Source organism: Lepidochelys kempii, chromosome 9 (assembly GCF_965140265.1).
Source record: "Lepidochelys kempii isolate rLepKem1 chromosome 9, rLepKem1.hap2, whole genome shotgun sequence".
Lineage (NCBI taxonomy): Eukaryota > Metazoa > Chordata > Testudines > Cheloniidae > Lepidochelys > Lepidochelys kempii.
The window spans coordinates 30839266-30983444 of record NC_133264.1 but is presented as its reverse complement, the minus strand read 5'-3'; the positions used below and the strand labels follow the sequence as shown (position 1 = coordinate 30983444).

The 144179-nt window shown below is 41.7% G+C and overlaps 1 long non-coding RNA gene across 1 annotated transcript; it reads right to left on the bottom strand.

Moving 5' to 3' along the window:
• Positions 1-40902: 40902 nt before the first annotated feature.
• LOC140916887 (uncharacterized) lies at positions 40903-133097 on the bottom strand. Its single transcript, XR_012160680.1, has 3 exons — positions 133033-133097; positions 42184-42745; positions 40903-41443 (listed from the first exon to the last, which is right to left on the bottom strand). It is a non-coding gene; the product is annotated as an uncharacterized lncRNA (long non-coding RNA).
• Positions 133098-144179: the final 11082 nt, after the last annotated feature.

Sequence of the window (144179 nt, the reverse complement as noted above, 5' to 3'; positions counted from 1 at the left end):
GCAGAGCAGGGAATTCCCAAGTCCCAGGATCCTTAACCCCCATCTTTTCTCTCTTCTAAATTTGTATTGTGGTGGTGCCTTGAGATGCTGATCAGGACATAGCCCTGCTGTTTGTTATATTATAACTCCCACATAAAGAGCTATTTTACTCCTGTACACTTGTTCAGATGTAGCTGGCTGGACAATTGTGGGAACTGGTGATGGAGGAATCGGAGCATTAATCTGTGACACACATTGTTTGGCAATGTCCTATGTGTCAGTAGGAATAGTGTAGAACAATAAGTTACCACTAGGTTCAGAATTATATTTGCTATAAGATTTTTCTTCAATATAGGGAGCCACCAGACATTTTTCATAAAATGGACTGTAATTGCTTTTAGCTGTAAAAAGAAATTGAGCCTTAGAAGGTGGAAAAGGCTTGTGTGTCCCACTTTTAAAAGACTGATGTATTGATATAGCAGAAATTACTTCATGTGAGCATCTTAATTACAAGATTAATGAGAACTGAAAAATGGCATGTGATGGAGAATATTTCTCTTATCTAAAGGAAAACAGTTAGAGGTACAATACAGGAGATCACTAGGCAGTTGATGTGAAGGTGAAGTACTGGAACAGTCTAGAAGTTTCTTCTTATAAAGAATCACAGGGAGCTTCGTTCCTTCCCCTCATAAAGGACATTGCAGCCCCTGCTCTCAAGGGACCACAGGGCTGCTCATTCATGTTCTTGAGGTACAATTTACCTCAAAAGAGGCATAGTCCTGGCTCCTTCCTTCACTTCACACTGACTACACAGCAGGCCACCTGCACTGAGAGTGGGATCATCCTCCTAAGGGATGCACTAGTTTAAACATGATGCCTGTGTACCAGAGTTCTGGGGAGGGGAGTGGGTGGGAGAGATTGTGCTTCTCAAAACCACATTCTCCTGAGCATCCATGGGGCAGTGTGGATCTTCACAACCTCCCCACCCCCAAGAGTAGGCTTTTATCTTAATAGCTCAGTTTGGCTCAGGGTTTGTTTTATATTTGTCCATAGCTACTCATCCACCTAGTTTTCACATATGGTTATATGAACAATGGAGACCATTTTATAAAAACAAAGAGAATTGATTTCTGTGAGCTGTCATGTGAGGGAAACCTCATCGCTCAAATGTTTGCAGAAGATGACCACAGAGACAGCAAAGACAACCAAAGTGAATTCATTTTAATAGGCCTCGGCTGGGGTAAATTGCCATAGCTCCATTGTCTTCAGTAATGTCTATTTATGCTAGCTGACAAAGCAATTCTTTCTAGATGTTTTCTCTATATTTATTTCCTAGTATTTGCCTGGCCGTATTATCCATACACACAGTATATAGTGAGTATATGCAGGATGTAAATACAACATAAGATAAATATTCTGGATACATTTTAAGTTAATTTGGATTCTAGGAAACTGTTTGGGTCTGTCTAAGCCATGAATTTCTGTACTGGTTAGCAAGGTGAACGGCAGTGGATTTGGAATAGTGACGGGTGATAACAATTTTTAAAATTCCATGTATAACAAAGGAAGAGGCAGTGTAACAAATTACCGAAAAAGAGTCAAGAATAGGAAAGATGTTAGAAGGGGGACAGAAAAGTGTGTGTGGTGGTGGGGGGGGGGGGGGCGGGAGGGGAAAGAGGGATGAAATGTATTTCTCATTATGAAGGACAGTGAGTTTAGGAGGACTTTATTAAACCAGTATGCATTTCCTGCCCTTTCTGCCTTTTTTCTATTGGCTCACCTTCACAAAATGCATTCCACTTGGTTCCATATCAAAAATTCATGCTGAACTTTAACAGCAGTACACAAAATGATATTTCAGGGCAAAAATGTACCAACTGGAATGAATTAGTCTGTTCACATGTTAATAATTTATAATTCTGTGATCAATTATGGGCATGAACCTTACTACATTTTCCATTTGGTTATGACAATTGATGCCAAAAGTATTAGGTTTTTTTTTAAAATTGGTTTGTCTTTGCATAGATTTGTGTACTTTTTGTATGATCCCTCTGTATTTTCTACCCCCTTATATAAAACACACAGTGTGATGTTACACGCCAGATTTGTCACAGAAATGTGGTTATGATATGAATGTGGCAGAACTAAGATATACTTCATGCAAGATGGCTCATGTAAGGTATCATTGGAAAGGTTATGATTTACTGAATGTGATTATCCAATTTGTATTAATGTATAATTTCTGTATATAAAGTTAGGAATATTGACTATGTAACAAATACGACTATGTAACAAATACAACTATGTAAACCCACCAGCCAACTGGCCATCACAGCCTTGGTGGGCCATTAGGAAGAAACAAGACTGAAGATACTAATCTCTCTCCTGCCTGAGAGGTGTCCTGGGACATAGCTGTGATGCTACCAGGTCAGATGCTCCTGTCACCTGTTACAAAATACCACCGTGGACACTGCTGGTACTTTTCCTCTGTAGAGAGATGGGGATCAAACAAAGGTTTCCCACCTTAGGTAAATCCTTTTTAAGGCTGTGGAGGGGTTTAATTGGGACTCTCCTCCATTGCCTACCCAAGAAGAAAGACATCAGAAAGTACCTGAAGTGACAAAGGAATTAACCTGAGGGGAAAGGCAGGGGTGAGTCCAGACTGAGACAGTGGTCCAATCTGTAAGAAGAAATAACTAGAACTGTAAGCTACAGAAACTCTGCAACTTGCCTAAAATAACATTTAGGGTGAGAAATTACTACTTGAAACCGGTCTCTTTAAGATCTTAAGCTTAGTATGCGCGTTTTATTTATTTGATCAGTAGTCTGCTTTGTTCTGTTTGCTCCGCCTTTATAATAAATTTGTTTATTATTAAACCCAATTTGTGCAATTTCTAATGGGGGGCAAGAAGTTGTGCAGATCTCTCTTCACATTGAGGGAGAGGGTGAATTTTTATAAGCTTGCATTGTGCAGATCTTTCTATACAGTGCAAGACAGTATTATTTCGGGTTTATTCCCCAAAGAGGGTGTGCACGTGAGTGCTGGGTGAATCCTCTCACAAAGAGCTGACTTCAGTCTGTGTCTGCAGCTGGGTGTGGCCCTGCGTGTGCGTGCCGCAAGAGCGGAGAGCCTCATTCAGCAAAATAGAGAGAAGGAATCCCATGCTGATGGAGCAGGAGGGGCTCAGCAAAACCCCAGTACATCAGATGGTATCCCAGAAAGGAGGGTCTATCCCACCACACACATAAAAAAGCAACATTAATGTAATATAACTAGAGATTCTTTGAGCCCCCAAACTTCTGAAAACTTGGGAGGAGGACTGGGTTCTGGATTTAAACCTCTGAGCTTGGGTCCATTTCTAATAGTAATACATCTACTATAAAATAAGTGCATTTTAATGTGGCAGAAAATGGCAATGTACGCTTCCTCTAATCCTATCAGAGCATTAGTGTTAGCTTCCTAATATACTGTTTCCCCATCAGTGTGCTTATCCCCTGGTTTGGAGGGAACACTCTTAGGGAAGAGTACCAGTTGTGGTGGCATTTTTTGTGTGATGTGGACATATTAAGACAATTAAGAAATTGACCAAAACCATCTGCTCAATTTACATAGATCAGTAAACCATATTTGGATGGTAATGAACTCTTGTCACTTCCAAACTTGGTGAAATACGACCAGTGACCTAGAAGTGAATGGTGCCACATAGGTCCCCCAAGCTAACCATATTGGTAATGTCTATTTAACACACACACACTTTTTAGACAATAAAGGATCTATGGTTTTCTTCTTAATCATGTAACTTCCATTAATGTCAACAGAAGCTATATGTTTGCAAAAGGAGAATGGATCCGCTCAGGATGTAGAGTTTTATATGCTAATGTATTTCTGGTACATTTTTAATGCACTGCTTGTTTTTATGAGTTGTTATAATTGTTTAGTGTGCATGGTTGCTTTAGAGTTTGCTATCATGTGGAATCAGTAAATAAAATGGTTTCTATGAAACACTAAGAATATGGAAAAAATAACTGATTTTTAGTGTGAGCAAAGCAAATGTATAATAGCCAGCACTAGAAAGTTTCTTCTGCTCCCTTTATCATAGAAACTTCCTGAGACGTGTAGAAACACACAAGGTTCTAATTTCCCAGTTAAACGCTACATTTCAGTAATTCATCAAGATGACTATCAACTGTAAAGCAAATGGCTTGTGGGGAGGAGAAGTTATAAAAGAGGAATTGATTTAAAAACACTGAATTTGGGAGACCAGATTAGTGGTCATATTCCTAATTTATAAACTAAATGCATTTACATTGTAAACTTCTTCTTCTTTATTCACTTTTTTTCAGGAAATTCTTTTGACTGTCTACTCAAACACACCACTCTTTACCTGAACTAACAGAATTACTCCCATATAAATGTGGAGACTTTGCCTCCATTTGACCTTGACATTTTAAAATGTGTATAACTTTTGCCAGTGAAATTGAGAAATTCCACAAGAGGGAGCAGATTAATAAGTGTGATTACTGCAAATTCTGTTTAACAAGCTGCCAGCTGGATGACTTTTCTGATGCCTGTTGCATGAACTCATTATCTGTAGACTTAAGTTAAGCAGGGATTTTTTTTTGTGCTGTGTCCTCCCTCTCCCACCCCCCAAAAAGTTGTACTGAAAGTGGGAAAAGGCTGGATGAAGGTTAGCAAAAATTAACTTTTGTATTAAAAAGCTTTCTATAAACCAAGAAAAGTAAAATTTGTGTGGCATTAGGATAATGAGCTCATTGAATCAATGGCAATCTATTGACATCAGTGAGCTTTTGCTCTGATCCTGACAGAGTTTTCTGTAGAATTCGTAGTTCATACCTATGTAGTCAAATCCCTGTTCATGGCTTAATTAAATGGGCTGTTCAGGGAAATTACAAGAGGAACAGAACCCTTACCTACTAGTCCTCAGGGTTGCAGTAGTGTTTGCAGCGCCCTCTGAAAGATTTTTGGCTCGTATAAGTGTAGTTATGGAATTGCAGTTTGTCCCCCCAACTCACTGGATATGCCTGAACTGCAAAGTTCACTCCAGAGTTACCCTATACTCAAATTAAGTCCTCTGAAGAAAGCTTTGCTCCAGTGAGAAAGACCACACTGTGAAATAATACTTGAGCAGCACAGGCTGATTGTGTTACCAGCTGACATATTGTCTGTAGCCTATACTCCCTCTTGGGCTAGCCAAGTTGAGTTAAAAGCAAAACCATGCTTGATCTAAGGTTGTTTCTGGTTTTTTTGTTTTTTTTTGGGGGGGGGGTGTGGATAGGACCCAAGTTAGGAGCAACACTTGAGTATTAATGTGCACTAATTCTACAATGAAGAGAGGCCCACTCTCCTGTGGGCTAGAGTTGTGGTATACTGTGGATGTACAGAACCTCCAAATGGCTTCTCAGTTCCTTGACACACCCCTTCCTGCCTCTCTCCCCCCGGTCCAGCACAATCACACAGGTTCTATAGGTCAGGGAGCAGTCCTGTGTGCTCACAATAACTTATCCATGTGGTTTTTCAAAATATTGGGATGCTAGGTATTAAATGGTCACTTTAGTAATTGAGGGCTTGTCTACGACCCACTGGATCAGCGGGCAGTGATCAATCCAGTGGGAGTCAATTTATCGAGTCTAGTATAGATGCCATAAATTGACCGCTGAGCCCTCTCCCATCGACTCCAGTACTCCACCAGAACGAGAAGCGCAAGCGGAGTCGACGGGAGAGCGTCTGCTGGTAACTTACTGCTGTGAAGACAGCGCGGTAAGCAGATCTAAGTACATCGACTTCAGCTACACTAGTTTCATAGCTGAAGTTGCGTATCTTAGCTTGACCCCACGCAGTAGTGTAGACAAGCCCCTTAGTGCTCTACTTCCTCTTTTTTCAGGGACATTACCCATGACTGTCTCAGGGCTTGTCTACACTAGTATGTGGGGTCGATCTAAGATACGCAACTTCAGCTACATGAATAGTATAGCTGAAGTCGTTGTACTTAGATCTACTTACTGCGGTAAGTTGACAGCTGACGCTCTCCCGTCAACTCTGCTTGTGCTTCTTGTTGTGGTGGAGTACCAGAGTCGACGGGAGAGTGCTCAGTGGTCGATCGCTGCCCGCCGATCCGGCGGGTAGTGTAGACAAGCCCTAAGTTCCTCCAACTAAATTTCAGTTTACTGACACGTGCTTATGCTTATGACATGTGCCCCTCTGTAAATGTGTGCATTAATTAGCTTGTGATTATTCTGGGCCTTGCTTATCCCAAATGTTTCTGCTAATATTTCAGAAAAGCAGGGCCATACTGCATTGATGCTCAGCTCTACAAATGATGTAATACATTCTCAATAGTTGAATACTTCAAAGTAGTAAGAGATCTTTAAAAATACAAAGTAAGATTATAAAAAAAAAAAAAAACAACCCCAAAGTGCAATATTTCCCTTCTTTGTTGGAAGTGTTTTGCTTGTATTGTAACTAGGTTACCAAACTGGCATGATGGGCCTGACAGCTGGTTGGCCAAGTCTGCATATCTGGCAATATCATGTTGCAGATGCAGGAATAAAATGCTCATTCTCCAGAACAATTGCCTATGGCCCACCATACATCCTTGGACTCCTTGCAGACAACAGCTTTTCTTTTTCACTCACTGCACAGCTGAAGAATGGAACTGCATTAATCCTTTTATCCCCGACTTCATACCATAAAAATTGATTCCATCAAAAGTCATTTTTTCTAAGATTCCTTTTGAAATCAAATCTGCTTTTCCTTTTTTCCCCTTCAGCAGAGCAGGCAATGTTTGAGTTGCAGGTTAACTTACAAGTTAATTTTGAATCAATTTATTACAGCAGTGACATTTAGGTTTATCACAGCAGGACTGCCAGTGTTTCCATTATAAGCATAAAAAATTATATAAAAAAATAAATCAAGTTGGATCAAGGTAGGGGTGTGTGTGTGTGTGAGGGGGGGGGAAATTGCATGTGTATTACTTGGAAAATAGCCTCCTCAGATGGAACTTGACACATCATTTCCCAGACTGAGAGGAATATATTTTGAATAAAATCTTATAAAAATCTATTAACCTGTTTTTAATAAAGAGCCTAATATTCTAAGGTCCCTTCATACTGCCAGGAAGTTGTCCTGAGGGTCTAATTCCCATGTACATTAACTGTTATAGTAAAACAAACATTTTAAGACTTGGGCGTGCCTTTATGATACCACCATACTGTACAGGAGTAAAAATGTTACCACTTTGCTATGAGAACCATAGGAAAAATTCTGACAGACTTGGCAGTTTTCTTTTTGGGGCTCCAGGGCAGCACATGACATGACCTTCTTCTGAAGGGGCAACATATACTTCTATGGCCAGTGTTGGAGGTTAGTGTTATTGGCAGCACTATCCTACAGCCAACAAACTATCACTGCACATAGGAAAATATCTGGCTAATGTAGCTTACAGCTGATGCTTAAAAGTGACTGAAGAATAGAGTAGATGGACCTCTGAGAAGTGTGAGATAAACACAGGGATGTCAGAGATTAAAACAGCCTATCAGAAAGAGAAACCCTGAAGAATTGATGCAACCACAGGCTTTCCAGGGACATGAGGATTTATTAATTGACTTAGAGAAATAAGTCACCTTACTAAGGCTGGATGTAACCCGAGAAGTAGGGGTATTTAGCAGCAATTTCCACTGAGTAAAAATCAATTAAATTAACTTTTCTAACAATCTGTAGCGATAGATTTTGCTCATTGCTTGGGGCATTCACTGTTCTTGATAATAGGAAAATGAACTTCTGTCCTCTGGTAGGATATAAAAAGAACCTCACTTGTGGTACTCTTTATAGGCAAAGGGCACCCAGGAAGTGTTGTCAAGGTGATGGCTGGTGTCAGTAAAACACATGGGAAATCATGGTGGTTCTTCCCAATGGTCAAAATAAGAGAGGGGGCTGAGGATGTATATTATTCTTCTATTAAGTACTCTTAAACATGGAAAGAGATTAAGGGTCTGATTGTCTTCCCAGTGTCACTGCTGTAACCCTGCTGACTCACTCACTAACTTCAATGGAGTTACCGCAGTCTAAAATCAGCATCAGAGGCGAAGATGATCAGGCCTTTAACGTCTTTTGTGTTTCATTTTACAGCACCGTCAGGGAGAGGAGAATTGGGCTAGAAACATTCAAATGATATTGTGTGTTTTTTTTAAAAAAAGACAGACTGCATGGTGGTTGTCAGTCCTTACTACTGCCAACAGGGCTTCATAAACTTGTACACACAATTGTTGTACATCTCAGGGCCAAAACCAGTTCTCTTGAATAAATGTGCGTAATTACCCCTGAAGTCAGGGTAGAATTTAGGCCTTTGTATTTTAACCCAGACTGGTTCCTCTACTTAATTAAAAGCCCTAATTCAGCAAGATACTTAAGTGTGTGCTTAACTAAACACCAGAGTAGCCACCTTGAATTTCTTGGGACAACACAGGTGCTTCCAGTAAGATATGGACTTAAGTCCTTTTCTAAGTTGCGGCCATGATGTGCAATATTTACTATTTTATTTAGATTTAAAAGAATGCCCAGACACAAGCTCTAACTTCCCTGATAGTAGTTAAATTCACAATTTCAAAGCATCATCCAGCAGCATAATGCAGTAAAAAAATTAAACTTACTGGCCACTAAATACAGCAGCATATGCTCATCCCACCTGCCCTCAGTTCTATTTGCAACTCTATCAAATTGATGGCTTTTAAAGTGTTCCTGAAGTCCACAAGTGACACTGAGTTTCAAAACTAACAAAATCCATACTTAATAGATTCATATTGAAATGCATTACAGCAATTTGAACACCCCATAACTTGCAAACAAAACCCTGTGTTCTTAGCTCATTTGATAGCAAAGATTTACAAGTAGAATCCTGTAGTATACAGAATGTTGTAGTCCCGTTGCTAGGACATATTACTCTTATATTATATGCTTCAGAAAATTTACAGTTATGCTATGGAATATAATGAAAACTAAACTACACCTGTCAAATGAGCAAAATATATCTTGTAATGCATCATACTTGTTCTATTGTATTTGTTTGCTTACGTTCAAAATTCTGTAATTCACAGTGGGTATCCTGATCATTAGTGCTAATTAGCAAGATTTTAATGTTGTTTTTATGTAAATAAAGTTGTCACTTCATGCTATGAATCAGACTTACAACATATGTTGCTTTCTTTCATTTGCCCATTTTCTTATTTGGAAAGAGGAATCAATTTGTATAGATTAGTGATATCCTTGGGAGTATCCAAGTTGATCACTTATATAGGCTCACCCAATATATGATCCTGGAGCATCATCCATAGGGTCTGAAGGTGGGGATTATCTGGGCCAATAAAAGCTTTCAAGGGGTCAGTATCAAAAAGTATCAATAAAAGCATTCAAGGGGTCAGTTGAGTATTTGGACTGGATTTTGAATCTACTTTTTAAGTCTTAATTTTCTCTAATGGATGTTCAGTGATTAAGCCCAAATCAAAACAAATAAGTCATTTAAGAGGAGGTGTACACTACAGACCTATATCTGTATAATCATGTCACTCTGGGGTGTGAAAAATCCATAGCCCTGAGTGATGTAGTTATATCGACCTAACCCCCTGTGCAGACAGAGCTGTGTTGGTGGAAGACCTTCTCCCCACCAACATAGCTAACACCTCTCAGGGGCATAGATTAACAACGATGACAGGAGAAGCTCTCCTGTCAGCATAGGAGCGTCTTCCATAAAGTGCTACAGTGGCCCTGCTGCACCACTGTAGTGCTGTACATAAGGACAAGCCTTAAGTGTTACAATGCTGTTAGATTTTGAATTTTAGTGTAAGACTGAGAGACACTGTGGTGTTGTCTGAACAGTCGAAAAAGTCGATCACTGCTACTGTAGCTACAAGCTGATAGCACTCAGTATGTAAGCCTGTCATCATAAGTGACAGAGTCCTACATTAGCTGCAAAATAGTGTAAGAAGAAAGTTTTTAATAATGTCCTTTTATAGGAAAAAATGCACTTAGCACTCAGTGAGAGTGCTAATAGTTTACAATCTGTACGTTTTACATAAAGAAATACTGTCAAGAGCTGGCAAAAATTGCTGTGCTTTTATTTTAATTTTTTTGTTCTCTTACTTATAAAAAAATCTTTCATCCCTACTTGAGCTCTGTAACACAATTAAAATAAAAAATAACTTGCATCATTCTACTAAGTGCCCCTCCACCTTACCCTCTTACTTCCTCCCTCCCCCAAAACAAACCTCACCAACAGGACAAATCAGTACACTACACTTCCCTGTGAGTGAAGATGCAAATATGTACATCACACTTCGCTGTATCCATTTACTCTCTTGCTTTGAGCAGGCAGGATATTGAAATTGAAGACAATGCTACCCTCTGAAGTGCTTCAAAGAGTGGAAGTCTCATATATTTCATTACTCTGCTTGATTGAAAGCAGCAGACTGGCAGAACAGAAGCTAAAGCATGATGTACATGCGTGCGCCCATGGTTCAAAACATGACTCGTAAATCTAATTTTAGGTCTGCCAGCCTTGACAGTGTCATTTTAACAATAGTGCAAGCTTTACCTTAATAGGAAATCTCTGAAAATGTAAACTCCATGAAATTATAAATATTTGAGGCAGACAGCTAATGACAGAAACGATGACTTTGAAAGAATACTTTGCTATACCTTGGCTGACTGCTGCCATTGATTTTATGCTCTGGTAGACCTTAAAGGACAATAGAATATAACATTTCATTTATGGCTTCCATTGTGAATTTAAGGTGATTCTAAATTCATTGCTTTTAAACCATCCTCATGTTTGTGCATTTTATTCTTTTTTTCAAAGCCAACTGGGCTGAACACTGAGGAGTGGGGATGGGAACATGCATGGACGCATGTTAAAGCACCTATGCTCCCCTGTGCATTCCTAGAATCTCTCGGGTGGATTGTACCTTCCCCAAAGCAGGCTCATGCCAACTGGGGCATAATCCAGTTGTGAATATAAGAAAACTCTGCAGCTACTTCATTCACCCTTTAATCCTCTATATTCAAAAATAGACATTTCAATTCATTATTGGGTTACTACAATATAAATAAATAGATTGCCTATTTGGTTTTTGATCTCGATAAACATGTTAAATGTGCTTTGTTGTTTATAATGTATGGTGTCAAGCATTCCTTTATTTTCTTTTATGCTGATTCCCCCCCCCTCACCTCACAGGATAATATAATAATGATCAATAATTTCTCATTCTTATTCTCGCAAAGGTCCTGAGAGAGACAACAAACATCTAACACATTAATTATTACTTCACCATTTCAGGCACATTACTTAAGAAACATTTAAGGATTTTACATTGATACCAAATATTGAAGAATATCCACTACAGAGCTTTACCTGCAGCTTTCTGTTACTTGCCTGGAAAAAAATATGAGGCTCTGAAGCCTTTAGAAATAGTGATAAATAAAGGCTGGGATTTTCAGAGCTGCTCAGTAAACTTAGGCACCCAGCTCCTATTATAATTCAGGAGAACCTAATTTCATTAAGCAGCTTTGATTCATAGCTCCATAGATTTTTAAAACAACAAAGGACTGTTTATGATAATCTAGTCTTATCTCCTATATTCTCAGGCCATCAACTTTCACTCAAGTCATTCATCTATCAAGCCTATAACTTCTGTTAGAGCTACAGCATATCTTTTAGAAAGACCTCAATATTGATGTAAAGACTAAAAGTGAAGGAGAATCCACCATGTCCCTAGATAAGTTATTGCAGTGGTTAATCACCCTCAGGTTTTTTGTAAATCGAACCCTATTTCTAGTCTGAACTTGTCTATCTTCAGCTTCCAGCCACTGGACCGTAAAAAACACAGCCAAACAGATTTGTGATGTACAGTTGGGCATTTGCTAGATGTCTCCAGGAATGGGAATAATTTTGGACAACAGTTAGAATGGGTTTCTCACAACCTACTGTACCTGCCCTAACTACAGGGTTGATTATACTCTAAGGTACCCGACATTCAAAGGAGATTCTCTTCATATGTATCTTCCCTTTCCATGGAGAGGGATGTCCACTGTATCTGTGGCAAGGTTTCCTCTCAGTTAGCTGTAAAAAGGGATCCCAAGATTGCAACTTTGTACGCAGAAAAGTTATAGTATCTCCTGAAAATACATGCACAACTCCTATCAAGTCTGGAGATATGAACTGTTTCCTTTTATATAAGAAAAAATATATTTAAAGATCCCATTTGATGAGTCCTGTAAATATTTTGGAAAAAGTTATGGGGTGGGATGTTGACTTTGCAGTTATTGTATATTGTTGTTGCCCCTGTAGCCTGAGTGGTTAGCCAATATGTGGGGTCTTTCAAGGTTGTTCCTATTAGGAGGAGAAATTGATGATATGAGTCAGATATATTTTTTGGTGCAATCCTGTTTGTTTACAAAGAACATACACACAGCTGCTCTGTTCCCCTGAACTCAAACAGCAGACTGTTCCCTTTTTCTGAAATCCCCTGCCCTGCCTCTCCAGTGAGTTCTGTGCCCAAGGAGTTCTGTGTCTCTGCTTCCTCTCAGCTGCTTCTCTGGCTTTCTGCTTGCTCTCTCCTGCCTGGCTTTTTTGCCTTTTACTCACCACATGCAGTTTGTCAAACTGAATTTGTAATCAGGAACCCCACAGACTGCACAGTTTAGCCCTGCTTAGGCTTTGCCATAATCAACAGTGTCTTGGTCAGTAGCTTCCTAATGTTTCCAGCTATCACTACATAGAGGCTTTATTGCTGCTCCACTTAGCCTCAAGAAGGGTGCTTAGCACACCCATAGGCTTTAACCAGGTCTATAATTGTCTATAGATCAAAGACCCACTGGATAGAAGGATTAACAATTTTCTAGCATAACCAGAATCCAAAATAAAGTGTGAAACATACTTTGTTTGGGGGGCAAGTGTTCATTTTGCACATTTCAGTTTGAAAAGGTGCCCAAAGCAAAAGATAGATATTTAATTTTGTGTGGAAATAAATAAGCAAATACATGTAACTATTTATAGACCTGATTTTCCATTTCCCTAAACTGTGTAGTCATTTACACCAGTGTAAAGTGAGTATAAAGTGCTACCCAATCAGAAAAAAAATGTTTTTACCCAATATATTCTTGTTTCCCATTAATGCACAAGGTGCAGGGCAACAGAGAATCTGGTCCTTGAAGTTTTCTCTATTTAGTTACAGTGCAGTACAGAAATAAAGACCCAACTTCCTATCTCTCTGTCCCTGGAAGTTTTGCACACTGGTTATGATAACCAGGCAATATGAGAAATAAAGTAACTCAGAGGCATCCAATTTAATTTAATATAACTTTTCAGGCTCGAGTAAAAAATCTTCATTTGCTAAAATATTACTAAGGGCCACATTTTGTAAGGGTCTTAAAATTCTTCCACTGTCTCTGCATGTGCAAATGCACAAATCAGGTGATTCTTGTTCATCTAGTTACCTGCTTTCAGTGTGAAACTATTACTTTTCATGTGTACTTGTGTTTTTCTGCATGTGCCAGTGTTAAAAGATAGCCACTGGGATCTTAATATAAAACAGCAATTGCCTCTCCACTAATAGCACTGCTAATTAATGGAGAGTGCAGAAATACAGTAAGGATATTGCTAATTAAAAAAAAAATCCTGGTTATTAATCATAGATGTCAAAGAGAAGCTTCCCTCTCATAGTTTGTTCTGTCTCAGGGAGTTCATTCTGCAGCTCCCAGTATCTAGAACTTCACTGGATTCTGACTCTTGCTCTCCAGAATCAACACTGTATATTACAGCTCAGTCCAGATTTCCACTTATTAAAGATCTGTGAGGGTGTCCTGCCCTCAGGCACAGGATTGTTCCCTACACTGGATTCTGTGTTTTACACTCTGAGTATTCGGAAATGAAAAACCACACCCCAACTTTTATATTATGAACTGTTGACTAGACCATAATGAGCCCGATTCTTCAGTATATCCACAAGTGGCTCAGCTTTAGTGAAGACGAGTGGTTGAAGGGAGTTGGTTGCGGCTACCCGATTCAGTGTTACTTAGCCATGACATGAGTTAGAGCAGGATTGGACATGCAGCTCCACCATGCCCCCTCCTTTCTCTCTCTTTCCCCCTTATGACTCTGGTTGGAGTGTGGCTGGTCTAGGATGTGACAGTGATGTGAAAGCATGGGACTCCTGTGCTTTGCCTTCACTGGTTTTGCTGATACAACATGAAATGCGTCACACTGCAGCAATCGATAGTCTATAGGAGAGCGGATAAAAATCTCATGCTAAACTGTTATAAGAAGCTAATCTTTTGTCTCAGGCACTTCTGGAAGCCCTTGGGTCCAGACTGTGGCATTTATTCACTGTTCCACAGTAAGATTGGTGCATGGCTGCACCATTCCAGGAGGAGCTTGGGGAGGGATTTCATGGTACAATATACTCCCCTGTCTGCAGCTGGCTAGCTCCATGGGACAGGGACACATCCTTGAGGCTTCACTCCCCTCCTAACCCCTTTCGGGCACAATTTTTGATCCCATAAGCTCACAGAAGGAGCACTAGAATTGGTTTTGGTCCTTATAGGGTGCAATAAGAAGACCCCTTCTGCTCACCCTTGCCCCTCTGTGTAGACCAGGGACAATTAACCCTGTATAGGTCTAGGAATGGCATTTTTTTAAAATGTCTGGCTGATGCACTAAATCCTCAGACAAACTTAATCACCTTTTGTATGAAATCTTTGAAAGAAACATTGCTTGGGCCATTTGACTTTCAGCTGCATGCCGACTCACATGGATAAAACTTTGTTCAGCTCTTTGAACACGTGACTCTCTGTACTGCTGCAACTAGCACTACAGATTCAAGAAGTGATGCTTTAATATGTCGTCGTTGTCAATCTGTAGAGAATGCTGTTAGAAAGTTCTCCATGCAATATGTTTTGAGCTGCTTTGCCATATCCTTCCACCCACCTCTCCAAAGTGTAGAAATGCCCCCAAAACTTCATCAGTCAAAACCATTGGCACAAATGCTGGAAGGTATCTGAGGGACATGTCTCTCTCCAGAAGAACTTTCCTTTCCCCTGGTGCTGCCCCCCTAAATCTGGTGGTAAAACTAAGACAAAGGGCAAAATGAAAGCCCTTTTCCCCTCCAGTCTGTAGCCACTCTTAACTGCTCTTCTTCTCCACAGCTGCAGTCCTTTATATTAGCAGTAGGAGGCCCAGGTGGTAGTTTTGCCTTAGTGCCCCAATCATCCCTGAAGAATGCAAAATCTGAGGTGCTAACCAACCTTAGAACCCCATTATCACATTTCCCACCCACCTGCCAGATGTTTCTACCTCATAGCAAACCAAGTTCTCTGTTCACAACTCCCTCCATTCCCCTCTCTTCAGCATCCAATCACAGTTGATTTAACCTAATAACCACATCTTTCTATAACCACCAATGACTCCACCCACTCTCCCGCCCTTCTAGAAGATGGTGGAGGGGAAGCTTGCACTACGATTGCCCATGAACTTAGAGATTCCCATCACTTCCTTTTCAAAACTTTTTATAATACAGATTTTGTTCAGACTGAAATAGGAGCCTAATGTTTCTATTATCTTTAAATCTTTCAAATATACACAAGATTCATCTAATTAGTAGAGTGACAGAAGAAGAGCTGGTTGGGAATTTTGCCAATTTGTTGATTGTGTAATGAAACCTGATAATACTTATCACAAAGGACATTTTAAAGTTGGGTAATTGATACATGCTAATAATAATTGTTACATATTTATAGAACATGTACAATTGTAAATATATCCATATTTACATTAAATGAAGTAAAAGTTTACTATAAAAGTTAAATACAAATAAGTCCTTTTTTGATATTTATACTGTTTAATTAGTATTATTGTGAAATATATTAATTATTAATTACAACTCCCGCTCTCACCCTGACTTATTAAGTTTGTATTAGTAGGTTGATTTGAAAAAATGTGAATACAGATAATATTGCTACATCAGGATAATCATAACCGCTTCTTAACTGAATTTTTCAACTTATTTGAGATTCATAACCTATCAGAACAGCTCTGTACTCTTTGCCACTACCTCTCCAATAGGGATTGTGAGGAATCTCTCCATTAACCTCAACAAGGCAAGAAACAACCTCTGCCTATTTAACAATTTCAATAATGCTCCTTCTCTTCACAACACTTAACATATCAAATGTTTTCAGTGGCTGTCTGAAAGTGAATGTAATGTTTTTGAGGAAAGGAAGGATCTGACTGATAGCTCTGTAAATTCAAATGTTCTACTTATCCCCCAGCATAGATACACAGCACAAGAAGTGCCAATGCAAACATCTTCAACCCTGTTATGGAGAGACTGCATCTATGAGCGAAGGAGTTATTTCAGTCTCTTCTCTGTGCTTTTTTGATTCTTGGTCTCAGGGGAAAGGTTGCAAATTGAGATATTATGGCTTTTGTGGTGCATGGACACATACTGCAAATAATTAAACTGAGAATGCCAGCTCTTTTCACTTAAGGCTGTTCACTTGTCCCTCATTTGCTTAGGGTATATCTTCACTATCCGCCGGATTGGTGGGCAGTGATTGATCCAGCAGGGATTGATTTATCACGTCTAGTCTAGAAACAATAAATCAACCCCCGAGTGCTCTCCCATTGACTCTGTTGTCCGGCTCTGCAAGAGGTGCAGCCAGAGTTGATGGGGGAGCGACAGGAGTCGACTCACCGCAGTGAAGACACCATGGTAAGTAGATCTAAGTATGTCAACTTCAGCTACTTTATTCATGTAGCTGAAGTTGTGTAACTTAGATCGATTCCCCCCTCCCCTCGCCCCAGTGTAGACTAGGGCTTAGTGTACTGAACAGCTAGCAGATTATTTTTCACTTGGAGCCAGATTTGTAAAGGAATTTAGGGATCTGAAGATGCAGATAGGTGCTTAATGGAATTTTTAAAAGTACCTTGAATGGGAGTTAGGCACCTATTTGCATCTTTAGGCACCTAAATGCCTTTACAGATCTGGCCCATGCTCTCTAGTCTAGATTCAAACTCCCACCGAAACTCTTTATACTTTTCACTGCCCTCTGGCATAACTAATTAGAATTGTCCATCATAATTTATGGCAGGGGTCGGCAACCTTTCAGAAGTGGTGTGCCGAGTCTTCCTTTATTCACTTTAATTTAAGGTTTTGCGGGCCAGTAATACATTTTAACGTTTTTTAGAAGGTCTCTCTCTACAAGTCTATATATTATAGAACTAAACTATTGTCATATGTAAAGTAAACAAGGTTTTCAAAATGTTTAAGAAGCTTCATTTAAAATTAAATTAAAATCCTGATCTTACATCGCCGGCCCACTCAGCCCGCATCCAGGCTAGGGTTCCGTTCACCTAGGCTGGCTGCAGGCTGAGTGAGGCCTGTGGCCAGGACCCCGGCTGGCAAGGGGCCGGCAGTCAGAACCCCAGACCAGCAGTGGGCTGAGCAGCTCAGCCCGCTGCCAGTCTGGGATCCTGGCCCTGCCCACATAGAGTGGGTACCTACCTTCTCCCTGGTTCTAGCCCATTCTTTTTCTCTCTTTCTCTCTGCACTGAGCTGAGGGTGGGTGTGCACTGAGCATAGGGCTGGGAGTGAAGGAGCAGGCTGGGGCTTGGGGTGTAACGTCTGGCCAGGAGCTGGAATGAGGGAGGGGGCTTAGGGTTGGGGCAGGAGGTTTGGGTGTGGAGTGCTTATCTGGGCAGCTCCCATTTGCTGCAAGGGTGCAGGTGGGAATGTGGGGGGTGCAAGAGTCAGGGCGCAGGGTGTGGGGGGACTGGGTATGTGTGGGGGTGCAGGAGTCAGGGCAGGGGGCTGGGGGTGTTTGAGGAGGGTGCAGGAGTCAGGGCTGGGGTTGTGGAGGGATGCAGGGGTCAGGGCAGGAGGCTGGGTGTGTGTGGGGGGGGTGCAGGGGTCAGGGCAGAGGGCTGGGTGTGTGTGTGTGGGGGTGCAGAGGGCTGGGGTCATGGGGGTGTGCAGGGGTCAAGGCAGGAGGCTGGGGTGTGTGGGGGGTACAGGGGTCAGGGCAGGAGGCTGGGGGTGTATGTGGGGGAGTGCAAGGGTCAGGGCAGAGGGCTGGGGGTGTATGTGGGGGAGTGCAGAGGTCAGGGCAGAGGGCTCTGTGTTGGGGGGGTGCAGGGATCAGGGCAGAGGGCTGGGTGTGTGTGTAGGGTGCAGGGATCAGGGCAGAGGGCTGGGTGTGTGTGGGGGGTGCAGGGATCGGGGCAGGGGGCTGGGGTGTGTGAGGAGGGTGCAGGAATCAGGGCTGGGGTGATGGGAGGATGCAGAGATCAGGGCAGAGGGCTGAGGGTGCATGGGGGGGTGCAGGAGTCAGGGCAGAGGGCTGAGGGTGTGTGAGGGGGGTGCAGGGGTCAGAGATCAGGGCAGAGGGCTAGGGGTGTGGGCTAGGGTCCTGGGGGTACTCCCAGCCCCCTGCCCAGAGCGGCTCATGGCAGGGGGCTGGAGGGGATATGCCCTGATTCCACCCCCCTCTCCCAAGGCCCTATCCCCATCTCTTCTCCGCCTCCTTCCCGGAGCAGGGAGCGCGCTGCGGCTCCACTTCTCCCCCTCCCTCGCAAGGGCCATCAGCTGACTGGCGGTAGGGAGAGAGAGGAGGAGGGGCAGGAATCCAGCATGCTGGGGGAAGAGGCGGGGGAGGGGGAACCGGCCGGACCAAGCTTCTTCACCCTGCCCCCGTGCGGGCGTGGGGGAGAAGAGCGGGCTGGGGCGGGCAGGATTTTTAATGGCATGCTGCTGCCTGCCTGGGTCCCAGCTGCTGGCCCCGCTCAGCCCGCTGCCGGCCTGGGTTTTGTAGCGGGCTGAGTGGGGCCGGCGGCTGGGACCCGGCAGGCAGCAGTGTGCCATTAAAAATCGGCTCGCGTGCCATCTTTGGCAAGCATGCCATAGGTTGCTGACCCCTGATCTATGGCATTGTCTTCACTGATCGTTTATAATCAAGCTGATTAAAATCCCAAGTGCTTTCTAAATAAAAAAAAATGGCACTAAACTAGTGTCAGGAATTCTTGTAAAACAGTGAACTTGACATCCTTGTTTTCACAATGGATTTAAAGCCAATTTGGATTTTTTTTCTAATGTTTTAAAGTCTCCCTAGGATTCTTATTAATTGTCCATATACATAATCAGTGAAGCAACCATTCCAAAGTCCATTCCAAATTTCCTGTCCATTCAGGCTTTTCAGCATAATTTACCCTGTTTCTATTAGTCAGGTCCATTTCCTCATTGATATTAAATCCATAACAGAACCTTTAGATGATTGCAGTCTGTTATGGTATCACTCAGTTATTCAAGTAATCCTGCTTGGTTTAAAATCTGTGCATCTTTCAGCATCATTTTCCAGGCAAATGATAGGCATTTAATTCTATGGGTACTGCCTAGGCTCAATCAACAGATTTGGGTAATGTGACTATTGGCTATTAATATTAAGCAGACTTATGAATATTAGGACTCAGGATTATTGAGGTAACTTAATTCTGATCCTTTGTCTTGTCCAGAACGATGTCCCAAATAGAGTTTCTTTATTAGCATCTTATACATTCACTTCTGTAACCAGTGCTTGAAATGATGAGAAAAATATTGGCATGAACTCCTTTTCCTTCCTCAGTGCTCTTAGAGAAGCACAATTAGCCCCTCCCCATAGTTTCCACACACATAGAAACTTGAGTAAATTCTTACCTTAAATATGTTTGTTCTTTTCCTGCTGATTCCATTTCCTTAATCTGTCTTTCTCTTCCATTCTGAACTACTTTATTTTTCCTTGTGTCTAATAATTGTGTTTTTCTTTCCTTATGCCATTGTCCTTTCCCTATTCTTTTTTTTCTACTCTCCCAGGAGTCTGGAAACTGTGTACACACTATAGATTCATAGATGCCAAGACCAGAAGGGGATCACCGTGATCATCTAGTCTGACTTCCCATGTAACACAGGCCATAGAACTTCCCCAAAATAATTTCTAGAGCATACATTTTACAAAAACATCCTATCTTGATTTTAAAATGATCAGTGATGGAGGAACTAACCCTTGGTGAGTTGTTCCAATGGTTAATTACTCTCACTATTAAAAATTTACGTCTTATTTCCAGTCTGAATTTGTCTAGCTTCCACTTCCAGCCATTGGATCATGTTAGACCGTTCTGTGCAAGATTGAAGAGCCCATTATTAAATATTTGTTCCCCATGTAGGTACTTGCAGACTGTAATCAAGTCGCCCCATAACTTTTTCTGTGTTAGACTCAAGGAGCTCAATCAATTTAGCTTATTAGAATAAGGCATGTTTTCTAATCATTCTCATGGCTCTTCTCTGAACCCCCTCCAATTTATCAACATTCTTCCTGAATTGTGAACACCAGAACTGGACACAGTATTCCAGCAGTGATTGCACTGATGTCAAATACAGAGGTAAAATATGTTCTCTCTTCCTACTTGAGATTCCCCTGTTTATGCATTCACGAATTTCGTTAGCTCTTTTGGTCAGAGCATTTCACTGGGAGCTCATGTTCAGCTGATTGTCCATGACTCCCTAATCCTTTTCAGACTCACTGCTTCCCAGGATAGAATCATAGAATCATAGAATAATAGAATATCAGGGTTGGAAGGGACCTCAGGAGGTCATCTAGTCGAACCCTCTGCTCAAAGAAGGACCAATCCCCAATTAAATCTTCCCAGCCAGGGCTTTGTCAAGCCTGACCTTAAGAACTTCGAAGGAATGAGATTCTACCACCTCCCTAAGTAACGCATTCCAGTGTTTCACCACCCTCCTAGTGAAAAAGTTTTTCCTAATATCAAACCTAAACCTCCCCCACTGCAACTTGAGACCATTACTCCTTGTCCTGTCCTCTTCTACCACTGAGAATAGTTTAGAACCATCCTCTCTGGAACCACCTCTCAGGTAGTTGAAAGCAGCTATCAAATCCCCCCTCATTCTTCTCTTCCACAGACTAAACAATCCCAGTTCCCTCAGCCTCTCCTCATAAGTCATGTGTCCCAGACCCCTAATCATTTTTGTTGCCCTTCGCTGGACTCTCTCCAATTTATCCACATCCTTCTTGTAGTGTGGGGCCCAAAACTGGACACAGTACTCCAGATGAGGCCTCACCAATGTCGAATAGAGGGGGACGATCAAGTCCCTCGATCTGCTCGCTATGCCCCTACTTATACATCCCAAAATGCCATTGGCCTTCTTGGCAACAAGGGCACACTGCTGACTCATATCCAGCTTCTCGTCCACTGTCACCCCTAGGTCCTTTTCCTCAGAACTGCTGCCTAGCCATTCGGTCCCTAGTCTGTAGCGGTGTATTGGGTTCTTGCATCCTAAGTGCAGGACCCTGCACTTATCCTTATTGAACCTCATCAGATTTCTTTTGGCCCAATCCTCCAATTTGTCTAGGTCCCTCTGTATCCTATCCCTGCCCTCCAGCGTATCTACCACTCCTCCCAGTTTAGTATCATCTGCAAATTTGCTGAGAGTGCAATCCACACCATCCTCCAGATCATTTATGAAGATATTGAACAAAACCGGCCCCAGGACCGACCCCTGGGGCACTCCACTTGGCACTGGCTGCCAACTAGACATGGAGCCATTGATCACTATCCATTGAGCCCGACAATCTAGCCAACTTTCTACCCACCTTATAGTGCATTCATCCAGCCCGTACTTCTTTAACTTGCTGACAAGAATACTGTGGGAGACCGTGTCAAAAGCTTTGCTAAAGTCAAGAAACAATACATCCACTGCTTTCCCTTCATCCACAGAACCAGTAATCTCATCATAGAAGGCGATTAGATTAGTCAGGCATGACTTTCCTTGGTGAATCCATGCTGACTGTTCCTGACCACTTTCCTCTCATGTAAGTGCTTCAGGATTGATTCTTTGAGGACCTACTCCATGATTTTTCCGGGGACTGAGGTGAGGCTGACTGGCCTGTAGTTCCCAGGATCCTTCTTCTTCCCTTTTTTAAAGATTGGCACTACATTAGCCTTTTTCCAGTCATCCGGGACTTCCCCCGTTCGCCACGAGTTTTCAAAGATAATGGCCAATGGCTCTGCAATCACAGCCGCCAATTCCTGTAGCACTCTCGGATGCAACTCATCCGGCCCCATGGACTTGTGCACGTCCAGCTTTTCTAAATAGTCCCTAACCACCTCTTTCTCCACAGAGGGCTGGCCATCTATTCCCCATGTTGTGATGCCCAGCGCAGCAGTCTGGGAGCTGACCTTGTTCGTGAAGACAGAGGCAAAAAAAGCATTGAGTACATTAGCTTTTTCCACATCCTCTGTCACTAGGTTGCCTCCCTCATTCATTAAGGGGCCCACACTTTCCTTGGCTTTCTTCTTGTTGCCAACATACCTGAAGAAACCCTTCTTGTTACTCTTGACATCTCTCGCTAGCTGCAGCTCCAGGTGCGATTTGGCCCTCCTGATTTCATTCCTACATGCCCGAGCAATATTTTTATACTCATCCCTGGTCATATGTCCAACCTTCCACTTCTTGTAAGCTTCTTTTTTATGTTTAAGATCCACTAGGATTTCACCGTTAAGCCAAGCTGGTCGCCTGCCATATTTACTATTCTTTTGACACATCGGGATGGTTTGTCCCTGTAACCTCAACAGGGATTCCTTGAAATACAGCCAGCTCTCCTGGACTCCTTTCCCCTTCATGTTAGTCCCCCAGGGGATCCTACCCATCCGTTCCCTGAGGGAGTTGAAGTCTGCTTTCCTGAAGTCCAGGGTCCGTATCCTGCTGCTTACCTTTCTTCCCTGTGTCAGGATCCTGAACTCAACCAACTCATGGTCCCTGCCTCCCAGATTCCCATATACTTTTGCTTCCCCTACTAATTCTTCCTGGTTTGTGAGCAGCAGGTCAAGAAAAGCTCCCCCCCAATTGGCTCCTCAAGCACTTGCACCAAGAAATTGTCCCCTATGCTTTCCAAAAACTTCCTGGATTGTCTATGCACTGCTGTATTGCTCTCCCAGCAGATATCAGGAAAATTAAAGTCACCCATGAGAACCAGGGCGTGCGATCTAGTAGCTTCTGAGAGCTGCCGGAAGAAAGCCTCATCCACCTCATCCCCCTGGTCCGGTGGTCTATAGCAGACTCCCACCACTACATCACTCTTGTTGCTCACACTTCTAAACTTAATCCAGAGACACTCAGGTTTTTCTGCAGTTTTGTACCGGAGCTCTGAGCAGTCATACTGCTCCCTTACATACAGTGCTACTCCCCCACCTTTTCTGCCCTGCCTGTCCTTCCTGAACAGTTTATAACCATCCATGACAGTACTCCAGTCATGTGAGTTATCCCACCAAGTCTCTGTTATTCCAATCACGTCATAATTCTTTGACATCACCAGGACCTCCAGTTCTCCCTGCTTGTTTCCAAGGCTTTGTGCATTCGTATATAAGCACTTGAGATAACCTGCTGATCGCCCCTCATTCTCAGTATGAGGCAGGAGCCCTCCCCTCACAGACATTCCTGCCTGTGCTTCCTCCCGGTATCCCGCTTTCCCACTTACCTCAGGGCTTTGGTCTCCTTCCCCCGGTGAACCTAGTTTAAAGCCCTCCTCACTAGGTTAGCCAGCCTGCTCGCAAAGATGCTCTTCCCTCTCTTTGTAAGGTGGAGCCCGTCTCTGCCCAGCACTCCTCCTTCATGGAACACCATCCCATGGTCAAAGAATCCAAAGCCTTCTCTCCGACACCACCTGCGTAGCCATTCGTTGACTTCCACGATTCGACGGTCCCTACCCAGGCCTTTTCCTTCCACGGGGAGGATGGACGAGAACACCACTTGCGCCTCAAACTCCTTTATCCTTCTTCCCAGAGCCACGTAGTCCGCAGTGATCCGCTCAAGGTCGTTCTTGGCAGTATCATTGGTGCCCATGTGGAGAAGCAGGAAGGGGTAGTGATCTGAGGGAATCCCCTATCCTGTAGGTATGGCCTACATTCTTTGTTTCTAGATGCATACATTTACACATAGCCATATTAAAATTTGCATTTGCTTGCACCTGCTTACCAAGTGATCCAGATCCCTTTGAATCAGTGACCTGTCCTCCTCATTATTTACCACTCCCCCAGTTTTTGTCATCTGCAAACTTTATCAGAGATTATTTTGTTTCCTTTCAGGTCATTAATAAATATGTTAAATAGCATAGAGCCAAGACCTGATCCCTGTAGGACCCCACTAGAAACCCATTTGATGATGAATGGAACTGAAGAATGTGGGGCAGGATTTAGGAGGGAGCTAATTTGATGTGACACTGGGGACTCAGGAATGCAAGTTAAGATACACTAAACACAGGCCTTTCAGGCCACCCTCTATGCCCAGTAAAGATTTTTCTTACGATTCTTCCATCTTGTTGCATCACTTATCGCTAATAAAATGTGAAGGTAGAGGGGTGGGCATTTGAGTGGCTGCTGTTTGTCTCCTCTAGTGGGTGATGGAAGAGGGGACATCTACCTCTCTCCATTCTCCACACTGCTGTTTCACACCCATGATTTTTGTCCATTCTCAGGCTTCTTGTCTCATGCGTGGCCCCTGTGCTATTTTCATTTACGATTTCTAACATCTGTTTGGAAGGACTAACTCTCTCTATGGCCTGGAGGAGGTGCAGCAGGTACGGTGCAACCTATTCTCTTGGCAGAGAAGAGAAAGTTGCATTCTAGCTGCTTTAACCATAAAGTTGTTAGTAGGGGTCAGTATATCATGCCAACAAAAATGCTGCTGTGACATAACTGCCTATACCAGCTCAGTTTGATATGTTAATTCTGAATGGCTCCTTTAAATGCTAGCAAGGACTTCAAAGAGAAGGGCCCTTACAAGGAGGGTAGAATTCTCCATACTCAACCATTAAAGATCATTTAAATAATATAATTTAAAATAGCATGCCTATGGAATATCTCTTAGAGCATCTGGAATCCGAATCAAGCAATTTCTAAGTAAAGTAGGACCCATTTATTAATGCATGTTCCATTCCTTATTCTGATACACAGTAGCTTTTGCTCTGACTCTGCATAAGTCACCATGAACTTGAGTATCACTCCAGGCAACACAAGAAACGGAGTGTATACATCATTCAAAAATTATATAAAAGCTTGCAATACCTGAGCATATACATGAGTGAAGCATTGACCTCTTCTGGCCACATCTTGCTTTTAGCTGGGATGACTTTAGTTTAACCTGCTGAGGGCAGTGAGTATGATATAGCACAGACCATCTGTGATTCCCTGCTCTTGACAGAGACTGATACTCTTTTGACCATCTGCTAAGATTCAAGCCAATCATCTAGGCTTATAGTGATGTCTTCCTTCCTTTCCCATGCCAATCTAAATCATTGGGGAATTTGTTTTTGTCTGGAGCAGGCAGGCAGAGACCTTTGAAGTCAATCCTTTCCCTCACCAGCTGCAGGAATAAAAGGGAAGTCACGTATTTGCAGGGAGTGCTACAATGGCATTGGGTGAGAGATAAAGGAAAATTGTTTAAAATGTTTGTTGGTATGACCCCAGTACTGAGGTAGCTGAGAAAGTCCAAGATGCAGGTGGTCTTTGTAGAATTCTTAGTTAGAAAAGTAGCCACAGTCCTTGGAAACTGCCACCACAACTGGCATTCTCAACAGGGCGTCCAAGGGTTTCATGTCTTAACACAGTGTGAAGGGATGCTGGAATACACATATTCACTGATAGATCTAGATTGTCAGGTATGGTCTCTGTATGATTTCCATTTGCATCATTGGGATGGTAATGAGGGCTAATCAATTTCCCAAGCTGGGAAGACAGATGATTATTTGCATCAGAGTAGTGCTTTAAGGGGTCACACATACAAAGGGACGTCACTAGGCCTGTGCACCACTTAAGTCTTAAAATTGGGTTTTAGTAGGACTTAAGTGTTGCACAGGCTTTGTGCTGGCGGTGTGAAGAAGGATCAGTGTTTTCCTCAGTGAGTAATGAACAATGCCCTTACTGATGCTAGAGATGCTGTAGTGTTTTTATAAGAGTGACAATGCGAAACCCAATGTCGTGGCCAAACTCTCCCTTAGGCATTTAAGTCTAGCCTGCCCTTCCTATTTGTCATGATCTTCTTTTTCAGTTCCTTTCCTAAGATGTTTGCAATGTTATTGAATAACAACTGTGTTCCACCCTAGATGTAGCATCACTTCAGTGAGGAGTAAAGACATCTTACCCTGGCACGTTTCTTACTATAGCTGGGTAAAATATCCATAACAAGAGTTGTGTTTTAAATTGCATTTGCCTGTTTTTGAGTTTGCAAATGTTCCAAAAACTGGAGCAATTGGTTTGAAATTATTTGAAATGTCATATACAACACTTTTCATGATCTAGATGTTTCTGAAAATTTAAAGAACTACATAGGATAACAAAATCACATTGGTGAAGAGAGGAAATGGAGAATACTTAAAATTGCTTCTTGGTAAAATGTTCCATCAGTAGCAAATATGCTGTGCAGAAATTGTTTCAGCCGCACTGTGCTGTGCAGCCTCACTGTGCTGTGCAGGAATTGTTTCATATACAGTGTGCTGGGTAATAACAAGTTTCTAAAACTAAACTGTCTTTATTCAGAGAACTATTTACAGAAGTGTTGCAACTTCAGCTAGCATTCTAGCCATGTGGATACCGATTGGTACCTTCTCTAAACTTTTCCCTCCTGCAACCTGTGCCCCACCCTCAAAGTTCCATGCAGGTTGCTATAGAAGTGATTAAAGCTGTGGTGGGCCTACAAAGTGGAGGAAAATAACTAAACAGGTTGCTCTTTTTCTCTGTGTAGCTCTTTACACGTTTTGTAGAATATCTGCACCAACCCTGATCTACACAAAAGCAGCGTGCAGTGTTGTTGGGAAGGAATGCTAAGCAACATGTTCCCTTCAGCTCCACAGACAGTGGCTCACCTCTCCAGGAGACATTTTTAGAGGGTCCATTCTACCTGAATTAGCATTAACTCCAAACTTCTGTTCTCTGATTCACCTCCTCTGAATCACAAGAGGCAATCAGACAATTTTAGCCAGTGGTAGAATGGGTAGTAGTCTTGCCATGATGTGTATATGTGTGTGGAGAATGGCTGTGGGGCAGGTGCAGGAAGAGTTTTTCAGTGTTTATGGGCAAGATCTAAGGTGCTAGCCACCCAGAACACTAGGCCCTGTCAAATAGCAGTATTTTTCTAAATGCTGACATGAAATAAAGCTTTTTAATTTCCATTATACTTTTCTTTTCTATATTAATTTCTTTACTTTATACACTCTCTGGAGATGGCTTGAAGTTAAAGGGGCAGATTAATTATTTCAGAGCACAATTTCCTTCCTAAATGAATCCAAATCAGATTCGCATTTGGGGGAGGAGGTGGTGGTTATAGGACTTTCTGCTGCCAATCCTGGATTTCTTCCATTTTCACAAATTAGCTGAATTTTACATGTCTGTGTGCACATACCATCCAATCACTTTGAATGTTATGTGAGCTCAGATTCATTAATCTAACACTAAACAGTTTTGAAGCCAAAAATTCTTTACAGGGCTGCAGTTATTCATTGGAAAAATGGAAATGTATTGGGTTCCTGCCTTTCATTCTTCCTACAGCAGAAGGACTTTGGGAACTATGCTCCTGATGCAGTGTTGTTCAGAAAGGAATATACAGTAGTGCTGGCCCTTGAGACTTGTTATGGTTTAGAGCTGAAATTCCAGTGGCTTCTCAGTCCTTGTGTGTTATATATGTTACACTGTACCTTAAGAGCATAAGAATGGCCATAATGGGTGAGACCAATGGCCCATGTAGCTTAGTAGCCTGTCTTCCAACACTGGCCAATGCCAGACACTTCCGAGGGAGTGAACAGAACAGGGTAATTTATTGAGTGATCCATCACTCAGTTGAGTGATCCTTGTCATCCAGTCCCAGCTTCCAGCAGTCAGAGGTTTAAGGACACCCAGGGCATGGGGTTGCATCCCTGATCACCACGGGGGGTAGGGGTATCACAGGCCAGGGGAGGCTAAACCTCCCCAAACAGTCAGGCGTGGCCCCACGCACTCTCCGCCCCGAAGCCTCCTCCTGTTTTCTGCTCTTCCCCCATAGCCCCAGCCAGGATGCTCCTGTTCCCTGAAGTGGGCTGGAGCTGAGGCTGGGGTTAGGGCTGGCTGGAGGCCCAGGATTCGTGGAGGCTGGGGCTGATGTTTAGGTTGCCTGGTGCTGGGGGTGCCCACCTGGCACTCCAGGGCTGGGGGCACCTGCCCAGCGGGCTGGGATTTGGGGTGACTGGGGTGGGGCTCCTCTGGCTGTGTTGGGGGGCTCAGGACTCTGGCGGGGGAGGGTGATAGAGCCTCAGGCAGAAGGGGCGGGGCCAGGGGCTAGCCTCGAGAATGGGCACTTCATGCACCCCATGCTGATGACCTTGGCTAATAGCCATTGATGGAGCTATCCTCCATGTACTCTTCTTTTTTGAATCTAGTTGTACTTTTGGCCTTCACAACATCCCCTGGCATTGAGTTCCACAAATTGACTGTACATTGTGTGAAGAAGTACTTACTTGAGTTTATTTTAAATCTGCTGCCGCCTATAATTTCACTGGGTGACCCCTGGTTCTTGTGTTATGTGAATGGGTAAATAACACTTCCTTATTCACTTTCTCCACATCATTCATGATTTTATAGACCGCTTTCATGTCCCCCTTCAGCTGTCTCTTTTCCAAGCTGAACAGCCCCAGTCATCTTAATTTCTCCTCATACGGAAGCTGTTCCATACACACAATAATTTTTGTTGTCCTTCTCTGTACTTGTTATAATTCTAATATATCTTTTTTGAGATGGGGTGACCCTAACTGCACACACTATTCAAGGTATTGGTGTACCTTGCATGTATCCGGGAAGCTATATTTAGGGATGGCTTTCTTTTTCACAGTGGTGTCCTTGGTAGCATTATTTAAAGATAACAGATTCCAAACATAGAATTGAGTATTTATTATAGCCTTCACAACTTTCATTATTAGTGGTGATTTATTTATTTATGGCAGCTCCCACTGTGTACTAGATGCTTTTCAAACACTCAAGCAAGATGGTTCCTGCTCTGTACAGCTCACAATCTCAGGATGGGGAGAAGAGAGATTTCAGAGCATGGTGCATGAGAAAAAGAATCTAGCTTGATTTTCTGCTCTCAGGCTGAGTTTCCCCAGGATGTCAGATCGGAAACGTCTCTTTGCTTGTAAAGTCAGCATGTTTACTGTAGAAGCCCTGGAAAGGAAGATGGGAGGACACATGGAACTGAGTGGCTTTTCAAAAAGAGACCTGCATTTTAATCACATTTTAGGTTGCTCCAGAATCCTGATTAACACTGCTTAAACTAAATATGAGCCTGAACCACAATCTGGATCCATGCATCCCAAAGGATGCACACACTTTTAGAGTTTTCAGGGATATATTTTGTTTAGGCCCATCATTACCTTACATTTTTCACTCTGACATAAACCTTGCTTTAGTCACTCTTCAGATATGACAATAATTTTCCCTCATTGTTAAATGAGACTCAATGGATATCAAATGCTGAAACCTCAGTCCTTTACTGGGAAGCTGCTGTACTAAGCCCTTTTGTCAGATAACAAAGCAAAATAGCTAGCCTTCCGCTTTTTAAAATAACAATATTGATTTTTGATTTGGCACTAATGTCACTGTTCTGTCAAAGGTGCTTTTAACAGCAAAGTGACAGCTGAAATTGTCTATATATTCCTAAGAACAAGTCAGTCTCTTCCTCAAGAAAACACTTATTACAACATGAAGCAGTTGTGGTTTTGGAATAAAGGTCCATAATGGAAACCATAACCATTTAAACCAATATAGACAGTAAAAATGTATTAAACATCCATCTCTTCTTCATTTGTAGGAACTGAATCATTAATATCCTATAGTATTTATTCAAGAAGTATATTAATGAAAAACTAGGGAGTAGCATTAAAAATATTAAATCATCCTGTTTAAAACTGAGCAGTTCTATCCAGAGTGATGTCTAAATAATTTTTGTTATGACACCTGCTAATTCAAATAAAAGCTTCATAATAACTGTTTTTTGCTGAATGTAACCAAGTGGTGGCAATGTTCCTAGATTTCTTGTGCATATAGCCCACGTAAACTAATTCACTAAGTTGCTTAGGCTTTGCCAGGGTCTCAACAGCATCATGTTTATTTGTGCTAGCTAACAGAGCTTTTCCATTGTGAGTAAACTGTAACACAATATACTGAAAGCAAGATTACAATTAGAGTTGGTCAGCCTCTTCATTGCCAGCAATTTATTCAATGAATTTAGCTCTTTGGGTCTGTTTGCAAATTGTCCAAACATCAAGTTTTATTAATTTGTTCATTATTATTTCTAACTGTAGATTGAATGTTTTATTACCAACAAATGTGGATTTTGGATTGTCAGCAAATACTATTCAGTCTAGTATTAGGTACTCAAATTTGCTCTTTGATCTTTGTGGCAGTCAGCCTTAACATATGATATTGGTTACTCTGCACTAAATGACCCTACCCTTTCTAAAGTACTTCTTCCCCACATAAACTTTGTTTCATCATAAAATTAATTATATTTTTTCAATTAAAATCTTGTCAGTGGGACTTAAAGTTCTTTCCATGTACATTCGCACAAACACAATTCAGTCATGCAGATGAGATGTTCACAGATAGGAAGGGCCCTATCAAATTCACAGACATGAAAAACATGTCACGGATCATGAAATCTAATGTCTCTCGTGAAATCTGGCTAGTGTAGGGGAGGGGCAGGGCTGGAGGCTCTTGTCATGTGCTGGTCTCCAGATGCTAGTCCCGGCTGGCCGCGGGAGGGATGGGCTTCCTCTTTCCCTGCAGGGGCCACTGCTGCTGCTGGGTCAGACTCATCTCTGGGAAACTCCCCACCTGCAGGAAGCCCAGCTCTGAAGGCAGCACTGCCGCTAGCAAAAGCACAGAAGTAACGGTGATAATACTGTGACACCCCCTTACAATAACCTTGTGACCCCCCCAGCCCCGCACAGCCCTCTTTTGGGTCAGGACCCCCATGGTTACAACACTGTGAAATTTCAGATTCAAATATCTAAAACTGTGCGATTTATATTTTTAAAAATCCTATGACCCTGACATTGATCAAAATGAATGGTGGATTTGGTGGGGCCCTATAGATAGAGTGAAATTCACCCCTGTGTAGAGAGCCAGTGCAAGATCTATGTTCCACTGAAGTCCTGTTTAAAGTCTTCAGGCTCAAGTGATGCACAGGCTTTGCCCTGGTCCTTTGCAGAGGGGTGAATTTCACTCGTAAAGAATCATTGAAAATACAAGTGGCAGGCCAGGCTTCTAATTAAGCAAAGGGTTTGTGAACAATGTTACCAACTCTCATGACTATATTGTGTGCCTTACAATATTTGGTGTTTTTCTTCTCCTAGAGAATCTCAGATTTTATTTAAAATAAAAAGTAAGTTTCTAGCCCCTCGTGATTGTGGAGGAAAACTTGAAAATATGACCTCTAAAGGCTCAGAAAGCAAATGACAACACACCAATATTCATTTTTTACAATAAATCGCATGATTTTAAAGACATTCTTGTGGTATTGCGGGGCATGATTCATGATATTTGAAGCCTTGCCATCAGCAATACTGTGGTTTTCCATGTAATATAGAAGGGGATGCTCAGCCAGCTCTCTGGCAATGTTCTCCTCTCACCTTTGGGCCTCTATTGAAAACTCCCCACGTGGTCCAGGATCCACGCTGTGGAATGGGATGGGAAGTGAGCAGACAGTAGAGGATTCACAATGTCCCCCTTCTGATCCCACAGAAAATAGTCAAAGGTAATACATGATGGGACTTAATCTTTCTATGTAACCCTCCTCTCTTAGGAAGCACCGGGTCAGTTGTTGTCAGAGTGTGGCTTTGGTAGTGGTGTAGTGCCATTGGACCTATGCTGCCCGGGAACCCATGGGTGGGATACCAGGTACCAGAGCTGGTGCAGAGATTAGAGACTTCTCATGAATAGCCCTGGCCTCCCTCACATGCCCAAGGATCTGAAAGGTATACTAAGGGACCCTAAAAAAAGTTTTGGAATCTACTTCGATGCAATAAGCAGATGTAACAAATGGAAAGTGGGAGGGAGGGAGAATAAGGGAAACAATGGCAGGCAATATGTAGTTTTGTAGACTAGCCATGGGCAAGTTAGGAGTTGACTATGAAAGCCCTGTTGCTTTGGACATTTAAAGATAGACTGGGTTAAAGTTCTATTGAATATACAATGTAGAATAATCCTAAATTAGCAGGCAGATGGACTACTTGGTTTAATTAATCTTTTCAATCTAATATGTCTATAGTATTGCTAATGCACCTGTTCTTTTGGTATGTAAGTGTCAAATCTCTTTTCTGTAATATACCCAACTTCTATGGTATACCCAAATCCAATAATGGTTAATACACAAGACTAATGAGGGTTAATACAAGTTTAATTGTTATATAGAATAAGTGGTCGGGGGGGAGGGGGGAAGAGTACAAATCTGCAAGTCATAAACAGAGCTTTAAAAGTCCTTCAGCAGTGGCTCAAGATGAATGGAGAAAGAATGTGTGCTATGCCAAGAATTGTTCTCTATAACAAAAACTGTTGTTTTAATAATAAGGAATTTACCAACGTAACTATCTGGTGATAGCAAACATAATGGAACTGATGGCAATAAAATGTTATGCCAATAATAAGCCATGGTCAAAACTGCATATCTGAAAAACTACATCACTAATTGCAATAGATATGTTCCCTCTGTTTATTTTAGGAGTCATGGTGAGAGGGATTTTAGTATATGTAAGGAACTGGTAGAATAAATAAACCAGAGCTAGACATAACTTGGCATTGAATAATCTTTCCTGTGGAGTGCTGGCAGAATACTAGAATTCTGATCTGCAGCACCCCAGGTGTTCCAACACTCAAGGGGTTGGGAGGGTGGGGGAAGAGGAGAGATGTATGTCCGCCAATCATGCCAAATGCTGTGGCTATTTTTCAATGCAGACAGACTTCTTAGCCTTACTCAGTATTATAGAATATGAAACTCTTATATGTTAAAGTTTTAAACTTAGTCCTCAAAAGTGAAAGACTAACGAACTATCACAAAGTGCTAACTATCCACCAAAAATATCTTCTGTGTGAATTGACTTCAGATGACCAGGAAACGAACAAAATAAAGATTGGGAGCAAGAGGATTTTACGCAGACACTGTTCAGAATAAGTGCATTGCCAAGGAAGAATGCTGCTCTTAGCACAAGTGTAGAACAGAGGGCAACATTGGTCTTCTTCATGCTGAGCCTGAGGACCCCTGGTGCTGATTTCTAATGACAATTTTTGGAAGATTTTTTCCAAATTTTAAGAAATAGTTTAAATGAACTTCCATCTAGTCTAACTGAAGTAGAAATTTGGAGAAAAAAAAAAGAACTATGCATTTATGGGGGGATGATTGACAAGATGATGGTAACCATTCAGTATCTTGTTCCAGTTCTGAAGCCATTTCATAATAAAAATTTCATAAAAAGTATAATTGCCTGAAGATAAAAAGTAAAGTACTTTTGTCAAACATCTTATACATCAATGCACTAGAGTTGTTTTAAGGAATTAAATCAGTTTCTAGCAAATGATTTGAGCTGCAAAGTAGACATTATATTAGTATGGAAATGAAATCATAAAGTTAAATTGTCAGGTTAAAAAAATCTAATATATACCATCATGGATTTTGCTCCCTTCACAATTTTCAATCCTTTTCCAATTAATTTTCTGAAGGAAATCTCAGAGGCAGTTTTGTTTTTGCAATGAAACTAACATACGAAAAAAAAAGGACACAATACAGTACTACAAGAACAATAGATCATTGTTTAAAGTTGTAGAATGTTATGGATGTCATTGTGCTATTCTAAGGAAAAGTGGGGTTTTTTTTAAAGTTGTGCATTTCTGATGACTAATGAATACAGTACATTGAATTCTCCTTCTTTACCCTGAATATTTTATGCAAAGCATAGAAACACCAACTACCTTTTAAAAAAGCATGATTCTGCAGTGCTAACGTAATTAGATATGGGCTAAGCATGCAAAATTCAGATCTAGATTTGAAATGTCATAATGTATGTGGGGGAGAGACAAGGTGGGTGAGGTATTATCTTTTATTGGACCAACTTCTGTTGTGGAGGGGACAAGCCTTCAAGCTTCATAGAGCCCAGAGTGTCATAGCTAAGTACATAGTGATACAGATTGTTACACAGAAGGAGTTCATACATGTTGTAGGAGACCAATGAAGCAGGCACTTAATACCTCTGCAGTGATGGAACCAAAAGAAGGTTAGTAGGCAGCAGAGTGTGTTACAAGTGGTTGTAATGAATCTTAAAACCCGTGGCTCTGTTAAGTCAATGATTTTTAGTATCCAGCAGAGTTATTCATTTAACTGATGTAAGTTCCCAGTCTCATGTTGAAGGTGTTGTGGAGGTTTCCTCTGAGGCTGAGGACTGAGAGGTCAGATATGGAGTGGCCACTTTGTGAAAAGTGTTTGCCCATGGGTGATATGGTGTTTTTGTCTTTTATCACTTTTCTGTGTAATGATTATGTGGGTGAAACCACAGTTGTTGTTGGGGGCCTTTGATGCACTGGATGAAGTATGCCACATATGATAAGTATGTGTAGGACCCATAGATTTGTAAGTGTTGTGGAGGGTATTAATCATCATAGCAGCGGAGATATGTCTTCAGGTTTTGCATCTCTTGTTCTGGCATGTTCCGGTGCTGCTTTGAGTTGGTGTGTCCTTGTCTGTAGAGAATCTGCTTCTGACAATGAACTTGACAAGTTTGGGGAGCTGCTTGAAACCCAGAAGAGGGATTTTGGGAAAGATTTCTATTTAATAATATACTTTTCTGCCTACAAACACTCCTTTGTCCTACAACCTCAGAAGTGTTAAGTGCCCAATTTATTTTAAGTGGTCTCCTACAATATGTGTGGACCCCTTAAGCTTAACAATGTCACACCTTGTCATAGGTGCCAACTCCCTCTCTACCCGGAGTGCTCTATGCCCCCCCCGGGCCCTGCCCCCATTCCACCCCTTCCTCCAAGTCCCCATCTCCGCCTGACCTCTTCCCACATCCATCGCCGCTCCTCCCCCTCCCCCCAGCACCTCCTGCACGCAGTGGAACAGCTGATTGTGACAGCCGAGAGTTGCTGGGAGGGAGGGGAAGGAGTTGATCGGCAGGGCCGTGGGTAGGCAAGAGGCGCTGAGGGAAGGGGGGAGCTTGGCTGCCAGTGGGTGCTAAGTACCTGCTAATTTTTTTCCATGGGTGCTCCAGGGCTGGAGTAAGAGCTCTGTGAAGCTCGAAAGATTGTTCCCTCCACCAACGGAAGACACCCACCTTGTCTCTCTCATATCCTTGGATCACATGGCCACAATGACACTGCAAACATAAAGTGTATGAACAACTAAATTGTTTTAAGATGGCATTTGTTATAACTTGCCTGTAGTTACTCTTATATCTGAAAAGATGGCCTAGCTATGTGGGGGGTGGAGGGTTGTTTGTTTGTTTCTGTCTGCCATTGCTATATACTGTATTTAAGAGAGACACGTTAAAAATAAATCAGCGGTGATGTTGTTTCTGTAATACAGGGACAGTGGATAAAGTTTTTAAATGTGGGTGCCTATATTTTTGGCCTGATCTTTACAAGTGCTTAGCATCTGCAGCTCCCGTTGAGTTCAGACCACTATGTAGTTGCCTATATGTAGAAACAGATGCCTAAGTTTAGGCACACATGTTTGAAAATGTTGGCCTGAAGCTATGAAAGGGATTAATGGCACATTTCCAGATCTGCTGTTCAGGTAAAGTGTTCACACTTACATTCATATATATTTAGGTCAGAAGGGACCATTATGATCATCTAGTCTGACCTCCTGCACAACTCAGGCCACAGAATTTCACCCACCACTCCTACAAAAAAAACCTCACACCTGTGCTACTGAAGTCCTCAAATCGTAGTTTAAAGATTTCAGGTAGCAGAGAATCCTCCAGCAAGTGACCCGTGCCCCATGCTACAGAGGAAGGCGAAAAACCTCCAGGGCCTCTTCCAATCTGCCCTGGAGGAAAATTCCTTCCAGACCCCAAATATGGCAATCAGCTAAACCCTAAGCATATGGGCAAGATTCATCAGCCAGATACTACAGAAAATTCTTTCCTGGCTAACTGGGATCTCACCCCATCTAATAGCCCATCACAGGCCATTGGGCCTATTTGTGAATATTTAAAATACTTGATGTGTTAAGTCTCTCTTTTTTGGTTCTCTACCATAATATTTGTGCAATATATCTTATTTAGAGTAATTAAGGTGTATACAGAGGGCCTGCTTATCCACGGCGTTGTTGTTCCAGTTTGACGCCAGTATGACTCATAATTGCTTCCTTACACTTTACTCCGTACTTCGGGGAGGGACGCTAGCACACGCTCGCTCTCTCTCCCTTGTTTATGACAAGAAGCAAGTTGGACACTTTGCAAGGCACAATACCCAAATTGGATTGCTCCTCAGTTGAAAGAAAAACTTGAGACATTTTTAAATATGGAAATCAAATTTCAAATTATTTGATATGGTCAAGTCTCAACCTTTTAATTACCATGTTCTCCCTAGAAGGAAGAGACAATGGAAGGGGTGGATGACTATTGTATTTGAAAAGTGGCTATTGTTAGATGCCTCATTTTTTTCCTTATTCACTTCGAATTGCTGAGAGGTGACTAGCCACCAGCCACTTTGAAAATGTGGCTGTATTCCACTTCCATTGCACAATCTGCCTCCCCACAGTCCTGCCCAAATAAGTATTTATATCAGTTTCTTTAGCAGTTATCTTTAACGCTAGACACTGTTACAATAAATGTACAGTTACAAAAGGATGCAAACTAAAAAATACCTACAGCTAGATTCTGCTACCCTTATGGACCTTACCTCGCAAGTTGTCCCACTGAAAATTTACGGAACAGGTACTACATGGTTTGAGTAATGGTATCACAATCTGGCTCTGAATAAAGTATTAGTCATTGAGAACAGTGACAGAATCCCGCTCACGATGCATAATGAACTGCCCACACAACATCACAATAAATGACAAGATGCTCATATTTTTTTTTCACCTTTGCAATTACAATTTGATCAAATATCACAGCATAGTTTGTCAGATTACAATGAATAAAAATGAATTTTCCAGCGGCTCAACAGGATTTTTATTATATGAAATTGAAATATAGCCCAGCATTTACTTGCCCTGGGGCTGTGCCACATTTTTTACATCAATTCTAAAAGTAATGCATCCCTTAAGGATTCAACTTCCAGGAATTACTTTACAATGCATAATTGTGTGGAACCATGTAATTCACTGAGCCCTTCCTTCCCAAGGCAGCATTTTCAGGAATAATGTCAAATCAATCCTGGGAAATGCAGCTACCAGCTAAAACAGTCCCCGGTCATCCTTTTATCAAAGGAAATTTATAAAAAATTCTCCTTTTTTCACCCCGAAAATTTGCGGTTATATACATTCACTTCAAATTGTTTTGAGTGAATGTATTCACTTTGGATTTTTTTAAAAATCCAATTAAAATGGAAGGAAAATGATCTAGCCTTGAAATGCATTTTCCAGTATTTAGCTCTTTAAAGATGAAGGATACATTTTCAAAAGCACCTACATGGTAAAGACTCCAAAGCTCCTAAATCAAAGGCTCCTAAATCAAATTCACTTTTAAAAATGGGACTTAGATGTTTTTGAAAGTTTTACCCAAAATGTAATAACTGCCTCAGTAATTTTAATATCAGTGTTAAAGTACTTTCATTATTATTGCCCATTACTATTGTAAAATTTTAGCAAGCTGTGGTGGAAAAGGAGAAGCGTGATAGATTTTTAAGCTCTGCAAAGGTGTCATTGGAATCTACATATTGTATAAATGATTTTGTAAAATCTTGGGGGGATTCTAAGGCACAGGGCTCCATTTCTATAACAATTCAATGGGAGCTGAGCACCCCCTAAAACTCTTATGGAATAATGATACATTCTTTTTCTAGTCTTGGGTAAACTCTTATTTGGGTAATAGCCTGTAGCTTTTTTATATAAGGCGCATCACTCTTCCCCTTACAGCAGTGGTCCCCAAACTGTGGGGTACGCCTCCCTAGAGGGGACACAGAGGAACATGGTGCGGGGGGGCAGCAGGCCATGGGCCAGCCCCCATGGGAGGCAGGGAGGAAGTACCACCTAGTCCCCTCGGCCCCCAGCTCCACTCCGGCCACCGGCTCCCAGGCCTGCTCCCGGGCACGGCTCCACTCACAACCATGGCCCCAGCTGCAGTTCCAGGCCTGGCTGTGGCTCCTGGCTCCCAGACCCAACTGTGGGTCTGCTTCTTGGCTGCAGCCCCTGGCTCCTGGACCCAATCACGGGTGCAACCACAGTCCTGCTCGCAGCCATGACTCCATCTGCAGTGCTGGCCCCACTCTTGATCTCAGGTCTGCTCCAGGCCCCAACTGTGGCCCCACACCCAGCCCTAGCTCCTAACCATTGCTCCGGGGAGGGGGGTCACGACCAAAAAAGTTTGGGGACCACCTACTTAGACAAAGCCTTTAGATTGGTGTCCCCCAATGCCTCCTTTAACCATTAGAGACTTCAGAACCTGGGAGTCCTGCAGAGTATTTTATCTTCTGATCCAAAGCTCACTGAAATCCATGGAAAGTCTGGATTGACTTTAGTCAGCCACTGACTCTGAATTAAGCCTGGAGTTTCTTTGACTATTTGGGCAAGTTCCTTTTCCTCTCTGCACCTCAATTTCCCTATCTATTAAATGGGGATCATGGCAGTGACCTCCTTTGTAAAGCACATTGACATCTGCTGATGAAAATCACTATTTAAGAGTGAAATACTTACTATTATTGAAATATCTTCTGCTGCAGTTTCAAAGCTGCAAGTATGGATCAACTATTTTGTAAACAAATTGATAAAATGAAAGTATTTTAACACATAATTTTATGTCACTTTTATTTAATTACTTCTAAGTATAGCTTTGCCTAGCAATTAAGTGCTTTTATTATGTACAGACAGAGACAAATGTGCCCCTTACATGACCTCATAGTTTAATATGCTGCGCACTACATCATCGCTATTTTATAAGTTAATGATACCTTGATCTAGTTAGGTAAATGAATTAGAACAATGCTGTCTTCAGTTTTCATTTGTATCTAATTAGTATCGTCACTAATGCCTATAATTCAGGGCATGTTTATTGTATTATAGTATTTAGTTCCTTTCTGTTTAAGATGTGGAAGATAGATTTTTTTTCAGCCCCAAACATAATGATTATACTCAGTATTAATCACTCTTAAGCCTGTTAGCAGGTAACTCTAAGTGTGCCCCTTCTGCACACCTAAATCTGAATCACATTGTGTGCTCCTGGTAACTCGCACAGGAAGCAAAGGGAGGATCTGAAGCAATTCTGAGGTGGAGCACGTGGATTGTCCTCTGGATGCTGACTGTGGGAGCTCTGGAGGATACTGGTCATGGCTTCACCCAACATACCTGTGGAGAAAAGGCTACTTGGATGATCCGAGGAATGGAAAACCTACCTTATGAGGGGAGATTCAGAACTTGGATTGTTTAGCCTTACCAAAAGAAGGCTGCGGGGAGATATGAGAGTTCTCTATAAATACGTCAGAGGGATAGATACCAGGGAGGGAGAGGAGTTATTTAAGTTAAGCATCAATGTGGACACAAGAACAGATGGATATAAACTGGTCATCAACAAGTTTAGGCTTGAAATTAAGTGCAGGTTTCTAACCATTTAGAGGAGTGAAGTTCTGGAACAGCCTTTCAAGGGGAGCACCGGGGGCAAAATACCTAACTGGCTTCAAGACTGAGCTTGATAAATTTGTGGAAGGGGTGATATGATGAGACTGCCTACAATGGTATATGGCTGATCTGAGACTGTTAGCAGCAAATATCTCCAAGGACGGATGATGGGTCACTAGATGGTGGGGGGGGGAGGTGGGGGGAAGGAGCTGTCAGTTACTTTTACAGAGAATTCTTTCCCAGGTGTCTGGCTGATGAGTCTTGCCTCACTCTGCAGCAGCCTGCCAGTCAAGCTGTGGAAGAACTGAGCAGCTTAGGAGTTTAGAAGCCCCTGGGAATTGGGGATCCCAGGGCTTCCCGGCTCTCTGCTCCTCATTAGCCTACCAGGCAAGCTACCAAGAGCTGCTGAGGAGCCAGGTATGTAAACAGGCAGGGAACCACACAGGTATTGAAATTTGCCCACGGTCCATTGCAATTTTGTCTACATTGAACAATCTCTGATAAATGTTTAACTTTCAATGAATCAGCATTCTCATCTGGAAAACTTCCAACCAGCTCTGTGCCTTGTTAACAGATGTGGGAATGAAAACTGTGAGGTGAGTGACATGTCAAACCGACAGCACAACTCATTGTGATTAAGGGTGCGAGAATCTGGCCCAATGGGACTTGTCCCAGTGTACAGGACTACTTGATATGAGAAAGAAAGGTAGAATCAAGCTCTGATTTATCTTGGAGTGGGGATTGGGGAGTTTGGTCTAGTGGATGAAGTGTGGACCTGGAGGTAGTCTCAGTCTCCCAATGAAACAGCTTCAATTTTCTATACCAACTTGTGTGTTCAGGTGTTGCATTCATCCACTGTCACACAAATGCAAAGAGTGAGGGGGAAGGTGTTGACAATGGCAGTTACACAACCCACTTTGGAAATGTAGGGTGGGGTGAAATAATGAATCAAAGTTTAAACGTGATATGGTGAACAATGTTTTTTTTTCATATTTATTACACATGTAGGTACTGTCTTACTATCAGATACAAATGAAACAAATGTTTGAGACAATTGAAGATGTTACATCTCAATCAGATTTGTGTTGTCCTGAGAAGCTGCCACTAGTATGGGTTAAATGGTGAAAACTGCCTGGAGAATTAAAGCTGGCTACTAAATGTTTGTGTTTGCAGCACTCTAGGATCTCCACATTTCCAGTAATTTTGTGCAATAGACTATGCTCATTCAGGCAATACTATGTATTTGTATTTGCTGATATATTAAAATGTGCTCTAAAACTTGCATGGCTGGCTGCAAAGGGCTTGAAAAATCAATGCTGAGAGGCATCTGGTCTCAAATAAGTTGCAAAACAAGGTTGTAACTTGTAACTCAATCATCACTGGAAAAGCACTGATTTCAGCAAGTCCTAGATTCAACGGAGAATCTTCTTGCTTTTTGAAATTAAAATATTCTGGTAGGGCAGAGATTCCCCAAATTAGTCCATGACCCCATGGGTGGTGAACACTTGCTGGTAGTTTGCGAAGAACTTACTTGTCATGACCTGCTGGTTCACTTCGTTGTTTCCAGCTGAGAGAGAGAAAGAGGGAGAAGAAATGAAGAACCAAAGGGAATAGCGTGATCAACTGTTATCACAAGGGATAAAACACATATTGCACAACAGGCAGCAAAAATAGGTTCAATACTTTTGTAATATTACTTTTCCATGTTAGAAATTGCTATATGGGTGTCAGGCATCTGTGAATGGGAAGGTAGGTAGTGCATTCATAAATGGGAGGAAAGGTGATTGACAAACCATAGGCAAGATCCTGGCTTCTCTCCCAGCCCCTTTCTACCATTCAAGTGGTGCAAAGGGGTCAGGACAGCTACCCCAGTGATGTGAGGAAGAATTCCCACAGTGTAGGGGAATCCCTGGATGGAGTTATTAGCAACTAAAGTTATTTTTTTAAAAAAACATTGAGTCTGCCATATTGCTGCTAATAGCAACATGTAGAACAGTGATACTCAGACTGAGGCTCAGGAGCTGCAAGTGACTCTTTAAGGTGTCTGCTTGCCGTACATGATATTAAAACACTGTGTGATTTAAGTTATTAACCAGTCAGGATGATTTTACTATGTTGTTAACCAATTGTTGATTTTTTGGTCAGTCATTTTGGGGAAGAATAATATATAAATAGTAAATGAAACAATAAATGCACACTACTGTGACTCTTTTGGGTAATATTGATTGCTAATTTGGCTCCTGAACCACTGAAGTCTCAGTATCACTGATATAGAGCTTTTAGCCTCTCAGCCCCCATTCATTATACCTGGTGGGATCTGATCAGGGCACCAAATCTCAAGAGACTTCCCTCCTCCTTCCACAACACCAGGAACATCTCACAGGGGGCAGATTAAGGAATCTCTGATCTTCAGTACTTCTTCCCCAAAGCCACAAGCACCAGCTACAGCCAACCAGCAACTTCCCCTTTTCCGCTCACTGGAGCGATCAGCAGTTGGGAGGATCTTGCATGATGTCCTCACTTCTGACTTACTCAGCTTTCAAACTTTGTCTCAGGATTTTTCTCACTTATTCTGTTGCTGTTGGTGGTTGATGCCACGTCATCCTGCCCTGTTTCTACGACTGCAGGCCTTCAGCTGCCCAAACTCATTCACCAGCCGATATTCTGTGGCAAAGCCAGGAATAGAATCCAATTCTCCAGGGTGGTGCAGCTGCTTTAATAATCCTTTCCCTCACAGTCTCCTGCCTCAGTCATTACACACCTTCCAGCTTCTGCAACAAATGAGGTCGGGGTCCAACAAACAACAGTCCCCTTCACTGGCTGATTCCCTGAGCATCATCCATGCTGTGTGCTGAATGAGGCAGGGATCCTGTGAAAAAAATAGTACGTGAAATGTAGTTAAAGACTGTATTATAATGCATATGCGCAAGAGGGCTGAATGAAGGTTGTGTGGGCAGCTTTAAATCTGACATTTCCTAACATTTTGAATGATTGATACTGTAATTTTAGCATTCTTTTAACATAGATTTTAAAATGTAATATGTAAATAGACATGGAATTAACAAGGCATCATCATGACCACTTTGTGTATTATGACCCTTTCTATCACCGTACTCTCTCTTGCACTCTCTCTCTTTTTTTTAATTAAATCGTTTTAGATTGCAAACTCTTTGGGACAGGGAACATATCTTGGTTTTAGGTGCTACCTTAATATAAACACTAAATAATAATAGGTAGGACGTATTGTTAGATAACTTAGGCTAGAAGATATTTATAACCACTGAAGTCAATGTGAAAAGCACTGGACCTATAGTTTTAGGATAACTTTCAATATATATATAAAAATATCCAGACAAGTACAGTTGAATTGTAGCTTACCTTCCATTCTTTCTTTTATTGTGGGACAAAGTCTAGAATTCTCAGGTGAAGAGAGAGAGAGCCTGCCCTTCCCCTTTCCTGTCAAATGCAGTGTTTCATCTCTGCCAGCTTGGTGCTTACTCAAACCAGGATTCACCCCTACATCACCTTTTGTTCCGACTCTGCTTTAGATAGCATCAGCAGGCAAAGTTCATCGTCATCCCATGTAACCTTTGTGTATAATCTGATTCTTGCACTGAGATGTGCAGCTTCAGAGCTGGATATCTCTGTAATGCAAATTTTGGTTTCCTTATTAAAAATATATAGTTGTTAAATTATCTTATTATTAAAATATTATCCAAATGCCAAGGATATAAGGCCTGCTCTAAAGCCCTTTGAAGTCCATAGGAATCTTTCCACTGAGTTCAGTGAACTGTTGGATCAGACTGGTGCTTAGGATATCATAAGATATCGATTATCAGACCATTTACTAAATCTCTGAGATTCCAGTATGACAGTGTATAATAAAAGGCAAACTTTTTCCAGAGGGTGACTATATTCACATCGGTCAAAGGCAAAGTTTCCCTAGTTCAGTATATGAAGAATTATTTTTAACTTGTTGAGTAGAAGAGTGTTGTGGCTGTATAAAACACTAGAATAGTAGTCGATATTCTTTCCCTTTGAACAGACCAGTACTAAAAGTTAATAACCACCTCCATCCCAGAAGATGGAAAAAGATATGAAGCAACACATGCATCAAGCAATTCAATATGCAGAAGCTCGATTTAACTCAGAGACGTGGGAATGGTCAGGCATTGTCTGGTCTAGAATCCATGCAAACATGACATGGATGAGAAATAAAGTACTTTACATATGTCTTGATTTATTTTTTGGATTGGAGACAGTTTTTGCTAATGTAAAATTCTGTGTTGTCAGAAATTAGGCTACAGAGAACAGACCTCATCCCCCATTGTATTCCAGTGTACAGTGTTACTCCAGTGTAGCTCTATTGGCTTCAGTGGAGTTAAACCAGCATACAGCTGGAGTTGTGCAGTCTCAATGGCTTTGGGGCAGTTTTCAAGCTTGAGTGTTTACTCAGTCGATAGTGAGGTTCAGCATGTAGCTGTGCTGCACCAGGAGCGGCCCAGTGAGGGAATTATGTCTGAGTCTCCCTGTGATGGGTTGGATCACAGAAACCCCCTGGGAGCTGCCACCTGATGTGCCAAGACCACTTCTGCGCCTGCTGTCCTGCCCAGTCAGCTTAGGACTTCAGTGCCCTGCCTGGATTGAGCCAGATCCGTTGGCCTGCTGCAAACCCAGAGCCAGGTCTGAACCATGTCCTCTAACAGTTGTAGGCTTAATTGAAAGCAGCTTAAGAAGTGCTCCTGTCTTTAACAACTCCCAATGGGGTCCAAACCTTATACAAGGTAAACTCATAAATTGTTCTCCCTCTATAACACTGATAGAGAGATATGCACAGCTGTTCCCCACCTCCCAGGTATTAATACATACTCCGGGTTAATTAATAAGTAAAAAGTGATTTTATTAAATACAGAAAGTAGGATTTAAGTGGTTCCAAGTAATAGCAGACAGAACAAAGTGAATTACCAAGCAAAATAAAATAGAACAAGCAAGTCTATGTCTAATACAGTAAGAAAACTGAATACAGATAAAAACCTCACCCTCAGAGGAATTCCAGTAAGCTTCCTTTTACAGACTAGTCTTCTTCTAGTCTGGGTGCAGCAATCACTCACACCCCCTGTAGTTACTGTCCTTTGTTCCAGTTTCTTTCAGGTATCCTTGGGGGTGAAGAGGCTATCTCTTGAGCCAGCTGAAGACAAAATGGAGGGGTCTCCCAGAGGTTTAAATAGACTTTCTCTTGCGGGTGGACACCCCTCCCTCCCCCTGTGTAGAATCCAACTACAAATGGAGTTTTGGAGTCACATGGGCAAGTCATATGTCCATGCATGACTCGGTTTTTACAGGCAGCAGCCATTGCCCACATGCTATCTTGAATGTCTCCAGCAAGACTTCTTATGTGGATTGGAGCCTTCCAAGATCCATTGTTTGTTAAGTGCTTCTTGATTGGGCACTTAATTTACACATTCCTTTCTGAAGAAGCTGACCAAATGCTTTACTAAGGCTACTTAAAAATCAAGCAAGTACACAGCCAATATTTATAACTTCAAATACAAAAATGATACATGCATACAAATAGGATGAATAGATTCAGTAGATCATAAACTTTATAGAGATATGTTACATGGCATATGTACCATAAAACATATTCCAGTTATGTCATATATATATATATATATATATATATATTCATAAGCATATTTCCATAAAGCCTTATGGGGTGCACCGTCACACTCCCTTTACTCCAGGATGAAAGTAATATGATGCCATTCTATACCGGTAGCACTGAAGGTCTTCCTTTGCCCTAGCTCAGCTCCACTGGCTGGCTCATCAACGGATGGGAGTGGAGTTCTAACTTCACCCAACTGCATGGGAGGGAGAGTAGTGGCCTTGCAGGGCTGCACTTCCTCTTCTACTGTGCCCTATCTGGTGGGTAGCCCACATGGGTGAGTAAGTGGAGACCTTTATTTCCATGCATAGGCACACAGTGTAAACAGCAACCTGTTCTTTATTAAACATCACTTAAAGACAGAGTTAATTCTCTATGCAAGGAGGGATTCACTTACCTTAGAGGAATTCTCACTGTACAGGGCTCTCATTGTCTGAACATTTATTATGATAATTCCACAATGACCTATGATTCTTTAGACAATGAAGGCCTGATCTTGCTCTCACTGAAGTCAACATCCCCTCTTCCCCTCACCTCCCAAAGTAATTGCAATGGGAGCAGGCTTGGAGACTAAGAATAAGTAGTTTTCCCATTGCAAAGCCATTTGAGAAATACCGATGAGGATAAAGAAAGGTGGGGATAAAGGCCTCAAGTGAACTGTATCTGATTGACTGACGTAGCTTTTCCAGACTCTAATACTTAGGGCTAAGGCATACAGTGATATGACAGAATTTAGAAAGTTACGTGAAAGCATCTCAAACACACTTCACCGAGGAGTACATTAATATTATACGCATGGCTCCATTCAGATAATTTACACCTCTCACTGTAGTTCTGCATTAGAGATTTGCAAAGAATGTCAGAATTATGACAGGGTCTGTCTCCCATATGACAGTCAGTGTTCTCTCTTTTAAAAAAAGGGAGTGAGAGAGAGAAAGAAAAGCAAGTTGTGGCAAAACCTGAAGCATAAAAGTCACCCATGACAAGTACTCCTCTATTCTGATGATAATAAAGGTCTGATACAACAAGAAAACAGCCATTTACAAAATCCTGCTTAGAACTTTGATCTCAACTGCTTTGAACTATGAGATTGAACTGTATGGAAAGGAATCTTCTCCTAAATAAAAGCAGTGTATCTGTAGGTATCCAAAGAGAAGAGGGGGGAATTAAGTTACAGGTGAGAGAGGTTTATCTTCTATACTTTAATGGTGGAATTTTCAAAAGTGTTTGCGATACTGTTCCCACTGAAGTTAATAGAAATTTTCATGTTAGCTTCAATGGGAGCAGAGTTAGGCCAGCACTAAATGCAGAGTGAAAATTCCACCCTAGTAGTGAACATTATTGAAAATGACCTTGCTAATGTCCCTCTCTGTACTATGTCTACACTATGAAATTAGGTCAAATTTATAGAAGTTGGTTTTTTAGAAATCGTTTTTATATATTTGAGTGTGTGTGTCCCCACAGAAAATGCTCTAAGTGCATTAAGTGCATTAACTCAGCAGAGTGCTTCCACAGTACAGAGGCAAGCGTCGACTTCCGGAGCGTTGCACTGTGGGTAGCTATCCCACCATTCCCACAGTCTCCGCTGCTCATTGGAATTCTGGGTTGAGATCCCAATGCCTAATGGGGCTAAAACATTGTTGCGGGTGGTTCTGGGTACATATCGTCAGGTCCCCGTTCCCTCCCTCCCTCCGTGAAAGCAGCAGCAGACAATCATTTCACGCCTTTTTTCTTGAGTTACCTGTGCAGACGCCATACCACGGCAAGCATGGAGCCTGCTCAGGTAACCATCACCGTATGTCTCCTGGGTGCTGGCAGATGTGGTACTGCATTGCTACACAACAACAGCAACCCCTTGCCTTGTGGCAGCAGACGGTACAGTAGGACTGGTAGCCATCATCGTCATGACCGAGGTGCTCCTGGCCACATCGACCAGGAGCGCCTGGGCAGACATGAATGCAGGGACTACATTAGAAGTGACTTGACCAGGTCATTCTCTTTATTTCTGCAGTCAGTCCTATTGAACCATCTTATGGTGAGCAGGCAGGTGATACGGATTGCTAGCAGTCCTGTTGTACCATCTTCTGCCGGGCAGCCATGAGATGTGGATGGCTAGCAGTCCTATTGTACCATCTTCTGCTGGGCAGCCATGAGATGTGGATGGCTTGCAATCCTTCTGCACCGTCTGCTGCCAGCCAAAGATGTAAAAGATAGATGGAGTGGATCAAAACAAGAAGTAGACCAGATTTGTTTTGTACTAATTTGCTTCCCCCCCGCCCCATCTAGGGGACTCATTCCTCTAGGTCACACTACAGTCACTCACAGAGAAGGTGCAGCGAGGTAAATCTAGCCATGTATCAATCAGAGGCCAGACCAACCTGTTTGTTCCAATAAGAACAATTACTTAGGTGCACCATTTCTTATTGGAACCCTCCGGGAAGTCCTGCCTGAAATACTCCTTGATGTAAAGCAACCCCCTTTGTTGATTTTAATTCCCTGTAAGCCAACCCTGTAAGCCATGTCGTCAGTTGCCTCTCCCTCCGTCGGAGCAATCGTTCTGCGCCTTTTTTCTGTGCAGACGCCATACCATGGCAAGCTTGGAGGCCGCTCAGCTCACTTTGGCAATTAGGAGCACATTAAACACCACAAGCATTATCCAGCAGTATATGCAGCACCAGAACCTGGCAGAGCGATACCGGGCGAGGAGGCGATGTCAGCGCGGTCACGTGAGTGATCAGGACATGGACACAGATTTCTCTGAAAGCATGGGCCCTGCCAATGCATGCATCATGGTGCTAATGGGGCAGGTCCATGCTGTGGAACGCTGATTCTGGGCTCAGGAAACAAGCACAGACCGGTGGGACCGCATAGTGTTGCAGGTCTGGGACGATTCCCAGTGGCTGTGAAACTTTCGCATGCGTAAGGGCACTTTCATGGAATTTTGTGACTTGCTTTCCCCTTCCCTGAAGCGCATGAATACCAAGATGAGAGCAGCCCTCACAGTTGAGAAGCGAGTGGTGATAGCCCTGTGGAAGCTTGCAACGCCAGACAGCTGCCGGTCAGTTGGGAATCAATTTGGAGTGGGCAAATCTACTGTGGGGGCTGCTGTGATGCAAGTAGCCCACGCAATCAAAGATCTGCTGATATCAAGGGTAGTGACCCTGGGAAATGTGCAGGTCATAGTGGATGGCTTTGCTGCAATGGGATTCCCTAACTGTGGTGGGAACCCATATCCCTATCTTGGCACCGAAGCACCAAGCCGTCGAGTACATAAACCGCAAGGGGTACTTTTCAATAGTGCTGCAAGCTCTGGTGGATCACAAGGGACATTTCACCAACATCAGCGTGGGATGGCCGGGAAAGGTACATGATGCTCACATCTTCAGAAACTCTGGTCTGTTTCAAAAGCTGCAGGAAGGGACTTTATTCCCAGACCAGAAAATAACTGTTGGGGATGTTGAAATGCCTATAGTTATCCTGGGGGACCCAGCCTACCCCTTAATGCCATGGCTTACGAAGCCGTACACAGGCAGCCTGGACAGTAGTCAGGAGCTGTTCAACTACAGGCTGAGCAAGTGCAGAATGGTGGTAGAATGTGCATTTGGACGTTTAAAAGCACGCTGGCGCAGTTTACTGACTTGCTTAGACCTCAGCAAAACCAATATTCCCACTGTTATTACTGTTTGCTGTGTGCTCCACAATATCTGTGAGAGTAAGGGGGAGACATTTCTGGCGGGGTGGGAGGTTGAGGCAAATCACCTGGCTGCTGGTTACGCGCAGCCAGATACCAGGGCAGTTAGAAGAGCACAGGAGGGTGTGGTACGCATCAGAGAAGCTTTGAAAACCAGTTTCATAACTGGACAGGCTACGGTGTGAAAGTTCTGTTTGTTTTTCCTTGATGAAACCCCCCGCCCCTTGGTTCACTCTACTTCCCTGTAAGCTAACCACCCTCCGCTCCTCCCTTCGCTCACCGCTTGCAGTGGTAATAAAGTCATTGTTGCTTCACATTCATGCATTCTTTATTCATTCATCACACAAATAGGGGGATGACTACCAAGATAGCCCTCAATCCTCAACCCTCCCTCCTTCCCCCTCCCCATGGCTAACAGCGGGGAACACTTCTGTTCAGCCACAGGCAAACAGCCCAGCAGGAACGGGCAGGAACGGTCACCTCTGTGTGTCCCCTGAAGAAAAGCACCCTATTTCAACCAGGTGACCATGAATGATATCTCACTCTTCTGAGGATAACACAGAGAGATAAAGAACGGATGTTGTTTGAACACCAGCAAACATATACTGCAATGCTTTGTTGTACAATGATTCCCAAGTACGTGCTACTGGCCTGGAGTGATAAAGTGTCCTACCATGGAGGACGCAATAAGGCTTCCCTCCCCAGAAACCTTTTGCAAAGGCTTTGGGAGTACATCCAGGATATCCGCGAATGCCAGGGCAAAGTAATCCTTTCACATGCTTGCTTTTAAACCATGTATAATATTTTAAAAGGTACACTCACCGGAGGTTCCTTCTCCACCTGCCGGGTCCAGGAGGCAGCCGAGGGTGGGTTCGGGGGGTACTGGCTTCAGGTCCAGGGTGAGAAACAGTTCCTGGCTGTTGGGAAAACTGGTTTCTCCGCTTGCTTGCTATGAGCTATCTACAACCTCATCATCATCATCTTCCTCGTCCCCAAAACCTGCTTCTGTGTTGCCTCCATCTCCATTGAAGGAGTCAAACAACACGGCTGGGGTTGTGGTGGTGGAACCCCCTAAAATGGCATGCAGCTCATCATAGAAGCGGCATGTTTGGGGCTCTGACCCGGAGTGGCCGTTCGCCTCTCTGGTTTTCTGGTAGGCTTGCCTCAGCTCCTTAAGTTTCACGCGGCACTGCTTCGGGTCCCTGTTATGGCCTCTATCCTTCATGCGCTGGGAGATTTTGATAAAGGTTTTGGCATTTCGAAAACTGGAACGGAGTTCTGATCGTACGGATTCCTCTCCCCATACAGCAATCAGACCCCGTACCTCCTGTTCAGTCCATGCTGGTGCTCTTTTGCAATTCTGGGACTCCATCATGGTCACCTCTGCTGATGAGCTCTGCATGGTCACCTGCAGCTTGCCATGCTGGCGAAACAGGAAATGAGATTCAAAAGTTCGCGGTTCTTTTCCTGTCTACCTGGCCAGTGCATCTGAGTTGATAGTGCTGTCCAGAGCGGTCACAATGGAGCTCCGGAGGCTAATACCACCGAATTGTGTCCACAGTACCCCAAATTCGACCTGGCAAGGCCGATTTAAGCGCTAATCCACTTGTCAGGGGTGGAGTAAGGAAATCGATTTTAAGAGCCCTTTAAGTCGAAAAAAGGGCTTCATCGTGTGGACGGGTGCAGGTTTACATCAATTTAGCGCTGCTAAATTCGACCTAAACTCCTAGTGTAGACCAGGGCTAAGGAGCAGAAGTGTCTCACCTTTCTGTCTTTACTTTGGCTTCTTTTCCTCAATCTGATTTATTATTGAGTCATACTTCTTTATGAAAAGGTCAGTAATTCAACAATGTATACAGTTAATTTAGCCTTTTTTTCTGCTTGCAGACTATTAGTGAGTATATTGTTTCTTCCTCAAATGTACATATGATTTGCACTGATTTAATAAATATGTTTTACGCTATGGATTGTGCATCTATTCTAAAATTAGATTAGAGCATTGTACATAGAATAACCATTAGTTTGTCAACTACTGCTCATAATTCTGAAGCTAGTGATAGATAATAAACCAAAGGTTGACAAGACCTTAAACCATCCTATGAAAAACTAAAGTGTGGCAGAGATGGTGCTTTTCCCCTAATTCAATCCTGTGGTCTAGTTCACATATAATCATCATGTCTTCTCCAAGATAGTGCTATCTTCATATCTGCCTGCTGGATCAACTGGAACTAGGTATTAAATTAAATAATAATTAAATTAATTATTAAATATTTGTATTGTGGTAGTGCCTAGAGGCTCCTGTCAAGGATCAGGGCTTCATTTGGCTAGGTAATATGCATGCACATGAACAAAAGATGGTCCCTACCCAAAGAGTTTACAAGCTAAGTAGACATGAGGTGACAGGTGGATACAGCAAATAGGTAGGGTAGCACAAGATAACAGTGAGACAGTTATGATTAATGTATAAGCTGTGGTTACAGTAAACAAGCTGCTCAGCTGTCATCAAGTGTTTTGTAGGCATCATAACTAGGCAGGTCACAACACCTTTAAAGTAACCATGTTGCACATTTAGACTATTTGTTTACTGTATGAAGTCTATACTATGAGATATGGCATAGCGAATGATAACAGGGAATCAAGAGAGATTTTACACCTGATGCTGTGTACTTTCTTCAGAAAACTCGCTGGCAGCTCCAGAGATTATTTTTACAGAGAGGTTTGGGATACAGGGTCAGAGAGTTTCATATTGTCATGTAAGAGGTTGCTTATGCCCTTCCACCTTTTGGATGAAATGGGTAGACTGCCATCATTTAAGCAGATTATCACAATTTACTTTTAAACCCTGGAATGATCACATCTGAATATGGTGCTTGCAGAAACAATGGTGTAACACACACAACACAGTGTGGCTCTTTGTCTCACTCTTGTGGGTATATTTTCGGATCTGGTCCTTTAACTTGAAGCCAGTATCAGACTCATAAACCTCCTAAACATGGTTTTGCCTTTAAAGGAGGACACAGAGCCATTCTGCGATAGTTTAGGTTATAATGGCATTGAAACACTGGTTGAATAAGTCTGTCACTATACTGAACAATATGCTTGACAAATGCAGGTTGGATCATTTGAAGTAAATACGTTCAACCATATTGGCCTCTTTTGTGTTCATGCATTGTCTATGAATAAAATATATTTTTATTGAATTTTTTTTGTTAATTATTGGGCAATTTACTTCTCAAAGCAATTCTTGGCTTGTGGGTTGTGTATGAACAGCTCATTGCAAGTGTTTGCTTTTAAATTAGAATTGTATTGGTTATTTTGGCTGTACTCATAGGTCACATGATATGCTTCTATGGCCTGATAGCGTGGTAGAGTGACTTTTAGAATCAGTTTTCAAGTGTGAAAATTTTGTGTGCAAATCCATATAGCCTCCAATATTTGCTTAAACTAATGGTTCCACAAATATTCCTTCCAATAAGCTCATACAGTAGGATTTTCTCACAGCATGAAAACCCAAAGAGCTCAAACACACAACTGAAGTCAATTTACCTGTCAATGTGAACAAATATTTCTGGGAAATATTTTGCAGTATTCCTCCAGACCTCCTCTTTCCTGACTTTTTGCTATATTCTGTTTAGCTCTTTTCAGGCTTGCAAGTTTATCATATTTATTCATTTAATGCAAATAGTTATTCATTTAAAAGTTACTGTATTTCAATATGCTCTCTCTTCCACCTCCATCTACAGACATCACCACCAAGCAACTGAAGTGGTGATCAAAGGGGAGATCCTGGCTGGTGGGCAACCAGCCAGCCTGGGGTGAGAAGCATCTAAGTTTGTAAGGGCACTGAAAGTGTTAAGATCAGCTGAGAATGCGTTTTGCTTTTTTTCCATTTGACGAAATCCAACTTGTTATGATTTGACTTATAATCACTTAAAATCTATCTTTTGTAGTTAATAAATTGGTTTGTTTTTTCTACCTGAAGCAGTGCATTTGGTTTGAAGCATGTCAGAGACTCCCCTTCAGATAACAAGCCTGATGCATATCAATTTCTTTGTTAAATTGATGAACTCATATAAGCTTGCAGCATCCAGCGGGCATAATTGGACACTGCAAGAAAGAGGTTCCTAGGGTTGTGTCTGGGACTGGAGATATTGGCTAGTGTCATTCAGTTGCACAATCCAAGCAGCTTACATGCCAGAGCCTGTGCGTGAACAGTCAGTGGTGGGGGTTCTCACAGCAGGGTAGGATTAGGCTGGCTCCCAGAGTCGAGGATTGGAGTGACCTAGCAGATGACCAGTCCAGATAACACTAGGGGAATGTCACAGTGTTAAAGTCAGAAATGGTTATAAGAGAAATAAAGTTAAAATGCTTTCTAATAGCTAAATGTAACAAGCTAGACTAGGTTCAAGGTAAAATCCTTACCATAGGTTCCAAGCATCTTGGCTGACCAAATTCTCAGGTCAGTGTCTCCCCCCCAAAAGTCAAAGGCTGGTTCCTTTGTCATCTTAGATGAAAGAGAGAGAGCAATGCCAGGGGGTGGTTTTGCCCCTCACTTTTATAGTCCAGTCACCCTATGAAATGGATTCTTCTTTGCATTGAGGGGTAATCCTCAGTTTATTCAAACAGTAAAGAAGGTGACATGGAGTCTGGTGGTAAAGGTGGCTCCATATTCTTTCTTCTTCCCTGTGTATGCTGACATGCAGATTTGCCTTGTCTCCTGCCATTTTCCCCTCTTGCTGTCTCAAGGACCTTGCTTACTGTTTGTACATAACTTGAGGAAATCACACATTCCTTTGTTCAGGATAGACCTGTTTAACAGCTTTTACCTAGTCTGGGCTGTGTGGGTTCGAACATATGCTAACAACATCATATAGCAGGAATTCATAACTTTTCACATAATGTTGCAACATACATTTCACCAAGATATTATTGACCATCAAGTTACTAGTTTTCAAATGATATCTCACAAGGCATATTTTGTACAAAGATTATTACAACAGTGTGTAGAGTGTGAATCCAGGGTGCTTACAGTTGTTACAGTTTTAACCTATCTTTCTAGAGACTCCTTTTCAGTGGTAGAGATTTGAAATTGCCAAGAGTAATGTCCTGAGAAAATGTGAAAATGCTATCTGTAATAACTTAGTCTTGATGGAATACAACACAAAAGTGCCCTCATGGTATTTTTAAGATATTAGTCCATCAGAGTATATTTTATGAAGTAAAGTGAATATCCAATCAGCATACAAAAAAGATATTTGCATAAGGATTTTTGAAAGTTTAAATTAAGGTTCACAGTTTTGTTAAAATGTATAATATTTTATCAAATAATCTATCTGATAATTAATGTAAATTCCAGGGGGAAAAACTCTCATCAGAAGGATTTTAAGTTGGGCATGTTTGTAATCAATAAACCAACAATAAAATGAATAAAATTTATAATACTGTGCTTCAAAGAATTCAATTTATACGCAAATCTAATTTAAATTCCCCAGGCTGTTATAATGTGAGATTTTATAAGCAATAGGAGGCCTCATTCTGATTTCATTTACATCAGTGTAAATCATTTGATTGCAGCAGAGCTACTTCTAACATACACTCATGTAAGTGAGGCCATAAGTAGCCTACAGACTTTAGTTGTATATGAAGGATGAGATCCTCATCTTTGTTCTATCCTCTTTATGTTAGGTAAAGGGCCAGAGTGACAATAAAGGGCCTTTAAAATCACTGGATCTGGCTCAGGGAGGATTGTTCTAGTGCAGGGACTGAAGAAGGCAGTTGCAGGCTGTCTTCCAAGGAGCCCCGTGCCAGCCCTGGTATAGGGGACATGCCAGAGGCAGGGCTGGGAGTAGAAGGGGCATGTCCGGGGCTTGGCTTTAGCATTACAGAGATCGTGAACAGCACTGTGGCCCATAGGGAGCCAGGGACAGACTGCCTTAGCTTAGACGGGCCCTCGGTGCTGTCTGTCTTGCACCAGGAACTGTGGAGAAAATCTAGAATTGAGAAGGCACAAGGGTGGCTTTAAGCTACTATATTGTCCCTCCCCCTGCAAGTTCAATGCTGTGCCACTCAAAGGTGCAGAACAGTCTCTCATCCCGAGTGTTGAGATTGGGTTTATTCAGCCAAAGAAAAGATGGCAAGGAACTTCATAAAATAACATTTCTCTAATCACAGTTCTTATTGTCCTCCTTAACTTATTGTCCTTTCTTCTTGAAAGAAATTATATATGCACCATTAATTCTCTCAACTGTCTTAAATTCTTTGCTTTGTTTTTAACATACTTATCAGGGCCTTTTATACTGTCTCTCTCTCTTCAGGGTATGAAACAATAGGACGCTGGATTCTATGTTCCTCCTTGGGCCAAACTACAGTATCTGAATACCTTGTATATAATAGGTAGGTATTGCAAAGTCTGCTTTTAGTTTTAACAGATAAGCTAATTCCTTAAATAAGACATACCATACACTGTAGAGTAGCAGTTCTCAAACTGTGCGTCGGGACCCTGTTTCAATGGGGTGGCTGGGGCTGGCTTCAGCCCGGGGCGGTGTGGCTCAGGTTACAGGCCCCCTGCCTGGGGCTGAAACCCTTAGGCTTCGGCTTTGAGCCCCCGACCCAGGATGGTGGGGTCAGGCTTTGTGTCACAGTGCAATGAAGTTTGAGAGCCCTTGTTATAGAGGATCCCCAGAATGAATCCAAGAATGGAATTCACTCTAGGGACTCTTATACTGACAGTGCAGCCTGGGCCATTTACAAATGACAGCAGTGCCTCAATTGTGAACTCAGCCATGGACATTCTAAAACCAGCTGCTATTATTGCTAATGGACACTTTATAACTTTAAGACTAACCTGCAGCAGAAAACAAAAACTGGGTTGTGTCCACTTTATTTTCTTTTATGTTTAAAACAGGTAAAGAAAGCTTGTAGGGTTCTTTAAAAAAAAATCTGTACACCCTATTTTTAAATAATTGTTTGCAGTTCCTCTCCAATGGTGATCTGCTGAGCTAAAATGAAAATTGTGTGGTGGTCAGAAATATCTTCTGGTGTCTACCATTTATCAGCTCTTGTCTTACAGCATTGTCTTGATATTTTCAGGGCTTTCTATTTTCATGCAGGTTATTCGTGGAATTCCAAAATAAATTTGGGGGCCCCTGAAATACTGTTAACTTGAAATGCTGGTGGTGTGCTGATATTTCTAGGAAACGTGCTGGTTTTGAAGTGTTGTCACGTCACTTTATGTGGTGTAACATCATGAAATCTGACTCTGTTCTACTGAGACCAGCTCACAGCAGGAAGTCTTCACTTTCAAAACTGAAATAAGTTTTAAATAATCCTTTTATTCTATTGAAATATATATCTCCTCTCATATCTGAAATCAGATGCTACTTCCTGGTTTGCTAAGCACATTCCAGGATACATCACATTTCTGACTTCACAGACCTACTTGGTCACATGGTAGGTACTAATTGCATGTTTTGCATGGGAATAATAGTACCAGTGAAGCCACATAATAATGCATTAATCAGTGTATTTAGTAAATGAGTGTGCGTTTCAGATTATGATGGCCATAGTGTAAGAATCCAAATAGAATGTCACAGCAGGACAGGGATTTTTAAAATGGGTTGGAGAATTAATTTCTGTCCCTGAATGTCTTCCCAGTCTAGCAAGTGATGACAAGCAACACATAGTTATGTTTGAGGAATAAAACATTTCCACTTATGAGTTTTAAATGTGCTTATGGATGTTTCCTTTCTTCCACCTAGTTCAATTCCACAGTTCTTGGAATTTATATATTTTTTATACTTTGAAGTTTTGGCTTATTCTTTGGGTGGCTATTCTATTCTTGAATTTGAGGTGGTTAGCAGAGGACTTTATGCATCAAACAGAAGTGATTTCACATGATGTAGTCCATGATAAACAGATGAGGCCTGGTCCTTCTGTGCATTTGGGTTGCTTTAAGATGCTCTGCTAGTTCAAAGTTACCCTAAATTCAGTTGCTGGTGCGTTTTCCCTAACACTGGGTAATCCTCAAATGGTGTAGTGATTTATAGTGGCTCTTATGATGTATTACTGGCATAGTGGTATGTCTGAAGAAAGGGGACATAGCCAAGGCTTCTGTGTGACTTGGTCATCCCAGGCCTCCAACAGCCTCTTGAGGCCTTTGGCAGCTGACATTAAGTTGGAGCTATCTGATGGCTGCTCTAAATTTTTCAAGGGATTGGCTCAACTCATAGACAGGAATTAGAAGAGCACAAATATTACTTAAGGCCATCAGGATAACCACATTCCTGAACTGTAGTCAGTGCTCCTTGATCACAGCTCAGAATCTGGATCATTATTCCCCTTTATTATGGTGTCTTATTGGGATTTATATTACATTAATCAAAAATACTTTAAAGGTGCTATTCTTGTCTTTGGCAATATCTGAAATACATGGAGACTGCAAATGATTCACTAAGCGTTAAGGCTAATGTTGTCAAATGTAGGTACCTAGGGTTGATCACCTAAATCCAGATTTAGGTTAAAATCTTCAAAGGTGCCTATGTGATTTAGGAGCCTAGACAAAACTCCCGAAGGTATTTAGGTATCTGTCTTTCATTGAATGTGTCCAAGAGCAATTTATCTTTGCCAGATATGAAGCCCTTAATATTAATAGGTCGTATGTCCATTTGGGTTAAAAAATCAACGGGAATTAGATGCCTAGACCCAGTTCAGGATCTGGGTCCAAGGTCTCATTTTCAAACGTCCACTTACATGCGTCTTATCAGGATAAATTCATAAAACAATGCACAAGGGAAACATGCAAAAAATCCTGTAATGAATTATGCATAGGATATTTCTTTGTTTCCAAAGAGTTGCAACCAAACCCTATACAATATTCCCATTTACAGCAGGAATGTACAGCTAAGGATTTCTCACTAGCCTTTTAGTGCTGTTTTTATTGGTTACCCTATTTAATAACCCTGGCTCAAAGTCATCTCTTTCCTTTTGAAATCTAATTTAGGCAGTTTAACCTCTTCCAATAAAATATTTGTATTGAATTATCTCTAGAGAAATCTATTTCCTGCATGTGTGGTTTTAGCACTTTGAATGTTTGGACGGGATGACTGTAATAAAATCTATGGAAATTAGAAGAGGGCTCTTAATATCAATGACAGAAACACTGCTCTATTGAATGCTTGTTAATTATCCTAGCATGTACCAATAATGCAAGGTACTGATCACTTCTGTCAGGTGCTGAGTGTCATCTGTCAATGATTTAAAATGGAATTAGGGGTGCTCAGCACTTCACTGGTTGGGCAATGAGGAGTGGAGTTACCCCAAAAGTAGGAGCCAAATTCTTCCATTTTAGCCTGATCTTCTGAGGTGCTGAGCATCCACAATTCCAAGTGAAGTCAGCGAGGGTCTACAGGTGCTTCACTCCCCTGAAAACCAGGCTCTGAATGCACAGCCAAATGTAAGTTAGTGGGATCACACATGTTAACTAACTCAAATCAATATTTGACTGATGGTTTTTAGGCAGGCTGTGCCAAAAGTTGAAATCTAGTTCCAAATATCTTGATGCTGGGCTTTCAAGATGAGTCATTTGAGTGGCACTTAGTCACAGGGCTCCCTCTGAGAATCACAGTTTATTATTTTACTTTTAAAAAATATTTTGTAAAGTGACTATCTTCTTGAAGGATGAAGATGTGTTTGCTTGAAATGGACAAACTCAGGGTTTTCATTCACCAGTCAGTCCAGACATACACTGGAGCCTGGGAATGTGGCTAAAGTTGAACTACGCTAATGCTGCTGAGGCAAAGAAGTCATGTACTCGTTTAATACAACTGGAAACTGGATAGTTTGATCAGTATTCCTCACCTGAGGCTATAGGAAGTTGCAGGGGGAATCCCTCTGTTTTCTAAAGTACAAAATCTCCCATCAAAAAGTAGAGTTAAAGAGTAATAATGTCACCTCTACAGAAAAAAACATCTTGCACATTTCTTTATAAAGAAAACATATGAGACAGTCTATTTTTATCAGTGTTGTTCATCTGCTGCTGAATCATCTCTTCTATTAGGAGAGTTATTTTTTAATTGAGAGCCAGGAAGTTCTTATAACAGTAATAATTCAAAGGGCAAGTTCTGTTGTTCAATACGATAAAGGAACTTATCTTCCTTTTTAGGACAATCAGAGTTTTTCAGACTATTCCTGTTACTGATGAAGGAGTAGATGGCGGAGAGGGGTGAATGGGTGGAACCTTGGCGTAGATTTATGGTGAAGACCTGTTTGAGGTAAAAATATTTTCTAGCTTTGAGATGTTTCCAATGGACATCCAATGGATGTTTCAAGGACACGCAAAAAGTGGCATCATTTCATCACAATGCCATGTCACTTGCAGTGTGGTAATGGTGGTTTTATGAGTGACCTAAGATGGTTGTATCATGATGGCAAATGTTCTTTGTCTCTCTGCAGAGACAGCAGTCTTAGAAATTGAAAGATGCATTACCCAGAGAATAGTACATCACAGTTTCGGGGCTACATATGCCACATATCAATATAAATTGTCCAAGAGAAATTTATCCTTGCAAGATGACAGGTTTCAGAGTAGCAGCCGTGTTAATCTGTATTTGCAAAAAGAAAAGGAGTACTTGTGGCACCTTAGAGACTAACCAATTTATCCGATAAAGTGAGCTGTAGCTCACGAAAGCTTATGCTCAAATAAATTGGTTAGTCTCTAAGGTGCCACAAGTACTCCCTTTCTCCTTGCAAGATGGTAAGCCCTTCGTATGGTCATGGTGCACGTCTGGAAGGAAAAGGAAAAGGAGCTTTTCCAGGAAAAGTTAACATGGGAAAAGGAATAATTATAGGAGAACTAGGAAAGTTGGATCAGATGAAGGGTTGGTTGGGGAAACAGGAATCATGATGATGGGCACATTGTAAGTCTCTGAACAGTATATAATAATGGATGATGAAAAAGCCATGTTGATGAATATTTATTTTATGTAAATTACATAAAGGAGATTCACTGCATGAATTTCCTTGTAACTTACAATACATACATATCAGCCTTAAGCAGGCACCAGACTTTGTGTAAAATAACTTGCTGATATTTCAAATTTACAATAGTATTTTATTTTGTGTCTTTTTACATCAACAAGAAAAATAATTACATATTCTTCCTGTTCTCTTGTTGTTTATATTAGGAATGAAATTATTTAGCAAAAGTACAGTGTGTTTATTTAAAATGGTATTTCAGCAGCTACCAAGTTGCTATTTTAATTATCTATTGTAAGAAAATTAGTTTGGTTGGACAACAATGATAGGCTCTCCTAGTATTATCTCCTAATTGTTAATTTCTCCTGCACTTTATTTAATGTAACAGCAGCAAGAGTGCTTAATAAATCATAAAAATGACATTAAATGTAATTGAAAAATCAATTATTTAAAAATACTAAAAACTAACACCCCCCCAGAAAATCACCTCATCACTTATTAATGCATAACTGAATTACAGTGCAATAAAAGAGTATTATTATGAGAATATACAGCCTTTTAAAATATGTTTATGTAGAGAATAAGGATAGAAAATTGACTTTTTAAATCTTGTCTGTTCATGATCAAGGCTCCCAGGTACTGTATGGTCATATTTTATACACACTTGTTAATGCAGTTCTTCAAATTATGGTTTTCTCGGGTTTAGAATTAAAAGATTTTCCCATTCTTCTACTCTCTAGTGCTCTGGGACTGACACTTTAGAAAGAGATTCTCTGTAAGATTTAATAATTCCTTTGCTGACTTTTTTATTGTAGAAGTTGTAACTTCCAAACCTGACCGACAGACCTGAGAATTAAACAGGAGTTTCACAAGTGCAGTAAAATCAACACAACAGTACACTGAGGTATCCTGATGACTCAGGCCAAAACCCTGGAAACTTTTTATTCCTTTGAGTGGACCTGTTGAACTTAACAGGGCTACTTGTGTGTGTGTAACCACTCTGTACAAATGGACCCTTTTTTGCTGTTTGAGCAACAGTTCTGTATAATATGGGCCATGTTCTGCTTTGCATAACATTGGAGTAACCACAGGCATAACTGAACCAATGTTATTCTCAAAGGGCAAGAATCTTGCTTCAGTTCTGGCCCTGTTGTGTCACTCAGCGCTTACAATCCAAATAAGTATTCTTTCTATGTAGGGGCGGCAGTCAGTTGGCTTAAAGCGGCATGGTCACTCCTATATCAGTTGCCTCCATTCAGAGTGCTGAATGGATCTTGGTTCAGAAAAATATTTGGGACTTTGGTTTTAGTCTGGTGGTATTGTGTGATCAAGAAAAAAACATTCCTTATGCGATCTTAGTGCTTCAAGAAATAGGTTGTTTTTTTCAATTTAAATGCTATAGAGTTATTAGGAAATGTCGTCTTGTTGTTGTTGTTAGATTGGCATCCCATTATGGTAGATGCTGTACAAACTCAGAATGAGAGGCAGTCCCTGCCATGAGAAGTTTACAGTTTAATTTGAGACAAACCAGAAGTGAGTGTATCAAAGAAAAGAAAGGAAAGGAGGAAGGAGAAAGGCAGTAATGAAAGGCAGGATCACAGAGTTACACAGCTATTGAAGGACTATGGTTTCTCAAGAATCATTTGTAAGTAAATGATTCCAGCTAGTCTTGACTGATTCGTGGGCTGGCTGATTTCTGGTAGGTATCAGAGGAGAGCTTGGTTTTGAGTAGAACTAGTCAAAACTGGCCTGTTTTTATTTTGGCAAAAAAACACCAACCAAAAAAAAATAATTTTAATTTAAAATATTTTGCAAAAAATTCATTTTTGATCACTTCTCTCCCATCCCTCCTCCCCAATTCATTTTGTTTTGGGGGAAAATCCCACTTTGTGTGTGTGTGTGTGTGCGCATTTATCCCACTGGAAAATGGGGGTGGATAGTGGGGTAAAGCAAAGTAAGACAGTCGAGAAAGACCCCCCACTTTCTCTTACTTGAAATTTTTGGTCTGTGGAAAAAGAAGTCAACATTACTTTACATTATTTTCTACTACTAAAAAAAGGAAGAAATTAAAAAGTGAACCAGAGTGCTACCTTTAAAAAGTTAGCATGTTACTTTCTCTCACTTCTCTATTCGCCTTCACTCCACCCTTTCACCACCACTCTTTTCTAGTAGCAAATGGAAGGAGGTGAGGATAACGTTTAAAAACAACAATAACCACCAAACTTGAAAATAACAAACAAAAAAAATCATTTTCCCCCAAATTTTTCATTTCAAATGGATTTTTAAAAATATTGTCTAAGTAATTTTGGAGGGGAAAATGTGTTTTTGACAAAACCTCGGTTTTTTAAGATTAAAATACTTTTCCTGGGCGGGGGCAGGGGGAGGGAGAGAGCTAATTAGCTCTGGTTTGAGAGAGGGATTGAATTCTTGCACTTGAAAAAGCCTGTGTTGAAGCTATAAATTGAAGTAATAATGTGTTGTAATATACTTAACTGAAGTCAAGATACCCCACAGAAAAGTAGAAAGAGAGGAGGAATATATACACAGCCTGGGAAGTTATTAGGAAGTGTTAGGGCGAAAAGGTGTAGAAATATCTCTAGATATTCCTCTGAAAATAAAATACTAACTCTTATATGCAAGTAAGTCCATAGAAGAAGCTCCTCTTACACCAATGTAAAAAGCTTGTTTGGCCAGAAATCAAGGGGATTCACACAAAAATAAATAAGATTTCAGAGTGAGTGTCATTTTGCCTGACTCAAATGGGCCCAGAGCTCTCCTTATATTTGTTATAGTCCCCATGAGCTAGCAAGCTCAGGATTGATAGCTGTTCAAATGTTTTCTGTTTGAAACCCTACTCTTGTGGGGAAAAATGTATATTGCACATGTATGATCTTTTTTATGCCTACTCACAGGACTCACCTTTGCCCCAAGTTATGAATGCCAGGCAGTCACAAGGAGAAATAAAAGAAATTTAACACAGGAGGTGGCCTGAAAAAGCAAAAGGGAGTTGAAGGAGTCTTCTATGGAAAAATAATGAAAAGCACAGTGCAGGTGATTGTGGGCAGCAAGGACACAACAATAAGTAGGCAGCTGCAGCTGTAAAATAGCTCTGGGCCTCAGCCAATGCCCATTTAAGTCAGTGACAATCTTTCCACTGACTGAAGTGGATGAGGCCCTTAATGATAATGATGAGCTCTACTACCTCTAAGGGTAGGTCTGAACTTCGAGCTGGAGATGTAACTCGCAGCTCGAGGAGACGTATCCACGCTAGCTCTGGTAGCGCAGGCACACTAAAAATAGTACATGCATCCGATGAAGTGAGCTGTAGCTCAGGAAAGCTCATGCTCAAATAAATCGGTTAGTCTCTAAGGTGCCACAAGTCCTCCTGTTCTTTTTGCGGATACAGACTAACCCGGCTGCTACTCTGAAACCTAAAAATAGAGTGTAGCTGCAGCAACATGAGCAATGGGAGGGGCTGGTTCCCCCAGGATGTATCTAGCATTGTGGGTGGGATGGTACTGGGGGCAGCTAGCCCCTCCTGTTGCTTGCACTGCAGCAGCTACACTCTATTTTTAGCACGCTAGCTCAATCAGAGCTAGCCCATGTGCAGCTCTTCAAAATGGGAATGACACCTCCAGTTCCAAGGGTGGCCGTGCCCTAAGAGGAGAACCTGGATGTCTTCCTCTCCAGTAACACCAGTTAATGCAGATGGAAAGAGTTTATATTCTGTTTGGACTTGGAACAGGTATTTTAATAACTCACTAACTGCATTGCAAGTTATTTGTTGCAGGTATTTATTGCTATTTATTGTATATTTAGGTGAAAACTTTCAGAGCCTTGGATAAGCATATTTATTATTTTAATTGTAAATAAATACAGTAAAAATAAAATACTTCAGTAAGTCAAGTCATGTCAAGTACCTCCAGTAAATATTCTTCCAGTCTGTTTTCTTTATATGATCTCCTTTGCCATCAACTCTTCCACTGCTGTCTTCCCTGATGTCAACATATTGTAAATCTCCCTTATCCCACCAAATAGCCTGGAAAATGTGTTCACTAAAAATTCAAGGTCAACCCTTCAAAACTGCATATGAAAGATGAACTATGGGTGTGTATGAATAGCCTGTATAACTACTCCTAATACCACTGCTTGTGGTGGACATTTCTGTAAGGGTACTGAAGTATTGCTACTTACTGTTCCCGCTAAGCTGTGTGCGAACACGGCCTGTCAAAAATTTGCACAGAAGAAATTTTTTGCACACACGGCCTGTCAAAAATTAGAGGGACCATTGTATGGTACCACATGCCTTCTCACCAGGTGACACTAGCATACTAAGATAAAAAATATCTGAAAACTGGAGGAAAGGAAAACGGAGATCACAGACACTCATGTTTGACAATGTGTCACATTTTCTTGCAGTAGGTGTTTTTGAAACTAGGCTGAATTCTGCAACAGTTCCTCAGCTGTTACAAATTCGTTTAAGTCTGTTGATAAAAGAAAATTGATACGGCTTCATTAAAGTGAATTTCAATTGAACTCTACTTTACAACAGGTGAGGATCTGTCTAAGGTATGTAAATAAGTGTTGTCTGGAGGCATTTAATGGGGAAAAACCCCATAGCTGATCTTGGCATAAGGAAACAATCTAAACCCTATAAGAGAGAATGCAGCTGTGCTGAAGATAAAGAGCTGCACCTTAGATAAGAGCAGAAGGCAACTAGTCCAATCAGAATAATTGAAATTGGCTTCTATGTTAGGGTGTATTACTTTGGGCTACAAGCAAATATTATTGGGTGATAGTTGATTGTGAAGGACATAACTGAAAATAAAACTAGAAAAAATTGATTAGCTGTACCCTATCAGACAGCGGCATAGACAGCCTCAGCAGCACAGGAGCCAGCAAACAGAGCTGTAAACAGAGGAGTTTGAGTGGGAGTTTGCAAGGGGAGTTTGGGGGGAAGAATAAGAGCCAGGCAGAGGATCAGACAGGCTAGTGAAGGGAGTGTGTGTGTTCTGGTAGTGTTTTGGTGCTTGTTGGGGGGTGGTTTTACTGTGGGTGGTGGTGTTTTGATTTGGTTTGTGTTTCCCGGACTAACAGGACTTAGGTGAGAAGGCTATGACAGACACAGTGGTAGTGACCCAAGCCGTGGAAGACACAATGAAGATGACTGGATGTGGAATCTGCGGCCTGTACATGATCCTGGAGGGGGTACCTGAAAAGAGTTTCATCTGCCTGATAGAGCTGATGGAAGAAAAGATCCGAGAATTGGAGATGCAGGTGGAAACTCTGGTTGAGTTTAGAAGGGGGTTTGAGCGGATGATTGAGTAAAGACATGAGGAGGCTGAAGGGAAAAGCTCAGACTTGCAGATGGAAACAGGACCAAAGAACTCTGAGGGGAGACTGCTGGGTGAGGAAAGTGGACAGTGGAAGCATGTGACTAAGAGAACCAGGCAGAGGAAAAGATGGGTTAGTGAAGGAGAAATAGAGCTCAGGAACAGGTTTGCGGAGTTGGAAAATGAAGAAGGGGCACAGCAGGTGGTCACTGAAGGTGAGAGGGCAAGGAAGAAGAGAAGAGCAGCTAGTCCTAAGGGAAGAGGGGAAGAATCAATGGAGATAACAAAACCAAATATGAGGCCCAGGAGGATATGGGATGGGTTGCAGAGGATTGCAAGGGACAATAGGAATCGAGAGGACTTGCAGCCAGAGAGAACAAGGGATAAACCGGAGAATCGCACCATTGCCAGGAAAAGGCAGGTCTATGTGATTGGGTACTCCTTACTGAGGAGAATAGACAGGCCTGTAACCAGGGCTGATCCAGAGAACAGAAGGGTATGCTGTCTGCCGGGTGCTGAGATACGGGATGTGGACCTGAGGCTGAAGAGGATCCTAACAGAAGCAGGAAAGAATCCACTGATTCTCCTTCATGTGGGAACAAATTATACGGCTAGATTCTTGCTGGAATGTATCAAGGAAGACTGTGCAAGACAGGGGATGACACTTAAGGAAATCGAGGCTCAGGTGATCTTCAGCAGGATTCTGCCTGTTCCTAGAGAAGGGCAACAAAGGTGTTACAAGATTATGATGCTCAACCGATGGCTCAGGCAGTGATGCTATAAGGAGGGCTTTGGGATGTATGGCCACTGGGAAGCATTCATGGACAGAGGACTGTTCTCTCAGAATGGACTTCACTTGAGTAGGGAGGGAAATAGACTTCTAGGATGGAGGCTGGAACAACTGATTAAGAGAGCTTTAAACTAGGAATTTGGGGGAGATGGTTGGGAGATGTCCAGGTAATCTCCACACCGGATTTTAACATTGAGAAGGAAAAAAACCAAGTAAGAAAGGATACAGCCGTGGGTAGGAGAATGGACATAAGGAGGAAGAGTAGTGTAGATACCAGTCTAATAGGTGATACTGGCAGTAGAATGTCTGTGCCTAATCACGTAAAGAATGTGAGCGAAGCCAAACAGCAAAAATTAAGATGTTTGTACACTAATGCGAGGAGCCTAGGTAACAAAATGGAGGAATTAGAGCTATTGGTGCATGAAGTGAAACCAGATATTGTAGGGAGAACACAAACATGGTGGAATAGTCGTCATAACTGGACTACAGGGATTGAAGGGTATGTGCTGTTTAGGAAAGACAGAAATAAAGGCAAAGGTGGTGGAGTAGCACTGTATATCAATGATGAGGTAGACTGTAAAGAAATCAGAAGTGATGGAATGGATAAGACAGAGTCTTTCTGGGCAAAAATCACGTTGGGGAAGAAAGCTACTAGAGGCTCCCCCCAGGATAGTACTATATACCGCCAGGATCCAATTTGGATAAGGATAGAGATCTCTTTAGTGTTTTCAGTGAAGTAAATACTAATGGGAATTGTGTGATCTTGGGAGACTTTAACTTCCAAGATATAGACTGGAAGACAAGTGTTAGTAATAATAATAGGGTTCAGATTTTCCTGGTTGCAATAGCTGATGGATTCCTTCACCAAGTAGTTGCTGAACAGACAAGAGGGGATGCCATTTTAGATTTGGTTTTGGTGAGTAGTGATGACCTCATAGAAGAAATGGTTGTAGGGGACAACCTTGGTTCGAGTGATCATGAACTAATTCAGTTCAGACTAAATGGAAGGATAAACAAAAATAGATCTGTGACTAGGATTTTTGATTTCAAAAGGGCTAACTTTAAAAAATGAAGGAAATTAGTTAGGGAAGTGGATTGGACTGAAGAACTTGTGGATCTAAAGGCAGAGGAGGCCTGGAATTACTTCAAGTCAAGGTTCCAGAAACTATCAGAAGCCTGCATCCCAAGAAAGGGGAAAAAACTCATAGGCAGGAGTTGTTGACCAAGCTGGATAAGCAAGCATCTCAGAGAGGTGATTAAGAAAAAGCAGAAAGCTTACAAGGAGTGGAACATGGGAGGGATCAGCAAGAAAAGCTACCTTATTAAGGTCAGAACATGTAGGCATAAAGTGAGGAAGGCCAAAAGCCATGTAGAGTTGGACCTTGCAAAGGGAATTAAAACCAATAGTAAAAGGTTCTATAGCCATAAAAATAAGAAGAAAACAAAGAAAGAAGAAGTGGGACTGCTAAACACTGAGGATGGAGAGGAGGTTAAGGATAATTTAGGCATGGCCCAATATCTAAACAAATATTTTGCCTCAGTCTTTAATGAGGAGCTTAGGGATAATGTTAGGATGACAAATGGGAATGAGGATATGGAGGTAGAAATTACCACATCCGAGGTAGAAGTCAAACTCGAACAGCTTAATGGGACTAAGTCGGGGGAGCCCAGATAATCTTCAGCCAAGAATATTAAAGGAACTGGCACATGAAATTGCAAGCCCATTAGCAAGAATTTTTAATGAATCTGTAAACTCAGGGGTTGTACTGTATGACTGGAGAATTGCTAACATAATTCCTATTTTTAAGAAAGAAAAAAAAAGTGATCCGGATAACTAAAGGCCTGTTAGTTTGACATCTGTAGTATGCAAGGTCTTGGAAAAAAATTTGAAGGAGAAAGTAGTTAAGGACATTGAGGTCAATGGTAATTGGGACAAAATGCAACATGGTTTTACAAAAGGTATATCTTGCCAAACCAACCTGATCTCCTTCTTTGAGAAGGTAACAGATTTTTTAGACAAAGAAAACACAGTGGATCTAATTTACCTCGATTTCAGTAAGACATTTGATATGGTTCCACATGGGGAATTATTAGCTAAATTGGAAAAAAATGGGGATTGATATGAAAATTGAAAGGTGGATAAGGAATTGGTTAAAGGGGAGACTACAACGGGTCATACTGAAAGGTGAACTGTCAGGCTGGAAGGAGGTTACTAGTGGAGTTCCTCAGGGATCAGTTTTGAGACCAATCTTATTTAATCTTTTTATTACTGACCTCGGCACAAAAAGTGGGAATGTGCTAATAAAGTTTGTGGATAACACGAAGCTGGGAGGTATTGCCAATACCGGGATACCATACAGGAAAATCTGGATGACCTTGTAAACTGGAGTAATAGTAATAGGATGAAATTTAAAAGTGAGAAGTGTAAGGTCATGCATTTAGGGATTAATAACAAGAATTTTTGTTATAAACTGGGGATACATCACTTGGAAGTAACAGAGGAGGAGGACCTTGGAGCTTTGGTTGATCACAGGATGACTATGAGCCGCCAGTGTGATATGGCTGTGAAAAAAGCTAATGAGGCCTTGGGATACATCAGGTGAGGTATTTCCAGTAGAGATAAGGAGGTGTTAGTACCGTTATACACGGCACTGGTGAGACCTCATCTGCAATATTGTCTGCAGTTCTGGTTTGAGAAGGATGAATTCAAGGATGTTTGAGAAGGATGAATTCAAGCTGGAACAGGTACAGAGAAGGGCTACTAGAAATGAAAAATGTCTTATGAAACAAGATTCAAAGAGCTTGGCCTGTTTAGCCTAACCAAAAAAAGGCTGAGGGGAGATATGATTTCTCTCTACAGATATATCAGAGGGATAAATACCAGGGAGGGAGAAGAATTATTTAAGCTCAGTACCAATGTGGACACAAGAACAGATGGATATAAACTGGCCATCAGGAAGTTTAGACTTGAAATTAGCCAAAGGTTTCTAACCATCAGAGGAGTGAAGTTCTGGAATAGCCTTCCAAGGGAAGCAGGTGAGGCAAAAGACATATCTGGCTTCAAGACTAAGCTTGATAAGTTTATGGAGGGGATAGTATGAGGGGATAGCCTAATTTTGGCAATTAATTGATCTTTGACCATTAGCAGTAAATATGCCCAATGGCCTGTGATGGGACACTAGATAGGGTGGGATCTGAGTTACTACAGAGAATTCTTTCCTGGTTGTCTGGCTGGTGAATCTTGCCCACATGCTCAGGGTTTAGCTGATTGCCATATTTGGGGTCGGAAAGGAATTTTCCTCCAGGGCAGATTGGCAGAGGCCCTGGGGGTTTTTCACCTTCCTCTGCAGCACGGGGCATGGATCACTTGCTGGAGGATTCTCTGCACCTTGAAGTCTTTAAACCATGAGTTGAGGACTTCAGTAGCTCAGACATAGGTCAGGAGTTTGTTACAGGAGTGGGTTGGTGAGATTCTATGGCCTGCGTTGTGCAGGAGGTCAGACTAGACAATCATAATGGTCCCTCCTGACCTTAAAGTCTATGAGTCTATCCACAATAGGTAGGTCTACACAGTGTGCCAGCCAACTTGGGGTCACAGGGCTCAGGTTTCAGGGCTGTTTCATTGCTATTCAGACTTCTGGGCTCAGGCTGCAGTCTGAGCTCTGGGACCCTTATGGGGTCCTAGATCCCAGGCTCCAGCCTGAGCCTGGAATTTTTCACAGCAATGAACCAGCTCTGCAGCCCAAGCCCTACAACCACCAGTCTAGTTGCTCCAGGTGTCTAGTTCCTATGTAGACCAACCCAATGAGCCTATGATTAGAAACATATGGGCACAGTTGATTACAAACATCAAAGCCCTCCTAGAGGTGTGTTCTGAGAGATGGCTCTCTTGAGTTAGTGTAACTTCATCAGTCTGGGTCGCTATGGGTACATGGATATGGATAATTTCCATCTTCATGCTAATCAAAGATGGGCTGCCAAAATCCAAAGTCTGGCTCGACAGATGCAATGCAAAAAGAATGAACGCTCCTACATCACACTTCGTCTCTGTGACAGTTTAGCATCAGGAAGCCCTGGGGAGACTTCAGACTACAGCAATTAATGTCTGAACAGAGTTATTATGCCATTTCTAATAATCCTTTTTGTATTTTAATTACTATTTTTCGTGTTGTTAAAAAAAATCCCAACCCGCCATATTTGATTTCATGACAAAAGAGTTCTGGCTGTGCATGTATTCCATAACAAACAGAGGGGCTGAGTGCAAACAGAGGACAGATGAAAGACTGTTCTTAAACATTTGCTTTGGATTTGGTTCCTGGAACTGGCAAAGACACTATTACATTTTGAGCCAGACTGTGACTTGGCATGCATGGATGTGTTAGGAGAGGCAGGGTGCATAGAGCCCCTTCACTTTTGCATCCCCTGCACAGGACCTAGCCTTTACTCCCCTGAATACAGGTTACTCAGGGCTTTCCCCTTCCTGAAAGAGATGTGGAGAAGATAGGGCCCTGGCTCTGCTGCCTGCTCTGAACTGAGTGGGAGAGGAGAGTGTATGCTACACTCTGCTAAGGGGAGGTTCAGCAGCTGCACACCCTAGGAGAACAAGGAGTCTCAATATCCTTCAGAGCTTCCCCTGGGTGAGGTGGCTCCACACACCCCTGTCAAAAGGCTACACTTCACTGGTACGGTCTGGCCTCTACTGTTCACAGAAACCACTGCAACAAGCCATAAAACAAAATTTCATCCTTATGGCCCTTTGCTGAACATTATTATCAAACTATAACACATTGCATTGCCACAGCTTCTACCATCCAATGGTACTGAAGCCCTGAATGACCACAGATAAGTAAAGCCTCACACTGCTCCTTTGAGGTAGAATTATCATTATATATAAATATAAAAGTACAGAGAGAGAGATTGTTCCCTAGCCCCTGGGAGCAAGGGAAGGAAAGGATTCAGAAACCTCTCCTTTCCTTCACATTACTTTGCATCCCTCTGCACAGGGGCCAGCCATATTTAAATCAGATGGACTCTTTAAGAGCCCTACCACTGCTAACCCCATAATGAGTGTGGTGCTGGTTGGGTGCAGAGATGGGGGGATGGTGCACACTCTCCAAGGGTTGAGCCGTGGTTATGTTTCCTCCTGCACTCCTGAGAGTACAGATCAAGGATACAGTGTGCTTGCCTGAAGATAATGCACTCTCCCAATGTCGGCTGAAGTTGTTGTATGCCGGATTTCAGCTTTCAGCAGTTTTTACAGGCAGTTGATGGTCGAAGTAGGAAGAGAATCTAGCTCCCCTGACTCACAGTTACAAAACGATCTTTCCTTTCCTAGCCCGACCTTCCTCCCCTTTAATGAAGTGTAGAAAATAACATTGCTAGCAGGTATTTTTAGTTGTCTCTAATTTCAGCAATTTAGTCTTACTCAGCTCTTCCTCCAAAGCATGGAAGACGCTGAAATAACAGGCTTAGGAAGTTTGGATGGTGGGACTTGACTTTTATAGCTGTAGTCAGCAAGCACTGCATTGTATAGTAATTGCTAGTTAATGTAATAGCAAAGTCATAACGGTGACAAAATCTTGCAGTACACACCACTCTTTTGATGTGTAAATTGGGACTGTCACAAAGCAGCTGCAATATTAAATATGCCCCCTCATCTTATCCAGTTTGAAAACACTTCATCTAATTGTCAGCAGCATTTACCCTCCCATTCACTTGGCTCTGTTGCCTACATGATTTCCACATTCACTGGGATCACTTTGCACATAGACAAAAAAACAAAACACAACAAAATTGAAGTGGATTGCGAAAGCTTGTTCAGTACTATATCTTGCAATAAAAAGGCATATTTTGAGTGGAGTTTTGCGTTATGGGGTGTGTATCTTCAGTATCATGCACCTTTATTATTAGATCATCGACTTGCATGTTTTCAATTTGATATATTGTTAAATATGAAAAATTGGTTACAAAGAACAAATATTTATTTCTGATTTTTTAAAAATATTGGACTATGTTTGGGGTGGGGGTGGGGGGTGTGTGTAGGGACTCCCAGAAGCACAACACACAACAAACAACTCACAGTCCAAGAGAAGCGGGGCTGAGATGCTTTTTAGTCACATTTTGTGCCTTCTCTATTCTGGGCACCTGCGGAGTATGAAACTGCCCCCATTCTAACTTAGGCAACAGCAGCCTATGGACAACAGGACTGTACAGAACTGTTCTAGCAGCTTCTGCTATGTCATTTTCTTCTCCAGCTCCCAGCCGTACATAGTACAACCCCCTATACCAGAGCCAGCAGAGGCTATTTTACTCAGTTCTTGTGCTGGGGGAATTCTCTCTCAGTCACACCAGAATATTTATGGTTCCTTCATAATGCTGTGGCCATTTAAAAGGGACCAGTGCAGGAGGGAAAATACCTCCCTTGAAATTCTATAACTGCAAATATTAAATACAAAATATTTCAAAATATTTTAGATTGAGAGCACAGCTTATTATCTACATCAGAAGCCATTCTAAAACTGGTGTTTGCATCTCTCCTCTGGTGAAGAGAAAGGTACAATTTTGTGATGGAAATGGACTTTGGAGTGTGTTAACACTAGAGCCTGTAGATAGGACATTGGCCTGTGACTCTAGAAACTTGGGTTTTACTTCCAGCTCTTCCACTGAGCAGCTGTGAGACCATGGACAAGTCACTTCACATCTCTGTTGGCTCCACTTTAAGTCCATCCTTATTTAACAAATTACTTACATATGTGTTTAAGTCCCATTAACGTCTATGGAATTTAGGCGCTTTGATAAATTAGCATGGAATTAAGCGTGTGCTTTGCTGAGTCTGTCCTCGTACTCCTGTTTCCCTATAACCATTTATCCTGTCTTGCTTTTTTAGACTGTAAGCTCTTTGGGCCAGAGTTTTCTTGCTATTTGTTTGCACAGCACCGAGCACAGTGTAGTTATGATTTCATTTCATATGATTTCATTTCATACCCTCTAAGGGTATGTCTTCACAGCGCATGGCAATGAGCCTCCTGGCCTGGGTCAACAGACTTGGGCTAGAGGGGCTCACTGTAGTGCTCTGTAAACAGCTGTGTAGACGGCACATTGAAGTTGTGGCTCAGGCTCTGAAGCTTGGGGGAAGGGGTGGGCTTCAGAGCCCAAGCTGCAGCCTGAACCACAACTTCAAAGCGCTGTTTGCGCAGCTATTTTTTCCGAGCATTAGCGCAAGCTCTGCTTGCCCAAGTCTGTCAATGCAAGGTTGTGTCAACAGGCTTTACAGAATACCGTATGTGCCGCTGCTTCCTTGCATTAACCCCATCAAAAGGGTCTGCTCTTAGAGTCTTCTCCCTCCAAAGAGCTCCGGTGGATGCCATATCTTCTATTACCCTACATGCTAACATTCCTTCTTCTGTGACATCCCGCTGCTTCTTGGGTTGGCCTCTATCTTTTCCCTTAAATTTTGATCTGCTGGATTCTCTTACCCACATAGTTGTCAGGACCTTGCTTTATATGGCTATACCACCTGAGCCTGCACCCCCTCATTTTGTTGTTTATGGCTGTTACTTTGAGCCTGTCTCTAACAAACACATTCCTCACGTGGTCTTTCTTGCTTACACCACTCCTTGTGAGGGTATCTAGGATGAGGATAAAGAAGAAAGGTCTCCGTAATTTATAGTTTCATAGCTATTAGCCAGACTAGGTGGGTGAGGTTTAAGAGGGGTAGCTGGTGGTGGGAGGCACTGCCATAGACCCCATGAAATGGCAATAGTCCAGCAGCAAGCCCACTGCTAGGTTCTAATGTCACCTCTGACTCCCGATGGCACATAATTTACTTGTTTTGTCTGATCTGTTTTGTCTGTAAATGAACAAGTTTGTAAGATCTTTAGGGCAGGGACTATGACCCTTGGGCTCTTATTTGTATGTAGAGCATCAAGCATGCTGTTGGAACTTGATAAACAACAACAGAGGACCTAGACCTCTGTTTGCAAAAGTGGTGAGGGATCAGAGGGGCTAGACCTCCGTTTATAACTGTTCAAACAAGGCAGAGATGTTAGACTTTAATCTGTAGGTTTTATTTTTGCCTTTTGATCGAGTTTCTGAGACGAGTAGCTTGCCTATTTGTAGAAATTACAGAGGCTTCAATAAAACTTAAACAGCGACCATCTGCTCCAGCAGTTTTGCCATTTTGTAAATCTTAATTGCTTTTATTATGGAATAGATGTCAACATGTCATTCTCTGACTTTAGTTTTAGCTGCCTTGTCTAAAATTGGTAAGATAAAAAAGTCGTCTTATTAAAAAATGAAAAACAGGGATTTACTTTTTCATTTCAGGAGAATGCTTTACAGGTTTAAATCTGCTGGCAATAATTCCAAACACCCTGGCTGATTTCCAAAAAATCCAGTGTGATTTGTTTTTCATGGAAGATTGAAGTATCATTAGTGATTCTGTTTTCCTGTTCTCTTTTCACTTGCTTGGTGGAGACTAGTTCAGTCCCCCCACAACTCTTCCCCCTCTTCCTGCCAACCCTGTTTGTAATAATAGGCATGTGTATGTATTAGTGAATCTAATGCAGGTGGTCTGGGAGTTAGCTTGCATTTCTGATTCTTTTGCTAGTTTAATAAAGGTTTGGCGATCAGTGATGGAGCTGTGATCTGTTTTTGGTCTGTCAGATTTCTCTACTTCTAGCATTTTTGGCCACACATTCTCCAATTAAACGGGGAAAGATCCAAAGCAATTTTGGACAGATGCTTGTGAAGTCTCCTAAACTGTTTTATGAAAATAATGATTCAGTAATAAGATTCCTGTGTGGGGAAAGAAATAATAACTTCCAAAAAAAAGAGCACATCATTTCTTCTCTACATTAGCCCAGGCCAGCTAGTCTGCACTACAGTATTAATAGGGTAGCTGTCCTGGGATTATCTAAGGAGCCTCAGGGAGTTGGGTGCATTAATCCCACCAAAAATCTCAACCTTAATATTGCTGTGCAAGATAAACATGGCAACGAGATCAGCAGTCATGTCCAAGGATATCATGAAAAACTGTGGGTGAACAAAATCGTTACTTATTTGACATGTAAACTCACCAAGAATTTGATTCTCATCTACCATAAGGCTATTTTTTATACACATCTGGCAATGTAATGGTGCCTCATGAGTACAAATTGTAATTAACTTCCACTTTAGGATTTCAGAGTAGCAGCCGTGTTAGTCTGTATCCACAAAAAGAGTGGTGTAAAGTGGCTCTAGTGTAAATAATAATACTTAGCTCTTGTATAGCAATTTTCATCTGTAGATCTCAGTTGTCTAAACATCAGCCTGGGCCTCGGAAGACCAGAGTTCCTACCGCAGACTTCTTGTGTGACCTTGGGCAAGTCTTTTAGTGCCAGATCAACACAGGGATTTGGGCCCCTAAATTCCAATTTTAAGTGCCTAAATCCCAATTTAGGGATGAAATTTAATGAGTGTCTCACGAAATTTAATTGACTGGCAGATGAAATTTAATGTTGATAAATGCAAAGTAATGCACATTGGAAAACATAAACCCAACTATACATATACAATGATGAGGTCTAAATTAGCTGTTACCACTCAAGAAAGAGCTCTTGGAGTCACTGTGGATAGTTCTCTGAAAACATCCACTCAATGTGCAGCAGCAATCAAAAAAGCAAGCAGAATGTTGGGAATCATTAAGAAAGGGATAGATAATAAAACAGAAAACGTCACATTGCCTCTATATAAATCCATGGCATGCCCACATCTTGAATACTGAGTACAGATGTGGTTGCCCCATCTCAAAAAAAAGATATATTGGAATTAGAAATGGTTCAGAAAAGGGCAACAAAAATGACTAGGCATATGGAATGGCTTCTGTATAAGGAGAGATTAATAAAACTGGGACTTTTCAGCTTGGAAAAGAGACGACTAAGCGGGGGATATGATTGAGGTCTATAATAGGGATCGGCAACCTTTGGCAGGCAGCCCTTCAGGGAAATCTGCTGGCAGGCCAGGCCGATTTGTTTACCTGCAGTGTCTGCAGGTTCAGCTGATCGCAGCTCCCTCTGGCTGCAGTTCGCCGTTCCAGGCCAATGGAGGCTGCGGGAAGTGGCAGCCAGCACATCCTTTGGCTTGCGCTGCTTTGCGCAGCCCCCATTGGCCTGGAACAGCGAACCACGGCCAGCGGGAACTGCGATCGGCTGAACCTGTGGATGCTGCAGGTAAACAAACTGTCCCTGCCCACCAGTGGATTTCCCTGACGGGCTGTGTGCCCAAGAGTGCCGACCCCTGGTCTATAAAATCATGACTGGTGTAGAGAAAGTAAATAAAGAAGTGCTGTTTACTCCTTCTCATAACACAAGAACTAGGGGGTTACCAAATGAAATTATTAGGCAGAAGGGTTTAAAACAAACAAAAGGAAGTATTTCTTCAGACAATGCACAGTCAACCTGTGGAACTCCTTGACAGAGAATGTTGTGAAGGTCAAGACTATAACATGGTTCAAAAAAGAACTAGATAAATGCATGGAGAGTAGGTCCGTCAATGGCTATTAGCCAGGATGGGCAGGGATGGTGTCCCTAGCCTCTGTTTGCCAGAAGCTGGGAATGAGTGACAGGGAATGGATCATTGATGATTACCTGTTCTGTTCATTCCCTCTGGGGCACCTGGCATTGGCCACTGTTGGAAGACAGGATACTGGGCTAAATGGACCTTTGGTCTGACCTGTGTGGCCGTTCTTATGATCTTACTGTGATTCACAATTCCTTGCTTAATGGCTGCCTAAACTGTAGGCATCTAAGCTTACTCAGTGTCTATATTTCCACTGTAAAACTTCTCTAGGCACCTATGTGTCTGCCTCTGATCATGTGTACTGCTGTCTTACTTTGGGCCCCAATGCGATCCACACACTGGGGGAAGATAGGCTGAGGAGCACTTACCTCACCTGAGGGGCCTGCTCCAGTAGGCATGCTCTGAGCATGCCTATGTCCACATAAAAAAATGAGGAGGCAGTAGCAGCCTCCCTCATAACCTTTAGCCAAGTGGTTAGGGTACTTCAGGATGTGGGAGGCCCTGGTTCAATTCTCCCCTCTTCCTGTTGAGGAGACACCAATTTGAACTGGGGTGCCCTAATCACTGGACTAGGGGATATTCTGTTGTATGGGGCTCTCTGAATCTCTCTTATTGAAGCTGTTCCACTTTAATTAAATAACTGAATAATTAAATATTAATTAATTAATTAAATGGCTCAGAGAAAGAGTAAGAATCACTTTATAGTCCAGAAGCAATGCCTAAGTCCCTGTGGATCTGGGTTTTACCCTCTCTGTGCCTCAATTCTTCATCTGTAAAATGGGGATAATAGCACTTCCCTACCTCACAGGGGTGTTGTGAAGATAAATGCATAAAAGATTGTGAGAGACACAGATACTACAGTAACAGGGGCTGTATAAGTATCATGGACAGATATTTTAGATTAGCAACTAGTCATCTATTACAGAAGTTGATTTTCTTGAATGATGTTGCCCAGAGGCAATGTGTGGCACTTGCGTGATGTGCTATTATACTAAGAAAATGTCGTACAAGCCAAACAATTCTATATTTAAAGAAAAAAAAAGGAAAACAAAACCCAAAACATAGCTTGCTTAAAATCATTGTGGAGTATCTCAGCACAGCTGACTTTGGGGCCCTTTATCAGCAATATGGGGCAACCTATTACTAAATCATGTTTGAAGGCATGAAGAACTGAGCAAAGCAAAGCAATTTTTTCTCTTAATGCTGATTTTTTTCTTTTTCGGATGCCGAGGAGCTCTATTAATACAATTGAGAAACCTGTTCATAGGAGTCCATTACAAAACAAATGGCTAGATTCTTCTGAATTACACTAGTGCAAATCAGAGCAATTGCAGGGATGAATTAAATTGGTCAGATTAACAGAACCAAGAGCTGAATTTTTGGCCCATCATCGTTTTTTCTCTGTTTCTCCTTAACATCTTTGCTTCTGAAATGCTGAAGTCTGGTGCTGGGCAGGCTGAAGTGTTTTTCTGCTTCTAAGCCCTACAAAAGACCTCTACTCCGAACATCATGGTAGAAAAGGATTTTTAAGAAATACTCTTGGTGTTGTGCTTGTTTGCTCCTTCTGACAGTCCCAGATGATATAAAGTCAACCAGATGGAACCGTTTTGCTGATCGCCTGCTTTTAACTTTAATCAAGAAATTTTGCCTTGAATATATTTGTATCTGTCCATAGCTTTGGTCCACCACATTGTTACTATTTCTGCCCTCCCCTTTATTCCTTTCACAGGTCCTGAGCCTGGTATCTACCCATATTTTTTCAAGTGAATAGTACAAAGGATGGTCTAATAGTTAGGGCACTAGCTGGCAACTTGGAAGACTGAGGCTCAATTCCCTGCTCTGCCACCGAGTGACCTGAAGCAAGTGTTTCTGTGCCTCAGTGCCCCAGCTGTAAAATGGGGATAACAGCACTGTCCTAACGTGCAGCAGGGCTATGACATTACATAAATTGACAATTGTGAGGTGCTCCGAGAATGGGGCCATTAGATAAACGGCAATACATTTGTTGAGACAATTAACCTTAAGATGGTGATATGCATTCCGAAGGATTAGGATGTGACTTTGTCTTATTTGCAGGAGAGTAAAAGGAAGCAGAGTCCTCCACGCCTGTCTTCAGACACGTAAGAGCTCCCTGAATCTTGAGTCTGGTGCAGACCATTACTGGTTACATGGTATCTGGTACTGCCCCCTACAAGTAAGTGGGTGAGGAAATGCAGGAGGGAAGAGGCAGCCTTGCTTACCTCTCTCCCCCGGTCACCAGCTAGTAAAATTAAATTGCACCTTCCCAGGTGTACCCTTAATTTCCACCCAGGATCTAAGGGGCCATGTGTGACAATTGCTGGTCAGGGATTCTCCTGGGGAAGCCCAACTAGGCACCACTCCATACATAGGCTGAGAGCAAACTATGACTAACTCAAAATATTTAGATGTGGTGACATTTGGTGTCTAGGGTACATTCCTTCCCATCCTTCAGTTCACTTCTAGGCTCCTCCTTCACAAGATAATAAATTTAATCTGGGGAATAGTGTCTCTTTGGAGGGCAAAATGGAGATGTGTTATACTAATACATCATTGCAGTGACAGCTCTAACTGATGATGTATTACATTAATACATCATCAGGGTGAGGTGCAAGGTAAAAGATGAATTGCTCAAAAGATGGTGCCCTCTTGGAACAGAGAAGTAGAATCATTGTAATGATAGAAGAAAAGACAGCCAACTTATAGGTTATTATAAAGTATTTTCCAGTGCCAGGTATGACGCTTTTACGAGTAGGTTAGAAAATTTACAAATCTGTATTACTAGCTTTTGGTGTTTCAACTGAAGAAAAAGAGACACATTTGATCAAATTCGTTACAGTGCTTTCTACTTGTACAGTTCCGATTAATTTACAAATACCGTGAACCTCTTGTATTAGACTCACAACTCTTTTGAGTTTAGTTTTAACTGAACTAATTGGAGCAAGGCCATGGAAGCTAAATTGAAGGGGGCAGGGCAGTGGTGTCATTTGAAAATTCTTTTGATGTGGCGGTGCTTATTGGTACAAGTGTTGCTATTCTGTTTGGGAGAAAGGGTGTTGTGAAGTGTTAGTATCTGAGTTTGCCTCCCCTATAGCCAATGCATCCTTTATTAGACCATGCATAGTTATAAAAACAGTAAGTAATGATTTTGAAGGGTTGTTTTTGCTTTGTGCTTTTTGCCAGAGGGCTCTGAAGTCTCTTTACTTAATTAATCCACATCAAAGCTCACTTGTGACACAAGAGATGAGCCAGTAGAGATTGCAGCATCTTGCTGGAGGCCCACAGAGATGACTATGAGTGTAGAGAATGAACACTTCAATAATTTGACCTCTGAACCTCAATCACTCTTTGTAGAGGCCACGAAGGCTGCATCTCACATGTCATACACAGGTTGGCCTCCTGGGAGAGAAATAGTTTCATTCCAGAACATTTGGCTGGGATGTACATAGTATTGTTTCTTGTTCGATAGGATTTTATTGACACTTTAACTATTTTATCGACGCTATTTAATACGGCTGCTACTCTGAAAACTATTTAAAGTGAAGTTCACACTGGATTTATTAGACATATTTATTTGTGTGCTGATATATTTTTCCCCTTCAATTTTCATTTTTTGTTTTGTTTTTGCCAAATCATGGCTCTTTTTTGGGTACAAAAATCAGTTTCCATGAGTGTTTATAAAACTGTTTCCCATTTATTATATAAAATATAGGCCCCCTCTAAATCCCTGAAACATAATGTGGTACGCTGTCATGATTGTGAGTGCCTTCCTCAGAGCAGACTGTCAAAAACAGGGCAGATACCCCAAACTGGTGGTATATTCTATAAATAGATTTCACCAAGCCAGTAAGAAATGTGAACTCCTGGATCACTATACCTCTCTTACCATGGAGTCACGGACAGTCCCCTTAGACTCTCTAGTCTATTCTGCCACCCAAGCAAACTTGACATAGTGATAAATGTGCACTTACACCAAAAAAATCACACCATATTCAGGTTGCTTCCAGTCCCAGGAGATCAATTACTTACCCCAGATCAATTGGTACCCTAGATCTTACTCCAAAGACAATGCCATAGCCAATCTAAAGGCTTATTAACGAGGAACAAGAACTAGAGTTATTTACAGGTTAAAGGAAACATATACACACAAATGACTTATCATCTAAACCCTAAGAGTGACAGAGTTGTAGTGATCTGTCAATTCAAAGTATCTTTCAGGGCAGACCCAGGAGGAAACCCCTGGGCACGTCTGGCTTTAGTTTGGTCTCTCTGGCCCTGTCAGAGTTCAAACAGCAAAAAGATGAAAAACCTTCACATCAACTATTTTTATTTCCCTCTTCCAGCATTCAAAGCAATATGACAAGGCCACTGCATGTACTTCTCCATGGGTGGATGGGTCAATTAAAGTTTTTGTCTTATAATGGCCCACTTAAATTTTGATAGTCCTCTTGGATGGGCGGGACGATTCTCCCACAACTCTAATAGTTTTAGAGTTATAAAGCAAAACGTACATATTGTCTTATAGCATGGAATATAGACATTAGAAGTGAGGTTAACGCATGCAGCAACTTACAAGCTTTCTATCAAGTCTAAAGACTAATTACATTCTTATAAGATTAATACCCATTTTGAACAACACTAATATATAAGTGAACTGATCGGGTCTCCAGCTATGAGTCTGTCAGTTTTTAGCTAATGCCTACAGCTTTGGCAAGAGCTAGCATCTGGCCTGCCAGCATCACACAATGGTTAAACTGTCAAGATTCAACTGATCTCACAGTTACCTGAGAGTTTAGGACATTGTGTATAATACAACAACCATAACCCTAAGCATAAACAGTGGGCCTACTTTCCATAGAACCAGGGCTGGCTCTAGGATTTTTGCTGACCCACGCAAAAAAAATTTTGGCTGCCCCGCTTTTTTTTCATGCCCCCGCACCGCTCCAACTCCGCCCCCACCGAACCCCTTCCCCAAATCCCTGGTCCCGCCACCTCCCCCGGGTGTGCCACATTTCCCCTCACCATTGCTTCCTGCAGCTCCCCCCCCGCCACAAACCCCCACCCTAGCTCACCTCCACTCTGTCTGCTCCCCTGAAGACGCTGCCACTCCGTTTCTCCCCCATCCCTCTCAGGTGAGGGAGAGGCAGCGTGTTCAGGGGAGCAGGCGGAATGGAGGTGAGCGAGGGTGAGGGGGGAGAGCAGGAAGTAACGGGGGAGGGGGTGGTAGAGGAACTGCTCCCCACCCCAGCTCACCTCTGCTCCACCACCTCCGCCTCCCCCGAGCATGCTGCTACTCGGCTTCTCTTCCCTCCCTCCCAGGCTTGCCATGCGAAACAGCTGTTTTGTGTGTGGCAAGCCTGGGAAGGAGGGGGGAGAAGCGGAGCAGCGGCAGCTTACGCGCTTAGGGGAGCAGGCAGAGGCAGAGCGGAGGTGAGCTGGGGTGGCAGGGGCACATTTCTAGGGGTGGCATGGCCGGTGCCGGAATGCCGCCCCTAGAAATGTGCCGCTCCGAGCACCTGTTTGTTTTGCTGGTGCCTAGAGCTGGCCCTGCATAGAACAGTAGTGTGGCTAGCACATTGCACAATGCATCAGCATTGCCTTGCACAGTGTGCTGACAGTACAAATGATTGCAGACGATAGGGGGTGGACCCTGGAGCAATCCTGGAACAAGTATCATCTCAGCAGTTGCAGACAATGCTTGTCACTAATTATTGTTTTATTACTTTGTATAGGCACCATGCTCGGTCATTTACTAAAGCAAACAAAGGCCCTGATCCTGCAAACCCTTATGCATGTGGTTAACTTTAAGCATGTGACTAGTCCCAGTGAAGTCAAAAGGACTATTTACATGCTTAAAGTTAAGCACATGTGTCAAGGTTCCTTCCCCACTCTGAACTCTAGGGTACAGATGTGGGGACCTGCATGAAAAACCCCCTAAGCTTATTTTTACCAGCTTAAGTTAAAACTTCCCCAAGGAATACCAAGCGTATCATTTTGAAAAAATGTAGACTTGAATAGGATATTTTGGAGCTTATATTGCGTTCCAAAACGAAGAACCTCAGTGATACAAAATAGTGAAGCAAAAATATATAAACAGAAGCAATTTTAATTTTAATATGGTTTCAAACATTTTTGCTACATTCATTACAGTGAGTATGTTCCCTCCATCCCCACCTTAGCTTTTAACATGGGAGTATTAAAGAAACATAATCATGTTACTCACAAAGGAAGAAGAGAAAGGAAGAATAAATACCTAATTGTGATTGTGTTAGATGAAATAGACAGAAACCCTGATTAGTGTGGGAGGAATGAATTATTAAATCTACCCACATTCTCTGTTTTTTTAAATCTCTGGTATTCAATTATGCATCAGTAAATGTTATCATGCAATCACTGGCAAGGCACTAATTAGTATTTATGAACTGATGCTTTTTATGTCTGACCTTTTGATAATTTCCATATGTGGAGCTGGTCTTTTGGTATATATGTGATTCAGAAGAACTCATTTTCTTCTAGTTTTGAATTTCTGACATTTTGTTAAAATATTGTTGATTTGTAATCAACGATTATTTTCTCTAACAGAAACTGAAGCTGCAGCGCTGCAGAAGGCACCGCCATTAATTGTTACACTAAGAGAAAGGAATGCTTAATGTAAAATAGTGAACCATATGGAAATGTGTGCTCACTGAAGAATACCATAAAGCACAACAGATAAAGCCTCTTAAAACCCAGCCAGTTCTCTAGATCAGGGTTTCTCAGCCTGTGAGTCTGGACCTAAAATTGGGTCACCAGAATGTTTCAAAGGGTCACGTGGCAGCTCCTGTGACTCCTGTCCCAGGGGCTGGCTGGGCTCACCTCCTTGCTCCAGGCACTGCAAACCCTGGGGTCCCAGCACCACTCAGGTTTGGCCCAGCTGTCGTGATGATGGGAGTCGAGATAGGCCAAATTTCAGTGAGTGGCACTCCATCCCATGAGACAGGTCACAACTCTACTCACACAAATTTGGTCCAGTCAGGGGGGCGGGGCCAAATCCGGACAGTGCTGCAACCCCAGAGGTTCCGTTGCTGAAGCCCAGCCAACCCCACAGTACAGGAGATGCCACTCTTGGGCGAGTGCCAGGCAGGACCCAACCCCCCCCGAGGGCAGGATCTGACCAAAACCATCCCAAGCCTCCACTCACAAACTATTTACTGGGTCACCACAGGCCATAAACATTTACAAATTGGTCCTGAGCCCCAAAAGGTTGAGAACCGCTGCTCTAGAAGCTTAAATATGGATTTAGATACCTAAATGTAACCCCATTTATGACCATTTGGGCCATTGTTATTTTTTAAATTGTTTACAAATCTCTCATAAGCTCAAGCACAGAACAAGTTGCTGGGTGGTAGACTTCCTGAAGTATGGCCAACTATGACTGTCACTCTGAACATGGAAGAAAAGCCAATTTTTAGTTATAAAAAGATCAATTTCTCAGATTGTCCTCTTCCCAAATACCCATTTTATAAATCAAGTAGGCAGGAATTGGGCTATTCAAGGATGTCATTTATATATATCAGGGATCGGCAACCTTTGGCACGCGGCCCATCAGGGAAATCCACTGGCAGTTTGTTTACCTGCAGCGTTGTAGGTTCGGCCACTCTCAGCTCCTACAGGCCGCGGTTTGCCGTTCCAGGCCAATGGGGGCTGCGAGAAGTGGCAGCCAGCACATCCCTCGGCCCACACTGCTTCCCGCAGCCCCCATTGGCCTGGAACGGCAAACCGCGGCCAGTGGGAGCTGCGAGTGGCCGAACCTGCGGATGCTGCAGGTAAACAAACCATCCCGGCCCGCCAGCGGATTTCCCTGATGGGCTGCATGCCAAAGGTATCCAATTCCTGATATACACGTATGTATTGAACTGATCGCTGTGGTTGTGAAAATTGCCGATTGACATCCTTCCTGAATGAAGTCCTCTATTTACCCATACATAAGAGATGAGAGCACTACCAGTTCAAGCTTCTCCATATCCTGCCAGTGTGCCTCATCTCTGACCCAGAACAGTCATTTCTGGGGACAAGAGCAGAGTTCAGTCTCTATATCTATTCATTCTTTGACCTCTTTACAGAGAATGCCAAAAAGGTAGTTATGACTGTGTAGTCTGATTTTGCCCCCTAAGACGTGGAACTAGACTACTAACTCATATTTTGCACACCATTAAACAACATCAGAAGGTTATGACTTTCAATCCCTGCATACTTGGGTAGGATCTGAACACAAGATTTGTAGAAAAAAAGTCTCTATAGTCCATTTTCAATATATTAGTAATGGCCCCACTCCAGATGTAGTCAATAGATATTTGCTTTCAATTTCAACGAAAGCTTAATTGATTAATTATAATTAAATTAATAGTGATATTACTTAATTAAAACCATCTTTCTGATATTACACACAAACACAGGAAAGTGTAAGAGAGTTTATAGAGCTATACATGAAAAATATAGTTTAGAGTATATGGTTCCAGTACCATAGATACAATCCAACTCTGGCCGCCTGACTTATGAGAAGTTGTCCCGCTGACTTCATTTGCTGGAGCAGGATTTGGCCCTGTATATTTTGTGTTATAAGAGGATGGCATCATTATTATGCACTTTTATTCTGTCCAGAGAGGTCAGGGACAAATAATGTCTTCTGGTAAATTAAATTAAATATTAAATTTATTTCTGAACGTCTCAGTAAGCTCACAGGATGTATGGGAATCTTAACAAAACTCAATAGAATGAGCCATATAAATTTCAAGATACCTGCTGGGAGTGTGATAACAAATTAATGCTAACTCACTTAATGTACAATTGCTCTAAAGTTGACCCTAAAGTAGAATTAGGACTCAATCCACGTCTTGCAAGGTGCTGAATGCTCTTATCTATCACTGACCTTTAATTCACATTTCATCTTGAGATCTGTTAATAGTATTTGAGGGATCTCCACTCCTTGCAGGATCAGGCCCATCATGTAGCTTTGAATCAGGATCTCAAAATGGAATTTGAATTAGCTATACTTTCGGCTTTTATTGCTATGGCAGGAAAATAAGCTATTGTTTTCTAATGATCTGAATCCAAGTCCATTGGGGCCCCAGAAAGGGTAGTTTCTGAAAACTACAAATCTAAGAAGAAGTTTGTCATGTTCAGGTTAAAATTTTCTGATAAGACCTCAGGCCTGATTTTCATTTACACTAAGCTTCTTTAAACCATTCTGGGAGTGTAAAGTGACCTTAAAGTAGACATAAATTACATGTCTACTGATATTAAGGAACTTTTACACTGCTGGGATTTTGTAGGAGAGAGGTTTAAATGAGAATCAGGCCCATTATGTTTTAAGTTATCAGTGGCAAAGAGAAGCTCATTAATCTGTAGTCCGTGTGTCTTCATAATAAACTAATGAGACTGTATGAAGGCTAAAAATAGAAAAGCATTCTGCCTGATAGTACATAGAGCAGAACACTACAAACTAATAGGTTCACTTACTGCCCTAGAAGTGCTGACATTCAACTAAGCTTTATCTGGAAGCTAACTACTAAATGTGCAAATATCCCCCTTATATTTCAAAGACTAGAGCCAGATTATTGTAGTTTGTATAATCTTATAGCTCTCCACAGTGCTGATTAAAGATTTGAATGAAGATCTTAGTGGGGAGATTTGTGATTTATCTCCTTACATTGATTGAACCTGGTCAAACAGGTTTTCATGCCTTGACAACAATCTTTAGATGCTTTTAAATACCTGCTTTAGACAATGAGAGAGGCATGTTAGGGGAAAATTGAGATATCTCGTGGATGTGCATAGTAAATATGAAATATTCCATTATTCTGGGAGGTAAATTAAAATGAGGTGAATTTATTTTAATAAAGGTATCCTGGGAATTATTTTCATTCTAAATTACAATTTAGAGGGACTTTCACCAGACTGTGAATAGCTTTAAGAAAGCTTTAAGAAATCATAGACTTGCTTTATACGTAACTTTGAATCTGTTTTGAAGACTAGGAATTAAATATTCGGGATCCCTTTCTTTTTGGAGTCAATATTATTATAATGATTGTTTTTGTCTCCTTTACTCCTTAAAAATGCTGCTGATGTATTCAAATAGAAGTCCAGTGAGAGCTTAAGGTGCTTCTAAGACCGATTGTCAATGCAGTAACACTTCTTTGAACAGTAAAATAAATAAGGATTCCAAGTTTGTTTACTTGAATAAAATTGAAGTATGTGAGATTCAAAATAGCCAGGTTTAAAACTGGAAACTTCAACTCTCCAAGGGAAAAAACAACAACATTCTCATGTTCTTTCAGATAAGACTATATAGTTTGGATTGCCAATTTATGTTGCATTAGTGAAAACTTATTTTTCAATGAGAAAAAAAAAACACATGGTGATTCATTAAGAAGGCAGTGAAAATAACAGTCCCTTTAGAAGAGATTTTGTTTTGGTTTGTTAAAAAAACCCACAAACCTATACTTTATGGACAAATGACTTATCTTGGGTTTTGATAATTTATTGCAACGTAGTGTTCTGCCTTAAATTAGCAGATTCAAATATTTCTACTACTTGCAACCTGAATTCAATGAACCAAGATTGTTTCTTAGGTGGCAAAGTGTCTTTTGGCATTTGATAGATAAGGGAATTTTGGTCAGACAATTTATTTGCTTTCCATAGTGATCTTCCTTGAAACAGCTTTTTCACTTCTCTTCAGTTGAAACTTTATATTGGTGCTTGCATCAACTTTTGATCTGGTGAGGGATTCAAGTTGGGAGAACTACTGAGATATGTTTCCAGCTACACTTGTAAGTATTTATTCATACAACTCCCTGTGATGGGGTTAAGATGGCCAGGTAGGCCTATTAACTCCACAGGCTGCACCTGGAGGGAGAGCCAGGGAGCAGGAACTGATTGCAAGCAGGCTCAGCTGTGCAGGAACAGGTGGAGCCTATAAAGCTAGGAGGCTGGCAACCAGCCAATGGCTGCTGCTGCTGGGAAAAGGCAGTTGCTCCCTGGGAGGTGAGTTTGGAGCTGGTACACCAGAGCAAGGGAGGGAACCAGGGGTTGTAGAAAGCAGTCCAGGGAAGGAATAGTGATGGCTGAGAGAGGAAAGCCTAGAACTGCTGGGTGCGGGGTCCTCGGATTGGAACTCAGAGTAATGGGTGGGCCTGGGTTTGCCTGTCTGCCACTGAGGGCCTGGTATATAGACCAATTGGGTAGTGAATTAGAAGAATGCCTGGGTCATTGTGGGAGACATGGAGAATTTGAAGGACTTATATCCTGGAAGGGGGAAAATGCTGATTGACCTAGCTGGAGAGCTGGGTCATGAAGAAGACACTGGTTCCTGGGACAAGAGAGGAGCTGTAGATCTGTGACAGCATGTGACCATAGAAAGGCATGTTTACCTGGAGAGCTAATCCCCGGAGTGACCAGGAGGAGGTGCCAGACAAGAGGTGAGTGGTGCACCCAGGAAAACTCCCATTAGTTTTAATAGGAGTTGTATGACTAAATCCAGTATGTGTACAGATTAAAAAAAAGCCTGTATGTATGCATTCAACACCCCTAGACACTCTCAGGTTTAATTTCTTGTCATCTGAATGCATTACAAACTCTTCATTTTTTTTAACCTGCAGTTATGGTGCAATGCTACTAATGTGCTTAGGCCAAATCCCAACTTCAGTGGGGATTGGACTGAGATCTCCATCCTTAATCAGGCAAGACTCCAGCTGAAGTCCATACTCTTTTGACTAACACAGGACTAAGTAAGACCAAATAGATGTAGAAAGAGATTTAAAGGTGCCCTTCATTAATAATGCCTAGAAGATCATACTCTTTCAAATACAACTGAAATGGATTCATACATTATCCCTTTGATTTTTCAGAAGTTTAGAAATAGCGTTGTCCCACTCAGAAGAAGTAATTTTAATAAACAAATGTGGTATGAAGTTGCTCAGGGACAACTTTTTTTTCTTTCTGGGATAAAATCCACTTGAAAGGAAGACCCTTTACCCAGGAACAAAACCACCAAAAATATGGTGCATGTGCAGTATTTCCTGGTGTCCCTCTGAGATTTTTGTGATGATATTAAAACAATATCAAATCCACTTTCTGTAAATTCTTGCACCAAAATCTTAATGTCACAAAGTCAACATGCTGACTTCATTGTTAGCTCAAATAGGAGGTGAGAGTGGGATGTGAAGGGAATCATTTGACCCAACATGTGTCCTGCTAAGCACATATATTGTCCAGTAGTGAGAGAGAGCTCAAGGAATCTCCTCCCTTGCATAGTGGCAGTCCTTGTACTCAGCTAGCAAAAGGACACAGCAAGGTTAATGTGAGAGTAATACATAGCCACCACAAAATGTGAGGGAATCCCTGAGGACATGGCTTCACACCTCACCTTTTGGGCAGCAGAACTGAGAGAGGAGGACAGCCTGCATGCTGTAAAGGGTGCTTTATTAAATATAAAAAGTAGGATTTAAGTGGTTCCAAGTACTAACAGACAGAACAAAGTAAATTACCAAGCAAAATAAAACACAAACATGCAAGTGTAAGCCTAATACAGTAGGAAACTAAATGCAGGTAAATCTCCCCCCTCAGAGATGATATCCGGCTGGCACACATACTCTCTTGAGCTCCTGGAGGCATTGAACTCTTGCCTGAGCGACTCGCGAGATACCAGTGTTGTGGGTTCATTGGCACCTCCTCCCTTTACCTTCATCCAATCGGACTCATCCATCTTTTTTGTCATGGTTTTCATCATTTTAACTGCATGGGTGGTTATTTTTAATTAGAGACCACAAACAGCAGTCATCCATGAAAACACACAGATAGCAATCAACAAGATTAAAATTAGGTACATTAATTGCCATTTTGGCAGTTTCCCCAATCACCTTAATGTGAAGCTGCAGTGCTATGTTTTTCCACTATGTGGTGCTGTGTGAGGCTATAAATCTGCTCCATTCCTGTGGCGCCTCACATGATCTATATACATGGAGTCCATCAATAAAACAGCTGTAGGCTGATCTAGAGGAAACCTAGTACAGTTTCTACAAAAAAAAATACTTCCTTGAGGTAAGTGTGCCTAGATCTCTTCATCCCTTTATCCTGTAATGAAGTCTGTGCTGGTGGGTCCCTGCACTTGTATGGACTGGAGTTCAGGGCTGGTTTAAGGCTTTATAATATAATAAGAGAAAACCAGCTCTGCATTTATATCCTTCTGAGCCTTTCCCTCCTTAAAGGTTTCAAGGGAAGGTTTTAGTACAGCGAGGATACTTTTGGATTAGCAGTTTTGCTAGCCCTTTGTTTTTGGGCTTTCGCAGCTTCTGCGGTAGATTGCTCCTTCACATATAGTCAAAGCCACAAAGATATTTAGTTGCCCAAGTTCCCTTTTTAGGCACCACTGAGATCCACACCCCAGTGCATAAGTTTGTTTTCCTTTGGGCATGTGTACTGAAGCCTTCTTCTAGGCAGCTAGGTGCCTATCTCCTGGAGGAGGGGAGATTTGAACTGGGGGTCTCCCTCAGTATCCTATCCACTAGACTAAAGGTTATGGGGGAGCTCCTCTTCCTCCTCTGGCTGTTTTTTTGGGCGGTGGGGGGTTCACATGCAGCTTAGGTGGCTGAGTAGCTCTGTGGATCACTAGCAAAGCTAGCCACCTCTGTGCAACCTGGGCTTAGGTGCCCATCTTTGAGAGGGGATGGGGGTTAGCATCTTCCATTGTTTAGCTTAGGAAGCTCCCCATCTACCATGCTGGCTTTCTGGCTGTCAGTGTAAGACACCTATCTGTCTCCATTTATTGTATAAGCTCCTCATGCAGGCTTTGTGGATCACTGTTGTTCATGTCACTTTTCTAGGCACCTTAAAGTTAATTGTTGCAACACTGATTGTCACAATGCCTAAGCCCCTTCATGGTCCACCCTTAGGGTTGGCCATTGAGAAGTACTAGGGATGCATGGGGGAGGAGACTGTGATTAATACTTTGTCAATAAAAGTTTCCCAAAATGCTGCAAGCTTCCAGGAAACTCCTGTGTCCTTTTCATAGATGCGTGTCCTTCCATAGCATCCTCATGGAGGAGGAAAGGATACTGATGCAATAGATTTGGAATATGTTCCCTATGGGGTTCAGAGCCTGGAAATGAGTGTCCGCAAAACATGAGGGCAGATCTGCCTGTATGATGATGTGGGGATATTTTCAAATTGACTTTGTCATTGACACATTGGAAATGGCTCTCGTTCACTCTGTCCTTGTTATATCCCTCTTCATTATGCTGCACCCCAGGTGTGTTGCATCTTCTATAGATAGGCAAAGAGGGGATTATTCTTTCGTAGTCTGCAGGAGCTAAAGCTAAGTTTGAGAGTTTTCATGAACTGGATTTGACCTCTGCAGCAAATGAGCTGTGGAAGTCATTGAAGCTCCCAAGCCCAGGAATACAGAAAACATATTTTCCTAATCTAGAAGCCTTCAACAATTGTTACTGTAAGGGCAAAAAGACCTTCAGCATCAGCACTACTCCATCTTGGCTTTTATTATGTCTTAATAGTTTTAGATGAACGGAGACACATTCGTCACACGCAGCTTTATTATTCTCTCCCTGTGTGTAATTATAGTGGGAAATATTGGATAAAGAAAAAAGCATTTAGAAAATTTGCATGTGAGCATCAGCTGAGAATGCCACCGGTGAGTTAATTACTGTGGCAGGGGTTGGCAGGGCTGGCTCACTGCCATTAAGCACAACTCACATGTACGTGCCTGGAAAACGTCTGTGCAACAATGGGCAGAGGCCAGGAGGGTGCGAAGAGTGTATTTTGTGCCACGGGATGCATTTTCATTATATCTGCATCTTCCAGACTCCAGCCATGCCACGTGGGCACCTGTCTATGCTCTGTGACAGGTTCCTGACTGCCCCTTTTCTCCCCATAAATGCCCTTCAGGCTTTACTGACTGAGCTCTCCTTCCAGCATCTGCACAAGGCAGTATGTGCCAGCTGGGATATTGACATGAACTGAATGATTTTTCTGTTCATTTTTGAGACTGATCAGTTACTTTGTTCCAAAATTTCTACATTGAATGATATAGTAGAGGTATGGCAAGGCCCTGACACCATATATATCATGGAATGGAGAGTCAAGCTGTCAGGGATCTCTTACTGGCTCTGTCCCAGGCTGGCTGTGTTGTGTTGGTGAAATCACTTAAAGGACAGATATTGATGTCCCCACATGTTGGACATGGAGTTACCTGCCTCAGCTCGCCTTATGCCCCTGCATGGGGGCTGTCCGGAGCAGAATCTCTGTTCTCCCCTTGCATCCTCTGAAAGGTGAAGTAGCAAACAGGCTGTGGAGGGCCAGGCCATAGTTTTATTCCCCCCTCAGTACCTGTACAACAGAACTGGATGGACACGGAAGGGGTGGAGTGAGATGATGTGTGAGCTGTTTGTTTAAAATAGTGTCTGAGAGACAAGTAGAGAGTGGACTACTTTAATGATCCAAGTTTTACAGCAAACTGGTGAAGTGGGTAAGCATTGTTATCTCCATAGGGAAACCGAGGCACAGTTTAAAGGCTAAGTTATAGTTTTGTAGCCTTATCCATACTTTAACTAATTGCCCACCACAAGTTGAACGTTTACACCTACTTTAATCAGAGTTCAGTCCCCAAGATCCACTACAATAGAGAGGTTACAAATAGAAGGGAGACCTCATAGTGTACCACAGACTACATTGTTCTCTTTTTATAATAATTAGTCTTATTTGCCAACCAAACAATACACACACTGCAGTCCAGTAAAGGAGAGCAAGACTAATACAGAATGCATATTATTTGCATTACTCACACTATGCCTTGTGCAATAACCCAAAGTTAATCTTCCTCCTCCTCATCATCCAGCACCACCAGTTGTCATCCTGATGTCTTCCTCCTCCCAAGGTATGCAGGCTGAGATATAGCTTTTATAATGTGTTCCACTGATGTCCACTGGAGTTCATTTCATGCCTTTTCTTTATTTGAACTTCCATACCCCACCACTTTTGGGATGCCCCATTCTCCATAGGCTAACTTGTTTAGTTCCCCTTATACTGATTCATATTTTTATCACCTTATCACCATAGTTACAAGTGGCTATTTTAAAGAAGCCTCTAACATTTCACCCCACCTATTGCTGGTCATCATGGATAATAGTGCCTACTGATCTCCTGTAGGCACCATTATCTAAACTCGGCAGTTATTTTTAAGACATCAGCATATCACAAACATACATACAAACTCAGCAAGCTTGTGATCAATGTAACTTACCTGTATAATACAGCTCACATTCCTAAGCCCTAATTTGGCTAAAACAAATATTTTACAGGCCTGAGGCCTGTAGGCCCTGGGTTACAACATTAATGAACAGTAAATTTCATCTCTACATTCTAAATATATCTGATACCTTTTATCTTTGGCTACAGCTCAAACGTTACCCTAGGCAACATCAAGTGCACTGATTCCCTCTACTCCTGTCCTACCTCCAGTCTCTCAAACTGTCTCCCTGAAGAATTTCTGCTTAAACTTCCCCAGTGTGGTGGTGGGAGACAGAGCATCTGATGCTTGTTCTGTGGTAGAAGAAAGTGGGTATTTCTATGAATCTACCATTGTAATGTGACAGAGGGAATGCCCTGCATCCTCTTCAATGGTGGCACAGAAAGCATGGCAGTATGTGTTGCCTAGCAGGTCCTGCAAGGTTTTCTGAGTCAGGAGAATGCCTCCTGAGGACATTAGCTGCAACCCCTCTGCTCCCATCTATCCCCACTGATGTTGCCCAGGGCACAACCTAGCCCTCAATTTCTCTGTGAAGATAATACTTACTGCTTCATTTGTGTATTAAGGCCCAGTTCCTTAATGTTAGCAAAAAGCATTGTGCTACATAAGACCAAGTATTAGCATTTATTATTGTGAAGCAGGGATCAGTCTTGGTTAGCCTGTAGCCTTAGTTAGTTCTGGTAACTCCCTGGTAACCACAGTCCCCCCACTACTTATTCACTACCTTGATAATTGCCATAATTATGCCACCCCAGCATCTGAATAACTATCTGTGCTGTTGTAGGCAGCTGACACAGATCCACCATATAGCCAAATTCAACAATCCAGTTCTATGCATTTTAGCAAAGTCAACTGCCTCTGAGCCTCCCTTTCCTGGCAAGCACATCTATAACTGCTTCAAGGAAAAACTACTTCATCTCGATGATGGGCAAAGGTGTGCATTTTTTTTTCTTCTACAAGGACGATGGCTGGGATGCTGCTGTTGGTGGCAGGGGTGATGGGACAGATGAGGGTTTTTCTAAAAATATACCTAACAAGAATACTTTGAGTTCCATGAAAAATTGTGCAAAAACAAAATTATAGTTTGATATATTGTTCTTTGTAACAGGTTTCTAATACAAATTCTAGGTATTTACATATAAACAAAAGGCAATAGCTGTTAATATTCAAGCAGCCAAATGGTGAAGTATTTAGTCCCTTGCAGGAGTCTAAATGGCTAATGAATGATCAGGCTTTTCTAACAAGCAGCCTAATTTGACTCTCAATGATTTAACAAAAGTGTTTTTGGTTCAGGAGAGAGCAGGACTAAACTCTTAATTTCTGTGGTGGGAAGAACACCTCATCAGCCCCACACTGTGGCATTCAATCTCAGAAAGGGGAACGATGCAAAATGAGGAGGTTAGTTAAACAAATTAAAAGGTACATTGACTAGAGTTTCAGAGTAGCAGCCGTGTTAGTCTGTATTCACAAAAAGAAAAGGAGTACTTGTGGCACCTTAGACTAACACATTTATCTGAGCATAAGCTTTCGTGAGCTACAGCTCACTTCATCGGATGCAGTGCAGTGTGAAATCCCTGCAAGCTGCATGAACACTTCTCAAAGACAGCATAATAGAGGCTCAACTTAAACGTATAACCCAAATTAAAAAACACAGTAAAAGAACTAAAAAAGAGCCACCGTGGCTTAACAACCATGTAAAAGAAGCAGTGTAAGATAAAAAGGCATCTTTTAAAAAGTGGAAGTCAAATCCTAGTGAGGTAAATAGAAAGGAGCATAAACACTGCCACATTAAATGTAAAAATGTAATAAGAAAAGCCCCAAAAGAGTTTGAAGAACAGCTAGCCAAAAACTCAAAAGGTAATAACAATGTTTAAGTACATCAGAAGCAGGAAGCCTGCTAAACAACCAGTTGGGCCCCTGGGTGGTCGAGATACAAAAGGAGCTATTTAAAGATGATAAAGTCATCGCAGAGAAACTAAATGAATTATTTGCTTCCGTCTTCATGGCTGAAGATGTTCGGGAGATTCCCAAACCTGAGCCGTCTTTTGTAGGTGACAAATCTAAGGGATTCAGATTGAAGTGTCACTAGAGGAGGTTTTAGAATTAATTGAGAAACTTAAGAGTAACAAGTCACCGGGACCAGATGGCATTCACCCAAGAGTTCTGAAAGAACTCAGATGTGAAATAGCAGAACTATTAACTATGGTTTGTAATCTGTCCTTTAAATCAGCTACTGTACCCAATAACTGGAAGATAAATATTGGTGTTACATTAGCTAAGAAGGGCTCTAGAGGTGATCCCGGCAATTACAGATTGGTAAGTCTAACGTCAGTACTGGGCAAATTAGTTGAAACAATAGTAAAGAATAAAATTGTCAGACACATAGAAGAACATAAATTGTTGCACAAAATCAACATGGTTTCTGGAAAGGGAGATCATGTCTTACTAATCTATTAGAGTTCTTTGAGGGGGTCAACAAACATGTGGACAAGGGGGATCCAGTAGACAGTGTACTTAAATTTCCAGAAAGCCTTTGAAAAGGTCCCTCACCAAAGGCTCTTATATAAATTAAGTTGTCATGGGATAAGAGGGAAGTTCATTTCATGGATTGAGAACTGGTTAAAAGACAGGGAACAAAGGGTAGGAATAAATGGTAAATTTTCAGAATGGAGGGGGTAACTAGCGGTGTTCCCCAAGGGTCAGTCCTAGGACCAATCGTATTCAACTTATTCATAAATGATCTGGAGAAAGGGGTAAACAGTGAGGTGGCAAAGTTTGCAGATGATACTAAACTGCTCAAGATAGTTAAGACCAAAGCAGACTATGAAGAACTTCAAAAAGATCTTACAAAACTAAGCAACAAAATGGCAAATGAAATGTAATGTGGATAAATGTAAAATAATGCACATTGGGGAAAAAATAACCCCAATTATACATACAATATGATGGGGACTAATTTAGCTAAAACTAATGAGGAGAAAGATCTTGGAGTCATTGTGGATAGTTCTCTGAAGACGTGCACGCAGTGTGCAGCGGCAGTCAAAAAAGCAAATGGAATGTTAGGAATCATTAAAAAAAGGATAGAGAATAAGACTGAATACCTTATTGCCCTTGTATAAATCCATGGTACATCCATGTCAAGGTTCCTCCCCCACTCTGAACTCTAGGGTACAGATGTGGGGACCTGCATGAAAAGCCTCCTAAGCTTATCTTTACCAGCTTAGGTCAAAACTTTCCCAAGGTACAAAATATTCCACCCTTTGTCCTTGGATTGGCTGCTACCACCACCAAACTAATACTGGTTACTGGGGAAGAGCTGTTTGGACACATCTTTCCCCCAAAAATACTTCCCAAAACCTTGCACCCCACTTCCTGGACAAGGTTTGGTAAAAAGCCTCACCAATTTGCCTAGGTGACTACAGACCCAGACCCTTGGATCTTAAGAACAATGAACAATCCTCCCAACACTTGCACCCCCCCCTTTCTTGGGAAATGTTGGATAAAAAGCCTCACCAATTTGCATAGGTGACCTCAGATCCAAACTCTTGGATCTGAGAACAATGAAAAAGCATTTAGTTTTCTTACAAGAAGACTTTTAATAAAAATAGAAGTAAATAGAAATAAAGAAATCCCCCCTGTAAAATCAGGATGATAGATACCTTACAGGGTAATTAGATTCAAACATAGAGAACCCCTCTAGGCAAAACCTTAAGTTACAAAAAAGATATTCTATTCAGCACAGTTCTTTTCTCAGCCATTTAAAGAAATCATAATCTAATACGTACCTAGCTAGATTACTTACTAAAAGTTCTAAGACTCCATTCCTGGTCTATCCCCGGCAAAGACAGAATATAGACAGACCCACAGACCCTTTGTTTCTCTCCCTCCTCCCAGCTTTTGAAAGTATCTTGTCTCCTCATTGGTCATTTTGGTCAGGTGCTAGCGAGGTTACCTTTAGCTTCTTAACCCTTTACAGGTGAGAGGAGCTTTCCCCTGGCCAGGAGGGATTTCAAAGGGGTTTACCCTTCTCTTTATATTTATGACAATCCACATCTTGAATATTGCGTACAAATGTGATCCCCTCATCTCAAAAAAGATATACTGGCATTAGAAAAGGTTCAGAAAAGGGGCAACTAAAATGATTAGGGGTTTGGAATGGGTCCCATATGAGGAGATTAAAGCAGCTAGGATTTTTCAGCTTGGAAAAGAGGAGACTAAGGGGGGATATGATAGAGGTATATAAAAACATGAGTGGTGTGGAGACAGTGAATAAGGAAAAGTTATTTACTTGTTCCCATAATATAAGAAGTAGGGGCCATCAAATGAAATTAATGGGCAGCAGGTTTAAAACAAATAAAAGGAAGTTCTTCTTCACTCAGCGCACAGTCAACCTGTGGAATTCCTTGCCTGAGGAGGTTGTGAAGGCTAGGACTATAACAGGGTTTAAAAGAGAACTGGATAAATTCATGGAGGTTAAGTCCATTAATGGCTATTCACCAGGATGGGTAAGGAATGGTGTCCCTAGTCTCTGTTTGTCAGAGGGTGGAGATGGATGGCAGGAGAGAGATCACTGATCATTACCTGTTAGGTTCACTCCCTCTGGGGCACCTGGTATTGGCCACTGTCGGTAGACAGGATACTGGGCTGGACGGACCTTTGGTCTGACCCAGTATGGCCGCTCTTATGTTCTGTCAGGAAACTATTTAGTTGTTCTCTGGTGTATGTGATATAATGGAAACCTGCCCGTGGGGTGAAGAGAGACAGGGTCATTAGCAGTTGTTTTCTGAAAATACTGGCATTCCATCAATTGATTGTCACAAAAATGTGCATAAATTACAAGTGACAAAAGGTGCAACAATGATTTGTACTTAGGCAAGCGTAACATTCATACAGGCTGCCAGATGTAGCCTACAAGTGTGCCTGTGGGGTAACTCTGCAGAAGTGGGGCCTTCTGGATGTCTACTGGGGTGGGGCAGCTTTGAAATCCAATTTGATCTTTACAGAAGTCCTGCCTGTGGAAAATGAGTGGGAGAAGCACTGAGACAGTGGGTCTTCAGGCCTGCTTGGTTCCATCTAGAGTTGGGCAAGAAAGGGGTTTGCCAACTTGTGAATTTTTTTATTAGATTTCACCATTTTCTTGTTCTGCAGCTGGACACAACTAAGACCTTTCAAAGTTTTGATTTTGGCCAAAAAAAGATACCCACCTCGAGAATAGCTAGGTGGGTAGGACACACACATAAGAGATGGGAGACTGAATTTCAACTCCTTGCTCTTCCTGATTTGAAGCAAGCTTCCTGACTTGAACCCAGATCTGCCTATCCTAGATGAGTCCTTTAACCACCAGGCTATTGTGAGCTGGGGCTCTCTCAGCCTCTACTTTGCATCAGTAATTATTAATTGGAAGAGAGACTGGAACTTAGGTCTTCCATATCCTAGGAGAATCCCAGAACCACAGGACTATGGAGTTAGACTCTACCTGCCCTAATGAATACTTAATTATTATGCAAAGCAGAACCGCTCCAGCTGGAGAGCTAGAGAGAGTGAGAGACTGACTCTCTGACATTCCAGATGAATGCCCTAACCACTAGGTTGCCTGTCCATCTCTCTGATTTTGACCAGAAATTCCATCATGGACCTGAGATATATTCCCAATGACTTTAATAAAAGTTGACCTGTTCTCCCAAGAAGTTTGTTTCAGCAAATTGGCATATTACAATGAAAAAACATTTGTCAGACAATTACAAATGTCCAGTTCTGTCCTGTCTTGGATTGTACCTGCCTACCTTTGGGGTGCATAGGTTGCCTTTGGGCCCCTGGTAGAGGAGAGATTGCTGATCTCATTTCATTGAGCTCCTGTTCCAGGAGGAGAGTCTGCTGTTGTACCTGTGGAGTGAAGCTGTCTCAGATATTTCAGTTACTACCTAAGAGGTGGTTACTGAATCTCACTCGCTTGCTTTTTACAACACCATTCAGCGATCTAATACATTCCTTATCTTGTTTTACAGCCAGAATAAAGGCTGTGTTGTCCAAAATGTCATCTTCTGTTGTCTTCAACAGATTGATTGTGGAGTGGACTGTTTGTCTATAGAGTATATTCTTCATGTCCCAGATTCACAATATAAAAATGTAAAAATTGTTTAAAAAATGCTGTTGTAAGCTATAAATAGCATGCTATGAGCTAAAAATAGAGCTGAGGTGGGATTGAAAGGCTTGCCTGCGGGTGCAGCTAATAACTGAATTACTCAAGAGCAGCCTGAATACAAGAGGGATGGAGTGCTAAAGTCTGAGTGTTGCTGGAAGTACAGTTTCAGGGATCTGTGTTTTGTAAATCATCATGTGCATGTTTGTGACTGCACCATGAAATTGACATCTCTCTCTCCAAATGTTCTCAGAATGCCAAGTTAGTGGTACCTAAATTAGATTGGTAAAAGCAGTTGATGGGGCTTGATCTTACACATGGATTTTAATATTTTCTTGGGTTTGAACCTTCAAAACCGCACAGAAAAACATAGATCCAGATCACAGATGGGCCATCTTTGTATTACAATGAAGCAAATCCCTGTCTCATTACCTCTGGGTTTTGGGGAAATAAGTGTCTAAATCCTTTGAAGTCAGTGCTGTTACACCATGGATTTATAGTGCCCTTTTATTATTTAGTGAGAGACTGCTGGAACAGACCTCAGTGGGGTTGCGCACACAACTGAGAGAAGAATTTGGCCAACAGTAGTTCTGAACATCTTTCTTTGAACTTTATCTTGTGCTTGTTGTGATTGATGTTTAAAAAATCTATGTAGTAAGAGATGGAGAAGTGAAACACATGATTGAAGAGAGCCATTAGCAGTTCCTTTCTATCATATGTTTATCTGGGAATATTCAAATGAACAAGTATTTAATTCAACTCTGCATTGATTAGTGTTAGGACTTGTTCATTACTGGCTTTCTGCACAGTATTCAGAAAAAAGTAAATCAAATCTTCAGTGCTTTAGTTACTCTGTTAAGGTTCAGCAAAGTCTCAAATGAGTTGTAGCAGGAAAGCCATTTACTGAAAAATCAGCTGCAGAAGGAAGCTGCTATCTTCATTACCTCTCTTCTTACAAGATGAAGTGATAGATGTAACAAGAGATGACTGTCAATATGGGACAAGTATGTTGTAGAGTGAGAGAAATGTGTATCTCATTTGGAAACAAGGAGAGCAAGGTACTGTCAAAACCTATTGGCAGAGGCACTGACCCCTGAGTTTTCTAAATGGGTTCCAGAACTAATGAAATATTGGAAAGGGGGGAATATATATTGAGCAATTGTGCCAATCTACATTTCTAGAGTGGAGATCAGGACACTAATGATGGCAATTAGTGCTAGTTTTTAATTTGCAGACTCTTGGGATCAGACTGGAATCTGAGCTCTGGGACACTCCCACCTTGCAGAGCTGCGACCGCAAGACTGCACAGCAATGAAAGAGGCCCTCAGCCTGAGCCCTGTGAACCTGAATCAGCTGGCACGGGCCAGCTGCGGGTTTGTCTTTGCTGTGTAGACATTCCCTAAGAGTCTGCATATAACCTTAGCAGGCTCCACAATTTGTCTAAAGCAGTTTTCTGACTTAGTTTCTTTTCAGCATCACCAACCCACATGGTTGAGGATCCACCTAGATGCAAAGAGCACTGATCTTTGTTTCCTCAGTAACTGATAACTTCATGGTTCTCTCCCTTTCTTATAAGCCAGTAAATCTTTGCCATGTATTCTTTAGAAGTGTACCCCAGAAGTTTGCTTCCCCTGCCTATGTGTCCCAGTGTGCAGATGCCATGCTGTGGTCTTCATCCTTCTCCCAATTTGCTTTTTCTGTTGACTCAGATGCAAATGTAATTTTCAGTGTCTCTGGCTTTGGGCAGATAAGTAAATGAACATGCTTTGTGTAGGACAAATGTGGTGACTAACCTAAAACATATTTTAGGAATATAGTTCTGGCGCACATATGTCACTCTTTACGCACCATCCCTATGTATACCACAATGATATTACTGACTGTTGTCTCAACAGCTTTCCTTTTTACAGATAAATATGATGTCGGTAATGTATTTGTTGTAGTAAGCATGTCACTCTTGATGGGAGTCTACAGAACTGTAGGTCCATTGGCATTGAGGGGCACTTACGGTCACAGTCACGTACAACCTAAAGAGAAATTGTCATGGTTCTTGTAGCAACAGCCACTGGAATCAGTTGATACTGACTCATGGCATGTGGCAGGGGTATGGAGAACTGGTTTAAACGAAATTGAACACAATGAAAGAGAACCAAAAAACCCTGGAATTGTCAAAAACGGTACCTGTCTTCAAAATGCCATCAATCGTTGGCTGAAAATTTGACCATCTTTATAGTTGGTTGAAAAACCTAAAATTGTTGGGTTTTTAGTTTTTGTTTTTTCATCAGATTTATTTTTTGGCAATTTTTGTCCAAGATCATAATATGGAAAACTTTGACCAGGTCTGATATTGAGCTTTTATAAACCTGACCCATAACTTTGTGACTGGGACCAATAATTAAACCTCAGTCTCATACCTGCAATCCTGTGAGTCACACCTTTATATCACTGTATAGCACAAAACTTAGTATTTGGCAAAAACAAATCAAATGAATCCCCCTAAATCCCTCAGTCCAAGAGGGGAGCTGACAGAAAAGTGGAGGAGCTGGTTGCAATGCTTCCAGATTTTCCTGCAAGCCAGGGGTATTGAAGAGAAAGCTGAAAGGGTGAAGTGCTCTCTACGAGGCTACTTATATTAGGTGCAGAGGCAGTGCAGACCTACAGCACATTCCAATGGGAACACCACAGGGATTCCAGAATGCTAGACAAGGTAATTTAACAATTACTTGATGTATGCCACTTGGGTACTTTGCAAGAAATCTGATGCCATGAATACCCTAAGGGCGAGCGAATGATCAGTGTTAAAGGAAATAAAGGTTTCAGAGTAGCAGCCGGACTTGTGGCACCTTAGAAACTAACAGACAGCCCCCCAAGCTGAAGCAAATACTCACCAGCAACCACACAACAGAACCACTAACCCAGGAACCTACCCTTTCAACAAAGTGCATTGCCAACTGTGTCCACATGTCTATTCAGGGGACACCATCATAGGGCCTAATCACATCAGCCACACAATCAGAGGCTCGTTCACCTGCACATCTACCAATGTGATATATGCCAGCATGTGCCAGCAATGCCCCTCTGCCATGTACATTGGTCAAACTGGACAGTTTCTACGTAAAAGAATAAATAGACACATCAGACATCAAGAATTATAACATTCAAAAACCAGTCGGAGAACACTTCAGTCTCTTTGGTCACTCAATTACAGACCTAAAAGTGGCAATTCTTCAACAAAAAAACTTCAAAAACAGACTCCAACAAGAGACTGCTGAATTGGAATTAATTTACAAATTGGATAGGGTAGGTTCCTGGGTTAGTGGTTCTGTTGTGTGGTTGCTGGTGAGTATTTGCTTATATATCACTCTCACAAATCTTGGGAGACAGGCCAGTCCTTGCCTACAGACAGCCCTGCAACCTGAAGCAAATACTCACCAACAACCACATACCACACAACAGAACCACTAACCCAGGAACTTATCCTTGCAACAAAGCCCGTTGCCAATTGTGCCCACATATCTATTCAGGGGACACCATCACAGGGCCTAATAACATCAGCCACACTATCAGAGGCTCGTTCACCTGCACATCACCAATGTGATATATGCCATCATGTGCCAGCAATGCCCCTCTGCCATGTACATTGGTCAAACTGGACAGTCTCTACGTAAAAAAATAAATGGACACAAATCAGATGTCAAGAATTATAACATTCATAAACCAGTCGGAGAACACTTCAATCTCTCTGGTCACGCGATCACAGACATGAAGGTTGCTATCTTAAAACAAAAAAACTTCAAATCCAGACTCCAGCGAGAAACTGCTGAATTGGAATTCATTTGCAAATTGGATACTATTAATTTAGGCTTAAATAGACACTTGGAGTGGCTAAGTCATTCTGCAAGGTAGCCTGTTTCCTCTTGTTTCCCCCCCCCCCCCCACCAGATGTTCTGGTTTAACTTGGATTTTAACTTGAAGAGTGGTCAGTTTGGATGAGCTATTACCAGCAGGAGAGTGAGTTTGTGTGTGTATGGGGGTGGGGGGGATGTGAGAGAACCTGGATTTGTGCAGGAAATAGCCCAACTTGATTGTCATGCACATTGTGTAAAGAGTTGTCACTTTGGATGGGCTATCACCAGCAGGAGAGTGAATTTGTGTGGGGGGGTGGAGGGTGAGAAAACCTGGATTTGTGCTGGAAATGGCCCACCTGATGATCACTTTAGATAAGCTATTACCAGCAGGACAGTGGGGTGGGAATAGGTATTGTTTCATATTCTCTGTGTATATATAAAGCCTGCTGCAGTTTCCACGATATGCATCTGAGGAAGTGAGCTGTAGCTCACGAAAGCTTATGCTCTAATAAATTGGTTAGTCTCTAAGGTGCCACAAGTACTCCTTTTCTTTTTGCGAATACAGACTAACACGGCTGTTACTCTGAAACCTCTCCTTACAGTGTGTATGGTAACACCCTTTGTTTATGTTCTCTATGCATATAAATCTCCCCACTGTATTTTCCACTGCATGCATCTGATGAAGTGAACTGGAGCTCATGAAAGCTTATGCTCAAATAAATTTGTTAGTCTCTAAGGTGCCACAAGTCATCCTTTTCTTTTTAAAGGAAATAAAGAGGATGATAGCTGATGGATGGAACTCAGAATTGCTATCCCCAAGCTTTCAATGCACTCTGCACCAAGCAATCCCTAATCAGAGCCTCTAAAAGCATGAGGTTTTAAAAATCAGTGTTGGGTTCTGCTTATTTGCCTTAGCCTTTAGTAGTCACATTTTTAAGCTTCCTTCCACAAATTAGGAGGGCTAGAAACCTCCCTTTATTTTTCCCAGAATGAAAGCTTATATTCTCACAGAATCATCTGACTCCAGGAGCTGGAGCTTTAAGAGTTTACTGGGGAATAAGGAAGGTATTGGAAATGACAAGAGGAAAAGAAGTAGTCCAGGATCAGCAATGTGGCTTTCTGGACAAGGGTTATGACAGGATGGGGACAGCAAGAGAGGCTGAGTCAGCAGGGGAAAGCTGGGCCTCGGATATTGAGGAAGCGTAGTGAGTGGGAGACAGAAGTTATGAACTGCAGTGAGGAGGGAAGGGACAAGGCAGATAATGAGGCTATGCTATGAGGCAGAGGAAGACAGAACATAGAGGTAGGTGGGAAGTGTCTGTGTATGTAGATGTGGGTTAATCTGGGGCATATGTTGCCAGAAGTGAGGAAGAAGAAAGGGATGGAGGTAAAATGGGAAATAGATTCAGGAAAGGAGTTGCTGTTGAGCTGGTTGAGAGAGCGGAAGGGAGCTTTCCTAGGTGAAACATATCTGCAAAACATTAGTCAAATATGATGCATTTTAAAACTGGAACTTGAAAGCTAGTTCTGGGAACGTATTTCAAAACTCCCATAAATATCACAATGATATTCAGAGACATATAAAAGGAAATATATTATTGGACATTGCTTTGAAAATGTATAGTAAATATGCTTTTAGTTAGAATATATTTCCTTAGTTTCTTAGTGCACATAATTCTCTCACTGCAATAGAGTAAAACTTTTGTTTTACAGCATGTCAGGCACTAGATGGACGGTAGGTACTTCTTTTTGCATTCAGTCTGGCCTTGAAATAAAGAGGGTCATTTAATATTGGCTTACATTTTCAAACTGTCCTTAAAAATTATGGTCCCTCTTCCTCTTCTACACATACACTATTTTCACTTAACTTTCAATCCATTCAAGACCTCCTCTCCCACCAAATAAACACACTGCTCCTCAGGGCATGCATTTAGCCATTTGGTCTTCTGGAAGATTGGCTATTTCCTTATTTCTTTGGAACAAATATGTTGCAAGGAAATAGAATGGAAGTGAGTACATGTTGGTTTTTTTTTTAAATAATGCATATCCAAGTGAAACACATCCGAAGACCACATTAACTATTTGTATCTGCCAATGTCTCAGTTCATTGTACATGAAGAGAAGATACATAATAGGAAATAAACCTCTCTGTACAAAAAATATTTTATTCTTTGAGTTAGATCTTGCAAAGTGTTGAGCACTCTCACCTCCCCAGCAAGATACTTAATGTAAGCGGGGGAATAGTCCTCTTGTGGGGAACTTTCCTGGCTTCTGCACTACCCCGGTGAAGTGGGCTAGCGAAAGGATCGGAGTCCTTGCTCCCACTTCCTTTACCCAGTGGCCTCCCTGCCCTTGAGGACTCCCCTTCCACTCTCCTGTCTGGCAGAGTCCTCGTAACCCCAACAAGGCTGGGCCCAGGATTCCTGGGGGGCTTGACCCCCAACCTTGCTGTGGTCACCTAGGACAGGGGCTAGGGTGTCCCCACTCCGGGGTACTCTCTCTGCACTGGGCACTTCTCTGGCCCACTGACTACTACATAGAAGTTAAAGCAAATGCAAGTTATTTAATCAACAATTAATTTTAAAAAGAATAAGGAAAAATGGGAAAGGTTAAAGGAAACACATCAACCCGCTCTGTGGCAGGGAACATCACAAACATTCTCTCTGGAATGTCAGGGCAGTTCACAGTCTGTTCCTTGTAAGTCCCAGGCCGCCTTCTCAGGCCCTGGCTGTGCTGCAGGGATGCTGTGGGTTGGACACTTGCTCTGGTGGTGGCCACACGCTCTCAGGCTAGCAGTGGTAGAACACTACTTCTTCCCAGTGTCACCCCCACCCTGTCGGGGTTACGATCCAAGCCTGGCCTGCACAACCTCTTGGCTGAGGCGTCTCCCTGTGCTGGGCCCGCTGCCCAGGGTCCCCCTCGGTCTCGCCAGCTGCTCACTGCACCCAGCTCCGGACTGCTCAGCCCCAGCTGCACCACTCGGTCTCAGCGCTGCTGCTGCTGCTCTGCCTCCAGCTCCCTGGGCTGCTTCTCTGGCCCCTCTGGCTCTGGTTGCTACAGCTCTGCTCCCAGGACAGGTCTGCTCTGCAGGCTGCTTCTGTGACTCTGCTCCCAGCACTGACCTGCTTCCTGGGCTGCTTTTCTGGCCCCTCTGGCTCTGGTTGCTGCAGCTCTGCTCCCAGGGCAAGTCTGCTCTCTCTGGGCTGTGCCTCTGGCTTTGGGGCTGCAGCTCAGCTCACCTCAGGCCCCTGCTTTCTCCTTAGCTTGGCCCCACTCTGTCTGACCCAGGCAAATCCAGCTCACACAGAGGATGGGACCTCCCTGGCCTCCTGACTCCCTGATTAGCCTGCCTGCCCTGTCATTCAGGCTGACCTGGAGCATTGGCCTCTCCACATTGTTCCTGGGGGCTGTCAGTCTCAGGGTCCTGATTCCCCCTCGACCCTTCCCCGTTTTTAGTACTGGGAGCTAGCAACTAAAACACCCACTGAATGTTAGTAAGGGGGCAACAGTCCCCTTACATTAAGCATCGGCTTAATTATAAGCACAGGCCATTCTATTGACTGGAATGCAGCTGCACAGGTGTTTAAAGTTAAGTTTTGCAGATTGCTCAGCACCTTGCAGGATCAACCCCTAAATGCATAAATGTGTGGCATTAAGCCAGGATAGCTCTGGCATGTGCCTGGGCTGCCTTAAATGTAAGTCAGACCAGCTACACTGTGTGTGCATGCCTGCATACGTTCAGTCTGGCTGACGACTGAGTTTGGGCTGGCTATCTGTTTCCTAATAATTCCACACGATTGTAGCTAACAATATTGGGTCAGAGTGGTTCACAGAGAGGCAGATTCAGATTATTTCTTACAGTGCAGATAAGTCTTTTCTGTCTAGGTTTGCTACTTTTTTTTTCTAATGTCGCATCAGATATGTTAGAAACTGCAGAATGCTATTGGAAATAGGGAAGGCATTGATCCTTTATGACTAAGAACCACAATAGTACTTATGTACTGTATGGTAACACCCATTGTTTCATGTTCTCTGTGTATATAAAATCTCCCCACTATATTTTCCACTGTATGCATCCGATGAAGTGAGCTGTAGCTCACGAAAGCTTATGCTCAAATTTGTTAGTCTCTAACATGCCAGAAGTACTCCTTTTCTTTTTGCGGATACAGACTAACACGGTTGTTACTCTGTAACCTACTTATTAAAACATCACTTACAATACATACCAAGATACCATTCTGTGTATGTAGATATATTATATATTATACTTTTTAATACAGGTGTGATTTTTTTATTTACCTACAGTGCATATTGTAAACATGTACTTTTGATATACCTTAAAAGGCATCCAGTAAAAATGAGATTTTTCCATGCTTCATTTCTTTGAGGTTGGTTATCCTCTGCCTGTCATTGGCCTGATAGCATAAACAGAAAACCTAGGTAAGCCAAATCACCTCATTCAGAGAATCACTGCCAAGTGTAAATTCTTCCGATAAAGTTAGCAAGCTTCAAATTATGAAACAATTAGTGAGTGATAGTCACTGGGGAATTGGAGAGCTGTAAAGAGAAAATGTTTATAATCAATACATTTGTATTGACTTTAGTGAGCTTTGGATCAAGCCACAAACAGCTTCCTCTTTGCTTTTTTAATCTTTTGTAAACTGAATGATCACTGCTTTATTGTTCTTCTTTGAACTTCAGCACAAGCTTCTCCATAACATCTGAGCTGCAATAACTTTAGTGTCAAGCAATGTTATCCTCCAATTCGTCCAAATATTGACAAAAGTGAGGTTTTTTAAATCTTGTACCAGGTTTAAAGGCTAATTATTTGCACATTAAACACACAAACACTTGCATGCTTTCGTTATTTAACAGATACTGTAAGTTCTTTGTGAAAAAGCTAATTACAGTCTAATAAAGTAGTGGAGTACATATGAACATCCATATCAGATTCTTTTGATGAAATACTTTTAGATGCTTTTGAGTTTTCCATATGACTTGAAGCATGGTTTATTTCTAGAGTTTGTAACTTAACAATTTGACTTTAGTTAGTATGTCACATAGAAGTAGACAAACATTTTATTATGATACATGAAATGTAAATCTTCTGCCCTGAATACAAGTAAAAGGTGTTTTCATAAAACCAGTTTTCACTGTACCTCATCAGATTTAATGTGCCAAGGGTGATGTATTATTAGCATGCTGTGTCCTTGGCCTGAAATTTCCTCTTCCTACCAGTCCTGCTTAGTGAATTGTGGACTCTGTGCTTTAAAGAAAATAGAATCCATTTGGCTTGGTGTAAGATCTGAAAATATTCAGGCCATAAGAGTTGTAATTTTATCTGAAAACTAAGGTTTTCAACTGGACTTCATATTTCTGTCATGTGCTGCCCCACAAGTCGGCTACCCCCCCCCCCTTTTTTCCCCCCAGTTGCGCTGTTGGAGCTTGGGGCAGCAAACAACCCAGAGCCGGTCCTAATTGGAATGTGGGCCATTTGCTGAACAATGCCGTTTTCTGTACCCAAATGTTAGAGAATGTAAACTGGTATTCATTTTGCCTTGATATTTAACACCATTTGAACAATCAAAACAATATTATTGTTTCAACAGCTACATGCAATTTCAGTGAGTCTGTGGCTTATTATATCATTTAGACTTACACAAATGCTAAATATGAATCCCCATCCATATACTCTTGGTGGCCTTGTCATAACTCAAAAATACAATACAAGAATATCTTCAGCATGTAGCAGTTCAAATCATATAACCAGCAAGTCAGGCAACTTGAAAAGCTAATACACCTGTGCAACATGATGGGTGCAGAGCAGAAATCTGAGAACTTCCCCAATGCAGGGTTGATGAAGGGACCTGGATTCTATGAGGCAGAGGACTAGGCAGAATGATTGCGCTGAGACACCAGCATCCATTGTTAGCCTGTCCCAGCCCTAGTGGCTACTTTCATTCTGACTCCTCTCATGATTGACCTCCACGCTGGCTGGCTCAAGCTGAGCATCCTGCTGTATGCTCCCGTAATTCCAGCTCCAATTTTTGGAAAATATTTCTCTAAACTAGACTCTTCTGAATGAGAACTTTGGCCTGTAAAAGTGAGAAGAGAAGCAGAGTGAAAATTTATGACCTGAGGGTGAGGTTGCATGGAATCTCAACATGTGACAGAAGAAATGATACTGGCATGCCCCCTCTCCCACCTACATGTTTTCAAGATTTTCTCTTCTTCAAGACAAGTGGGTGGGGAAATATTTAGATACGGTATGATGCTTCCTTGCCTACATCTTCAGTGCACATAATATATTCCAGTATCAAGAGATGTCAGCTATGGTAGGGTTTAATTCACGTGTTTTTTTTCTTAAATTTGTACTTTTTAAAATGTTGACAGTCCATCAAAATATTTTAATTGAAAAATGCAAAGAACCTGAAAAATCACAATTTTAACTAAAAATGTTATCAAACTCAAAATTCAGGAATTTTTTGACCAATTCTACGTCTGAGTCTCCAACTACTGTTTGTGGACACTAAAGATATCAAGGCATGTTCCAGTGTCTGTCAGTGGTCTACCAATGCTGCTTGTGGTGTATCATACCAATTTTGTTCTGTTCTCCACCCAAGAAATGGTGACGTTTCACTGTGGTTGTGTGTGTGTATATAGTGTGGTTAAGTGTTTTGATGCTGTTGTATAATCCCAAGCATGTCTCATGTGGATGTTGTAAACTGGATTGTAATTGGCAATTGAGAGTTCTCTTCATAAGATGAATGACATGATTTAGTGCTATGTCTTAGTCATTATTACATAATACTGTAGTATACAGTATTATACTAATGCTAATATGGTATAGAGACCAAGGAATAGCCTTTGAACACCTATGAAATGTGACGTCTTCTGTTAGAGAGATGAGGGAATACAGTCTTTTAGTTAAGCTGAATATCAGTTTGATTGGTGCTGTATCTTGACCCGCTCTTCCTATTAAATCAGCTTAAAGCAGCCTGGTGGGAAAATTTAAAGTTTAAATACTTAAAAGGGGATTTGAACTGTCAAAGTGTTGAGCACATAAACTATTCAATCAGATGTTTTCTACTGTTAGGGGTTGTTTTGTTTGTTTCCTAACACTGCATTTAAAACAGTCTTGAACAGTTAAACCCTTTTCCCAGTGATGGATAACCTGTTCAAGGAGGTGTTCCGATGTCTTCTCCAAAACTGTTTCCTCACTGTTCTTGCTCTTCTGTGCTTGTCATAAGAACTCACTATGCAGTGATCTTAAAAAGCCAAGTGGTACAGAAACAGATCCATTGAAAAGCATACCTGAGCCACTTAAATACTGTGAGACTCTCAAAAAAAGGAAGAAGACATCTAACAGCCTTATTGTACCACCTGTGGTCACTCAGACTACTTACTCTGGAAGAAGTCTTGTTGAGTTTAATGGGACTACTCATGTGAGCATATGCCACCTAGCATAGGTAGACTCTTTACAAGCAGGAAGTCACGGAGAGTCATGGGATAACAATCCTTGTGTCCATGAAAACACACAGACTGTATGATGAGTGCCTTGGAAATACAATACTTGATATATTTATATGTCCACTGCAAATTCCATTTCTACTTCCAGAGAAAATATCCCTTCAGTCTGTAGTTAATTTCTCTCATACATGTTCAATGCATGTGCATTCCACATTCAGAGCTCCAGCTGATGATGATGCAAGTTATGCATGGGACACTAGGGCACACTATGCAATGGATTTCAATATTACAGATCTGAATGAAAGGCTTTATCCTTTTTGAAGGCATTCTTCTTCAAGTAGCTTCTGAGATACACAAAACCATAAAAAGAAAAGGAGTACTTGTGGCACCTTAGAGACTAGCAAATTTATTTGAGCATAAGCTTTCATGAGCCACAGCTCACTTCATCGGATGCTCAAATAAATTTGTTAGTCTCTAAGGTGCCACAAGTACTCCTTGTCTTTTTGCAGATACAGACTAACACAGCTGCTACTCTGAAATCAGAACCATAAAGAGGATGAAAGTTAATGAGGGTAGTGAAGTGGCATGACATGGGAGAAGACTGAGCATTTATCATTAGTAAAGGAAGTGAGCATTGTAGGGGGTATTTAAAGGGACTTCGAGTGCCCTTTGAGAGGTAGTAAGTGTCTCTAACACTAGGCTGGCTGATTTAATCTCTTACCACCATGGACACTTTTTATAAGTAGCGATCAGCAAAAGCCGCATAGAAAGATTGCATAATGGATACTCTGATTCTTTCTGTCAAGAAACCCAATACATTTAACTAGCTTGTGTGGTTTTCATTAAAAGATCTAGTTCTTTGACACTTAATCAGGTGTAAGAGTTGTCATTTCTCAAGTGGGTCATTTGGGTTCTCTTTCTCTGAAAATGTGGTGCTTAGTTTAGCATTACAATCTTATGATAAAAATGAGCCGATAATATGAGTGGCATGATCCCAGACTAAATGAATAAGTATTAATCATTTACCATAGCTCACATCTTTAGTCCTGTAATATTGCCATCTGGGTTTCCCAGGTTAGCTTTTTTTCTATTGTACAGTTTTTTTCGTTGGGGGGGGGGGGGGAAATGACTTCTCTTGTTGAATTTTAGAGAAAAGGCACTGTGGGAGTGTACACATGCCACACCAGGAGACAAGAGCAGCAGCTGTGGGCTCAGGCAGTCCTGCCTGCTGCACCTGCAGACCATGCCAGTCTTGGAGGAGGAGCCTTTAAAAGGGAGAAGCTCGGTTTAAAAAGCCCCAGACAAGAGGTGGACAAACCTCTCCTTCTCAGCTCCTAGAGAGGAGTGTGGCAGAGCCTGTTACCTGGGGTTGCCTGTGAATACGGAGGAATCAGATAGGCAGTGGAGGATCTCTGTGTAGGACCAAGAAGCTGGAGCTTCTCTTTATTTCTGTTAAATTAATTCATTTTCTTGTTACCTTGAAGGCTGAGACTAGGGCTGGGCCTCAAGGAAGATTCCTGATGAGAATGAGCCCTGGGAGGAGAAGATGGATGCATTGTGGGAAGTAGCAAGTGGTCTAATCAGTCAGACTTTGAGCACTTACCACCAGGGTCCCTGGGCTGGAATGCAGGGTAGGGGAGCAGATGGGAGAAGTAGCCAGAAAACCCCAGACACAAGGCCAGAAGGACTGTTGGGACTGGGACTATTGGGAGAAGCAGTGCTTGAGCATCAACATTTAAAAACACCCCATTCATCAGTTACCGCAAATACCACACTTTTATGTTTGTTTGTAGAGTAAGAAAACACAGCAGTATCTCATGCCCATGGTATGGTAGCTTTTGGTAAAGTTGGTTTTTAATTCTGTTTAATATATCGTATATGCTTTCTGAGCTCCTGATTCAGTAAAGCATTGTTAGGCATGTGCTTAAATCGCACTGAATCCCATGGGTATTATGCACAGCCTTTGCTGAATCAAGGTCTGAGAGAAGAATATAAATATTAAGAAATCCTCTTTTACTGACATCAATGGGAGTTTTGCCATTGATTTCAATAGGACCAGGATTTCACCCCGGATTTCTGTTGTGCAAACCTAGCTTTCTGGCACAGCATATTTACCATACCATATACCTACCAAGATAAACGAGTGCTTACTGCACTAATTGACAGAGTACATGACTGCAGTATGGAGGGGATGTTCACTATTATGGTTATGCCACTGGACTACTTAAAACCAGTTATTGAGCTAGTTAAAAGCAGATTTATATCAAAATATCACTTAGATGAAACCACTGCTTGTTTTGCTCAGTTTAGTAATCTGAACTGAAGGCCCAAATCAGCAAGGTTTTGTGCATCATCTCCAGCTCATTTCAGAGGACCTCATGGAATTGGACCCAAAATGTTCAAAGTGTAACCTGCATTTCTTACCATAACCCTGGGAGGTGTAGTCTGAAATAAATTTTTAAACTGGTCTTTTTAATTCTCTGCTAGTGGCAGCATATTGCTAAATTGTGACCTCATTAGTGACCATGTTTATGTGGAAGTTCACTGTAGACTAATTTCCAAAGTGCAGTAATGCTGGTTTAACGACCAGAAGGAAAATGGTAATGGTGAATAATTAAAAAGTCTATTTAATTATTCACCATTTAATTTATTTTGATTGCTACGGTAGTTAAAAATAGGAAGCTGACTCTTTCAGTCTGATACCAGTCTTCCATTATAGCCAGTGTCTCACATCACACTAAGCAAACTCACAGAACAATACTTGTACTGTTTTTGTTTACATTTTTAATGAATTTGCCTCAATGGAGTTTGCACCTTTAGTATTCTTTCTGTGACCCTTTGAGCAATTGAGGTCTATCAGTTAAGTGTTTGCATTGACTGAATTTTAGACTCATAAGTTCAAATACTCATGGGAAAAAAAATAACATTAGGGCCCCATTCCTGGAAGCTAATCCACGTGGGTGAATTCTTAAGTCTAAGCAGAGGTCAGTAGGCTCATGTGGGCCGAGGAAGCCTTATATGAAGATCTGCTTTCAGAAACAAGACATTGATGTAGTTTCTGGAAGCATGTACAGAGAGGTGGATTATGATTTTGTGGGACCTTGGGCCAGAGCAAATGCGGGGAGGTGGGGGCCTCCCCAAGCCTTCTGCCTGCAGTTGCCCCACTGCCCGGTGCTCCTTCCAGGGAGTGGGGTTGGGCTACAGGGGGGCTTGCCCCGCCTGTAGTCCCTGTGGCCCAGCATGCGCGCTGACCCTGCTGCCCAGCAGGGGTATCAGGGGGACCAGGCCAGGTGGAGGCACAGGAGTGCCTATTTTTCTCTGGCCCCCCAATTGGTCAGGGTCCCTGGGCATGGGTCCCATTGGCCCAGTGGTGAATCCGCCACTGCATGGACACCAGAAACATCACAAGATGTTTCAGTCAAGCAATGGGACCAACACAATGTAACTGAGAATTTAGAATCTACATTCCAGTCTTAAGTCCCTAAAAGTCTGGTGGACTTGCTAATCTGCAGAATCATAACATCCAAGGGAAATTGCACAGGTTGTTCTTTTGCTAATTCCCTTTATATGGATTCTGTGGAAACCTGTTTTTCTGTCTTGGCTGTATGGTTTATGCAAAGTTCTTTTAATGCCACATCACTAACATTTTAAAGTTTTAAAATATAAATGCATTGTCATGGTGCTACTAGCTGCCGTTTGAATGGACTCATCATCATGCATAAAAAACTTCCATAAATTTTTCAATAATTCTACATTGTAATTGCTGTACCCTTCTGCTTTGCACATTGTGTTCAACTTCTGACCTATAGCTTTGAATTGCAGTGTGACGAGATTATGGGATGTTATAAAGATGGAAAAAAATACAAGTAGCTATGAAACCTTTTTGAGCTCTTTTAGAAATAGGCCAATTACTGTAAATATGGGATTAAAAGAACCCAATCAAGTGCAATGTCTTTCAGACATTTAAAACAATATATCTGAAAAAATACACTAAGGAATTTTGTTGCAGTCAAATTTTGTTTCTCAAAGCTATAAAAATAACTAACTCATGTCTCATTGGTTCAACTAAAGGAGTATCACTAGAGAAGTCTGGTTTATAGAAGTATGAAAACAGTTACCACAAGAAGCAGATGTTCTGCGAAACCTGAAGAAACTAAGAATAAGTTCTAATGAGCACTATTGCTGGTGTTGAATAATACATACCTACAACTGGACACACTTCTACACGTAGAAATACGACAAGTCTCTCATTCCACTATAGATAATATTAAAAGGCTCTTTTAGTACCAATGCTAGAAAAGTATCTTCCCTGAAGCAAGAAACTAAACTATGCACTATTGTTCTTCAAGAGCTATATTTTGAAAGAGTAGGGTTTAAAAATAAAGTCCAACAACCTGAATTTGAGAAATTCCAAAAGGTAGAAGGAGAGGATGGATATTCTCTGGTACAGCAGGAAAACACAGGGCCGGGACCGGATTATTTTCAGAGTTCTTAGCATTGTCGCACTTTTGGATCAAAGCACAGCACCTGTTGACTTTGGTTGTAACTGTGAGTGATCAATATTCCAAAAATATTTGGTTTAAGGCAGATACCTAGAATTTCAGCCCAAATGGTTAAAATGCAGCAAAGTTTTATAATCAACTGAAAACAGCATCTTAGCATGGGAAGTCTTAACAGGCAGTGCTACCAGCCCTGCTTATAATAGGCAGTCAAGCCAATGACTTACGTTTAATCAATTATCTCCCCACAGTGCTCTCTGATATGACTTGCATAAATATAAGCATTCAGGCCCGCCCAGAGAGAGGGAAAAGGGGCAGACTTTCCTTGGCCCCATGTATGTGAGGGTCCCCAAACAGAGTTGGTGTGATCGGCACACGGGGTTGCAGTGACACACAATTTTGGCCTGGCTGTCCCTCCAAATGGCACTGTGACCCTATGTGCCAGGTGGCAATGCCGGGTAGCCGGGCCCAGCCGCGTGGATCAGGAGCTGCTGCTGTGGGCTGAGTGCAGGGCAGGCTCGTCTCATGAGCCTTCCTTCAGTGTTTTTGCACCTGTGGTGGGGTTCTGAATTTCAGATTTTGCTCCAGAGCCCCCAAAACTTTTGGCCTTACAAGGGACACTGCTTGAGTGTACCATGTTTGCTGTTGAATGGGATTTGTGGCTGGAGCCTGCTGCCAACTTTCAATTAGGTAAAAGGAAGTAAAATGCACCATTAAATATTTCAACATCCTTCTTTGAATGTAGGAGACATATCACTGCTCTCTTTTGTACCTTATTACCTATGTCTGTCTTTTGATCTTCATACCGTATCCCTTTCAATCTTCTCCTAGATAAGGCTACGATTTAGTCAGATATTTTTTGTAAAAGTCATGAACAGGTCATGGGCCATAAACAATTCACAGCCTGACCTGTCCAAGACTTGTACTATATACCCCTGACTAAATCTTAGTTGGGGTTGGGAGTGGGGGCAGCAGCAATGGGAGGGAGGGGCTGATGGTCCAGCAGCACAAGCTGCAGGGGCCACAGAGCAGCAGCTGCTCCTGCTGCCCCTGAGACCACTACTCAGGTGGTCCCCGGGGCCAGCTGCACCGGTGGTGCCTCAGGCTGGGTCTCCAGGCTTGCCCCCTGGGCCGCTCCAGCAGCACCAGTGTGGCTGGCTGTGCCTGGGGCCAGCTGCTTGGGCGGCCCTGGGGTCAGCCGCACCGGCCACTGCAGAAGTCATGGAGGGCGTGGAAAGTCACAGAATCTGTGACTTCTGTGACAGACACAGAGCCCTAAACTCAGTATAGTTTCCCCCATTTCACAGATGGGGAAAGTGAAGTACAGATATACAGCAGGCTAATGAAGAAAATACACCTTTATTTTCTGGTAAAGCAAAGCAATCTTCAGAGACAGTGTTAGTTTCTCTAGCATTTCACAGACTTATTGTCATTAGTAATGAAAGTCCTAGGATCAACACCCTGAACTCTGAAAGAAGGAGGCAATAGCTAGGCATAAACAAGGCTAGTGGCATATTCTTCTTTAGGCTTGCAAAATATTTTCACTTAATGCTTGTGAATTTTGATTTCTAACTGCCATTTGTCCCCCGTGGCAGCTAGGGGCCCACTAATTTGCTTAGACCCTTTGAAAATCCACCCTCCCTATATTTCTCATGATTTGGTTACTGAAAAAACTTTCTGTTCCCAATGTGGGTACCTATTTGGGGATAATTACACAGGCTGATAGTCATTTAAGCTAATCAGATGACAGTATGCATCCAAGGCATTTAATAAAGACTAATGAGAGGTGGTTCTAGGCCTAGAAGAGTAGGGGAAAATAACTTGAAGGCACCTGGGTCAAGAAATCCAGCAGTAATTTGTGGTCATGGAGTGATCTCAAGAGGGGCAGCCATCTGAGGGTAGGCAGCGGTTCAGGGTGTGGGAAGTAGGATGCTGCAATTTCTGAGTTTTCTGGTGAAATAGGTGGAACCAAGGAGAAGCAAGGGCAGCTGAAAGGGCTAAGGAGATGTGACCATGGCCTCAGGGCATACAGTCAAGATTGCTTCAGTCATATTAGTGACTGAGGTGGGATGTCACTGAGCAGGCAGATCCCCTGAACCAGCATGAAAGGACCCTTGTCTCCAGTGGCAAGCCCTTGAGTCCTTTGAAGACCCAGTCTCATGGAGGGCAGGGGGTTATTTAACAGCTATTGCATTAACTTTGCATTAATTATTAGGTGGTTTTTTAGTACAGTAACCAAATAGAGCACATCACAATTTGCGCGTTGTGAATTCTTTTTAGCACTCTATGCCTTGGTCTTACTACTCTGACTTGCAATTACTATAGTGAAGATTGAGCCTTCAGTCTAATCTTGTGACTGTAAAGGTTACAGGTGCAGTGAGAGCTGAAGGTCTGAGCTGCACAACAGTCCATAATTTATGAGTACACATCAAAAATGAAGGACCCACAATGTGACAGATGAAGCTCATCCAAACGAAAATGAGAGAGGAAGAGATTTCTCAGTCATCAATACTTATGACAAAGCTTGGTAATGCAATTGCTTTGTCTGGTGGTAATGTTAAAGATATTTCAGTGTGCGGTTTAAAACGGGCCAAAAATCCAAGCACTCTTTTTGCTGCATAATTTTGTTTTCAATATAAACAAACATTTGCATACCTAATTTTATTTTAATATTCATTTTTAACTATTATCTTAAAACAGTCCAAAAAATAATAAACCACATTCAAACTAAAATGAAAATCTCAATCTAAGCCTTTACCTCCCCACTCCTTTTTAGATGCTAGATATCCATTTATTTAGGAGAAGTTACTCCCTCACAAACAATGGAAAGTCTAAGTAAAATCCTACAATAAGAAAGGCTTAGTCCAAACATGCCCAAGTACAAGCTGGTAATAAATTTGACTGCTTTATACGTCATGTCTCAATTTGGTCCATAATCTATAAAAAGCCCCGAAATGTCCTCATAAGAATTCTCTATGGAAATTCCTAAGTCTAAATTAAATGTTCTCATAGAAAGCCATGTAGGACAGGAGTCCAAACCATTTCTCCTTAGTCAGAGGATCATTCTTTCCAAAGTCTTAATGTGGATCTCAGTTGCACGTGAATAGAGCTATGTACATGTTTCAGTTCACAGGCAGGGCACCAGACTAACTGATGCTAGTTCACGTGAAGGGGGTGTAGAACCTCTTCGCTCACACTCTGTTTTGCTCAGTACACCTCAAAACTGGGACCCCTTTTTACCATTAAATGTCTTACAGGACTGGGCCTACCCTAATATTGGGAAAGGGTCCTGCAGCCTTTCTCAAGGTATTCAAATTGATGTCACATCTTGAAGAGGCAGTGGCTCTTCCAGTCCTTTGAGGGGGTGGGGCAAGAGATACCCACCATCCATAGATCTTCATAGTGTTTTCTAGAGTGTGGGTTCAGTCTACCTCTTCTCAATTCCTGAGCAACAGTTCTAGAGTTGGAGTACAGAGAGGATGTCTTCTGCCCCTACTGCCTTGTATGGTTTCCAGACTATTGGAGGATTAAGGGAGACCATAGCTCTTGTGTTAAGAGCTTCATGTAAAGAATTGTATGCCTGGAGCCACTTGCAGGACACAAACAATGAGCAATAAAATTACTAAAATTAGTATTGTATTGTGGTTGCATCACGGGACCCCAGTCACAGACCAAGACTCAGCTGTGCTAGGCACTGTCAGATACAATCAAATGTTTTGTTCTTGCCTTAAAGTGCTGACAATCCTGGCATACCTTAGAGCAGTGCTTCTCAAGCTACCTGATGTGAGGGACCGGCAATTTTTTTCCCCAGTGTGTGCGCAGACCGGCAGCCGATGGCTCACAGACCGGCACCAGTCCACGGACCACCACTTTGAGTAGCACTGCCCTAGAGTACCTGGAGTGATGGAATGGCCTTCCAGAACTCTTCTGTACCTTCTTGCTCTCCTGAGGCCCACAGGAGAGAGATTGAACCAGCTTTTTCCTGTAGGAATCTTATGGGTAAAGAGGGGAATTAGGTAAAGCAGGAACTTGAACCTGGGTTTCCACATCTGAGGCAAGTGTCTTGATCACTGAGCTATTGGCTATTCTGGGATGGGTCTTGGTGTGTCTCTTATTTTGACCAGAAATTTTCTCCTGGATCTGAGAGAATTTCCAGATGGAATTTTTGTTGAAACTTGTATGCTTCCATGAAACTCTTCATCTAAAGAAATGACATTTTTCTTCAGGAAAAGTTTTGTCAGCTTTTTCAACCAGCTCTGCATAAAATATCCCCAGTCCTTGCAAAGTTATGTGCAAGGACAGTTATGTATTTTTAAAAAAAGCTGCTTGTGATTAACCTTAGGTATAAACAACATGACTGTCTGCATTCATACTAAGGGCAAAATAATGTTACACATTCAGTTAGCACATCCCAGGAGGAAGTACTAATGGGTTATACACCAGTATGTACATTCAGGTAATAGATATCAATTAATTAATAAAATGTAGAAGTAAAGCTTGCTAGTTAGCGTTATGGGGTTACACATAAGAATGCCAGTCCCCCCTACAGATGACTCTATTTCTAGAACTGCAGGCTTGTTTGAATCATGATTTATCCTTTCTACATTAAATGTAGTTCTCTCTAGCATGCCTGTGGCACATCTATTCACCCATGCTGTCTTGCAAGTAAACCAAAGAAGAGATGCCACTGATTTTTGGTACTTTTATTTTTATGTCTGCAGTCTCTTCCTGCATTTGACAAACTGTTTTAACTACTGTGTTTTTCAATACATGTGTGGGGTTAGGGGTAGGAGGAGGACCCTAATAGTTTAAAATGTTTTAAAATCAATAGAAAATTCCAAAATTGGATTGCAACATAACCTTTTCCATTTTAATGCCACTTTGTGTATTGACATTAATATTTAATGGAGGCATTTTATTTTAACGGCTTGAAAGTCATTGGTGATGTCAGCTGGCCTTATTTTCAGTGATGTGGCAGGAGCTGCTGGCCGCACTGTACTCTGCTAAAGGCCATATGAATCTTGCTTTGCTGGAAATAAAAAGTGAAAGTGCTCCTGAGGGGTAAAAATAAATAAAAGCAATTCAAACATTTCTGCTTAGTTCTTTGACAGTAGTTTGTTTGTATTCTGAAAAATTAAGAAAGATTTTTCATTTATACTGTTACAGATTTTGTATTTTATTAGCCTGTGTGTTTCATAAAGTAAATGATTTTACTGAAATATCACGCATGTAATTTTTCCTTACTTAATGAAGTCTGTCCTCAGCTCAGAGAATACGGTCTTCTTGCTGCTTCTTGTGATGCAAGAAGAGACTGTATCCTTTAAGATATCAACTTAAATGTCCTTTAATCATAGTTAGGTGGTGGTCTTAGGGAAACAAATTCCTAATTACTGTTACCATCAAATCTGTGCCTGGTAAGATGTTGCTGACAAACCTGTAGGGGTAAGAGGCTAATGAAAAGGATCTCGCAGTTCTGCAGAAAGAAGGTTTAAGATGGTTGCCAGTGGCTGTACTAATGCATTTTTGCATTCGTGTTTGGTGTTGACAAATCCCTATAAAAGAACCCATGAGATAATTGTTTCCCATATACATAATGGCTGGATGAAGCTAATAGCACTGCATAATCTTCCCCCCATTGCCCTTATTTTTTACATTCATATTTGGGGGGGGGGGGCTCTTATCCCTAGAGACAGCTATATAGACTGACCATGGGCTGATGTGAGGTAATTAGGAGATACAAGTAGTCAAGGAAGGTTTTTATCATTTTGGCATCTCAGGATATTGTTGTTCTTGTGCTGAAGTGGAAATCGGAATAGTCTCCAGAATGGCCTGTGAATTCTTTCATCTATGCCAGACCATAATGCACTGTATACTTTGTTGGCCAAAAGACAGCCTGCAGCTAGTTTCCATTGTGGCTGTGATTATGATGGAACTTGAGGAAGGACAGAATTGCCTGCCTGCTGCCTATACAAACTATCTGCCTGTTAGAATCAGATTTAGTCTAAGATTTTTAGAGCCCATTAAAGTTGATGCCAAAATTTCCATCGACTTAAATGGAGAGGTAAGCCCTTTGTTTCAACATTCAGAGTTCTTAGTGGGCTAGGGTCTATGGGTCTAATTCTTCTGTCACATCAATATAAATCAGGAGTAAGTCTACTGAAGTCAAACGTCAATGTAAAACTGGCTCACACAGGATGAGAATGAGGTTCCACATGTATCGTTTTACCTTGTTATCTGGTGTAACCTTGCTTTTGGGCTTCCAGTGTTAGCATTCTTGGCTTTCATTACCAATTCCATCTGTTTTAGGAACTATTTCACACTTCAAGTGCAAATAAGTAGAGCTGGTTGGAAATGTTTCAACAAAACATTTTTAGTTGGGGAAAATGCCAATGTGTTGAAACTGAAACTTTTTGGAGAAACCAAGTATAATATAAACTTCTGTTGGGAAGACTTTTCATGCCCAGGATGGAATTTCTGGTCAGAGAGATCCACCCAACCCACAATAGCCATATTTTGTTCAGCCGCCCCTACAAATGAGGTTGATTCTCTTCTGTTTGTGGCACAGTGAGATTTTTAGCAAATGCAAAAAAAAATAAACATAGCTTTTTGCTGTATTACAATCTGGTCATGTGTATGACAGGGCAGTCGATTAATCGCAATTAACTCACATGATTAACTCAAAAAAATTAATCGCACTTTTAATCACACTGTTAAACAATAGAATACCAATTGAAATTTATTATATTTTTGGATGTTTTTCTACATTTTCAAATATTGATTTCAATTACAACACAGAATACAAAGTGTACAGTGATCACTATATTTTTATTACAAATATTTCCACTGTGAAAATGATAAACAGTATTTTTCAATTCACCTTATACAAGTATTGTAGTGTGTCTTATCTCTTTATCGTGAAAGTGCATCTTACAAATGTAGATTTTTTTTTTGTTATGCATCCATGCCAATGATGGGTTCTGCTCAATAATGATCCAAAGCAGTGTGGACCAACACACATTCATTTTCATCATCTGAGTCAGATGCCACCAACACAAAGTTGATTTTCTTTTTCGGTGGTTCAGTACTGTAATTTACTTATCAGAGTGTTGCTCTTTTAAGACCACTGAAAACATGCTCCACGCTTCATCCCTCTCAGATTTTGGAAGGCACATCTTGGGTCGAGTGCTGTAGTTACCTTTAGAAATCTCACATTAGTACCTTCTTTGCGTTTTGTCAAATCTGCAGTTAAAGTATTCTTAAAACGAACAACATATGCTGGGTCATCATCCGAGATTGCTATTACATAATATATATGGCAGAATGTGGGTTAAACAGAGCAGGAGACATACAATTCTCCCCCAAGGAGTTCAATCACAAATTTAATTAACGCATTTTTTTAACAAGCCTCAGCAGCATAGAAGCATGTCCTCTGAAATGGTGGCTGGAGCGTGAAGGGGCATACGAATGTTTAGCATATCTGGCACATAAATATATTTCAATGACGGCTACAACAGTGCCATGCAAACACTTGCTGTCACTTTTAGGTGACATTGTAAACAAGAATTGGGCAGCATTATCTCCTGCAAATTGTAATCAACTTTGGTTTGCCTGAGTGATTGGCTGACCAAGAAGTAGGACTGAGTGGACTTGTAGGCTCTAAAGTTTTACAGTGTTTTATTGAGTGCAGTTATATTTTTGTACATAATTCTACATCTATAAGTTCAACTTTTATGATAGATTGCACTACATTATTCGTATTAAGTGAATTGAAAAATACTACTTTTGTTTTTTACTGTGCAAATATTTAATCAAAAATAATAAAAGGGAGCATTGTATACTTTGTATTCAGTGTGGTAACTGAAATCAATATATTTGAAAATGTAGAAAACATGCAGAATATTTAAATAGATGGTGTTCTATTATTCTTTAACAGCGTGATTAATAATGATTGATTTTTTTAAATTGCTTGACAGCCCTAGTATATGAGTAGATGATGCATACCATAAATAAAATATAGTATCATATTTTACACTTTTAATGACTTTTAGTACTTTTGAAAAGTGACTGATTCAAAAGGTTTGAAAGAGAAAGTAATCTGTTTACCCACAGAACAGGTACAATATAGCAACATGGGCTTCTCTATACTCTCTTGCCAATTCACCTCAACTCCGATGTGGATTAATTACCCACAAGAGCAAAAAAAGAAATTGGGCCTCTAATCGATCTGCTGTGACTTGTTAACATGGGTTTTAATTAGTGCCAGTTGGGTGAGTGATTCTATTGGGGTAGATGCCTGTCTGCATGCATTCCTCATTACTGGTGGAGGTAGTAACTTTTGGCCACCTATTAGGCTGGGCCAGGTATGAACTGGTGACCAAAGATCAATGGCAGATCTCTGGAAAAAGCAGCTTTTACTTTTGAAATTCTTAACCATCACTTTAAATAAAAGATTGTTGGCAGCTGGTACCATTAACACACAGTAACACTTTCTCTATTACTGAACCCTATGAACCTTACAGAAAAGGAAGCTTATTAGAGCACAGGAGACTAGAAAAATGCTTGGGAATATATAGACACCAGGTGGGTGAGGTGATATCTTTTATTGTTCCAACTTTTGTTGGTGAGAGAGAGAGAGAGATTGCCTCACCCACCTTGTAACCACATCAGTTCCAGGATATTAGGGAGACAACACACTGTATACAACAATGAGAATATATGGCTTAAAATCAACTCTAACCTTAGGGACCTGAAGTATTTAGTGGAGAGAGTGGAAAGATGTTTTCTCATTAAAAAGAGAGGAGGAGACTGCTAAGACTGGAAACTAACAGAAAAGTATTAAAGCATCGAAAGGACTAATTAATTTCTTAAATTCTAAATGGACAATGAACAATTTCTGTTGACTAAAACAATCTCACAAGTACAAGCCTTAACTTTGGAGGCAATTCTTTGTATGCTCATCTAAAAGTAGCCCCATATTTGTTTGTTCAACATAATACATAATATAAAAAATTTCATTTGATCATCAGAAATTTCTTTTCTGATGAGCCACCTCCTTATCAGCAATGCTCTCGCATTAGTTGAGATGTAGTAGAGTATCTCATTGCTTCTACAAGGTAGAGTATACATATGCTATTAAACAGATTTCATAAGACTTAAATGTGGACTTTGTCTGTTTAGGTCACAGCAATAAGGACATGAAGTATTTGTCCTAAGTTTCAGGAACTATGAGTCCCATAACCAAATTGTTGCAAGAGATTTGGAGGAGATTTGTTCCTTTGAAAACTAATTCATTTGTTCATGAGCAATATTTATAAATACCCAGGTTTCAGAGTAACAGCCATGTTAGTCTGTATTCACAAAAAGAAAAGGAGTACTTGTGGCACCTCAGAGACTAACCAATTTATTTGAGCATAAGCTTTTGGATGCATCCGATGAAGTGAGCTGTAGCTCACGAAAGCTTATGCTCAAATAAATTGGTTAGTCTCTGAGGTGCCACAAGTACTCCTTTTCTTTTTATAAATACCCAAGAGCTCAGCATATTTTACATACTATGTGGCTGATTGGGACTGTGCAGGCAAGACCTTGCACGACTGGAGTCCTTAAGTTAATGGGGCTTGGTACAGCAGTTAGCCTTCTCTAATGGGATTGTAGGATCAGGGCCTATACATTAGAACATCAGAATTACAGACTGATCAGTCAACCACACACCTCATGTGGAACCGGAAGTACTCACTCAGGTGGCAGCAGAGACAAAAAATTCAAAACACATACAGCACTGTTAAACATAAACTACTAAAAAAAGGGAAAGGTCAATCCTTTTTTAAAAAGTAAGGAAATTGTTTTTGCACTTTCATTTTAAACTAAGATGGTTAAAAGAAGCTTTTTTTTCCTGCATATTAAAGTTTCAAAGCTGTATTAAGTCAATGTTCAGTTGTAACCTTTTGAAAGAACAACCATAACATTTTGTTCAGTTACAAACAACCTCCATTCCTGTGGTATTTGTAACTGAATGAGGTTCCACTGTAGTTATATATAGTACAGGATTGCTTAACCCATTACTTAAATTTTGCCTTGCTGGGAAGAAATGTGGTGGATATCAAACCACATCAACACTAAAGAGCAGTGCAAGGCAGAATGGAAGGAATATTTGGTTTAATTGCCATTGTAGAGCATATTTAAGTAGGTGGAATATAATTACTAGATTGAAATATGACCAGGAAACATGGATAAAATCTAGAGCTAGGCAGAGTCTAACCCTTGCTTGCCAAAAGCTGCGGTAAGGTTTGTGAACCTGTGCTCATTTATGGACTTTTAAGATCACGACTGCAGTGTGCTGGTGCTGTGCAGACAAGCCCTTAGTTTCAAAGTGCCATAGAGGGGTGTGTTTTGCACTCTAGAAGATACCTAATTTACATTCATGTAGTTCACAGGAAACAGGTCCATTTTAGAGTGCTCCAGCAAGGTCTAGATGGGGTAGTTAAAGCACAGCCCATTAATAACCTCTGCAGATATAGTTATGCTGCTATAGTCGTGGCAGCAAAGCCCCCTAATGGAGACACAGCATATGTCAGCAAAAGAGGTTCTGGCATCGCTACACCACTTCCCCCAGTGACTCTTGTATGCTGGGGGGGGGGGGGGAAACACTCTTCTGGATAGATGTGACTATACTAACATGGTTTTTGCAAGCACAGCTGTGTCAGCTAGGGGGTGTGGTTTTTTCATACTACTAGCCAACGTAACTCTGCCAGTAAGACTTTGTAGTGTAGACCGAGCCTAAGTGAAACTTGATGGTTTTGTTTGTCTTTGAAATCTTTGATTTGTCCAAAGCGAGCAAAGGAAAGACACGTACCCATGAATCGAAACTGAAAAAGGTAGATGTGCATGAACCCTTGCAAACCTGAACTCGTGTGTATCTCACAGTTCTAGATAATGCCTGTCCTGCTAAAAGCATTGTGGGATTTTTCAACAACACAAGTGGTCAATTCTTCATCCAAAAGGTGGCATCTCGCACAGTATTGTGATCCCACGCAACCTACTGTGGCACTGGTTTAGTACTGACTCAGAGGAATACACCTGCTAAATCAACAAGGCCAAATCCTGCAGCAGGCAGGTATTTCTATGTCTCTCTACCAGATACTAACAAGTCCTGGCACTGCTTTGTTTTATGAGATCTGATGAGATAACAGCATGAGCTGATATGGCTGCTGTGTGTAGATGACACTGTATATTAATCAAACTGAAGTTTACAATTCTTGATTTTTTTCATTTAAAAAAAAAACAAAAAGACTATCTTACAAAAATATGATCTGTCTTGAGAATTCAGTTATACCAAATCGGGTAAGTTTATACCTTAATAGAATGTGTCAATTCAGCCATGACATTCTTCATTGCAGAAATGCTGCTACAGACATCACAGATGACATTTTCTTTTGAGCTCCGCTATAGCTGAAAAAGCACCAATACCTATTCAGAGACTGATTTAGAGTTAACAGGGGGACAATTTTACTACACTACAGTACATAAACACTCTGTACTGTCAACATTTTATAACTGGTCACAACACTTGTAAATATATTTTACTGAATCTGTGTGTAATGCTGTTAAATGCAGATAAAGGCAGGAGAAGACCAGTGTTTTGGTTTTGTTTATTTTGTCATTTTAAAGTGATTTGGGATAATAAGCCTGTTAGGCTATTAGGAACCGAGAGTTATAATTAGTTTTCAGTTAGTGATGTAAAGTACAGTACAGTGTCTTTGGTAGAGTTTTATTGCACACTTGTTCTACGATTGCCACAGGGCCTGATTCTGATCATGCTTGCACTCCAGAGTAAATCCACTGAAGTCAATGGAGTTACATTGATGTTAAACCAGAGTAAATGTGATCAGAATCAAGCCCCTGGTACTAAACATATCTGTTAAATTTCATTATGCACTCTTATTCTTTTCTGTATCTTATTGAATAAGAGAACATTACTTTCTGGATTAAGGAAAATATTCTTAAATAATACTTTTAGGCTGATGCTGTCCCTTGCTCATACAAAATCCCATTTGGCTTTGAAGTATTGGATCCTTTATCTGGAAAAGCTTTGTGTTTATATTTTATATAATAAAGTCTTGATATTTCTTGCAACTGTCAAACCTGTGACATGCAGCAGATAAAGTGTAACAGTTGATTAAATCCATTTGATATTTTGCCTCATAATCTTAATTTTATAAAAAATAAACAATCATAGATAAGAAAGTAAGTTAAAGGGTAAATTTAAGCCCAATAGGAACAAAGGGGCAGGGAGGAGAAAAAACATCCCCACCCAAAGATAAATGAACTAATGGAGATGGGTGAATTGCAGTGTACGTTACAGCTCTCCAGGCCCAACTGTTAATTTAAAAAAAGAGCAAGGTGGGGGGAAGAGGAGTCTCTACATGCTTTTATTTTTCCCTGAATGTCTGTTTCAGTTATTTTAGTTCTCTCCAGAATCATTTGTTGCACTATCATAAGGTATTGTAGGTCTTTGCTCATTGCCTTTGCATCAGCAACATCCATGCAACTCCAACCATGTCCTGCTTACAGATACTGGATGCTTTTTTCTTTTCAGTATCTATTCTTCTACTAAATGAACAAAGCTTAATGTTTAGGGTAGTTGCATAAGTGCACTTAAGGAAAATTGCTTAATTTTTCTGTATGTGAGAGAACAGGAGACTAGGGCTCCGACCTGCTCCATTGAAATCAATGACAAATCTCCCATGGGCCACATCTTTGGGGCTGACTTTCTTGCACCTGGCACAGCTCAAAAGGGCTCTGTGTAAAGGCAGCTGAAAGCCACTTCTACCTGGTACAACTTGAGGCAGCACCAGGCCGGCTCTAAATCCCACCCGATGCCAGTTGTCCGTAAGGACTTTCAAGCAGCTGAAGATCTCTGGAATGTAACGGTATGCTGACAATGCCCCTTTTTTCCTAATCTTGCCCTCTATGCTGGCGGGGCTGGGAAGGATAATGGGACAGGAGCTGCTACAACAGCACCCAAGGACTCCCTTATTCCAGGGCAACTCTTAGCTAGATTCATCAACTTGATGGCTTCTTTGTACTGGGACCAGTGAAAAATAGACAAACTGGGGACCAAGATTTGGCCCCTGTGACTTCAAAAGGAGCAGGTGCAGGGCTCTGAATGCCGGCCTTGCTCTCAGTGTGGAAAGATGGTGGTGTCTGTGGCAAAGACAAATTCCTATGGGATTGATTTTTTTAAAACCCTTCTTTACATTAATGAGCAGGTATTGACAGAGACATAGTCCCACTGACTCCAGGGGCACTACTCATGTGAGTAGCTGCTTAGTAGTATGAATAGAGGGTTCAAAATCTAGCCCAGTGTCTGTTTGGCAAATCATAGATAACTTGCATCTAACTTTGTGGTCTTTCTGATTTCTCCAAGTGCACCCCTTTAGGAGTTCAGCTTCTTGCTGTTAGCTCTCACATGTTTCTTCCACTTGTAGATTGGGACCCAGGAATGCTGTCCTGTATACCAATAGTTTATCATCCTGCAGATCCAAATGAATTTGAGGAACTTGCATTTCCTCCCCTTGGGAACATGCAACCTGTGAGATATTGACCAATAGTCTGCTTAAAACAGTGTGTTTTATTTAGTAATTGGAACAAAGCACTGGAGGGAAAAAAGGATTTTTAAAACCGCCTATGCCCATATTTCTTATGTTTGACTACAACCTAAGCTATAATTTTGCCTTAAATTATAGGAACGCAACTGCCCCAATTTACATTCTCCTAGCACAGCCTAGATTCTGGCTGTGGCTGCGTGACTCTCAATCTGGTTCTCTCAGGTTATGGCTACCCATAAAATGCCACAGCGGTGCAGCTGCACTGCTGTAGTGCTTTAGTGGGCACTACCGATGCTGATGGAGGAGTTCTCCCATTGGCACAGGTAATTCACTCCGCCAAGAGATGATAGCTAAGTTGATAGAAGAATTCTTCCTAGCACTGTCTATATGGTGGGAGTTAGGTTGGTATATCCATCTTTCAGGGGTATGGATTTTTCACACTGCTGAAAGACTTAGCTATGCTACTGTAAGTTCCCAGTGCAGAGCAGTCCTCCATCTAATCTACCCTGTTAATTGATTTCAGTGATTTCCCCCCCAAGAAGCATGGGCTAGAGCCATTAAGGTTACTTCCCCTGGCATTGCCCCTCAACGATCCTTAATTTTAAACTATTAGACAACTATTAGAAAAGGCCTATTCCGTCTCTGAAAGTTTTACTTTCCAGTGTGGTTGCAGGAACATCTGCATCATTATTTCAAAACTGCCTGTTACGTGTCCCTGCATCAGCAATGCATCCTCTACTAAGGTATATCTTTGTTGTCATTAACTGGGGTGATTGGTACCTGGGTTTAGCTGAGCCTAGGTGTGAGCAGACACTCTGTAAAGACAATTTTTCCTCACTGGTGCCTGCACTCATCCATGTGTGGTTGCTAGGACTTCTAGGGGCACATCCCATGTGTCAGGTTCAGAGCAGGGTAAAACTCAAAGCTGAGAGTAGCAGAGAAGTTCATAGCAGAGTTCCAGGCTGGGGTCGATACCAAAGATCAAAGTCTGCCTCCTGACCCACTCCTGAAATTGGACTCAATGTCCAAATTAAGCAGAGGTCAAAGCCTGGAGTATTAGCAGGAATGGTTATGGCAGCTACAGGAGATCCACACTCTTGCCTAGACACTTTTTGGAATGCCCCTTAGGTTTATATATGGTGGGGATCCAATCAGGGGCCTTGAGGCTGGACTTCCTGTTGTCTGTCAACAGAGAGTCATTGATAGTGGAGTGTGAGCTGCTTACAGCTGCCACTGGGTGAGGGTATGGAGAGGTCTGATGCCTGGCAGCTCTGTGGGCCTGGATTTGAAACCTGTTGAGTCTTGCACAGTGGTTGTTAGTGCTACAATAAATTGCGTTGGTCTATGATTCTTCCCTAGTGATTTGTGAGAGAACTTGTCTGTTTGGGCTCTCAGAGGGAATTGTGGGAAGGCATTGCAGAACTATAAGTACTTGAGTGATCTATTCTGACTGTACAGTGGGTAGGGTGCCAGCCTGAGTGAAAGCAGTACTCAATCTTTAGCCTAGTGCCCCAGCCAGACCTGCTAGTTCATGCTCAGGTCAGTTCTTTGTGGACAGAAGGAAGGTTAGAGCCTAGGTCAACTGTGCAGTGAAGACATACCATTAGACTTACAAACCAACAGTAACACGGGCTAAGGCCAATTCAAAATCATGTGGAAGATAGCTTCTGCCTATTTAGGGGATTCAGTGATTGTTATTTCTACTTCTCCAGTGGATACTCTGTGTGTGATCTTTCTGATGCTAATGTATATTCCACGTCATAGTGGGAGAAAGGCCTGGCTCATCAACTCCTATAGTATTACTCTTAGGAGGAGGGTTTCTTTGCACAGACTGAATCAAAATCAAGGGAGAGTAGTTAATGTCACTGCAGCTAATTCTGCCACTTACTACATTGACTGTTGATGTACTTGTTGCCGTTAGCCCTTCAGCCACCTTCTATTACTCGTACCATAAAAGGAGCAGTGGTATCTGCTCTTGCTTTTTATTGCCACCTGTGCCTTTCTTGAAATCCTATAAACCTGTTCTAGCTTCTCCATTTTGTTTGAGTGCTTTTGTAGAATTCTTCATAAATAACAAGTCCTCACATCCAGGCTATATCTAAATCTTGCTGATTCTTTCAGCCTAGCAGCTCTAAGATATGTCCTTTCCTATCTATGCACACAACTAAAACTCTCATCCAAGCTCTCATCGTCCTGTGTCTTGATTTACTGCAACATCCTTCTCTCTGGCCTTGACAAATACAATCTTGCTCCTTCATTCATTCAGAATGCTGCTGCTAAAATCCTTTTCCTAGACCATTGCTTTGACCCTGTCATCCTTATTCTCTTTGAATCCCTCCACTGACTACCCCTTCTCTGACATCTGCCATAAGCTGCTTGTATTCACTTTCAAGGTCCTTCAGAGTCTGTTTCCATACTGCCAAGCTGCCTTGCTCTCGAGCTGTCTGCTCACCTGCAATCGGACAATGATGCCAGCCTCCACTGCCCACTGGTTAAATCTTCAAACAAAATTTGTGCTTTCTCCAGAGTTGTCCCACACCCTTAAACATCTACAAAGATACCTCATCATCCCTCAGATCCCTCCTCAAAACTCCATTGCCATGATGCCTACAAAAAATGAATCTTACTGCAAGTGCGCTAAGACCCCCGCCTATCATTGTCTCATTGTTTACTTTTACACCCCTGTTTGTTTGTCCTGTTTCTCTTACCATCTGTTGCCTCTTGTATTATGCTTGGACTGTAAACTCCTTGGGGCAGGGCCCATTTTGTTATGTGTTTGTACAGCACTTAGCACAATGTGTCCTGTTCTTTGCCATTGTGCCTAGAACCAGTCAATATAAATAGTAGCAGATGATAAAGCTCTGAATGCTGGAGTCCTTTCTTTATCATTTGGACAGGTGCGTTGTCTTACGAATCTTTCCTTATCAACATTCTTTTTCTCCCCTCTATTACGTGGAATAAACATACTTTGCTATCTTCCTTTGATCAGTTATGTTTGAGGTGTGCTATGTACGTTCCTAAGTGTGGCATTTGAGCATCTGTGTGAAGTTATTTATTATTATTTTAAGGTCCTTTCCAGACAGCGACTTAAAGTGATCCATTGTGCCTTACAAACCAGACACCATATCACAGAAACATTCCTTTAAACAGTGTCGATATTTCACTGTCGGACTTTCTTACACCAAAAACACCGTTATACTGGATGGCTAATGATGCAATAAATTCAACCAGGAGCTTGTTACAGTTAAGCTGTAAAGGGCAAAGGTATTTGGACAATGCAGATTAAATTAGACCTGTATCAATTACTAACTGTGTAAGTTATTTCTTCTGTTGTCCTTTGTAGAAATGTCATTCTCCTGAAGAAATAGAGGTCATTCTATTTACTACATGCTTAATTTTTACAGCCACTAACTTCTTTGTGAATAAATAATAGGCCTAGTTCAGAAGACAGGCATCAACTCAGAACAATTATCAAAGACATTAGGAGACAATGCTAATGTATTTCATGCTTCAAAAGCTACAGCTGCCAGAAATTCACAGCAATCAATCAACACTCTTCTGCTGTTTTTCATATATTAACACACTGGGGGTAATTATGAGCCTGACTCTCTCCCCCGACCCCCACCAAAAATAAATTTACTGGGTATATTAAGTGACTGTTCCTTGGAGACCATTTGACATGTAGGTAACATTCCTAAAGACAAACAGCATTTTATTCCTTTTTTTGTAGAATGCTCAAAAAAACCCCAAAGAACAAACCAAACCCTATTTCATACAATCAAGACATTTCATTGCATTTGACTAGAATTCCCTTTTCCTGCCCTTGTAATCTGCAACTCGTAGTTAGACAACTGCACAGGCAAGTTGCAATGGATAAAGCCTTTTCCCTTTCACAGCCTGTCAAGTCTTCCCCTGGATTCTTACATAAAATAAGTTTGGTCGCAGTGTAGTCTCTTGTGGAAAATAGTCCATACTAGGAAACCATCTCAATTTACTGGAATAAATGGCTTTATGGTCTGGGTCAGAAAAGGCTTCGGTAAAGTCTAGCATATAGAGTGAATTATTTCTAAACCCCCAAAGCCAGGTCAAGGTTTCTACCACAGACATGTATTGTAACATTTTGTGATGTATACTGTCTTCATTTAAAAGACTTCAGTCTCCAAGCTTATCTTTTCTTTGACCTTCACTGAGGATAGACTAATAAAAACTATTTTTATAAGCAACATAAAGCTTGCACAGGCATAGATGCTTCAACCACAACAACAAAAGATTACCTGTGAATTTATGAAGAGGGGATGCTGCTGCTTATAGCAACAAATCTCTCTTCTGTTAATAAGCGATACTGGCTGTGCCCTGGGAATGCAGAGGCAATGTTGTTGTTATGCTCTCAGCAAGAGCTAATTATACACTGCGTCACAGCTCTGTTTTCTGTGGGGTTGTTTTCATCGGCTCCAAAAAGGAGCCTGTCTAAAACAACAAATGAAATTACAAAGTGTATTTTTGTACTTTCTCTTGCCTTTTCCTTCCTCCCATAAAATATTGTATTTTCAAGTTCCTTGAACTCATTTCAGAATGAGTCCTTCAGCTTCTGGTAGAAAGGAAAACCCCCATCGTGTGTGCTAGAAGAAAACAAAACTGACCCTGAGCAGTCTCCCTCCCGCTAACCTAGTTAGCCTGCAAGGAGTGTTAAGTTGCCGAAAGCCATTACCCTCTAAGGTATTTGCTCCAATATAATAAGCTGTACAAGGCCCCCTCTTGCTTCTCCCCTTATTTTGGGTTGGGAGTAGCCCCCTTCCCATCCATCCATGAAGGCAGGAATAGAGGAGGATCAGGCTGGGCTAATCTGACACCCTCTCATGCAGGCATTGGAAATGACAGATGCCTAAGAATGGGCGGAAGTGGAACCAGAACATCAGTCATCAATAAGACTGATAGCTTACAGTGAAGTTTTGCTCTGAAAACTGATGTTGTAAATTTGGCAGAGGGGATTCCATGGTTATTGTCTCATGGATTTTGAGGCCAGAAGGGACCATTGTATCATATAGTCTGATCTCCTGTATAACATTGTGACTCCAGATCGGATTTGCTGAGTTAAAACAAACCAAAAATAACACCTTAAGAGAGTTTAGCTGTCTGCCACCTCAACCGAAACTTTTGGTGTGATCTGAAAGTCCAATCTTAAGGCTTCTAGGTGCTCCAGTGCTGTTTTGTTCATGGATCACCCTATTAGTTCTTTGAAAATGTCTGGTTTGCTGCTCCCAAGACCTGCAGACACCGCTCAAGACTCCCACCTTAGACTGGCTCTTTACACAGAGCTGGAATTTGACTGTTTTCTGCTATTGAAAGGATCCATTTTCAATTCAAACTGCATATGTGAGCCGTGTCAAACTGCCCTGTAAACACTGATACACAAATAATAAAAATACATGGTTAGATATGAAAAATCGTCATGGATTGATATGTGGTCATGAGAACTTGTCCACAACCACTTTTGGAGAATTACTCTTCAGACCATGAGTTGCTGTCCTCTCACCCCCCCCCCGCCCCAAATAAAATAGAATGGGCTTGATTTTTACCAATGATAACCCTTGTGATGGAAAGTCTGTATGATATTCCCACAATCTGCTTCATTCGGGTGGGGCCAACAGCCTGTCAGTGCAGTGGTAGTGCTAGGTGGGGAGGGGTTAACCAGAAAATGCACTGACGTGGTTATACCCCAGGAAGCCTCTGTTGAGGAGGCTCTTATGGTGCTTGGGCCAGAAATTAAAGATACACTCCCCCTTGTGGCTCATTAGCCTGAATGGTGCAGGATATGCAATTTTGCAGCCCTTTGTACCAACAGTAATTAATTGACCTCATTAAGTATTACCCTTGAAAATAGCTTTGCTAATCGGAGAAATACTTATTGTAAGGGCATGTAAATATACTGGGGTGTTCTATGTAACCTGTGTAGGGATATGTACATACTGGTGAGTGCTCTCATGCACCATAGCCTGTTTGTATTATCTCCCCTTCATAACACCAAATAACTTAATATTTTAAGAATACATAGATGAGAACTTGCACAAACAGTGTGACAATAACACTGGCCAGATCTGTGGTATAAGTACCCTGAAACCACAAAATGTTTGGCCCTTCATGTCCAGTGCCTTTATAATTAAAATGTCACGTTTTCCAGGGGAAAAGATCCAAACTTTAGTTTTATTTGGTAGTGTGACCTACCAACTTACTCGTGGCATATGGCAGAGTTGCCCCAGAGAGTGATGCACATTCAGTGCCCCCAGTCAGAAATAAAAAGGTGTATTCTTCTCTGAGAAGGGAGGGACTCTATATATTATATAAAATACCAGTTCTGTGTTAAAAGGTAAAGGAAGTAAGAGAGACTATAACAGCTGTACTAAAACAAAGCTAACTGTAGCAAAGACAGATCAGCTGGAAGATAAAGCTAATGAAGAGGAAAGAGCTCTTGACTCCCATTTCATAATCACCTTGAAGGTCACTCTGTTACAGGTATGTAAACAACTGCACCTATTAATCTTCATACAGCTGGGTGTCAGGGAGAAGGAGGGTGAAAGGAAAGAAAATACGGGGGTGGGGGAAGAGTTGTCATGACTAAAAGAAGATGGAAAGACTCCTTTGTCAAGGAGATTGCCCAAGTGTAACTGGATTCAGATCTTGGCCCATTGTCTACAGGAATGATAAAGAATTGGCTCTTTCCCCATCAATAGTTGGATGAAACAGCAGTAAATTTAATTACTGAATCTTCACTCTTGAGCAGGCAGAAATCTCTGGATTCCAGAGAGAGTGGGTTATTTCCTTTTTTTTCTGGGGGGGGGGGGAGGAGGGGCAGGGGAATGAATGTACTCTAGGGGTCAGATCCTCAGCCTGTGCAAATCAGCATACTTTCACTGAAGTTAGTGAAGTGACAATGCCAATGTTCACCACCCCTGGGGATCTGGTGCATTCAGCTATTGTGGCATCAGTGTACTTGTACCATAGATCTGGCCACAGTGGTGGTGTCCCTTTTTGTGTAGGTAGGTTCTCATTGCAAATTTATCTCAGACGAGCCTCCTTTAGCATCAAAACTAAAGTTCAGTGAATAGTTTTTAAAAATCCACCAACAACTATTCAATTTCTCAAACATTCATGTCTCCTGTATTCACACCCCTCTTGTATTTGCTCTTTGTAAATATTCATCTTCAAAGCATCAGACTGAGGTAGATACTCAATAGGATGTATATTAGCTGAAAAGATGGCCAATGTTTGGAAAGTGTTTTTGATTCACCCATCCCTGAAAGGTATAAGATTTAGAGAAGTGGTTACCTAATACAAATAATATCTACTATTCTATATCCATTGCTGTCAGCATTCTGTGTGCCTAATCCTGGTTCCATGGAAGTCAGTTAAAAGATTTCCACTGACTTCAGTGAGTGCAGGACTGATGCTTGTAAGTGTGAAATGATCTGATAACCTGGAGTAGCTGATCTGGACTTTGTCTCCTGAGTGTTGCAGGAAGTGAACTGCTTTAGGAATTCCTTCTTTCTTAGTCCAACTTTGAAATCTACAGAATAGAGTCTGTCAGAGGAGCTTGAAAAGCTGATTGCTAGTGATGCTTTACAGGAGTGAAGACTGAGTTACAGGAATGAGGACTACAAAAAACACAGGCATTTGGAATAACAGATGGCACAATCCTAATAATCTATTCTTTAAAATGGCAGTTTAATTCTGACAGGCTTTTTTTCTTAGCGTTATTGAAACTTTAATCTCAGCATCAAAACACTAGTTGTTTTTTTTGTTGTTTTTTGTTCTTTGCTTCCTGTTCTTGTTGTGTCTTCTGCCTTTGATAGACTTTGTTTTTACTAGCTGGAATGTAGTAGAATGAAGTTAAAAGGGGACAGAAGAAGTGAGAATGAGAGGAAAGTGAATAAAAAATTGAGGGCCAGCTAATAAAAATAAAAACTCTCAAAGATGAGGCAATGAGAACTGGGGGGACCAAAAGGAACATGGAAATATAGTCAAATGCAGAAGGTGCTGTTTTGTAATGTATTCATTTGTTTTTTCTTGTTTCCATATGGAAACACTGAAGAAATTCATTCCCTTAAGTAAAAAGCACATTTTGGTTTTAGTTTAGGTATTCTGTGTTACTTGATAAATGCACTTTTATCTAAAGCACAAGGGCCTGGATTATAATCTCATAGCCTGCCAAGTGAGGGGGACTGCATAGCTGTACTGCCCCTGAAGCACAGCAGGGACTGAATTAAGAGAGTCATGCCACAGTTTGGTCCCTGCTTCCCCCTTGTTCCATGGGAAGAGTAATCTGTGCCAGTCTGTCTCCTGGCTCAGGTTTTTCTTTCTCTGCACTGGCTCAGCTGTGCTGACCAATCTGTGGAAAGGGGTAAGGAGCACAAACCTGTGCAGGAGGCAAAGTAGCTGCCTGGCAGCAGTGGCTTCCTCTTTGTTTCCCTCTCTTTCCCACCTGTACCCCCAGCTACTTAGGCAACAAGTCTCTGAAGTCATTGACATTATTCACATGCTGAAAGTTCTGTATTGCATTAAGTTCCTTGTTGAATTGAGGCCTGTGGGAAGCAAGCACAAGAGAGTGGCTTACACCTTGCTTGAGTGCACACACTGTAAGGGTTACAATCTCGCCCAAAATTAACCTATCTCAAAACACGAGCTTACTGAAGTCCTACTTGTCCAGTACTTCTGAGCTAATTTTTTAAACACATGAGCTGGGCAGCTCAATAGATGCTGTATACAGTGAACACCGGAGAGAAGCACCTTCAGAGGGAAAAATGCTTCTGATAAGTTAGGTTTCAGAGTAGCAGCCGTGTTAGTCTGTATCCGCAAAAAGAAAAGGAGGACTTGTGGCACCTTAGAGACTAACCAATTTATTTGAGCATAAGCTTTCGTGAGATACAGCTCACTTAATCGGCATGCTCAAATAAATTGGTTAATCTCTAAGATGCCACAAGTCCTCCTTTTCTTTTTGTGATAAGTTAGAAGTGAAGGGAAGCTTCCATACATAGTTCTCCACAAATCCCTCACCTAAATAAATAGAAGTCCCGTGCCATTCATACACTCTGTTAGTGTTTCAGTTTGAGAGTATCCTTTTTAATGTGCTGCTGAGTACATTTTGACACAACTATAGGTGTAAACAAACTCAAAATAATTGAATAGCTGTCATATTAAAAAAGTGTCACTTAAGTTCTGTGACAAAGTTCCTGCTCTACCTTGGTGGGTCTTGCGCTTATTGGCGGATTTGCTCGCCTTGGAGCTTCATGGCAGCCCTCAGCTTGGCCGTTTTTCTGAACCTACAGTCCAGGTCGACGACTCCTGTGTCTGACCAGGAGTTGGGAGGATTTGGGGGGAAAAGTTGGTGGCTGTTGTTACAGATGGAACACCTGCTGTGAGTGAACTAAAGGTCAGGTTTCAACATGAACCTGGTTGAGTTACAAACTTGATTGGAAGTGGCAACACATCACTGTATCTTCACAGATTTGTGGCTTTTCTCAAAGAAGTGGATGCAAAGTGTGATGGCTGAACTGTGATAAATGCTTTTTGAGAAGTTTCTTGCACTTCAAAGAGATAATTGCTTTTCTGAAAAACACTGCAAGTTTTGATACTGAGATGTTCCTGGAAAAGCTGGAATATTCCATTTTTCTTTTCAATATGGTATTTTTTATCGACAAACGAACCTCTAAATTATTGGAATCTGCAATTGCAAGGCATGGACCAGACTTGTCAGACCTCATTGATCACTTGGATAGTTTCAGAAGCAAAGGTGCACTTTTCAAAAGACTCAGCTGTTGCATTTGGATTTTGTCCACTTTACAACATGCTGCACTTGCATGCAGCATGGCACAAATGCAAGTCAGTTTAGCAGGTACACTACTGATGTTGAAATGATGCTTAATATCAACAAATTTTACAAGTTTTCAGCCTCATCTGATCTTTTTTAATGATCCACTTGCAGCTGTTGTCAATGACCAGCCTTCTGAATTGCAACAGTATCTGCAAACTGCAGGCTGATTTTTTTTCTTGGGTGCAGCCCCTGAAAGTGATATTCAGTTTTGGAAACTGCTTCAGAGTCCTGTTTCCCAAATCTGAAAAAGTGGTTGTCGAAACTGTTCTATGTTTGGAAGCGCTTACATTTGTGAAAGTAACTTCTCTACACTGAATCACTTGAAGTCAAAGAAAAGGAATTGACTGACAGATGAAAACACTCTGCCATCTTAACGAGTTAGATGCACTAAAATTGATATGTGCAGGCGCTGGCGAAGGTGGTAGGACCCATGGCTATTGTGGCGGCCTCCAAAATGTATGGGAAGGTAGTTTTTTTTCTTAGCTTTGGAGGCTGCCGCCCAGGAGGCGGTGGAGAAGGGCCTGGCGGTGGGGGGGGGGTGTTTGTCCCCCTAGAGCCGCTAGAAGACCTGGGCGTTCTCCTCGTCCTCACCTCTGATCCTCCCTTTTTACCCAATGCTGCCCTGTTACCTGCTCTCTCCACCCTGGGGAAACTTCTCTGTCATCAGCCCTCTCCCGTTGGGCTGCAAGGACCCCACCTTGACATGAAACTTCCCCAAGGTACAAAATATCCCACCTCTGCCACCATGTCAAGGTTCCTCCCCCACTCTGAACTCTAGGGTACAGATGTGGGGACCTGCATGAAAAACCTCCTAAGCTTATCTTTACCAGTTTAGGTCAAAACTTCCCCAAGGTACAAAATATTCCACCCGTTGTCCTTGGTTTGGCCGCTACCACCACCAAACTAATACTGGTTACTGGGGAAGAGCTGTTTGGACACGTCTTTCCCCCCAAAATACTTCCCAAAACCTTGCACCCCACTTCCTGGACAAGGTTTGGTAAAAAGCCTCACCAATTTGCCTAAATGACTACAGACCCAGACCCTTGGATCTGAGAACAATGAAAAAGCATTCAGTTTTCTTACAAGAAGACTTTTAATATAAATAGAAGTAAATAGAAATAAAGAAATCCCCCCTGTAAAATCAGGATGATGGATATCTTACAGGGTAATTAGATTCAAAAACATAGAGAACCCCTCTAGGCAAAACCTTAAGTTACAAAAAAGATACACAGACAGAAATAGTTATTCTATTCAGCACAATTCTTTTTTCAGCCATTTAAAGAAATCATAATCTAACACATACCTAGCTAGATTACTTACTAAAAGTTCTAAGACTCCATTCCTGGTCTATCCCCGGCAGAAAACAGCATATAGACAGACACACAGACCCTTTGTTTCTCTCCCTCCTCCCAGCTTTTGAAAGTATCTTGTCTCCTCATTGGTCATTTTGGTCAGGTGCCAGCGAGGTTACCTTTAGCTTCTTAACCCTTTACAGGTGAGAGGAGCTTTCCCCTGGCCAGGAGGGATTTCAAAGGGGTTTACCCTTCCCTTTATATTTATGACAATACCATTATAGTAAATACTGAATATTGACTTCATTATAAAATCACCAACTGTGAATCCCAGACCATCGTATACTTACAATGATGGCGACCATCAGATGTTTAGGCAACCAACTCTAGTTAGGATTCAGTGGGATTTTGATGCCTAACTTCTCTCTTTGAAAAGCTCAGCCAGTTTTCTGGCGTTCTCGTGCAAATGTAAGATGTCCAAAGAGTACCCATTTCTTTTCTTTGAAATGATTTTCAAAGGCAGGCAGAACCTTGAAGAGTTAACTCATGTGCCTGGTTCTGCATTCCTTACACAGGCTGCAGGATTAGGCCCCAAGGATTGTATGAATGTACATGCTGGTAATTAAATATAGGTATATATAGGCACATGAGGGTCAGTATTGTCAAACTTGGGTGCCTAATTGGGTCTCTTGATGTTTTCAGAGGTGCCGAGGACTCCGTGCCAGCTGAAGAGAGTTGGAGTTGTGGGTGTTCGGCCCTCGGAAAATCAAGCCACTTATTGTGTACCTAACTTTTGGCTCCCAAGTTTCACAATTTTGACTATCTTATTGTATGTGTGTAGCGGGGCAGTTACCCTGCTTCTGAGAGAAAAGACTAGGCTGATGGGGAAGCAGCCACAGCTGGGGCCATGCCCCAATCAGGCCGCAGCCACAGCTGGGGCCATGCCCCAATCAGGCCGCAGCCACAGCTGGGGCCATAAAAGGGCTGTGAGCCAGGTGCTAAGTCAGTCTCTCTCTAGCAGTGGAGAGAGAAGGTCCTAGCTGCCTGGGAGCAGGGTACCAGAGGTAGAGAAGTGCTGGGGAAAGGCAAGAAGAGCTGGGGAGCTCCAGCCTGGCAACTCCCCAGGCTGCAAGCCTTGTGCAAGGCCTAAAGAGAGGTACTGGGCTGCAGGGGAAGGCAGCAGGTCCAAACCCCCCTTGCCAGTGATGAGTGGTTTACAGACTGCAGTCTGCCCCAGTGAGTGGGGGCTAGATGATGACTGGCAGTAGCCACTGAAGCAATATGGGGATAGAGGGTTGTGGGTTCCCCTAGGAGGGGAGACCCGGATTAGGGGTTACTGCTGGGGGCAACACCCCAAGGTAAAGGGCACCGGGGTCTGGAGGGGTCACAGGGCCAGTGGGAGGCGCTCCGTATGCTGGAGAGCTAATTTCCAAGACGACCAGCAGGAGGCGCCGCGGTGGTGAGTCTTTGCCTTGCTACAGTGTGACTGTGTACATTTAAGATCAATAATTTTATATTCAAGTCTGTTGAATGTAACATCAAAACCATATGGTTTTGTATGTTTTTTTATAATATAAATGATCAGTCCTTTATTTTAAATGTGATGTGTCATAATAACCTTCAAGCACCAGCTATGAATATATTAACACATACAAGGAAAACTAAAATTGCTGGAACAGCAGAGCAAGAGAGAGCTCAGAAAAGCACTGATAGGCTTGGTTCAAATGAAAAAAAAAATTCATTTTATAATAAAAATGAAATTACATGTATAATGTTTAGGGCTCTACCAAATTCACAGCCATGAAAAACACATCTCAGACTGTGAAATCTGGTCTTCCCTCCTCCACCCCCATGAAATCTGGTCTTTTGTGTGCTTTTATCCTATACTATACAGATTTCATGGGGGGAGACCAGTTCTGAAGGCAGTAGAGGTGAAGTAAGGGTGATAATACCACACCATGCCATCCTTACTTCTGCACTGGTGCTGGCAGCAGCTCTGCTTTCAGATCTGGGCTCCCGGCCAGCAGCCAATGCACCCTGACTGCCCTGCTCTGAAGGCAGCAGTGCAGAAGTAAGAGTAACAGTACCACAACCTCCCTACAATAACCTTGTGACCCTTCCCACAACTCCTTTTTGGGCCAGGACTCTGAAAATTACAACACCTGAATTTTCACATTTAAATAGCTGAAATCATGACATTTACCATTTTTAAAATCCTATGACTGTGAAATTGACCCAAATGCAATGTGAATTTGATAGGGCCCTAATAATGTGTGATGTAACACAGGCTTGAAAATTTAAATTATTGGCTAAAAATATTTGCTCAGAAACACGAAGACCTTGTTTACAGTACTTTACAAACATTCGGAATTCAGTTTTACCTCCTACTGTCTTTTGTCTCTTTGAAGGAATACAATAATGCTTATTAGATTTAGAGGAGGTCCAGTATCGCTCTTGAACCCAAAAAGGGATAATTCCCTCTAATATAAACAAACATCTGTCTGTGAAATTGGGACTATTGAGAAAATACTCAGATAATAGCATTTACTGTCTTCTTTCAAACAAGTCTAGCTTTTACAGTTATTGGAATAATTCACAGTAAAAAACTGTTTAGAATTCTTTGAGGAACAAGTCAAGCCCAAATGGGAAGAGTGCAGAAAAGAGAACTCTTTAACTGCATAGGGTTTTCAGCCAAACTTAACTTTCCCTGATGTTCATTCACTAACTTTACATTAGTACCACCTACGGAACAGGAAGACACAAAGCATGTTGTTCTGCTCATGCTCTTAACCCTACACTCCTTCAGACAATTATTTCTCTTTGAAACAAGTACTTTGCATGAATACAGATGTGCATCATTTTACAGCTAAATTGTCCTTCTCATTCGTAGAATGTAATGTGTTTTTTATTTTTATCTCACTCTGTATTTGCTCTGACCTTGATCTTCTCATTTAATTCCTGAATACAAAATCAGGGACAAAGCTTTGTATCATCTTGGCGTTGCCATCAGTCATTGTCACTCTTAATTGTCATAGGTTTTCCTTAATGTGTTTCATCAATGATTGATCATATTTAACAATGAACACACTGCCAATCTCACACCGATGTGTACACTGTTCAGGGTCCTAGCTGAAGAAAAGAGAGAACATTACACCACATCAGGCATATTGTGCTTATACTACTCCTAAGCTTGCTTTTACAGTTGTTTTAAACACACTCTTGACACATCTCACATTCTGACAAGCATGTACGTTTGTTAACCCATCTGTGCTGTACTTCTCACAGTACTGATTGACACATTCTTTCCTGGTCACTTACTGCTGTCTGCTTTTTGTCACCATTTTTGCAAGCAGCGGCTTATGCTCTTCCTGCCGTATAATTTTACTGTTGATCCCGTTCTGTAGAATCCATGCCTGCATCTGCACTGCCAACGTTCCCTGATTGGGCCTTATTCCTTCCCTTAGCGGCTTAACTTTCTGCAGAAGCAAAATTATGATGATCCTTGCTTATTGATTATCTTCCAGAATTGAAACAAACTTTCATAACAATTAGCCTCTTTGTGAACGGTAAGGTCCATTAGTTTAACATCCATAATTATTCATTTTAATAATGGAGATAATTCATTAATATTACACAGGTCACATTGCTTTGTACATTTAAATCTAGTTAGCAAAATATCAAATGACTGGTACAGCATCCCCAAAGGATGTCAAATGATCAGATATGTAAATATGAAGATTTTTTTAGAAGATTTGCCAAAACATGACAAGACACTGCACAGAAGTTAGTTCTTTCCTCCTTGCTCTCTCCGCCCAATGATGGCTACAGAAAGACATTGCATCTAGGCTATGGATCTTCTACTTCCTTTAATTTCCTGACAAGCTTCTACTTTATCAGCTTCAGTTTTAGATCCTAATTCAACAACTTCATTGGGAGATATTGTCAGTCATTCATATGCATGCTTTTCTAAGTGCCACATAAATATGTGGCATCGTGATGTAATTCCCCCTTGCCATTTCAGTTTTAGTTTTGTGAGAGCCAGCAACGAGCTGGTCTATATCACCCACAGGCATGGCGGTGCCAATGTCCCCCGCATGGGTGACCTGGGTGACATCGCAGTGATCACCCACGCCTTCCGCCTGCTGACGTGCCCCGACGCCACGGTAAAGAGCATTGCAGCGAAAGCCCTCCACGACGTAACGCAAAAGCGGATCGGTAGAGCCCCGTCCAGCCAAGACACCGCCAGCTTCCTGAGCGGTTTCCT